At 41.9% G+C, this 144,179-nt stretch overlaps 1 protein-coding gene across 1 annotated transcript; it reads right to left on the bottom strand.

Annotated features, from left to right (window-relative positions):
- Positions 1-54,355: 54,355 nt before the first annotated feature.
- On the bottom strand, positions 54,356-119,301 carry MECP2 (methyl-CpG binding protein 2). The gene is made up of 3 exons (XM_073600245.1): positions 119,145-119,301; positions 69,939-70,280; positions 54,356-63,114 (listed from the first exon to the last, which is right to left on the bottom strand). Exons 1-3 carry the CDS (start codon positions 119,174-119,176, stop codon positions 62,079-62,081), a joined length of 1,410 nt encoding a protein of 469 aa, XP_073456346.1. The 5' UTR covers positions 119,177-119,301; the 3' UTR covers positions 54,356-62,078.
- Positions 119,302-144,179: the final 24,878 nt, after the last annotated feature.

The raw sequence follows: 144,179 nt of genomic DNA, 5'->3' as shown, positions 1-144,179 counted from the left end.
CCATCGGCTCCATGTCAACAATCATTCCTTCCCTAGCCCCACCATCATGCATGGAGGAGTCCCCTCGAACTATTTGACCACAGTGTCGGGTACATACTGCAGGAGGATGCTCAGCGATTTGAAGGCTCCGATAATGGTACCCAGGTTGAGAAAGGGAGTAACGTGAGCCTAGAGAGAGGGGGTGCCCAAGAAGGACAAGAAACTGGCAGTCATGTTCCCCCAGCTGCAGCATACTGCCAAGTTTGCTCCAGTGATGGGGAGGGAAGGAATGATGAGGTCACTGACTCTACTTGTGTGCCTGATAGAAGAGAGGAGGAGGCACATCTGCAATGAGGCAGGATGCCCTCCAGGAGGCAGCTTAAGGGCAGTCACCCTATTGCATCACACCGCAGAGCTAAGCAGGTGCAGGGCGCTGCTGACGCCCCACATATTTTGAAAAGTTCTTTGGTGTGGGCCTTATTTGACACGTGTCCAGCAGATTGCACCGTTGCTGTTTGCAACATATGTCTGAAGCGTATCAAGCGTGGCCAAAACAGCAGCCGCTTGGGCACCACATGCTTGACCAGACATATGACAACCTCCCATGCAGTCCGTTGGCAACAGCACTTAAAAGACCCACATCAAATAACAAGCCGAACACCTCCTTGATCCTCATCAGCTGGGATCTCCAACCCCATTATACCTCCAGTCTTCTGAGAAACCTGCACTGAGAGGAATGAAGGTATAGAAATAGGTGTCCCAAGTACTTGCGGCCAATCTGCTAGCGGTATACCAACATCCGACAAATTTCCCTACCCCAGTTGCTAAACCATCAAAAGAAATTCGGTCCCAGCCATCCACATGCTCAGCTTGGCCAAATTGCTAGCACTGCAACTGCTGCCTTTTCAGCTGGTAGACTCTGCCCCCTTTCGTGAATTTGTGGAATGTGCGGTACCTCAGTGGCAGGTTCCCAAACGCCATTTCTTTTCACGGAAGGCCATTCCGGCTCTCTACCAGCATGTGGAAGGCAATGTCTTGGCCTCGTTGGACAGGGCGGTCAGCAGTAAGGTGCATATTACCGCTGACTCGTGGTCCAGCAGGCATGGACAGGCACGTTACCTTTCTTTCATGGCGCACTGGGTAACTCTGCTGGCAGCTGGGAAGGATGCAGGACAGGGTTCAGTATTTTTGGAGTTTGTTCTGCCACCACGCCTCCAAAATGCTAGTGGTGATTCTGCCACAGCTCTCTCCTCCACGACTTCCTCTTCTTCTTCCTCTATGGCCTTTTCCTCTGCAGATTTGTCCTCTGAACCAGCGGTGCTCTGTAGGCGTTCAAGGGGCTACGCAAGCACTCAGGCAAAAAGATGCCATGCAGTGCTTGAGTTGGTATTCTTAGGGGACAGGAGCCACACTGGGGCAGAGATTCTGTCAGCTCTGCAGGGGCAGGCTCAGAGGTGGTTGACGCCACGCCAGGTGGTTGCGACAATGGCACCAACCTCCTCTCCGCCTTCCGACAGGGACACTTGACCCATGTTCCCTGTTTGGCTCACGTCCTGAATTTGGTGGTGCAGCGGTTCTTGAGCAGGTACTCAGGCTTACAGGATCTCCAGAGGCAGGCCAGGAGAGTTTGTGGGCATTTTTGCCGGTAATATAATGCCAGTGCTTGGCTGGCTGACCTTCAAAGGGAATGCAACCTGCCCAAGAACCGCCTCATTTGCGACATGCCCACCAGGTGGAACTCAATGTTGGCAATGCTGCAGAGGCTGCACATGCAGCAGAGGGCCATCGATGAGTACCTGTATGAGTATGGCACCAGTAGAGCTTGGCTTTTTCCCACCACGCCAGTGGCTACTGATCAAGGATGCATGCACTGTCCTGTCACCATGTGAGGAGGCCACGAGGATGGTGAGCAGTGACAGTGCATGCATCAGTGATACTGTCCCTCTTGTCTTCCTGTTGGAGCACAGGCTTCGTGGAATAATGGATAGGGCACTTGAGGCAGAACAGCGGGAGGAAGAGGAGGACTTCCTTACCTCTCAAGGCCCCCTTTATCCAGATAGTATTCCTGCGGGCCCGCCGATCACACAGGAAGAAGAAGAGGAGGAGGATTGTGTCAGTATGGAGGTGCAGTCTCCAAGGGATCGTTTTCAGTCCCCAGAAACCCATGGTGTTGTACGTGGCTGGGAGGAGGTGGTTGAGGATCATGTGACCCTTAGTGACCCCGAGGACTCAGGATCGAATGCCTCTGCAAACTTACGCTGCATGGCCTCCCTGATCCTGCAAATCCTGCGAAAGGACCCTAGGATTCGTGGTATCAAGCAGAGGGATCATTACTGGCTGGCAACCCTTCTTGATCCACGTTACAAGGGTAAGGTTGCAAAACTTATCTTGCCTTCGCAGAGGGAGCAGAGGATGAAACATCTTCGGGATGCCTTGCAGAAAGGTTTGTGCAATGCGTTTCCAGAGCCTGGGAGGTTACAACTTCCTGGTGCTGGACAACGTGTTGCTGAGGCTTCGTTCAGTCACAGAAAGAGCAGTGGAGAAGGCGGCCGGCTGACCGATGCCTTAAGACAATTCTAAAGTCCTCAGCGCCAAGGTCTGATCGGTTCCAGCAACCATCGCCAGCGTCTGAATTACATGGTGCAGGAATATCTAGGTGCAACATCAGACTTGGAGACCTCTCCAACAGAACATCCACTGGGTTACTGGGTCTTGAGGATGGACCACTGGCCAGAGCTTGCTCAATATGCAATTGAGCTACTGGCCTGTCCTGCATCCAGCGTTCTTTCTGAACGTACATTCAGTGCTGCTGGAGGCTTTGTAACCGATCACAGAGTGTGCCTGTCCACAGGCTCACATTCATAAATATGAATCAGTCTTGGATCAGCAGCTACCAAGCACCTGATGCTGATGTAACTGATTGATTTTTCAATGGATGTGGGATCCCTTGAAGACTGCATATGCTGAGTGACTATCCTATTATGCTGAGTGACTATCCTATTCCTCCTCAATCTTCATGATGATAGCTTCTAAGAATATTTTTGGTTCAGGGCACCACCACCACTGCCTAAGGCCCAATTTTTCTGCCAGTGTTGAACAGGGGCGCGTAATTACAATTTTTGATCTAATATTTCACAGCAGGGCCCGTTCCTGCATTCAAGAAGAGTATCTGTGAGGCTTTACAGTGTTGTGCCACCACCATCACCGCCTAAGGCCCAGTTTTTCTGCCCGTTTAACAGGGGCATGTAATTACAATTCTTGATATAATATTTCACAGCAGGCCCTTTCAGCGCCCACTAAGAGTTTTGCCGCGTACACAGTCGGAATTTCCGACAACAAATGTTTGATGTGAGCTTGTTGTCGGAAATTCCGACTGTGTGTAGGCTCCATAGGACATTTGTTGTCGGAATTTCCGACAACAAAAATTTGAGAGCTGGTTCTCAAATTTTCCGACAATAAAATCAATTGTCGGAAATTATCATGTGTACACAGTTCCAACGCACAAAATTCCACACATGCTCGGAATCAAGCAGAAGAGCCACACTGGCTATTGAACTTAGTTTTTCTCGGCTCATCGTACGTGATGCATGTCACCGCGTTCTTGACGCTTGGAATTTCCGACAACATTTGTGCGACCGTGTGTATGCAAGACAAGTTTGAGCCAACATCCATCGGAAATAAATTCAGGATTTTGTTGTCAGAATGTCCGATCGTGTGTACGTGGCATAGCTGTGAGGGCTTACAGTGTTCTGGTACCACCAACACCTAAGGCCCAATTTTCCGCAGAGTGTATAGGGCAGGCCTTATAGTATATACAGGCGGTCCCCTATTTTCAAACATCCAACTTACAAATGACTCCTACTTACAAACGGAGGGAGACAACAGGAAGTGAGAGGAAATCTACCTTCTAGGAAGGGAAATTCTCTTCTGTAAGAGTTAATATGGGAAAAAGGTGTCTCCATTGATGCTTTATCACCAATCCTTGTTTACCTAATAACCCAAATTTTTCAAAATCCAATTGTTATTGGGACAGAAAGTGAGGTGAAATCTTCTGAACAGGGCCACAGACAGCAAAACAAATGTTACAGGAGTGATAAGCCTTCCCTATGTTATTAAAAAAGCTTACAAATAGCTTTTTGGCTGGAGCTACACTTAAAAAATGTACCTGTTCCAAATTACCAACAGATTTAACTTAAGAACAAACCTACAATCCCTATCTTGTTTGTAACCCGGGGACCGCCTGTATACTGCTGTTCAGAGTATATAGGGCCTGGGAGCAGAGTTCCCTTTAATATCCATACCAGACCCAAAGGGCCTGGTAATGGGCTGGGGGGGGGGGGGGGCATGCCGTTTTTCTCAATGATTTTCATCTATATTGCCGGGACCCGACATTACATTACAGCCGAAAGCAGTTTTGAATGACTTTTATTCCTTTAGAAATGTCTTTTTGTGCAGGGACTGTTCTAAACACGGGAAAAATGCGCCACTTTACAGGCATACTATAGTCACCCCCAGGCACTATATTTAAAGGAATATTTCACTTTTATTTTTTCACTTTAAGCATTATTAAAATAACTTCTTCCGAAAAAAAATGCAGTTTTTAAAACTTTTTTTTTGCATTGATACATGTCCCTTGGGGTAGGACCCGGGTCCCCAAACACTTTTTATGACAATAACTTGCATATTAGCCTTTAAAATTAGCACTTTTGATTTTTCACGTTCGTGTCCCATAGACTTTAACGGTGTTCGCACAAATTTTTTGCATGTTCTGCCGCAAACCAAACCGGGGGGGCTGTTCGGCTCATCCCTATGGGTCAGTTATCTTCATCTGTAGACATTTAGTATACCATTTAGTATATTTTAGTATATTTCCCCACAAATAGAGCTTTCTTTTGGTGGTATTTTATCACCTCTGCAGTTTTTATTTTTTGCGCTATAAACAAAAAAAGACCGACAATTTTGAAAAAAAAAAAACAATTTTTTTTACTTTTTGCTATAATAAATATCCCCAAAAAAATGTAAAAAAATGAATTTCTTCATCAGTTTAGGCCAATATGTATTCTTCTACATATTTTTGGTAAACAAAATCGCATTAAGCGTATATTGATTGGTTTGCGCAAAAGTTATAGCGTCTACAAAATAGGGGATAGATTTATGACATTTTTATTATAGATTTTTTTTTACTACTAATGGCGGTGATTAGCGATTTTTAGCAGGGCTGCAACATTGCGGCGGACAGATCGGACACTTTTGATACTTTTTTGGGACCATTGACATTTACACAGCGATCAGAGCTAAACATAGCCACTGATTACTGTATAAATGACACTGGCAGGGAAGGGGTTAACACTAGGAGGCGTTTAAGGGGTTAAGTGTGTCTTAGGGAGGTATTTCTAACTGTGGGGGGGGGGAGTGGACTGACAGGGAGTAGAGAGAGATTGCTGTACCTGATCACTAGGAACACCAGATCTCTCTCTACTTCCCTGACAGAACGGGGATCTGTCTGTTTATATTGACAGATCCCCATTCTGGCTTTCTGGGGAGCGATCATGGGTCGCCGGCGAACATTGCGGCCGCCGGCCACACGCATAGGCTCCGGTGTCGCGCCACGGGCGTGTGCACGCCCCCTATAGCCCTTAAAGCGTGCGCCGTACAGCTACGCTGATTCGCACAGAGGAGCCAACCTGCCGCCGTATAATGATGGTGGCTGGTCAGCAAGTAGTTAAATAAAATATACATATGCTCAAATTACTAGCCACTGTTTGTTTAAATAAAATGTAACAAATATAGATTAAGTTTCCAAAAATGTTGTCACTTTAAATAATGAATCACATGTACTATAAATACTGATGAAAAATAGATAAAAAATTACCGAACAAGTCTGCTGAATTGGAAAAGGTTAAAAAGTACTTGTTCCAGGGAGTGCTGGTACAAGGTGCATGCAAGGATATTGCAAGGCTATGACTGCATGAGGTTAAAAATTTCAGGCATGGATGATTGGATGGATGAATGGAGAGTTGGGGGCGGGACCTTTGAAACGCATTGTACAGTATATGCTCCATCACGTTCCTGTGCTTGCCACGATCACCGAGGATGGTTGTTGCGATCTAATGATCGGTTTCTCTCGAACAGGAATTAGAGTAGGACATTTTTATTTGATTAGTGCAAGCAGCCATTTGGCTGCAGTGCTGATCAGTATATACTGACAGCAGAGGAGTCCCCACTGTCAGAATACAATAACATGTTGGGGAGAATTCCCTTATCTACCTCGCTTGTGTAGATGGTGAAACTCATTTTTATTCTCTTAATAGCCTGCTGCCTGATCAAAAAAAAACAATTACGCTTGTGTATAAAGACTTAGCTTTAAGGTGAAAGCGAAGTGTATTTCAGTGCATGCATATTTTAAGATTTAGAGTGAAGATATCAGTCACATAGGGTGTTGTGTAGCATTGCAAAGCAGGAAATACATCTGCAATTATATATAAATACAACTTATGCATAAAACATGAATTTAAAAGCAATAAATTCATGCCTCTCAGTGTGTGTTAACACATGTATTAACGTGCATTTTTTGACCTGTAGAGAATGGACATGTAATAAAATGCAGAGCTTAGATAGATAGATAGATAGATAGATAGATAGATAGATAGATAGATAGATAGATAGATAGATAGATAGATAGATAGATAGATAGATAGATAGATAGATAGACAATATATGCTGTGATTAGTAAAACACACACTGAAATATAAAAATAGTCCACCAAGTGAAAAAATGGTGTGAATGTAAATGTAAAATAATATCCACCAAGTGAAAAAATGATGAATAATAAATTCAAACAGTCCTGTTATCAGTGGATAATATCAGAAAAATAAACGTCTAAAAAGCATCGATAAGGTAAGTGACATCAAATGTGAAGAGACTCTGTGAGGAGAAGCTTGTAGAAGACACCACCACCAATTGCATGAAGGCTTACCGGAAGTAATGGACTTAAAGGGGCTTATACCTCCTAAAGAGGAAGTAAACCCTCAGCAAAAAAACGAAAAAACAAAAAACCCAGCAAGACAAAGGCATAATTAGCTAGTATGCATAGCATACTAGCTAATTATGTATTACTTACCTCAGCCCCCGCATCAGTCCACGTCTCCCCCTCCGACCGCCGACATGTTGTCCCAGAGTGACTTCCGGGTATCGTGGCTCTGACGCTGTGATTAGCCGAAGCCGCGATGACATCACTCCGCGCATGCGTACAGGAACGGCACACTACAACTGAAGCAACGACATATAGCGCCATTGCTTCAGTTGTCTTAGGTGCGCATGTGCCGCATGACGTCGGCATATGCAAATACAAGGATTTCTCCTAAACCGTGCAGGTTTAGGAAATATCCTTGTTAGCCTTAATATAGGCTTACCTGTAACATAAAGTTGTAAACAAGTGTTTACAACCACTTTAAAGTGGAGTTCCACCCACTTTTACAACTCTTCAGCATCCCTCACTAAACTGCGCACTGTAAACAAATTGGATATTTTTTTTTTTTTTTCTCAGCACCTACTGTATATCTGCTGTATTCATTTTTCACTTCCTCCTCCCTGGCCGCGGCCCATCGCATCATTTCCTGTTTGCAATGCCTTCTGGGAAGGGGCAGCAACTTTCTCTGAAACTGCCGTTGCTATGGAAACCTGACCTGAAACCTATTACACTGCTTGTGCTGCACTGAGCATGTGCGAGATCTGCAAGGATGAGATCCAGGAAGAAATACAGTCTGGCTTCAGATGCCCACACTTAAGATGGCCACGGCCTGCTGTAAGTTTATAAAATAACAAACTACTGCTATAAACTAACAAAACAGAGCTTAGTTTACAGACTAACTTTACTAGAATACATTAAGCTTGTGTATTATAGGGGTATTTTTATTTAAAAAGTATAATTTCGGCCGGAACACCACTTTAAGTCAAACAGGCTTATGACAATAAACACTGTATATGGAAAACCATCAGAACTCCTGGATAGATCTTTGAATAGTGTTGATTACCATCAAATCGATGGACGTGTGTCTTTTTTCAACCTCACCTATTATGTAACTATGTAAAAAATCCACAGCATACAGGCACATAAGTCTCAAAATGGAAGGAGGGAAAGCCAGAGGATGTTCTTTGCTCACACGTTGAAACCAAAAATCAAAGAAAGGTTCCACATAGTGTTATATTGTTTAAAAATTGAATTTATTTAAAAAAAAATAGGATAATAAAAAAATAACCTTTTTTTGTATAATTCTCTTTTACTGGGATGTGGCAGGGGGTGTGTCCTATGCCTACATACTTTTACTAATAGATGCCCTCATTCCCGTCTCAGAAAGTTGGTAGGTATGTTTTAGGCCACACTGTGTATCGTAACATACAGGGTATTCACATCTGTGTGTTGTGGTGCCCTACAGCACAGATGTATTCTGATTACTGGGTATGTGACTTACAGTACATATGTAATGCGTTACCATACATTTGTCTCGAGGGGACGCTACACGTACCAATTAGCGTTCCCATAGAATCTCATTGAATTGTCGTCCTATTTTCTAACTGAAAGCTTTATGGAGCTATGGGCAGCAAGCTGGATGAAGTGTGCAGGAGCCTGATACTGCACCCGTGACCCACTGATTGTCAGTATATTACTTTGTAGTCTACTGTGCAAACAAAATTATAAATGCATATTTTTTATATAGGCAAAAATATGTGCATTTATTATTTTTTACCTAAAGGGGAACTTAGCCTTTAACATACATGTGGAGCAAGTGTTTGAACTTGCTGACAGGAAGTGGAATTGCCAGTTCATACATATTCCCTAAGGACAGATTCTCCATTGCTTAGGGGCAAGCTTTCTCACGCAGCACTAAATTGTTATCTTGCTTTGACTGATCTTGTTCTGTCTTTCAGCACTGCGTTTCGCTTTGTTAATCAGTACTTCCTGTTTATCTTTACCAATTAGCACTTGGTATAAGGCATGTTTTCAGTGTCATGTTCCACTTTAAGCCTGATGCTCCTTTCCTTACTTGCAGTCCATTTACTGTTTGTTTCAAAACAATAGGTGGTCAGAAATTCCCATTCCCATAGATGGATCCAAAATCATCTGGTTGAGCAGGGATCGGGTGATCAGCATACAGTGCCTTTAAAAAGTATTCATACCCCTTGCAATTTTCCACATTTTGTCATGTTACTATCAAAAACGTAAAAGTATTTTATGCGATAGACCAGAGATATGCAATTAGCGGACCTCCAGCTGTTGCAAAACTACAAGTCCCATAAGGCATAGCAAGACTCTGATAGCCACAAGCATGAAACACAGCCAGAGGCATGCTGGGACTTGTAGTTTTGCAACAGCTGGAGGTCCGCTAATTGCATATCCCTGCGATAGACCAACAAAAAGTGGCACATAATTGTGAATTGGAAGGAAAATGATAAATGGGTTTCCAATTTTTTTACAAATAAATATATGAAAAGTGTGACGTGCATTTGTATTCACCCCCCTTTACTCCGATACCCCTAACTAAAATCTAGAGGAACCAATTGTCTTCAGAAGTCACCTAATTAGTAAATAAACTCCACCTGTGTGTAATTTAATCTCTGTATAAATACAGCTGTTCTGTGAAACCCTCAGAGGTTTGTTAGAGAACTTTACATAGTTACATAGTAGGTAAGGTCCATCAAGTCCAACCTAAGAAACTTTAGTGAACAAACAGCATAATGAAGGCCAAGGAACACACCCGGGATAAAGTTGTGGAGAAGTTTAAAGCAGGATTAATTAATAAAAAAAAAATATCCCAAGCTTTGAACATCTCACGGAGCACTGTTCAACCCATCATCCGAAAATGGAAAGAGTATGGCACAACTGCAAACCTACCAAGACATGGCCGTCCACCTAAACTGACAGGCCGGGCAGGAAGAGCATTCATCAGAGAAGCAGCCAAGGGGCCCATGGTAACTCTGGAGGAGCTGCAGAGATCCACAGCTCAGGTGGGAGAATCTGTCCACAGGACAACTAATAGTTGTGCACTCCACAAATCTAGCCTTTATGGAAGAGTGGCAAGAAGAAAGCCATTGTGAAAAGAAAGCCATAAGAAGTCCCGTTTGCAAGAAGCCATCTGGGGGACACAGCAAACATGTAGAAGAAGGTGCTCTGGTCAGATGAGACCAAAACTGAACTTCTTGGCCTAAAAGCAACACACTATCCATAAACACACTCTCCACCTATATGACATAATCTGTCACTTGTCCTGTCCTTACTTGGCCACCTCTGTCTAGAACAGTTCACTCTCATCATCACTAGATGCACTTGCTCCTCTAACCCAGTGTTTCTCAACTCCAGTCCTCAAGGCGCACCAACAGGTCATGTTTTCAGGATTTCCACTATTTTGCACAGGTGATTTGATCAGTTTTACTGCCTTAGTAATTACCACAGCCGTTTCATCTGAGGGAAATCCTGAAAACATGACCTGTTGGTGTGCCTTGAGGACTGGAGTTGAGAAACACTGCTCTAACCACACGCAGAATCAGGCTCCGACTGTTACAACTCTGGCAAACTGACTACACTAGAAATCTCAAGTTACATTGTCGTGCTCTTGAATGACTATGGCGTAAAACCAAATGCCTGCAAGACTTCACCCTATATAAATCTGCCCTTCTAAAATATAATTCCTGCCTCCATGCGGCCAAACAAGCCTACTTTGTCTCTCTTATTAATACTTTGTCATCCAGTCCCCATCGGCTCTTCTCAACCTTTAACTCTCTGCTTCATCCCCCACCCCCTCTACCCACTAATCCACTCACTGCCCAAGAGATTGCCAATCACTTCAAAGACAAGATTGATGCAATTCGTGAGGACACCTCCACTGTGCGTACATCTTCCCCACCCAACATACCTTGCCTAACAGCACATTCAACACTCTCCTCTTTTGAATTGGCTACTACTGAAGAGGTTACAAAACTTTTCACAGATGCCCACCTAACCAATTGTCCTTTGGATCCTGTTCCCTCACAACTACTACTGTCACCCTCTTCTTCTATCCTATACTCCCTCACTCACATCTTCAACCTCTCCCTCTCTAGTGGCACCGTCCCTCCCCTCTAAAATGCACAGATCACTCCCATACTTAAAAAGCCCTCACTGGACCCCACCAACCTGAACAACTTAAGACCCATCTCATTGCTTCCATTCACTTCTAAACTTCTGAAATGCTTAGTCTACAACTGTCTTAGCTCCTACCTCAATGAAAATAACCTTCTTGACCCCTTACAGTCTGGCTTTCGCTCGCAGCACTCCAGGGAAACTGCCTTACTAAAACTCACTAACGATTTACTAACTGCTACAACCAACAGCCAGTACTCCATACTCCTACTACTTGACCTCTCTGCGGTCTTTGATACTGTTGACCACACACTCCTTCTCAATAAACTACATTCCCTTGGCCTCCGAGATTCTGCTCTTTTCTGGTTCTCTGCCTATCTATCACAGTGCTCCTTCAGTGTCACCTACAACTCTGTCTCCTCCTCTCCATAGCCCCTTTCTGTGGGGGTCCCCCAAAGCTCTGTTCTTGGACCCCTTCTCTTCTCTTTCGACACCTCCTCCCTTGGTCACTTGATAACCCCCCACAGCTTCCAATACCACTTATACGCCGATGACACCCAAATCTATGTCTACTCCTCACCTCACTCCTTCAGTCTCCTCTCGCATTATTAACTTACTAACTGACATATCAGCATGGATGTCACACCACTTCCTTAAACTAAACCTCTCTAAAACTGAGGTATTAATATCCCCCTCCCCCCCCCCGTGCCCCCCTCCATGACTTTTCCATCAAAATCAACAATGCAACTATCAGTCCCTCCCTTCACGCCAGGGTACTAGGTGTAATCCTAGACTCTGACTTGTCATTTCAGCCCCAAGTCCAATCATTGTCAAAAGAAAACCAAGCTCCTCATTCACTCCCCTGTTAACTCTCGCCTTGACTATTGCAACACCCTTCTCATGGGCCTACCTCTCCATAGGCTATCCCTTCTTCAGACTATCATGAATGCTGCTGCCAGACTTATCCACCTTACCAACCACTCAGTGTCTGCCAACCCTCTCCTCCAATCCCTACACTGGCTCCCAATCACCCAGTGGATTAAATTCAAAATACTAACCACAACATACAAAGCCTTTCACAACTCTGCCCAGAGCTACATCACCAAGCTTGTCTCCAAATATCACCCAAATCGTCCTCTCCGCTCTTCTCAAGACCTCCTACGCTCAAGCTCCCTCATCTCCTCCTCCCATACTCGTCTCCAGGATTTCTCCAGAGCCTCTCCCATCCTCTGGAACTCGCTACCTCCACCGGTCTGGCTATCCCTACTCTTGCTACTATAAGGTGATCCCTGAAAACTCATCTCTTCAGGAAAGCTTATCACATCTACAAATAATCTTCTACCACTTACATCAGCTCATTCCTCACAGTTACAACCTTTTGTACCACCTGCCCCACCATATTAGATTGTAAGCTCTTCTGAGCAGGGTCCTCTTAATCCTCTTTTATTTTATTGTATTATAACTATATTGTCTCCTTTTTATATTGTAAAGCGCTGTGTAAACTGTTGGTGCTATATAAATCCTGTATAATAATAATAATCCCCACCGTGAAACATGGTGGTGGCAGCATCATGTTGTGGGGATGCTTTTCTTCAGCAGGGACAGTGAAGCTGGTCAGATTTGATGGGAAGAAGGATGGAGCCAAATACAGGGCAATCTTAGAATAAAACCTGTTAGAGTCTGCAAAAGACTTAAGACTGGGGCAGAGGTTCACCTTCCAGTAGGACAACGACCCTAAACATACAGCCAGAGCTACAGTGGAATGGTTTATATCAAAGCATATTCATGTGTTAGAATGGCCCAGTCAAAGTTCAGACCTAAATCCAATTGAGAATCTGTGGCAATTCTCTCCATGCAATCTGACAGAGCTTGAGCTAATTTGCAAAGAGGAATGGACAAAAATGTCACTCTCTAGATGTGTAAAGCTGGTAGAGACATCCCCAAAAAGACTTGCAGATGTAATTGCACTAAAAGGTGGTTCTACAAAGTATTGACTCGGGGGGCTGAATACAAATGCATGTCACACTTTTCACATATTTATTTGTAAAAAAAATTGAAAAAAAATTATAATTTTCCTTCCACTTCACAATTATGTGCCACTTTGTGTTGGTCTATCACATAAAATACCAATAACATTTATTGAAGTTTTTGGTTGTAACATGACAAAATGTTGAAAATGTCAAGGGGTATGAATACTTTTTCAAGGCACTGTATATTGACTTTTGTTGATCGGCAGCTGCAGCCTATGGTGATCATTGCTATCTAAACAGTGTTGAGTTTTTTTTTAGATTGAAAGCGGTATTAAACCCAAAAATAATATATTGCAGCTTACTAATCATTAGATGTGGTGGCTGCATTAGTTTTCTCTTTTTTTGACTTTTTCCCCTCTGTTTTCACCTGGTGATCTGGCCAATAACACACCTCCTGTATTAGAGCACCAAAAAAAAGGAATGGGATACTAGCTCAGTATCCCTAGGTCGGACTTTTAAGGCATACGAAACAATAGTGAAGTATAGAAAAATAACAATGTTTAATAGGAAATATAATACATGAATAGAGCATTCAAAGGTTAAAAACCATATATAATGATACAGAGTATACAGTGAGCCCTCGTGCGTCAACGCGTTTCACCGTTAGGCTCCTTCAGGACACAGTCAAGGTTTCAAAGATAGCAAAGGAGAGAACGAATCTCACTGTCTAGAATGAAACTCATTTTAAAAGAAGAAAAATTCTGATAACCATAACATACATATTGAATATTGAATATTTAAAAGGGCTTATCTGTCCAAAAAGAGAAGTCGAGACTAGGGATGAGCCGAACACCCCCCTGTTCGGTTCGCACCAGAACATGTGAACAGGCAAAAAATTTGTTCGAACACACGAACACCTTTAAAGTCTATGGGACTCGAACATGAATAATCAAAAGTGCTAATTTTAAAGGCTTATATACAAGTTATTGTCATAAAAAGTGTTTGGGGACCCAGGTCCTGCCCCAGGGGACATGTATCAATGCAAAAAAAAAATTTAACCACTTAAGGACCGCCTCACGCCGATGTACGTCGGCAAGGCCGCACGGGCAGGCAGAATCACGTACATACACGTGATCTGCCTCCCACGGGCGGGGGGTCCAATCGGACCCCCCCGATGCCCAAGGCGGTCTGCTATTGTCCAGCGGCGATTGGAGGTGAGGGGGAGACCATCCATTCGTGGCCCCCCCCTCGCGATCCCCGCCGGCCAATAGAATCATTCCTCTATGTATGCTGTATGCTAAACAGCAGCAAAGGAAATTATGTCATCTCTCCTCGGCTCGGTATTTTCCGTTCCGGCGCCGAGGAGAGAAGACTGCAATGTGAGTGCACAACACATACAGTAGAACATGCCAGGCACACAAAACACCCCCCCTTTACCCCCCGATCCCCCCCCAATCACCCCTCCCCCACTGTCACACTGACACCAAGCAGTTTTTTTTTTCTGATTACTGCATGGTGTCAGTTTGTGACAGTTAGTGTGGTAGGACAGTTACTGTTAGACCCCTTTAGGTCTAGGGTACCCCCCCTAACCCCCCCAATAAAGTTTTAACCCCTTGATCACCCCCCGTCACCAGTGTCGCTAAGCGATCATTTTTCTGATCGCTGCATTAGTGTCACTGGTGACGCTAGTTAGGGAGGTAAATATTTAGGTTCGCCGTCAGCGTTTTATAGCGACAGGGACCCCCATATACTACCTAATAAATGTTTTAACCCCTTGATTGCCCCCTAGTTAACCCTTTCACCACTGATCACCGTATAACTGTTACAGGTGACGCTGGTTAGTTCGTTTATTTTTTATAGTGTCAGGGCACCCGCCGTTTATTACCGAATAAAGGTTTAGCCCCCTGATCGCCTGGCAGTGATATGCGTCGCCCCAGGCAGCGTCAGATTAGCGCCAGTACCGCTAACACCCACGCACGCAGCATACGCCTCCCTTAGTGGTATAGTATCTGAACGGATCAATATCTGATCCGATCAGATCTATACTAGCGTCCCCAGCAGTTTAGGGTTCCCAGAAACACAGTGTTAGCGGGATCAGCCCAGATACCTGCTAGCACCTGAGTTTTGCCCCTCTGCCCGGCCCAGCTCAGCCCACCCAAGTGCAGTATCGATCAATCACTGTCACTTACAAAACACTAAATGCATAACTGCAGCGTTCGCAGAGTCAGGCCTGACCCCTGCGATCGCTAACAGTTTATTTGGTAGCGTTTTGGTGAAGTGGCAAGCACCAGCGGCCTAGTACACCCCGGTCATAGTCAAACCAGCACTGCAATAAGACTTGGTGATGTGGCGAGTCCCATAAGTGCAGTTCAAGCTGGTGAGGTGGCAAGCACAAGTAGTGTCCCACTGCCACCAAGAAGAAGACAAACACAGGCCCGTCGTGCCCATAGTGCCCTTCCTGCTGCATTCGCCAATCCTAATTGGGAACCCACCACTTCTGCAGCGCCCGTACTTCCCCCATTCACATCCCCAACCAAATGCAGTCGGCTGCATGAGAGGCATTTTCTTTATGTCCTCCCGAGTACCCCTACCCAGCGAACCCCCCCAAAAAAGATGTTGTGTCTGCAGCAAGCGCGGATATAGGCGTGACACTCGCTATTATTGTCCCTCCTGTCCTGACAATCCTGGTCTTTGCATTGGTGAATGTTTTGAACGCTACCATTCACTAGTTGAGTATTAGCGTAGGGTACAGCATTGCACAGACTAGGCACACTTTCACAGGGTCTCCCAAAATGCCATCACATTTTGAGAGACCCAAACCTGGAACCGGTTACAGTTATAAAAGTTAGTTACAAAAATAAGTGTAAAAAAAAAAATATATATATATATATATATATATATATATATATATATATATATATATATATATATATATATATATATATAAAATTTAAAAAATAGTTGTCGTTTTATTGTTCTCTCTCTCTCTATTCTCCCTCTATTGTTCTGCTCTTTTTTACTGTATTCTATTCTGCAATGTTTTATCGTTAGTAAAAGTGTCCTTCGCGCTCGTCGGATGATAAAACTAGGCTTATTTCAAAGTGAAAATACAAAAAAATCGCATAGCAGGTTGATAGCAATATTGCAGCAAAATAAGGGTGTTCACACCAACACTTAATACAGTATATAATAAAGATGAATTTCGCGCAATATCAAATAAAATAAATAAAACTAAATAAATATATATCCACGTGTATCAAATCAGTGTAAAAAAATAAATATATAAAATAGTGCCAATTAAGATACTGGTCAGTAGGCTATCACTCCAAGGACCAAAAATCTCTGTATTGCAGTATGTAGCTGTGGCCACTATCTTCTAATGATGGTGATGATTGTTTCCAAAATTAACGTGAATAAAAAACATTTTATGCAGCCATTAATTATAAGTGGTTGATGATATGTGCAAATAAGTGCAATAAATATTGTCCTGAGACATCAAGCATAATTGCAAAAGGAATGGTGTAAGAAAATCCACATCCGCGCTCAGTTATAAAGGGGAATGTACGTTTTTTGAGGAGATAGATGGGTAACAGCGTACAAAAGTCTGTAAACATAGATGAAGTTCTTCTATTCAATTCTGGCATATAGAGTGTAATAAATGTGTGACCCTGCTGGTGGTGTCTCCTCTAATAGTCTCTCAGAACCCTCACCTTCAGATTGTAGTACAGAAGCATTCAATAGTTAAGGATTTTTGGTGTAGAAGCTGTCACTGGAATCCTTGCTTTCTCTATTATTAATCCTCCATCGTTCTTTCTATATGCCTCCGATCTGGTTCTCTCAGTGGTGGGGGAGATAAAACAAAAAGGGGGAGAGGGAGAAAAGAAGGCTCCACTAGCGTAATAAAGTTTAAAAACGGGGGGGGGGGGGGGGGGTATTTATTCTTAAGTAATGCTCTTACATTCAATATAATAAAAACAGGCAGAGTAATGAGAAAAAATTTCTGGCGTTCTTAGCGCCCTCTCACTTGTGCTTCAAAACGTGTGTACCGCTCCAGCCAATCCCTATGCGTTAAGACACCGTCACGTGTCTTCATCTGGGGAACCGGATTGGCTGTTGTATGTTAGCTTAAATACTATGGGACCAGAAAATCTCAAGCCGCCATCTTACTTGTGGTTTGTGTTCATTTGTTATTGCGGCCATTCTTCTTGAGTCTGGGGGAAATTGTATAGCCTCCATTTTGTTGAGGATATATGTTATTGTTCCTCTATAATATGTATGTCTATGAGCGCGGCCATTTTTTCAGTGGCAACTTTCTTTAATAGCAAGACATATTTAAGCTGCAGCGTATCGCAAAACTGTCATATTACAGGGGTTGATGATGGATTCCAATAAACTAAATTATGCTAATGGTTTAAACGGATCATAAATATTAGGGTTAAATAAATAAACATAAATGTATATTAGAACGCCCCAGGATCCAATAATACACCATAAGTGTAATTTTAAAATTGCTACATTTTGGACTATGTTCTTGTATGTGAATGAGGCAGGCATGAGAGTGCTCTGACAATCCATCCAATGGGTAAATTAATTCATTCTATACACAGAATAAAATAATTATAGGAGAGTAGGTCATTAAAAAACAATTGTAATGACATATAATAATAATAAAAAATTTTAATAATTAAGATCTTCTAATATTTAATATAAGACATTTTATAATATGTAATATTGTTGCATTATAAACTAGTTATAAGGTCTCTGGTAGTATGTTGCTAGGATGGAGCTGCCCAATTGATCTAAAATGTATATACATTAAATAATACATGTTCCATATCCAATCCTGTATGGGGAGGGACATAGATATGTTTATTAGGGATAAAAATTTAAAAATTATTTAAAAAACAGTTCAAATCGAACTCTACATTCAGGCCCCCAGGTACAAGGGTCCACAAAGTGTGAATCCATTTGGATTCTTTGCGGCTAATATCTCTAATCAGATGGCTTCCTCTCCATGATGGTTTGTTTTTCTATTCCCCAAAATTGGAGATGTGCGGGATCTTAGCCATGGGTGCCAAATTTGCACCAGGGGTGGCAAATGCATTTATGGCACAGTGGGAAGAAACGGTGGTATATACAGACACTCCCGCCGAACGAATTGTATACAAAAGATTTATAGACGATGTGATGATAGTCTGGAACGGAGACAGGAATACTTTAGAAATGTTCCTCAATAAATTAAACGACAATGATAAAAATATCAGTTTGGTATGGAAAATAGATGAAAAAGAAATAAACTTCCTAGATTTAAATATAAGCTTAGAGGGACAGAAGATAGTAACAAAAACTCATTTTAAGAATGTAGATGCCAATAGTTATCTGTCAATAGACAGTTGCCACTACAAACCTTGGCTATACAACATCCCAAAAGGCCAGCTCGCGAGAATAAAAAGAAACTGCACCAAAGAAGAGGATTACTGAAACCAAGCACAAGTGATTGGAGAAGGGTTTAAGGCAAAGGGATATGATGATCATTGGATAAATAACCAGATCGAACACGTAAATCTAATGGATAGGAAGACAATGCTTGAAGAACATCCCAAGAAGAGATTCCAACAAGAAGTACCTAGTATAATACTAGATTTTAATACACAATTTAAAGATGTAGCAAAAGTGATTCAAAAACACTGGCACATCCTAAAAAACGATAAGGACCTTAAAGAAATACTACCAGAAAAGCCCAATATCGTTTATAAAAGGGCACCTACCATCAGAGATCTAATTGTGAAATCAGTAATTGACCCTCCCCCTGTGCCCACATATACATTCTTTTCAGGGAAAGGATTTTATCCCTGTCGCAATTGTTATGCGTGCTGTCATGCGAAAAAATTTCAGGGAAAACGCAAAGAATTCATAGCAACCAATACAGGACAAACCTTTAACATCAGAGACTTTATAGGATGCCATACAGAGGGAGTGGTCTATGTGTTGCAGTGTAGCTGCAACCTCCAATACGTAGGCCGTACAAAAAGAGCACTCAAGACACGAATACAAGAACACGTACAAAATATAAAATCTGGCTTCCCTAAACATAATGTGTCGAGACATTTTTCACTAGTACACAATAAAGATCCCGCACATCTACAATTTTGGGGAATAGAAAAACACAAACCATCATGGAGAGGAAGCCATCTGATTAGAGATATTAGCCGCAAAGAATCCAAATGGATTCACACTTTGCGGACCCTTGTACCTGGGGGCCTGAATGTAGAGATCGATTTGAACTGTTTTTTAAATAATTTTTAAATTTTTATCCCTAATAAACATATCTATGTCCCTCCCCATACAGGATTGGATATGGAACATGTATTATTTAATGTATATACATTTTAGATCAATTGGGCAGCTCCATCCTAGTAACATACTACCAGAGACCTTATAACTGGTTTATAATGCAACAATATTACATATTATAAAATGTCTTATATTAAATATTAGAAGATCTTAATTATTAAAAATTTGTATTATTATTATATGTCATTACAATTGTTTTTTAATAACCTACATTCCTATAATTATTTTATTCTGTGTATAGAATTAATTAATTTACCCATTGGGTGGATTGTCAGAGCACTCTCATGCCTGCCTCATTCACATACAAGAACATAGTCCAAAATGTAGCAATTTTAAAATTACACTTATGGTGTATTATTGGATCCTAGTTCTAATATACATTTATGTTTATTTATTTAACCCTAATATTTATGATCCGTTTAAACTAGGGTTGTCCCGATACCACTTTTTCAGGACCGAGTACAAGTACCGATACTTTTTTTCAAGTACTCGCCGATACCGAATACCGATACTTTTTTTTTATGTCACGTGACAGTGTTTTTTTTAATTTTTTTTTTTTAACAGTGCTTTTTTTTTTTTTTTTTTTTTGGGGGGGGGGGGGGGGTGGGGGTGTGAACGGTGTATGTGTGTGTGTGTGTGTTTTGTTTTTTTTGTTTTTTAAATTTACAATTTTTATTTTTTACAATAATTTTTTTTTTTATTCTTTATTGCAATATGTGTTTTTTTTGTTTTTGTTTTTTTTTAATCAGCCCTGTTGGGGGGCTTTGGTGAGATATCAGGGGTCTTAACAGACCTCTATCTCCCCCTTGAGACAGAGAAAGAGACAGAGGATAGAGATTCCCCAGTCCCTTTCTCTGCAGCCTCAGCTGCACTGAGAATGAATGGAGAGAAGACAGCGGCTCCTCTCCATTCATAAACTGACACATCGTAATCACAAGAGATTACAATGTTTCAGTTATGTGAATGGACAGAGTCAGCTGACTCTGTCTATTCACAAAGGAAGGAGGAGGAGGACGGCGGAACGGAGGGGGACAGAGAAGGAGGGGGGAACGGAGGGGACAGCGGAGAGGCATAGAGGAGGAAAGAGGAACGGAGGGGGACAGCGGAGAGGCACAGAGGAGGAAAGAGGAACGGAGGGGGACAGCGGAGAGGCACAGAGGAGGAAAGAGGAACGGAGGGGACAGCGGAGAGGCACAGAGGAGGAAAGAGGAACGGAGGGGACAGCGGAGAGGCACAGAGGAGGAAAGAGGAACGGAGGGGACAGCGGAGAGGCACAGAGGAGGAAAGAGGAACGGAGGGGACAGCGGAGGGGGACAGAAAAGGAGAGAAGAACGGAGGGGGACAGCGGAGAGGCACAGAGGAAAGGAGGGGGCATGGAGGAGGATGCAGTGACAGTCAGCGGTGAGCGATCACCGCTGTGTCACTAAAGCAGCTGAAAGCCGCTGGGGGAGAAGCTTGTATCTCCCCCATGCGCCGATCACAGCTGACTTTTAGGTATCGGGGAAGCATCGGGAGCATTTGCCCGAGTACAAGTACTTGGGCAAATGCTCGGTATCGGTGCCGATACCGATACTAGTATCGGTATCGGGACAACCCTAGTTTAAACCATTAGCATAATTTAGTTTATTGGAATCCATCATCAACCCCTGTAATATGACGGTTTTGCGATACGCTGCAGCTTAAATATGTCTTGCTATTAAAGAAAGTTGCCTCCGAAAAAATGGCCGCGCTCATAGACATACATATTATAGAGGAACAATAACATATATCCTCAACAAAATGGAGGCTATACAATTTCCCTCAGACTCAAGAAAAATGGCCGCAATAACAAATGAACACAAACCACAAGTAAGATGGCGGCTTGAGATTTTCCGGTCCCATAGTATTTAAGCTAACATACAACAGCCAATCCGGTTCCCCAGATGAAGACACGTGACGGTGTCGTAACGCGTAGGGATTGGCTGGAGCGGTACACACATTTTGAAGCACAAGTGAGAGGGCGCTGAGAACACCAGAACTTTTTTCTCATTACTCTGCCTGTTTTTATTATATTGAATGTAAGAGCATTACTTAAGAATAAATACCCCCCCCCCCCCCCCATTTTTAAACTTTATTACGCTAGTGGAGCCTTCTTTTCTCCCCCTCCCCCTTTTTGTTTTATCTCCCCCACCACTGAGAGAACCAGATCGGAGGCATATAGAAAGAACGATGGAGGATTAATAACAGAGAAAGCAAGGATTCCAGTGACAGCTTCTACACCGAAAATCCTTAACTATTGAATGCTTCTGTACTACAATCTGAAGGTGAGGGTTCTGAGAGACTATTAGAGGAGACACCACCAGCAGGGTCACACATTTATTACACTCTATATGCCAGAATTGAATAGAAGAACTTTATCTATGTTTACAGACTTTTGTATGCTGTTACCCATCTATCTCCTCAAAAAAACTTACATTCCCCATTATAACTAAGCGTTGATGTGGATTTTCTTACACCATTCCTTTTGCAATTATGCTTGATGTCTCAGGACAATATTTATTGCACTTATTTGCACATATCATCAACCACTTATAATTAATGGCTTCATAAAATGTTTTTTATTCACGTTAATTTTGGAAACAATCATCACCATCATTAGAAGATAGTGGCCACAGCTACATACTGCAATACAGAGATTGTTGGTCCTTGCAGTGATAGCCTACTGACCAGTATCTTAATTGGCACTATTTTATATATTGTTTTACACTGATTTGATATACGTGGAAATATATTTATTTGATTTTATTTATTTTATTTAATATTGCGCGAAATTCATCTTTATTATATAATGTTTTATCATGTTTGCTTTTCAGGTATGCAATTTTTTATACTTTACCGTTTACTGTGCTTTATTGTTAACCATTTTTTTGTCTTCAGGTACGCCATTCACGACTTTGAGTGGTTATACCAGAATGATGCCTGCAGATTTAGGTATCATCTTGGTATCATTCTTTTCAGCCAGCGGTCGGCTTTCATGTAAAAGCAATCCTAGCGGCTAATTAGCGGCTAATTAGCCTCTAGACTGCTTTTACAAGCAGTGGGAGGGAATGCCCCCCCCACCGTCTTCCGTGTTTTTCTCTGGCTCTCCTGTCTCAACAGGGAACCTGAGAATGCAGCCGGTGATTCAGCCAGCTGACCATAGAGCTGATCAGAGACCAGAGTGGCTCCAAACATCTCTATGGCCTAAGAAACCGGAAGCTACGAGCATTTCATGACTTAGATTTCGCCGGATGTAAACAGCGCCATTGGGAAATTGGGAAAGCATTTTATCACACCGATCTTGGTGTGGTCAGATGCTTTGAGGGCAGAGGAGAGATCTAGCACCCCTGTCCCCCCTGCTCTCGCGCAAAGGCGAACGCAAGCGTCGGTCTGGCGTCAAATGTAAACAGCAATTGCACCATGCATGTGAGGTGTCACCGCGAACGTCAGATCGAGGGCAGTAATTTTAGCAGTAGACCTCCTCTGTAAATCTAAAGTGGTAACCTGTAAAGGCTTTTAAAGGCTTTTAAAAATGTATTTAGTTTGTCGCCACTGCACGTTTGTGCGCAATTTTAAAGCATGTCATATTTGGTTTCCATGTACTCGGCCTAAGATCATCTTTTTTATTTCATCAATCATTTGGGCAATATAGTGTGTTTTAGTGCATTAAAATTTTAAAAAGTGTGTTTTTTCCCCAAAAAATGCGTTTGAAAAATCGCTGCGCAAATACTGTGTGGAAAAAAAAAATGAAACACCCACCATTTTAATCTGTAGGGCATTTGCTTTAAAAAATATATATAATGTTTGGGGGTTCAAAGTAATTTTCTTGCAAAAAAAAATAATTTTTTCATGTAAACAAAAAGTGTCAGAAAGGGCTTTGTCTTCAAGTGGTTAGAAGAGTGGGTGATGTGTGACATAAGCTTCTAAATGTTGTGCATAAAATGCCAGGACAGTTCAAAACCCCCCTAAATGACCCCATTTTGGAAAGTAGACACCCCAAGTTATTTGCTGAGAGTCATGTCGAGTCCATGGAATATTTTATATTGTGACACAAGTTGCGGGAAAGAGACAAATTTTTTTTTTTTTTTGCACAAAGTTGTCACTAAATGATATATTGCTCAAACATGCCATGGGAATATGTGAAATTACACCCCAAAATACATTCTGTTGCTTCTCCTGAGTACGGGGATACCACATGTGTGAGTCTTTTTGGGAGCCTCGCCGCGTACGGGACCCCGAAAACCAAGCACCGCCTTCAGGCTTTCTAAGGGCGTAAATTTTTGATTTCACTCTTCACTGCCTATCACAGTTTCGGAGGCCATGGAATGCCCAGGTGGCACAAACCCCCCCCAAATGACCCCATTTTGGAAAATAGACACCCCAAGCTATTTGCTGAGAGGTATAGTGAGTATTTTGCAGACCTCACTTTTTGTCACAAAGTTTTGAAAATTGAAAAAAGAAAAAAAAAAAGTTTTTTCTTGTCTTTCTTCATTTTCAAAAACAAATGAGAGCTGCAAAATACTCACCATGCCTCTCAGCAAATAGCTTGGGGTGTCTACTTTCCAAAATGGGGTCATTTGGGGGGGTTTTGTGCCACCTGGGCATTCCTTGGCCTCCGAAACTGTGATAGGCAGTTTAGAGTAAAATCAAAAATTTACACCTTTAGAAATCCTGAAGGCGGTGATTGGTTTTCGTGGCCCCGTACGCAGCTAGGCTCCCAAAAAGTCCCACACATGTGGTATCCCCATACTCAGGAGAAGCAGCTAAATGTATTTTGGGGTGCAATTCCACATATGCCCATGGCCTGTGTGAGCAATATATCATTTAGTGACAACTTTGTGCCAAAAAAAAAAAAAAAAAGTGTCACTTTCCCGCAACTTGTGTCAAAATATAAAATATTCCATGGACTCAACATGCCTCTCAGCAAATAGCTTGGGGTGTCTACTTTCCAAAATGGGGTCATTTGGGGGGGTTTTGTGCCATCTTGGCATTTTATGGCCTTCAAAACTGTGATAGGTAGTGAGGAGTGAAATCAAAAATTTACGCCCTTAGAAATTCTGAAGGCGGTGATTGGTTTCGGGGCCCCGTACGCGGCTAGGCTCCCAAAAAGTCCCACACATGTGGTATCCCCGTACTCAGGAGAAGCAGCTGAATGTATTTTGGGGTGCAATTCCACATAGGCCCATGACCTGTGTGAGCAATATATCATTTAGTGACAACTTTTTGTAAATATTTTTTTTTGTTGTCATTATTCAATCACTTGGAACAAAAAAATAAATATTCAATGGGTTCAACATGCCTCTCAGCAATTTCCTTGGGGTGTCTACTTTCCAAAATGGGGTCACTTGGGGGGGTTTTGTACTGCCTAAAAGCTGTGTAAATTCCAGAAAATGTACCCTAGTTTGTAGACGCTATAACTTTTGCACAAACCAATAAACATACGCTTATTGACATTTTTTTTTTTACCAAAGACATGTGGCCGAATACATTTTGGCCTAAATGTATGACTAAAATTGAGTTTATTGGATTTTTTTTTATAACAAACAGTAGAAAATTTAATTTTTTTTCAAAATTTTCAGTCTTTTTCCGTTTATAGCGCCAAAAATTAAAAACGGCAGAGGTGATCAAATACCATCAAAAGAAAGCTCTATTTGTGGGAAGAAAAGGACGCAAATTTCGTTTGGGTACAGCATTGCATGACCGCTTAATTAGCAGTTAAAGCGACGCAGTGCCAAATTGGAAAAAGTCCTCTGGTCCTTAGGCAGCCAAATGGTCCGGGGCTGAAGTGGTTAAAAAACGGACGTTTTTTCAGGAGCAGTGATTTTAATAATGCTTAAAGTGAAACAATAAAAGTGTACCTGGGGGGTGTCTATAGTATGCCTGTAAAGGGGCGCATGTTTCCCGTGTTTAGAACAGTCTGACAGCAAAATGACATTTCAAAGGAAAAAAAGTCATTTAAAACTACTTGCAGCTATTAATGAATTGTCAGTCCGACAACACACATAAAAGTTCATTGATAAAAACGGCATGGGATTTCCCCACAGGGGAACTTCCGAACCAAATAAAAAAAAAAAAATGGCGTGGGGGTCCCCATAAATTCCATACCAGGCCCTTCAGGTCTGGTATGGATATTAAAGGGAACACCGCGCCAAAATTTTTTTTAAAAATGGCGTGGGGGTCCCCCTCAAAATCTATACCAGACCCTTCAGGTCTGGTATGGATTTTAAGGGGAACCCCACGCCAAATTTTTTTTAAAAATGGCGTGGGGTCCCCCAAAAATCCATACCAGACCCTAATAAAAGCACGCAACCTGGCAGGCCGCAGGAAAAGGGGGGGACAAGAGAGCGCCCCCCTCTCCTGAACCGTACCAGGCCACATGCCCTCAACATTGGGAGGGTGCTTTGGGGTCCCCCCCAAAGCACCAAAGCACCTTGTCCCCATGTTGATGGGGACAAGGGCCTCAACCCCACAACCTTTGCCCGGTGGTTGTGGGGGTCTGCGGGCGGGGGGCTTATCGGAATCTGGAAGCCCCCTTTAACAAGGGGACCCCCAGATCCCAGCCCCCCCCTGTGTGAAATGGTAAGGGGGTACTTTTGTACCCCTACCATTTCACAAAAAAAGTGTCAAAAATGTTAAAGGGGTTGTAAAGGTAAATTTAAAAAAAAAAAAAATAACAAACATGTTATACTTATCTTCACTGTGCAGCTCGTTCTGCACAGAGTGGCCCCGAACCTGGTCTTCTGGGGTCCCTCGGCGGCTGTTTCAGCTCCTCCCCGCAAGAACTAACCACCTTAATGCAAGCACCCTCACATGGTGGTTAGTTCTTGCGGGCGTGCTCCCGTGATACAGCCGGTGGCTATAGCCGCTCACTGTATCACTCGGCCCCGCCCCCCAGCGCGCCGCGTCATTGGATGTGATTGGCAGCAGCGCGAGCCAATGGCTGCGCTGCTTCCAATCCATCCACTGTAGCCAATCAGCGGCCAGGCTGAGCGGCGGAATGGATGTCGGGAGCGAGCAGCTGACTTTCGAGGGGTCAGGTAAATAAAACGGGGGGGGGCTGGGGGCGGCGGTATTGTCAGAAGGTTTTTCACCTTAATGCATAGAATGCATTAAGGTGAAAAAATTTTTACCTTTACAACCCCTTTAAAAATGACAAGAGACAGTTTTTGACAATTCCTTTATTTAAAGTCTTCTTCTTTCCATCTTCTTTCTTCTATCGTCCTGCGGTTTCTTCCTCCATCTTCTTCGTCCTCTGGTTCTTCCTCCGATCCTCTGCTTCTTGCTCCGGTGTTCTCGTCCGGCATCTTCCTCCGCTGCGTCTTCTTCCCTTCTTCGTTCTCGGGGGCTGCTCCGCATCCATGATGAGAGGCTCCTGGTCTGTGACGCTTCTCGTCTTCTGACACTTCTTAAATAACCCCGGTGACCCCGCCCCCCTCTTGACGGGAACTTCCCTATGGGATTCCCCATGACGCCAGAGGGGGCGGGGTCACCCGGATTTTGAGGGGGACCCCCACGCCATTTTTTTTTAAATTTTGGCGCGGGGTTCCCCTTTGGGGGAAATCCCATGCCGTTTTTAACAATGAACTTTTATGTGTATTGTCGGACCAACAATTCATTAATAAGCCGCGAGTAGTTTTAAATGACTTTTTTTCCTTTGAAATGTTCATTTTTATGTCAGACTGGAATATTACACTTTTATTGTTTCACTTTAAGCATTATTAAAATCACTGCTCCCGAAAAAATGGCCGTTTTTAAAACTTTTTTTTGCATTGATCCATGTCCCCTAGGGCAGGACCCAGGTCCCCAAACACTTTTTATGACAACACCATGCATATAAGCCTTTAAAATTAGGACTTTTGATTTCTCCCATAGACTTTTAAAGGGTGTTCCGTGGCTTTCGAATTTGCCGCGAACACCCCAAATTGTTCGCTGTTCGGCAAACTGGCGAACAGCCAATGTTCGAGTCAAACATGAGTTCGAAGCTCATCCCTAGTCGAGACACAGATGGACACAGAAAACCCGAAGATGAAAAAGACAAAACAAAAACCAAAAAGCAAACCACCTAAACAAAACAAGAACAAAAACACCAAGAATACCTTGCAGGAGAAAGACCTTCGTATGTAAATATTATGGTAAAATGGATATTTCATAATATACTCCCGGAAGGGGGGTTAATTATTGTGGTCTGTATACAGATGATTAGAGGCAGCCAAATCCAACAATCAAAACAGAATACTAGGACAGTGTCCTAGTATCCCCAAAAACAAAATAGAAACTGGTGCCCCAAGGACAAAGGAAGAGAGAGAGATACCTGCTAATATAAGTGGTTCAAGGATAGTAAGTAAACGGTTCCCAAACAGGGGCGAAGCGCTACCAAGAAGGGTAACCAGGACCGGTAGCCACATTGGAGGGTACTAGGGCAACAAAGCCAAGCTGCCTAAAAGGCTAACCCCACACGGAGACCTTTACCTAGACAGGTAGTATAGTCCCTATAGGGTGATCTATAATGAAGGCAATAAAAAGCAAAACGACATGCTTAGTTATAAAATACACCAACTATGAATGAGCTTATATAAAGTGGGGGGGGGCAGAATTACTTAAGAAATGGACAGATATCGGATAGCCCCTGGGAGACAGCCTTCCTCTGGTCACAAAGTTTGTATGCGAATGTAGTCTATTTATAGCCCCTAATGAGACAATTTGAGTCATGCAGTATGAATGCAGCTGCAATGCCAGAGAATTTCTAGTCTTTCATACATTCTTGTATTTCTAGCAAGGTTCTGAGAAAACATCTATTACAAATCAGTTAACTGCTCTGGTAAATCTACAATAACATACCATCTACCCATAAAACTCGTTACTTCCATCATTAGGAAATACGAATACCCCTAATGCCGCGTACACACAGTCGGACTTTTCGGCTACAAAAGTCCGACAGCCCGTCCGACAGACTTTCGACAGACTTTTAGCGGACTTGCGGCAGACTTTCTAAACAAACGGACTTGCCTACATACGATCACCACAAAAGTCCGACGGATTTGTACGTGATGAAGTACACCGGACTAAAATAAGGAAGTTGATAGCCAGTAGCCAATAGCTGCCCTAGCGTGGGTTTTTGTCCGTCGGACTAGCATACAGACGAGTGGATTTCTGGGTCCGGCGTAGTTACGACGTAAATATTTGAAGCATGTTTCAAATCTAAAGTCCGTCAGATTTGCGGCTGGAAAAGTCAGCTGAAAGTCCGGGGAAGCCCACACACACGATCGGGATTGTCAGCCGGCTTTGGTCCGTCGGCGTCCATCGGACTTTTGTAGACGAAAAGTCCGACCGTTTGTACGCGGCATTAGGCTTGCATACTTAGGTTGGCCATACACTGATATATTTTTTTCATTCAGCCTGCAAGTTCCTCCATCAACACTATACAGTAGGGTGTCAAACTCAATCTCATTGTGGGCAGCATCAGCATTATGGTTGCCCTCAGAGGTATCTGCAAGATTAGATATCCAGAGCACCCCACCGCCCCTTACATCAGGCATCAAGAGCCCCCCCCCCCTCTCTTACAGCACAGTGCACCCCCCTTGTGCTGCTGCCGGGAAGAAGCTGGGGACAGAGCTGGGAAGCAGAATGCACAGGATCTGTAGGAGGAGTTATGTCCTCCTTTCTGTTGCCGCCTGCTGAATCAATGTGGGAGTGGAGATGAGGGGGATGCTGCAGCTGCAGGGGAGATGTGAGGGCCACATTGAAATGGCCTGGTGGGCCGCATCCGCCCACGGGCTTTGTGTTTGATTGGATGCAGCTGCTGTTTGGCTGACCATTTTCAACCCAGATCCACTGATTTTAAAAACAAAGGATGTCAGGCAGGAGAGGGCTCACAGGTCCATCCATGAAGCAAAAAAATCTGCAAAGTGAATGGCCAGCTTTTTTACATGAAAATAACAAACTAGTTATATTTAAGTGCTCTGTGCAACCATTGCCCATGTCCTCCTCTTCACGGGTCCCACAGCAGAGCTCCTGGCCCCTTCCCCCTGCCCCCAGAGCAAGCAGCTTGTTTACAATGCCTATATGTCTATACAATGCCTGGAGGAGTTGGCAGTACAACATAATGAAAAATTCTCCTCATACATGGCTGTATCTGAATATTCTTTTTGTACTCCCCTCAGTTTCAAACCATCTTGACTCGAGCTACAACTCCCCGATATGGCATCCATCCCTTTTTTCTATCTATGCGCTTCTTACCCTTCCGTTCTACATCATCGGTAGGTCCACCATCATATTCATTGATTTCCTCATTCTGCCCTACCCATTGATTTGAGGGCATTCTTGTCTGGCTGTAAAAACTATTCGTTTAGGGACGGATTACTCTCAACCATTGTTTCATTCATCATGGGCTGTAACCATGACCCGTGAAAAGAACCTCTGCAACACACCTAACCGAGACAACCTGGACCTCAAGCCCTCCTCATTGCTTATATTTTGGGATCTCCACCTGCATTATGTGTTAATTTCATTCCAGTTTCCTCACAAACTCAGGTTATATTTGTTTGTTTTCGTACTCTCTCACTACTACTACTATCTCATGTTATTGTGGAATGGCTCTGCACACAGATTCTTTGTATTGATGATGTTATCAATCACCAAGTATACCTTTACTTTCCTGTATCTGTACTTTTATTCTTGAAATTGAATAAAACCTTGTTCTTCAATAAAAGACAGAAATAATAGATAACAAGCTATCTGCGTCACAGACTTGAGATTGGGTTACACTGAAGGCAAGTACTACTGTCCTGGTTAAAGAGTGTTCTGCAGGTGACACAGTACACACAGGCATGCACATCGCCATATGATTAGTGTTCAAAAAACTTACCTGAGGTATACTTACATAAAGAAGTAACAGAGAATGGGTTGTACTTGAGGTTATTCCGTGCCCCAGGAAGACATCACGTATGATGAAACATGTTGGGCGGAGCTACACGCTGACGTCATTACGCCCCACGTGACCCTGAAAGGGCGGGTGCTTTTTTAAATTGTTTGGCGGCAAACTTACTTGTACAATACTCGCGCTTTTATGTGTTTGCGAGTATACATCCTGTTTTGGCTTTTATCAATAAAGCATTTTTTAGACTTTATTACACTATTGGAGCCCCTTTTTTTAATATACATGCCCTGTGGTTTCTGGTGGATTGAGACTCCCAGATGTGTGTTGGATATCCTGGATGAATTTTCCTGACCCTCAGCTGGTTCTAGAGATGTGGTGAATCACCCTACCCTGCAAAGGGCTATATCTGCATGTGTATGTGACCTTACTAGAGATAGGAGATCCACACTATCCGGTAAGAGTTTTCACTTATAGCGTGATTGTCACAGGAGAATCTGTCTTTTCCTTGGTGGTGGAACTCCCTGAATCAAAACATCCCACTGGATCCCTTCTTTCATTTATCTTAAGAATCTTCACTTATTTTTCATAACTCCACTTAATTAATTTTTTTCACTTGATTTTGCACGATTCTCAATATTTTTTATATATTTTCTATTTTTCACTATGCATTAGATTAGTATCTTCACTGTATATTTAATCCTTTTATTTGGTAAGCGCTACATTTGTATTTCTTACTTAAGGTTATACCACTGCTCTGAAATTGGAGAATGCTCTACAGCTAACTGTATTGTAATAAAGTCCAGGAAAGCACCACAAGCAGAGCCCAGTGCCTGAAGGTCACATTCCAGTAACTCTTTGCCCCTTTCCCCATGGGCGTTACTCCCAAGAGAGTCTCCAGGGACTGGAAGACATCAGAGGCCGAGACACAGCACTAGCAAAATCCAGTAAAAGAAGCCGACACTCCAAATCCTGAACCCCTTGTACTCTTTTGTACCAATAAATTGTTTTCAAAGGATTTGGAGTGCCAGCTTCTTTTACTGGTTTTTGCTCTTAGTCGGGGGAACATCAAAGCCAGAGCCCCCTACTGTGGACTCTATGCTAACTGTCAGGACAATCCCTTGTTCAGAGCGCTGCACTTCTGTCTGTTTGCTGAGACACAGCACTAGACCCGTACAACACCACAGAGCCCAGAGTCTGATGGTCACATTACCCATAAGGCCTGAAATCTTTCACCTTGCACGGTAGAGGTATGGGCTCCAAGACTATGCCGAGGATCAGCTGGCCTAGATAGCTACGGTGTGGAGACTAGCTCAAGCAACTTTTAGAAGTCTTGAATGAAGAAAAATCACATCCACAAAGTGCTGAGAATGTAATAGAACGGAAAAATAGGTAATTAGCATTCTGTCTCAGTGGTAGTTTTCTGTTTTGCCAGTGTCAACCTCCTGAAGGCATCAGTATAACCCGTACATCTCTGAACTCACTATCCCCGTTTCCCTCACCAGATAATAAAAAACAATTACACTATGAGAAGCCTCTTTTCTCTCCTCTCTGTATGCTGGTACAAGAATATATTAACGTGTAGGTAAAATATCCATCTACATGAAGTTCAACGTCATAATGGAAAGTAAGTTTGACTCTTTTGGAGAGGAGATTATGAGGTGCTTTTTGACTTACCTTTGAACAAGAGGTCATTTTGGTGTGGTGAGCTGGCACCCAGTAGGTGGTGGGAGCGCACATGTAGTACTACGTGGATTTGTTCGAGGTTGTACATAGAGACACAGATTATTGTTTTATGCTTTATTTTGTTTGATTTAAACATTTTTGTTTCTTTGCACATTGTTATTGTGTGTGCCGGCTATTTGTTTTTGCCATGTGATCTTCTGTACTGTACTGAAGACATGTGATACAAATAAATCACAGTTCTGCAATTTAGATGCATTGTAATACACCTAAGAGCTTGTTCACACAGATCTTCGAGATCAGTAAAGGCTTGTCCAGATGTGTGGCAGCCCTTGCCGCCCCTTTAAAAATCCACAGTTGATTGCTTTTCAGAAAGCAGTTGACAGGCTGCTGGGAGGGGATACGTTGCCTCCTTACCATACTTCATAACATGCAGTTGTGGCACAACCCCAATAACTTGAATATTACACTCTGAACCTGACTTTTTTCCTTACGCCCATGAAGCAAAGCATTGCAGCCATGCCATGTGTACAGGCCTGAGGCTGGGTTCACATATATGCAAATTGCATGTGGTTTTCTCCGCATCCAATTCGCATGACAGGAGACTGACCGTCTCTCAATGGAGCCAGTTCACACAGGTCCAGGGCAGCCACGATCTGGATTGCAGAAGGGTCCTGTGCATCTTTGGGTCCGGTTCAGGTGCAAATTCAGGCAAATATTTGGACCTGAATTGCATCCGGCCTTAGTGGCTGCATGTCCTTATTTAGGTGGGTGGTAAAACTGCAGGTCAGCCACTGGCTTTTACCGCTCCTAGGTGCCTGTGTCAACAGGCCATTAGTGTCAAAGTGAGATCAGTTTGTGTTTTAATTTTAGTTTTCCAAGCAAGTCATTGTGAGTGTGTGGTAAGCAAATAATATGTAATTTAAAAATCCTGGTGAATTGCAATTAAAAATAGCCTCTAGTATACTACAGAATACAAAAAGGAGCTGACATTACAGGCTTTTTGTGGGAGATCTAGAGTTGTCAGTTTTTATAATCCCATCATCACTTGGAAATCATTGACCTGGATGAGCACGTGTTGGGATATATATTATGAGCATTCTCAATTTGATTTAGTGACTCGCCAAGTTATGATGCAACGATAAGGATATATAGCTCTCATAATTCTGGCCTGGCACCTTAACCTTAACCCAACTGTCTGCCAGAGGTCTTTTGTCCTTACTTCTCCCGTGGATCACAGGAGTGCACTTAGTTCTACACTCCTATGACCCAGATCTCGTCAAAAGCAGGCTAAAGCCTGCTGTCAGTGCCAGTCCAGGCTCTGCAGAGATCCCAAAAATAATGTTGGGATCCACCCAAATGCCTGAACGGCAGCTGGTTTAGCCTCTCACACAATTGAGTGCCTGAGAAAGGCCCCCCTCCACAGTCTAGCGCTCCGGTAAGCGCTGGAGGGGAAGAGTACAGAGTACTCAGAGCAGATTCAAAAACTGAGCAATCAGTGGTCTTTGATCGCTCATTACTCGGTGTATAGGTGGCTGGGGACAGTTTCAGAATTGATTCGATACTGCAGCCATCTAGGTGAGTATGTACATTTGTCTTTTTTATTTCCCGCGTTTCTCTTTTAAATCTAACTTGCTAGAGTTGTGGCACAGATTTCAGTATGTTACATAGTAACTTACTATATGAGTTCAACATCTTCTATAGGGCTCAGTGATGTTGTATGATGCAGCTGCATACTAAATACAGGAGGTAGAATTCCAGAAAGTGAAAATTGCATAATGGTTGTTAAAAGCTTTTACAGATTCTACCCATAGAAAAAAGAAAAACAAAAATGCATTTTATCCCAGCTACAGCCAAAACCTTTTTTTTAGTTTTAGAATAGTGGGGGGAAGGGTTTGAACTTCAGTTTTTTTGTGCAGTCTCCACTAGAAGACTTATCCAGAGAGAGAGCGTTCCTCCCACCAGCCCTACTGTACCCTGTAGTGAGATAAGAGCCAACAGGAGGAGCCCATAGTGGGGGACCAAGCACCTGACCTAACAGGAAGTGTGTCAAATGCTGAAGATTCTTCAGCCACAGCAGACAGCTGGAGAGAGAATTTAGGACTTGATGTCTCCTGGAGAAGCATAATAGTCTTCTTTTACAAGGGGCAGTTTTCAAAAGATTTAAAAAAAAAAAACTGGAACATGGTTGTTAATACATTTTGGGGGGAAAAAAATGTGTATTTCAAAAGAAAATCCTTTGTCAATGCAGCCTCTTAATTCTGTAGTCTGCCACATTGTACTCAGATTGCCTCCATTTTAAATTGTCTTTATCTGGTTTTGAAAATAATGAATATACACTAGATTGTCAAAAGTATTGGAACACCTGGCTTTACACACACATGAACGTTAATGGCATCCCAGTCTTAGTCTGTAGGGTTCAATATTGAGTTGGCCCACCCTTTGCAGCTATAACAGTTCAACTCTTCTGGGAAGGCTGTCCACAAGGTTTAGGAGTGCGTCTATGAGAATGTTTGACCATTCTTGCAGAAGCACATTTGTGAGGTCATGCACTGATATAGGCCTGGCTCGCACATCACAAAGGTGTTCTATGGGGTTGAGGTCAGGACTCTGTGTAGGCCAGTCAAGTTCCTTCATCGTAAACTCACTCATCCATGCCTTTATGGACCTTGTTGCGTGCACTGGTCCAAATAATTTGGCGGAGGGGGGATTATGATGTGGGATTGTTTATCAGGGGTTGGGCCTGGCCCTTTTGTTCCAGTAAAGGGAACTTTTAAGGCGTCAGCATACTAAGACATTTTGGACTATTTCACGCTCCTAACTTTGTGTAACAAGTTTGGGGATGACCCCTTCCTGTTCCAACATGACTGCGCACCAGTGCACAAAGCAAGGTCCATACAGACATTGATGAGCGAGTTTGGGGTGGAGGAACTTGACTGGCCTGCACAGAGTCCTGACCTCAACCCAATAGAACACCTTTGGAATGAATTAGAACGAAGACTGCGACCCAGGCCTTCTCAGCCACATCAGTGCCTGACCTCACAAATACACTTCTGGAAGAGAATGGTCAAACATTCCCATAGACAACCTCCTAAACCTTGTGGACAGCCTTCCCAGAAGAGTTGAAGCTGGTAAAGCTGCAAAGAGTGGGTCAACTCAACGTTGAACCCTACAGACTAAGACTGGGATGCCATTAAATTTCAAGTGCGTGTAAAGGCAGGCGACCCAAACTTTTGACAATATAGTGTATATTTGTGAACATTTTTTTTTTTAAATATAAAGCATGCATCTTTTAGATTTAGCTGCACTTGCTAATGAAACAAGTAGTTATTCCTTATAAAAACTGAAATCAGAGATTTTAAAATGCACTAGAAAAATAAGCCAGACAAAAGAAAGCAGGAAAAAGGGTAAAGTTAGGGGGGTAACAATGGGTCATGACTAGAGTAGCGTTCAGCATATTTATTAATGTGTTACAAAGCAGTTGTGTTTGGAACAGTTACTTCATTTTCTTTTAACAATACTAACTTCAGATAAAACATTTATCGACGTCTTTTAGCCATCAAAATCTACACACAAATATAAAATTTAAACACCACAGTTTTAAACGGACTAGCAAATAATTCAATGTCTGAAAAACAAACTTAAAATATGTCTCTTTTTAGAAGAGAAGAACCTTGTGGGGAGATTTTTATGGGGAGGAAAAAGAAGGAAAAACAGGCACTAGTCTGATACACATGTTAACAGAGCAGAACTGTACAGAGAAAGCACTCAGCATACATTTAAATAACAGTCCTTGTATATTTGGTCATATGATATTCACTACGGAGTCTTGAAGCAAAGCCTGTTTTTGTACGGCTGTTGACGGAAGCGGTGAAGAACGGTCCCTGTGTCAAAAGAGGGGGAGCCACTGAAAAGAACAAAGCTATTTTTCAGTTGCCATTTTTTGTTGTATTGCACAATGCAGAACTGCTAACAGATTTAAAATATGTGAAATCTACTAAGGGTCCATCGTTAAGGTTTTCAAAAAATGGTCTGATAAGAGGGGTGGGTGGGTATGTGTGAGCCAGCGGTGCACCCTCACCTGTTGGGAAGACATACATAAATCCGTTGAAGACTAGGTTGTAATGACATCTAAAAGATTTGTCTTTTATCCAAGTGTCTACAGACTAAAAACGGTAAAAAAAAAAAAAAAGGGGGACCCAATCGGTTGCCATGGGGAACAAAACCAGTTCTGTAAGAGCCTTTCATGAAGGAGACTGACATGGAAAAATTGGCACAAAAATGTTGTATCCGTTTTGTCTACAGCCATTCAAATTTAAACCTTCAGCTAACCAGTAGCCAGAATCTAAGTCTGATTTTTATTGAGGACTATGGGCACAACTCAATGAGTTGTAATTTGAGACCTGTATTAGGCCCACAGTACGCAAGCTAAAAACTGTATTTGAAAGTATAGCAATGGGGCAGTAAACCAGTAGACGTAGCTGTATTTCTCTTTTTTTTTCAATGTTGCCTAAACATATAAACTGACTTTTGGTTGTCCACAAATACATTTTTTAACCGCTGAATTTCTTTTACCCTATGAACACATAGGTGTAATGTTCATCTATTGAAATCATAACACAAATTGGCCAACTCGCAAAAGCACTTCCCTGGTGCCTTCATTGCAGCCTACAATATGGATCTTGGCTCTGCTCCATAATCAACCCATAGGACCATTGACATGTATATATAAACCTTTGCTTGAAGTGACAGCCCACCTTACTCACAGGATCTGCTCACCCAACAAGTGTTAGACCAGCCATAGATTGTTTATTTTTGATCAACCAGCGAGGTGGATAGAGGAATCCTCCCGCTGTGCCATTGTTTTCTGACAGTAGGACTCATCCACTGTCAAAATACATTGATCAGTGCCGCAGCGCTAATCAAAGGAATATTTTTCAACAAGCCGATAAGAGAGGAGTCTATCATCAAGTTCTCTGGCACAGGCCATATATGAATCAAAATTCAGCTGGTCTCTGCTGAGCTGGCTAAATTTCGATTCATCTACTGCCAGCTTTTACTGCTTGTCCTTGGTCAGAATCCATTCAGGTTCATCCTCCCCTGGATGCAGTCCCATACCTTAATAATTGTATCAATAAGGATAAAAGAAGCTACTTCAGATCTTTTAGAGAGATTCATTTGTTATTGCTCGTTAGCATATAGTTTTGTAGGTTTGGCATCTTATAGATTTATCGACCGTGCATACAGGAGGTCATTTGTTTGTGCATCTTGCATTTAAGTGATACTGCTCATTTCTTCACATTTGCTGGTATGACCAGAGAGTTTGCCTGACTACTTTCAGATGTAAAATACTGATCAAGCATCTTGCACTGCTGCTTAATTTTCTATATGCTCATACCTTGTATCCTTCTGAGTTTTCAGCTGCCTTGTTAGATATGTTGGGCAAAAAAATTTGAACAAAAAAAACCTATTAAGCCACTGGAGAGCCTGCAGATTGGCATCAGCTCTAACACCAGTGGTCAAATCTATCAAAGCATGGATAGACTACATCAAAACAACTGTTTGTTAGGATGGGGACAGACAGCATGTTATCTAGGCTCTTAATGAAACAGTGCTAAGTTACAAGCTGTCATAGCTAAATTAGCACTATGGTTGATGGCAGACCTACATCCAAACAAAGCTGGTGCAAGATTCCCTTAGTCATCCCCTGTTGGTCGCCATTAATAGAGTGACAAAAGGCAAGTAAGGCCTTTTGCATCAAGACAGGATGAGCAAACAACTATACACATCTAGATCAAGACATGCATTCTCCTACGGCCCAGTGTGCACATTTTGGAGAAGATGGCGAGGCACATATCAACTCTCTTGTCGTTCTGACTCAAGACTTTTTGACACCTCGCCCAGCCAATCCTTCAGAGTGAGGGCCAAAATTGAAATTGTGCGTGTTTAGATGGAGAAATGTCAGGATCTCTAGATAAATTCAATAGAATATTACTATTTCTGCTTTTTAAAGGTTGCACCTCTGGGTTACCCTTTCACCCCAATCAGTACCAGAGTCTACACAGAAGGCTACAGTACAATACCTTTGAGGGTATGCCTGGAACTCACTTTAGAAAAATTTCCAGGATTCATTGTGAAGAATTTGGGAGGTTGGAGCCCTGTTATAGAACTAAAGAAACATAGCCATTTCATTATCACCCATGCTGGCTAACTGGGGGATTGGATGCTTCCCTTAGACATTCATTGCTTCTGCCAATGTTTGCTCTGTTGCTGTCTCAGAACAACGGACTTCACCCTAGCCTCGAAGGCCTGGATGTTTAAAGGCTAAAGTTGCAGAAGTTTATTACATTCACTAGCAGCAAACGACTCACTTCTTTGCAACTTCCAGTACGACAATCTGTCTTGGCTATAGCTATAGACTTTCTCACATAATTTGTGCGATAAATACCTTTTTATCTCTTTCTACACAATAGTAGCACTTCAGCCAATTCTATTTTCCCCCCCAGTCACGTCAAGCTTATACAGAAGCCAGTATAAGGTTCTCGCTGCCCCTAAATAATTGTTAAAGGATATTGTTCCTTATGAACTGTACATGCTCTTAGAATCTATCTTCATGCCTTTTAGGGCGTTACAGAGGTTATTTGCGAAACCTACTGGCTCCAGCAGAGGGGAAGAGGCCTCCAAGAGGTCTATTGCCAACTGGATAATCAAACTGATCCAACAAGCTTACACCCCAGTAAGTAGTAACTGTGTGCACCACTAGAATTGTAGCTTCGTCCTGAGCCGTCTACACAAAAGAATCGTTGAAGTTCATCTTCAAAGTAGTTAACTGGTCTTTCAATATATTTTATGTCACAATATGGATCTGCTCACTTCAGTACAATTTGGAAGACAAACTATATCATCCTCTATGTCTTTTGTTTGGCAGTACATTCTATACTGTATCTGTCCCTCCCATTTAGCGAGTTATTTACCATGTGTATACCAACATGTAGGCACCAGGGGAACCAAATACTGTTCCTTATTTTTGTTTTCTATCGATGGCAGCATACCTCCCACCCTCTATTGAGCCATTTACTAGAATGGGGGTCTATTCATGCATATGCATGCAGATATTACTGGTGTTATGGGGTAAGGTACAGAGCCTAGTACTATACATAGTCTGCCTTGGAAAAGGACCAGGAAAGACAAATGATTATTATGAAGAAGAAAAAAAAAAAAATTCTCCCTTTTACAAAGCTTTTGTTGTGATCCTCCACACGTGGAAATGTTTGTAACCAAGTGATAGACTTCTAACGTATAAAAATAAAATAAACTCATGCACCCAGACTTGTACTATATGTAATATATCAAATATTCTTACTGGCAAACCTCGTGATTCCAGACTGCTTTCCTATAAGTCATGTCAGGAATGAGATTGGAAGAACAAAACTGTGCGGAAGATCAATCTACTGTGTGGATGAATGCTTATTACTAGATTGATCATATATGCTATCTGGAAGAACAACAGATAGGGATGGTAACAGAAAGATGTTCACTGACCAGCTTCACATGTAAATCCATCCAGTGCATTACAGGACTTGTTTACACCACATTAAAGCTGATTTGAATGTTTCAGTGAACCTTCAGTGGCAGTCAAAAGAGCTTCATCTCAATCACTAAGCTAAGGCAAAATCCCCTTGCAAAGTAAACAACCCATGTGCCTTAAAGCCTAACTCCAGGTTTGATTTATCTATAAATAGTTCATGTGTACCAAGCTGGTCAAAACAAACTATTTACTTCACCATCAGATGTAGCAGCTGTGTGTGTGCTGTATAAACTGTATGTAGCCTCAGTTACATACAGCATACAGGGACTTCCTGTACTTCTCCAGAAACAAAATGGAGCCAGACTGAGTGCTGCTCAGCCATTCACAGAAAGCTTTCTATTCAGTGAACGAATAAAAAGCTTACTCTGGCTTGCAACATCATCTGCTCCTCTTTGCCTCAGTCAAATCAGAGGAAGCTTTGTATTCATTCATAGAACACAAAACTTTCTCTGAATGGCTGAGCAACGCTCACCCCGACTTGATTTTGTTCTGAGAGCGGGATGAAAAACAGCTGAGGCTAAATACAGTTTATACAGTGCAGGCAACTGCTGCATCTATTAGTAAAATAGAATGAAACTGCTTGGTCCAAGCAAACTAAAGTTCACTGAAGCATGAAGATGAGCTTTAAAGCATTTTGCAAGGTTAAGAATCCCATTTAACTTGATTTCATATCAAAATGCAGGTTACTGTGCATAAAATGCAGCAAGCAAAACCTTTTAACAAAGGCACCGCAAGACATCACATTGGTGGGAACAAGTCACAATGAAAACAATGCATGCGCACTTGTCCAAGCACTTTGTAGCATTGAGGAGGAAGCTGGAGGTATGCTAAATACAGTTAGGTGGGCGCTGTGGAATATGAGCTTAGGATATTGCAAAGGGCTATTATTATTCCAGAGATGTGTATAACCTTTTTTGTGCCCATTTTCCAGTGCCTACATGGCCCTGATGGCCTTGACGGTCCTGCTATCCCTGCAAAAATACAATGTAATTCAATTATAGGGAAGAGAAGTAAGAATGTGTAAAAAAAACAATGAAGTCCTCAGACAGAAGGGAATTTTAAAAAGGCAGCTGATAAATAAGCTGCAGCATGCTGGGATGAAAAATAAATGTAGCCTGTTCATTCTGAGTTCATCCTTTAGTGGAATTCATAACAACGCATCACACTGCTGGGCTTACAGGCCATAACAAGTTTCTGCTAGGGCTCCTAACATGTTATTTGTAAATTTATCATGTTACAAGCACTACAAGACTCAGGTTACACAGAGTTCTGGGCTTTAAACTAGCATTTGAGCATTATGTGGTACAAGTATACTGTTTTCACCTGCAGAAGCAATGTAATACTGACTAAAAACTGACAAGTGTAATTACTTTGTTTTTTTTGTTAATCCTGAATTGCTAACATGTGGAAGCATTTTTCAAACACTGAAGAAAGTTCACTAATCTGCTATGCATCAGAAACGGCCTGGCAGTCAGGGTTTCTTGTATTACCATTGATCTGTCTGCTAAACTGAGAAAGCTGTAGACAACATCAATTATACATTTATCAAACAGATAAAAGTTGTATCCAAAACAAACCGAAAAATATTTTTATGACAAAATAAAAACCCTTAATATGACAAAAGTACAAGCAATAGGCACAGGTAACATGCTTTTCGAGGTGAAATATAAAACTAAAACCGTATGTTTTTAGATTCCAAATCATAGACTTCTGTTCTAGAAGGGATTTCATTGAAGGCAACTTCAACAGTCACTTAAAATAACAAAGCCCTAGCAAGACGACTTACTGTATAAGGGCAGTTATAATCACTTGAGTCCCAGGCAATGTTTTAAAATGGCACAGGGACAGCTCCGGTTTGTCCCGGCAGTTTTAAAATGGCACCAGGACTCAGTGGTTCCTGCAGGCCTCCACCGGCACTAGCAGCTGTCAGTGACAGTGAAGGTCCAGCACTAAGCCCAAGAGCTGAAATGATGAGTTGCTGGTCTTCCCATCTTGCTGCATAGAACTCCATAGGTATGTATGTAATCAATCACTGTAAAAACGCTTCCCTTTGTGTTTACACTGGAAGGGATGTGAAGTCACAAGTATATATGTATAATACGTTAAGGTAGACGATAAATACAAAAAAAAAAAAAAAAAATTATATATATATATATCAATCAGAATGGAGACATTGCTGAAATTCTAAAAAAAAAAAAAATAAATCTGGGATTTATTAGGATTTAGAGGAAAAAAAAATATCATAGGCTAAAATGGTTAAAGAATTATCCCATTCAAATGAATTTCTGATAAAGGTCAATTCTGGTGGAACAAGTCATCAGCTGGTTTGAGAACTGTAGTGGTAAATCATCTTTTCATGGTTCCTAGCTTTGTCCCATCTATGGTTGTGTCCACCACCACAATTTAATTCTTGATAATATAAAATACAATAACAATCCATCAAAGTGACTGAGACCCCTTCCCGGGATGTGTGCAGTAGAAGTTAGGAGATTTTGCTACCAGAACCCTCCAAAAGTTTAAGGAAAAATGTATGTATGTTTAGATTTTTTTCTATAAATAAAAGAGCTTCTTAAAAGCATTCATAAATATACACAAGTAAATGCCTTTTGCTTTAATAAGTAAAAGCAATTAACAAAATCATGAATGGCAATTTTCTTTTTGCAATTACAACACAGAAAGCTTTGGGACTGCTTTTTAAAAAGTAATTTTTTTTTTTATACTGTTGCTGTGTATATTGTGATAGATCAAAAACTATTCAGAGCTAAGGACTACCTGTGTGAAATAGTGATGTCATATAGGAAGCTGCATGCTCTTCATACCTGGGAGTACCAGGCATTTCCTTAAGTTCCTGTCACTGAACAGGGTGGTGGGGGATCGAAGAAAACGCAAGCGCATGCTGCAGGGAGTGGGGGGATAATAAGAAAACCTGTTGCCTTGTCTTTAATGGGGAAAGCGCAATTTTACTTTAGGAAAGTGAAGTAAAAAAGGCTCTAAATAGCAATTATGGAACAGATCTTGTTGGACTTTTGTACCAGTAGATCTTGACAACTGAACTATGGAGGCACATTAAAATAAAATCTACTTGAGGCTGGGTTCACACCAATTCAGATGCGGCTGACAGCTGGGGTCCGGTGCGTCCCTGTTCTCTGCTTCAGGGATGAATCTGGCCCGATCTATTGCCTGAATTTGGACCTGCAACGGAGCCAAAGACGCACAGGGACTGTGTAATTCGCTCTGCAGCCACCCCGGACATGTGTGAACCGGCTCCACCACAAGCTCTTGTCATGCGAATTGGATCAGGAGAAACCCACATCCAATTCGCATAAGTGTGAACCAAGCCTGACACTGATAGAATAATTGTTTACATCAATATTTCAGGGGGGGGGGGGGGGGGGCGGGGAGACACGTATTTATATATATTTATATAGCATAAAGAGGCCTTTTTTTTTCTGGTGTCTTGACTTGGTGCTGCGTGCAGACAGCCCATTGGAGTGTATTAAGACACAGCAGCTGGTCCTAATGTGACCAGCGTGTGGGTGAGTGACCCCAACACAGACAGTATATTCAGGCTGCTTACCCGCACGCCTGTCACATTAGGACCAGTGGGTGCGTCCATGCAGCTGCTGTGTCCTAACACATTGCAAATGGGATGTCTGCAAACAGCACCTGAAGTTGAGGTGCTGGAAAAAATGACCCATTCATGCTATATGGGCAAAAAAAAAAAAAAAAAAAAAAAAAAAAAAAAAGGGGGGGGGGGGGGGGTTAGTCAGTCATTCGCATCAACACATCAGTTTTTTTTTTTTTCCTTCATACCCCTTGTGACATTGTTATATCAGCGTCCGACTTTTCATTTCCATGCTTTCAGCTAAAGGGATTGCTGCAAGGGTTGGAACAGTGGCGGTCCATCCATTAGGGGCGCTGCCCTCTCTATCCACGGCCACCATCCCCTATTAGGATGCTGGGCATCTGAATTACAGCGGTGGGGATATTTTTTTGAAGCACCCAATTAGAACCAGAGGCTCCAATAGGCTTCAAAATAGGGTGGGCTTGGGGCGCAGAGCACTGCACTACAAGCCCACCCAGGTGTTACAACAGCGAATGAAAATTCGCTATTGAAACACTTTGTTTTACTGTTTGCCCCCCCCAAAAAAAACACAAATTACCGCCGGCCGCCACTGGCTTAGAACATACCTAGAACACTGACAGGGGTGCTTACAATGGGCAGCTTTTATGCATATGGCTTAAACCTATGCAGAAAAAAAAAAATTGGTTTTTATGTGTTAGTCTCCCACTTAAAGTCCTTTTAAAACTACATTATAATCTCAGACCAGGGCAACAATGTTGCTGTGTGATTTTACTATAGAAAAAAATAAACAGTTATCACCCTGTTAAATGACATGGGAAAACTAACACCTACTGACAGGATCCACAGACAGTAAAGCTCCCATACACACGGGCAGAATATTGGCTGAAGTCAGCCGTTACAGTAGAAAACAGCCGACATTCGGCCTGTGTGTACAGGGACTTGTCTGACAGTAGCCGATCTCACGACCAGCTTCTGTCGTACAATCATGTTGGAAAACTAGCAGCCGATCGGCATCCGCTCAGCACTTGCAATCAATGGCAACACTGTATAGTTAGTACAATGAGCTCCTCAGTTTTCTTTTGTTCAGCCCACTGGGTTGAGAAAAAAAAAAAAAACCTACCGTGTGTACCAGGCTTAAAAGTTATGTTATGGTGGGGATTTAGGAAAATGAAAACCGCTGTGTAAATGCTAGTGGCAGATTGCATCATATGTCACTTTCATTTTGCCCATAGTTACACTTTAAGGCTGCCGGTACAAATGAAATTGATTTAATTATAGTAACCCAAAGCTGCTTCTTGGCCGTCAATGATTTAATTGTGTGACAACACTAAAATGAAAGCAGACAGTGCTAGCTATGGGTTTATGGACTACTTTATATTAAAAAGTGGATGTAAAGTGAAAACTTGGCTGTAAATGTTTCTGCCTAGTATGCTGCTTACATTCAGAAAATTTTAGGACAAATTAAAATGTTTACTTGTTATCCAGAGCACTCCTGTGTGCCGATTAAATACCACCTCTGGCTTAAAGCTGTAGCTAGGGACTATAAATATTATAAGCATAGGCATTATTTGGCTTTCTCTGCCTGAGAAATTTGCCTACATTCAGTTTTTTGTTAAACCCACATCATAAAAAAACTATCAAATTTATTGTGTATTACATGCTGTTCATACTCAGTCACTATGAGATTTGTTTTCTGTATTCTGCAAAAACCCTGGTTGATCCTGCTGTTCTGTCTCCACCTTCTGTCCATGTCCCCAATTCAGCTAGAGATTTTTCAGGGCAGTGTTGGCAGCTTTGCACATGGCTCAGTTTTCAGTGAGTTTCTATACCGAGCATTTCCTCCCTATCACATCTGAACATCCCATGTGACTATAGAGTCACACATGTGGGTGTACACACAGTGATAAATGACAGACCACTCCCTCCCTCCCTCCTCCTCCATGCCCAGTAACCAGCTAAACACAACGGGGGTGGCATATTACCTGTAGATTGATGGAGGCTTCATCTCCCTGTTATTCTAAGACACAGACTGCAGGGGGGTGACACAGCCTGTAACTGGCAGAAATCCATCAACACATGTTATTGCCAAAAAAAAAAAAAAAATTATATATATATATATATGAAATCAAATATTTTATATATATATATATATATATATATATATATATATATATATATATATATATATATATATATATATATATATATATATATAAATAACACAATTTAAAACTTTTCTTTTAAAATATGATTTACTTTTACTCTGTATTCCAAAGGCTGTCTTTTTATTTTGAACATGTGACCAGCAGCAGAGGACTAGAAGCTCCTCTTACTTATGTTTCCCTGGGAAAGAGCTGGGTCATGTGACAGCTGTATATCGATTAGGAGAAAGGTACTTCGATTTTTTAAAATCTTTATTAATTACAGTGCCATCATCCAAATACAGAAATAGAAGGGACAAAGTACATTAAAGTGGAGTCGTCCCCCCCCAGGCAAAAACTGCTGACTTTTAATATTAGGACACTTACCTGTCCTGGAAACAAGTTCCCTACTGTACATGCGCAAAGCGTGGTGCGCTTTCTGAATGGCTCGGCGGCGGGGTAAAGGAGGTGGGTGGCTGAACTTCATGGCGAGTTCTCTCAGAAGTGGGGATGGGTACCTGTCAAAAACAGGTACCCCCCATAAAGTTGCCAAATGTGGCACTGGTGGGGGGGGAGGGGGATAAGCAGAGCTTTCACTTATGGGTGGAACCATAGTGTGTTTAGCATCACTTTAATGGCAGGCCATAGATCTACTTTAAAGGTGGATTCAACTATTTAGAACTGGTAGTATTAATATATATCATATTTGTGAATGCAAACGATATTTCTGTAAGCTGAACAGAGAGGAATACTTGCATGACACTTCCTGCAACCTCTGTCATAGTATTTCCCTACTATAAAATTAACACGATGGGAGGAATTAACAGTGATGCAAGCACCATTCTTATATATAAAAATGGAGCAGACGTTGCAAAAGGTGCACAAGCCCCTTCCTTAATTAGGAGTGACCATTTCTCTTTTCTGCCATGTCTGACAGCACAGAGAACATGAAAGCTGGAGCTGCATGCTCCTGTCTTTCTACTGTCTCTGCCCAGGTGGAGGACAATGGTTGCAGGCTCTGCTTGTGTAGTGTAAACACATGACATAATTCAAGGTTGCACCTGGCAGGAATCTGCAGCAGTTTTCTTTATAGATATCAGCCATATTCCCTCTGTTAATTAGTTGCAGACCTGCACTGGTTTCTATTTACTTTTTGAAATAGAAACTGATGCAGATAGACATAAAACAGGTCTATCTGCTTAGTTAAAAATGCATACGCCAACTCCTGACCGTTTCCTGCACAATATAATGGCGCAGAAAGCTTAGTGAATTCCCTTGAATGTTTTTACAGAATCTAGCTTCTAGAAAATAAAGCTACCCATCCATTAATCTGCTAATTAGTTTAGCTAATTTTACACCACCTTTTGCTGACTGATGGACATATATTATTCAAAAGACATCCCCTCCCACATATTTACTTGGATCTTGAATAGGGACAGTGAAACATCCAAGCTTTTTGAAGACTCCATCTACTCTTAGATTTCACACTATATGGAAATCTGGGTAATCTGCCTAACATCCCAAACGTAGAAGCATGCCCATAAACGTGCAGCCCATCCTGGTGCCCAAATTAGTCAAGTCTGGATCTGCTCAGACAGTCCCATGTTTACTTTTGGCCTGCATAAATTGACCAGAGGATCGCAGCTTTGGATTAGTTTCAGCACAATTTGGGTGCGGCCGAGCATAACAACATTATGCTGAACACCATACAATGGTACTCAAATAGGTAGAACAGGAAGAAACAGTACTATGAAAGGAAGTACAGATCTATGCCTTTTCATACAATTATTGTATGTATGAACATAAACACATATATAGCTCTATTCATCCATAAGTAAACATGATTAGAGAAAAACCTGTATGTATAACTATGGAACATCTCACTGAATATTTGCTCTTTTACTAGTAGTTTGTTAAAAAAAATGAAAATGAAAATGCCTTTTATTTATTCCCAATTTAAGCGTTTTAGTAAGTAATCAAAATTGTGCATTTAAAAGCCACATAAAACTAGGTCTGTGAAATCAAAAATTTGCTTTTGTCACTTTGAAACATTAGAAAAAAAAAAAAAAAAAAATCACTTCAGACATCTCCTTCCCCTATCAAAAAAACTACAAAAAAATACCACCTTGCTGTAATTTCAGTGGATTGCATCCCCTTACGTAACATTTGATTTGTTTACTTGTAAACAACCTGTTCAATATTTGATAATTATAAAACTAGGCTTTCCACCCACAAAATTGACCCCTGGTTTTAGACCCTATTCATGCTATAAGGAAGGCTTTGGCAAAACGAGGTTAGCATTATTTGGATTGTACACTGCTATTGTGGCTGAATAAATAGATACTTATAAGAAGCAGCTTTGGGTTGCTGGCGATTTTTTACCATGGATTTACAGTGAACTATTCATCAGAAACCTCAAGGCTGCATTCACACCTCTGTTTCCCGGGGTGTTAATGGATGAGGTTACCGGGAAAATGTGTAAAAGTAATGTTCTGTGGAGTCCGTTCATATTACTGTCCTGCAGCACAATATGAAAACAAATCCTACAATTATGTTTTTAGGTGCTGTAGTGTCCATTGTAAAAATTAGAATTCCTACTTCTTTCCCAATTTGAGCTGGTAAATGGGTCCTCCAGATTCCGCCCAACATTTTTATTGGGGAAAGCCAGCAAAACAATTCCTACAGCATCCCATGCCTTATTTTTGGGGCGCATAATCCAATCAATCAATGTGTATCTTTCAAACTTCTCTTGGAAAGCAGCTGTGGAGAGTTCTACTGTTGGGAGTGGAGCCTCGCATACCCAGCATTGCGAGCTCCATTCATAATAGTAAAACTCTGGCACTAGCTTATATTTTTTTTTTTTTTGGTGGAGAATGCAGGCATCGATCCTGCCACTAGCTTATGACTTAAAGCAGTAGTAAACTATCTACTTGCCGCCCGCGCTATAACTGAAAGACTGCTACAGCGCCGGCCTTAATTGCCCAGTAAGTAAATTGCCCTGCGAAGTAAAGGCATAATGTGCTAGTAGCATCGCCTACTAGCACATTTTGAAAGCGTTACCTTGAAATGAAGCCCTCCAGCGGTGCTTTGTGACCGCTGCAGAGGCTTCCATCTTCACCCAGGTTTGCGGTCTGCGGCTGCTTGATTATGGCCTCGCATGAGCGAGGGAGTCTCGGCCAAGGCACACAGCTCTGAATGAATGCTACGGTTATGCCGTTCCTTCAGAGCACAGGTGCCGGTGACATCCCCGGCTGCTGCTCGCTGGAACTGTTTAGGAGATATTCATTATACCTACAAGAAAGGTTGGACTTGATGGACTTGTGTCTTTTTTGAACCTCACCTACTATGCAACTGAAAGTTTTTTATAAGCATACCTGTAGGTAAAAATCACAAAGTGGAGTTTACTACCACTTTAGAGGTGAAAATGTATTTATTAACCACTTCTCGACCAGCTGCCGCACATATACTGCGGCAGGTCGGCTCCCCTGGTCGAATACGTTGGCTCAATTTCAGAATACTAGGGGGCACGCGCCACCGATGCGCGTGCCCGGTCACGATGACCGCCACGATCGCTCCACACAGAGACAGAACGGAGATCTGTCAAAGTAAATAGACAGATCTCCATGCGGTCAGGGAAGAGTATGAACAACGATCGAACTCCTCACCCAGGCAGTCCCATCCCCCCAGTTAGAATCACTCCCTAGGACACACAGTTAACCCCTTCCCTGCCAGTGTCATTTATACAGTAATCAGTGCATTTCTTGTCCGATCTGTCCCCCCACAATGTTGCAGTCCTGATAAAAAAAAAAAAATAATAATAAATCGCAGACCACCACCATTACTAGTAAAATTATATATATATTTATTTATATTAATAATGCCATAAATATAGCCCCTATTTTGTAAACACTATAACTTTTGCGCAAACAAATCAATATATCCTTATTGCGATTTTTTTTTTTTTTACCAAAAATATGTAGAAGTATATATAATTGGCCTAAACCGCAGAAGAAATTTGTTTTGAAAAAAAAATAATAATTTGGGGATATTTATCATAGCAAAAAAAATTTACCATCGAAAGAAAGCTCTATTTTTGGGGAAAAAAAGGACATCCATTTTAATTTTGTACAAAGTTGCACGCCCACGCAATTGTCAGTTAAAACGACGCAGTGCCAAATCACAAAAAATGGTCTGGTCATTAAGAAAGCAAATCTTCCGGGGCTGAAGTGGATAATTAAATTTTCATTAAAAAGAAAACAGGACAATAGAATTACAATAAGTCCACTTTAAAAGAGAAGTATGGCCAAAGCTTTTTTGGCCATACTTCTCTTGCGAGTCACAGGAGCGCGCGCACTTGTGCTCTCCTTTGACCCAGAGTCAGCTGACAGCAGGCTAAAGCTGGCTGAAATTACAGAGCCACTCCAGATTCTGGAAGTATCCTGACAATAAATATCAGGATCTACGCAGATGGCTGATCGGCAACTGTCTCAGCGCACCACTGAGAGCCTGAGCCAGCTGCTTCTGCCCCCTCCCAAGCCCGGCGCTCCAGTTTGTGCTGGAGGGGCAGAAAAGACAGCGGTGACTGACAGTCACTGCTCCTGGGAAAACTGAGGAACTGAATGATCAGCAGTCATGTGATCACTTAGTTCTCTGGCTTAGAGCCAACGGGGTCAACAGCTGCAGCATAGAGGTGAGTATATTTGGGGGTTTTTTGTGCATCCCCACACTTCCTTTAATGAAGAACACATATTTATTGGGCTGCTCTGCTTTAAGATAGAAAACTGAACACCTTCATTGCCAAGTATGAAAACCTAAGCACTAACAGGTTCTCTTTTATTAGGCTGGGGGGAGGGGGGGCATTCGGTTATTAATTGTAAAGCCCTAATTCTTCTTTACAAATATTAGGGGAAGGGGTGCATAGGGATTAAGAGGCTCCCCCAACTCTTTGAGGTGAAGTTGTAGGGTACTTCCATTGTAAATCATACAATGACTACATACACATAATAAAAGTGTTATTTGAAAAACAGCATCTACCTTGCTAGACATATGCTATCTGGGTAGATACTGTATATTTCAGCCCATAAATGAACGTTCTGCCGTAAGTAGTATCAATTTAATTTGAATTAGAATTTTAAGCAAACTTACTTTATTATGCGCAAACAGCAAAAGCAGTGCTACATAAAGGAACCTGAAATGGAGGCCCAAATCTGACTCACAGTGAAACCCTATGACTTATGCTACTATGGTTTACATTTTTCTATTTAGGCATCACAACACAGCTCCTTTGGCACACCAGTACTTATTACAGAGAAGAGCTGCACTGCCTTGTATGCAAAGACAGCGAATAACTCCTTAAATATGTAGAAGAGCTGAATCTGAAGGTAATGTATTAAAGCTGTAGAAAGGCACATACATACCGATCAATCTAAAGTAACCTATGACAAGGATCGTTGAACACAGAACTGAGCCTTGCAATCATATTTCAGTATATGCTGAAGAACAGCTTTTTTACATGGAATACATTTTCATACAGGGTAGGAAACAAAAAAAAAAAAATATGAAATCACGGGAGGGAAGCTAATGTGCATATCAGGCTTAGCTATGCTTTAGCTTTCGGTTTTTCTGAAGGTCATGTAGCAACTACTGCCTCAGTATGTGTCTGTGTCAATCAGCACAGTTATTCTCTACAGAAGTTTATTGGTAATGATTCAAGCCTGGCCACAATGCTTCCAGCAGCAGGATGTCAAAAAAAGGGCTCAGCAAGGAAGCATCAAAAGAACCAATAGCACAAACATGGACACAAAGAAATGCAAGATTTGCAGATCTACCTTCCCCTTCCTCCACTTCTAATAATCCACACTAATAATGTTTTATTGGAAACAGCTAGAGCTTCAATTCCACTTATTACCATGCAGCTTACAAAACATTTTGGCACTGTTGCCAACAACTATGCTAAATTGTTAAAAAAAAAAAAAAAAAAAAAAGGCCAAAGCTTTTTTGGCCACACTTCTCTTGTAGGGTCAAAGGAGCTCACTTATTTTAGTCCTCCTGTGACCCAGAGTCAACTGACAGCAGGCTACTATCAGCTGACGGAGCAGATCCGAACCAATTCCAAAAATTAGCATTACAAATAAAAAAGGAACGGGTTAAAAAAATTAAATGCAATAGAAATATAAAAAAGGAAACTGCTAAGAATAAGGTAGAGCATGAAGGAAGTGTAAGGCGTCATTCACACTTGCAGCACATACACTTGTTTATTACAGTGTAGTAAGAAAAGTGCAGTTTACCTGGTTATTGTATTTCTATATGCACCAGGTTACCTGCATTGTACATGGAAGGAAATTTTGGTCAGACTGTCATGTAGCAAACTTTCATGTAGTGTTTTCTGATGTGAATGCATTTAAACTGACGCAAGTAAACTAATTTTAAAGCACAAACTCTCTACAGAAAGGTATAAGGCTCCATTCACACTAGCGCGTTTTTTGATGCATTTTGCATTTTGCAGAAATGCACGGGAATTTTTTAACATGGGTTCCTATGGAACATGTTCACATCAATGCCTTTTTGTTTCTCTGCATTTTTGGAAAGGGTCGGGGACTTTTTTTCATGCAAAAAGCAGCGTTTTGCATGTAATGGATTTCAATGGACAAGCATCAAAAACGCAAGTGCACCGTTTTTGCAGCGTTTTTGCCGTTTTTTTTTTTTTTTGTAATTTTTTTTTAAGACTGTAAAAAAAAATGAAAAAAAAAAAAACGCAAAACGCAAATCGCGGCAAAAACGCCGCAAAAACGCTGCTCAAAAACGCTCAAAAGCAACATGCATAGGTGTGAATCGAGCCTTAGGCCTCATGCACACTGGGCGTTTGCTCAACTCTCCTTAACACCTTTCTCCTGGCAGAAGAAAAGCAGCATAAAAAACGCATTTAGATGCATTAAGCGCTTGGGTGTTAAATAATTTAATTGACCATAATAATAATAGGTTCTGGCCAATGAAATAATTTAATGCTTACGTGCTAAACACAGAAAGTTTTAATGCATGTTTAGACACATTTAGGCATGTCACGCATTTTTTTTTCTGCCAAAAAGGCTGCTTCTCCTGAACACGTTGGCAGTGGGGTTTTTTCGGCCTCAACGCCTATGTGTGCACTGACACAAACTAACACTGGAGGGGCGTTTAAAGGTAGAAAAAAAAGATAAGTGCTCCTAAAAGTGGCGTTTTTAACATCCAGTGTGCATGAGGCCTAAAAGTAAAATAAAACACTATATTAAATTAAATATTTATTTAAGCACTCTTCCACAAGCTACATAAAGTTGCAAATGTGTGAATGTAGCAAAGAGATAAGGATGAGACAGGGAAGTGGAAAGGCCATATATGTGGACTCTGGACCCCATCGATGATGCTCAAGATGCCAGAGTCTTTTAGGTTTCCAACAAACCTCTTGGTAGTAAACTATTGCAGTCACTCAAATTGTCTTTCTGCAATTCAGGGCATGGTAATGACATAGATTTTATGTGGCTTAGCAGGATACTGAATACCACTAACACTTTTGCTATGTTATCACATATTTGGATATGCTATAGGCACACTTAGGACCTGTGTCAACGGGCTTTGGGCTTGTGTTAATGGGTCAAATCAATTCAGGTAAATTCTGCTAGTATTCCCCACCAGTTTGAGGCATTTGGAATTCACCAACAGGTATATTTTACCTGCAGATGACCGCCATCTGTCTTACATTTGATCTCTGCTGCATCAAACGGTTTCTGCATTTCCATTGACCTGTATAGGGAGAGAGAAGCTATTCTGATGTTAACAAAACCTTCTTGACACGGGCCCTAGTGGGATGCATTTAATAAAACGGGAGAGTGCAAAAACTGGTGCAGCTGTGCATGGTAGCCAATCAGCTTCTAACTTCAGCTTATTCAATTAAAGTGTTACTAAACCCAGGACCCTGCATTCACTATATCTGGTCTCTCACAGTACATGGAAATGCAAGAATATTAATAAATATAAACTGCTAAATACCTTTTCTCATTAGTGGTATATAGCAGCCTTGTGACGTCTATCATTGTCTGGCCAAGCACTGGTTAAAGCTTGTATAAAGTGTTTATTTTCTTCCGATTGTCCTATGAGGCTGCATGAAACCTGACCCTCTGTCTGGACAGTGCTGATCACTTATACCCAGTGTATATATATATATATATATATATATATATATATATATATATATATCTATATCTATCACGCACCAAAATGAGCAGAGTTCCTCCAAGGCTCTGTTCCATCAGCAGAGGGATTGGGGACAGTAATAGGAGGATCAGAGAAGACAGAATCAAACTGCTTTTTTACACAAGGGATGGAGGATTAACCCCTTGGGTTTCACAGTGAGTATAACAAGCATGCTTTACTGCATATACAGACTGATTTTACTGTTGTGGGTTTAGTAACACTTAAAGCTTTGACAAAAAAAAAAAAAAAAAAAAACTGGAAGCCGATTGATTTCTATGCAGAGCTGCTCCAGATTTTGCATGCTCCAGTTTTAGCAAAATCAACCTCAATGGCTTTTAGATTTGTTTTGATGCAGAAAGCACAGATATTTATGGCTATATAAAATATACCGGCGCTTTTTCCAAAAGATTTGTAGACATCTAAGCTGGACAGTCATACAGTGTCAGACAGGACTTATTCTCCTAGCTACCAAAAGAAATGGTAGCAGACTGGAAACAGACCCTTGGGTCAAAAAAGGATGCAAAATGAATAGACTGATACCTGGTGCTGAGGAGAAGAGACTGTAACTCTACTGAAAAATAGTGCATTAATTAGACAGTAGAGTAGAGCTACAGTCTATTCTGTAAGGTGTCAGTCTATAGATTTATGTAAAAAAAAAAAAAAAAAAAATAGTTAGGTTAAAAGATAGATAACCAGGCACCCCCTTAGGCAGCTAGGCTGGGACATGTAGCTCATCAACAGGGCCATAGCTTATCCATATTTGAGCTTTATCATCCGTGTAAATCAGTTAAGAAAATAAAATCAATAGGACAAACACTGAATGAATGCTAGAAGCAGAGTTTGTTTGGTATATTTCAGTATACAGACATTTACACACGTTATTTCCTTATGTATGGATACAAAGTCTTTCCTATGTCACAGGTACTTTCACTTATAATAAATCACACAATCAAGACATAACTAAAGTGCTCTCTATGAAAAGGCATTTGAGAAGGGCACCTGATTTTACAAAATAAAAAAAAAAAAGTGCACAACTCATGTTAAAGAAAAATCATGGAAGAAAAAATAAATGTGACAATGTACTGAAAATCATATTTATAGAGCAGTTGTCTGTCATTTCAGCCCAGTAGTATATGGAAGTAAAAAAAAAAAAAAAAAAAAAAAAACACCACCACCAGGCTAAATCTACAGAGTCTGTCATTGTTGCTCTGAAACAGTCAAATATATATTCTTGAGCGCAAAGTACTGAAGCTGTTTGTCTAGTTTGTGGATTCCTGCATGCCAAACAGAACCTTTTTGTGGAAATAAAACAAGACAAGATAATGGAAGAAGTCTCAAAATGATGATAAAATAATCCTATGTAAAATTATTTCCAAAGACTTTTACAACGTAAAACATTAAATGGTTGTTGAACACCTGCACAGAATGGACAGTTCCTTGAAGGGTGTAGACATGATTAACGAGGGCTCCGCCTCCCTTTGCAACGCCATTCCTGTTCACGCCGAGTACATTATGCTCCTTGTGTCATCTAAGGATACATAGGTTTTTTTTTTTTTTTTTTACTGCCATTTAAACACACTTGTAGAACTGAGTTCTCTGTAAACAAAATATTTTCCTCTTTTTTGATTTTCCAAAAAAGAAAATAGTAAGGTGCAGGTTAATAAGGACTTCCAGGGTAGGCCATGTTGTAATCATGAACAAAATATGTAAATAATCCTTTGAACTGTTTAAAGTAGAATGTAGTCATGACTTTTTTTCTTCTTTTAGAATATATCGAAAAATGCTTTGGAATGAACATGAAGAAAACATGGTCAACATTGTCTGCTCATGTACGTTAACATGTTACATGGCCCTTATACTTTTGTAAAGCAAGAAGGTATGTGCTGATAAATATCATATGTATATATATATAATTATATATCTCAATACAATAGCTACTAGGAGTTCTGCACATCTTTGAAGTATAAAATCATGCAAACCCACAGCGTCCTCACAAATATCAGATAAAAACTAATACAAAGGCCTTCACGTTACATTTTAAGAAAAAAAAAAAATATATATATATATATATTATACCACAAAACTCACATTCACTCAGTTAACAGGGAGATGAGACTCTTACATCTATTGCTGAAGAACCGCTTCTTCAAACTTCTAGGCATCACTTAAACTGCTATAGAGGTGGTATTCTGCCAACTGTGGAATTTTACACTGAACAGGGAAAAATGTGGAAAGACAAAATAAAAGGTGTACCGTTGGCAACCAAGCAAGTACTTGTTTTAATTTTCTATGTGTAAAATGTAGCGCCCTCCTCCTTACACCACCACAAGCATTAAGTGCATCTCTTTTTTCCCCCACCCCAGTTAAAATAATAGCAAAGGAATAATAAGTAATAACATATATATGGTGCCTTATTCGCTAAAGTAATTATCTGAAATCAAAGCAGCCCATGGGAGGTTTCTCCATGACATCCCTCTAACTTACTTTCTTATCCTGTGCATAATGCAAAAAGGTATTCATCCGGCACACTGCTTGTCAATACACAAGCTCTTAGAGAAGAAACTTGGGCATGGGTGCAGCAGTTTTTGTGGGGTTACCTGACCATTGAGTAAAAACCTATTAGCCAGGTGAAACCCTGTGAATATCTCTATCATGTGGGCACTGGTATCTTGATACTTGATAATCTAAATGCATAATTAAGGTGATTCTAAAGTCAAAATGTTTACCTTAATGCCTTCCCTGCATTAAGTGGGGAAAAAAACAAAAAAACACAACACATTTTAAAGCTTTCTGTCCTCCCCCTTTCTTGTGTGAAGGGGAAGAGAGAGAAGAGATCCAGCGCTGTGCAAGGCTGCATCTTTTCTCCCCCGTCTTCACACAGACTCAGGCAGTGAGGAGGATGTGGGGTTTGGGGCCAATCCCTGCTGTGTGTGTCTTTGGAGAGCAGCTCCATAGACATACACAGCTCGGGAGTGAGCACGCATTATGCATCCTCCATAGCAAGCAGCTTGCGAAAAGGAGGAGCCAATTTCGCCTGCGGGGGTCCGAAGAAGAGTCAGTTCATGCTGCTCTGTGCAATACCATTGCACAGAGCAGGTGAGTATAACATGTTTATTACTGTAATAGAAAAATGTTATCTTTAGTAACACTTTCATGCAAATTTTTGTTTTTCTAGCTGGAGTTCAGCTTCATGCATCTCATGGAATTACCTTTTCCTGGTATTATCAGCCCACTGCTGACTGCAGCTAGAAGCCCAATGAGATCTATATGGCAGTTGAGGAGGTAATGTGACCAGTTCAATTGGCTACTGATTAGAGATCACATGCCATTCCAGTACATCATCTAAGTGCTCAGTCTGAAAGGTATACAGCTTGTTTAAAATAAATACAGACCTAAAATTGACAACTGGAATATGACTGGCCACTCAAAGCTGTAGAATATCCTTGACAGAAATGTTTTTTTTCTAACAGGAAGTCCTTATAAAACTGCCAAGCGAAAGAACAAATGAAGTAAAAAAAGAAAAACAACTTAGAGTTTCGCAGCTTCATGTGACTGTCTTCTTAAAAGAAAAAAAAAAAAAAAAAAAGTGTCCAGCTAAATAGATCTACAGAATTATTTAAAAAAAATACCCATAAATAAAATGTATTTCCCCAGATTCCTGCTTTATAAATATTCACTATTTCAGTCCTTTCTTCTGTGAAGGAAGAAAAGCAGTGCAACAATTATTATCACTACAGAAAAGCTACTTGTACTACAATGAACTGGAAGAACATTTGGTATCGATTTCCCTTATAATTGTGAAATGCTGCCAATTCTAAGACACAGTTGCCATCCCTTAACAGACTTGATAATGAAACAAAACACCTTTGTAAATAACCTTTGACAGGAACCATTCTCCCCCTAGTATATACTGGTAACAAGGATAATGCATCAGTGAATAGGTGTAGTTTTATGACTCCGGAACTGACACAGAGCTTGGGTTGGTGAATGACTGCTTCCTTCACAGCGTCATCTAGAGCAGTGGTCATCAACCTTGTCCTCAGGGCCCACTAACAGGCCGGTTTTGCAAGATAACTGAAATACATCACAGGTGATTATCATTTGCTGCTCAGTAATTGCAGTATTCTAGTCTGCATCTCCCCAAGGTAATACATAAAACCTGGCCTGTTAGTGGGCCCTGAGGAGAGGGTTGATGACCACTAAGCTACAGGGTGTTTAGTTCTCAACAGCAAATCTCTAAATGAATTGTATGCAGTAGTGTCCAAAAGTCTGAAGAACAATGTTTATTTCAAATCATTGTTTTTACTCGGTTGAGATTTATGAAAAGTGCTTTGTTTGAAACCAAAATGTACCTATCCTGTTCACAAACAATTTAAATCATTTACATTTATTGTGAAAGCATAACATTTATTTAAATAACGTGTGCTCCCAATAACGAGGCATACATTTTGTAGGTCTTAAAGCGATAAAGTCTTTTTTTTTTTTTCTTTAAAAATAACAAACATGTTATACTTACCTGCTCTGTGTGGTTTTGTATATAGTGCAGCCCCGATCCTCTTCTTCTTGGGTCCCTCTTCTGTGCTCCTGGCCCCTCCCTCCTGTCGAGTGCCCCCACAGCAAGTAGCTTGCTACGGGAGCACCCGAGCCGCATCTGTGTGTGTCCATCCAGACACGGAGCTGTGTATTGGTCCCGCCCACTCTCTCCTGATTGGCTGACTTTGATTGACAGTGGCAGGGGCCAATGGCACTTCTGCGTATCAGCCAATCAGGAGGGAGCGTCCCAGATGGCTGAGGCACTCGTGCACATCGGTGGATCGAGATGGGGGGCTGCTGCACACAGAAGGTTTTTTATCTTCATGCATAGAATGTATTAAGATAAAAAAAAAACCTTCTGCCTTTAGAAACACTAACTTTCAAAATAAATTTATGTGAAAATCTAGTGTTTCACATATTATATCCTTATGTGAGATAGTGAGTGCAGAGACATCAGATTGTTTCAGGTCCTAACTAATAATTCTCCAAAGCCCTGATCACACCATCACACTGCCATTGGTACAATACAGCAATATTCATTCTCAATGGCACCCCAAACACACCTTGCCATAACTGGTAACTCTATACCATAAGTTGAATTGGGCCATTACAGAAAATAGTACATGCTATTTTTTTTAGTGAGCTAATGCAGTGCACATGTGTGGATGGGACTTAAATGTTAAAACTCCAGGAATGCAGCCACTGTGAATGCCACCTTCTGGACTTATCGCTTTAATATACATTTTTACAGAGCATCAGACAAATCCCCAATGGACCTTCTGGTCTCAGTTCCAGCAGCTGCAGAGTCCACCCCAAAATACAAAGGCTTCTGTGAATGAAGAGCACAGGGGACGGGCAGGAATGCTATTGTGCGTGAGAAGACAGCTTATGTTCCGTCAGAGCTCCGGGAGTGTAGCTGTGTTCACAGAAAACCATAATACTCAGATGTAAATTAAAGAGAGGAGTCCAAGAGGTGGCATGCATGGACTTAGCTTGTAGTATGCCAGCACATTTTACAGACTGGCTGAATTCCTGGAGTGCAGCTTTAGGCTGGGTTCACATATGAGCATGCAGTGGCTCACAGCAGGGGTCCGGTGCGTCTTCGTTCCCTGTTTCAGGTCCGATTTCAGCCCGAATTCAGACCTGAAAGTACCAAAAAGACGCACAGCGTTCCCCGTGCAAATCGCACTGGAGCCACTGCGGAGATATGAACCGGCTCCATCAAGAGCCAGTCACAATCACCTGCTATTGCGAATTGGATGTGGGTAACCCATATCCAATTCGCACTAGTGTGAACCCAGCCTTAATGTCAGAAAAGCACTGAAATATTTTAGAACCATTTCTATCATTATTAAAAGGGAGATGAAGGAATCATTCTATGTTCTGATAAATTTCTTAAGTCCTGAGGAAATTTTGCAGAGCCAGACCGCAGTTACACACGCATAGTTCCTTAGTGGGCAGTATAATGTATGCTGGAGATAATCCTACACATTAAATTAAAGTGGATGTAAACCCCAATTTTTTTTTTTTTTTTATGTCATAATGTGGAGTATAAGATTTCCTATCATTTGAGCCCAGTCTTACCACAAATAGTTAATCCAGCTCTGAGCAATCCTCTTATTGTTCAGTGAGATAATTCTTGACAAACAGAAAAAAACTTTGTCAAATCCTCCGCCTTGCTGTGAGTGACAGGTGATTTACACATCTCGTGCACTAGCCTAAGACACGCGTTATTTTTTAATTCCCACCCCCACTACTTTCTTAAGCAGCTCTGCAAGGATTGGCTGTTCCACACCTCAGCATGATTTGGCATGCTGAAGTCATGTGGTTACTTTCCTGTCTTTTCACTGGATGTTAGAGATCATAGCAGAAGTTCAGTGTAAGAAATACACAGGAGAAAATGCATACTGACAAGGGGAGTGTAGAGGTGGGCGGGGAGTCTGACATCACGACTCCACCCACCGAGCTCCAGACAACAGACCCGCCCACAGAAACTGCAGTTTTTCGGGTCTCATAACAGACAGAGGGGAGACATTTGACAGGTAAAGATACATGCAGGAGGCGTGTATATCCTTATAGATAACCCCTATGGCAGTAGTTTAGAAAGGATGACATTGGGTTTACATCCACTTTAATCCAAAGCAAGATCATGTAGTTCTTAAGTAATCAGAGCACCTACAACCGGCATATCAAATTACCTTCTTTACAAGGCAAAAGAAGATCTTCATATGATATTCAAATCCAAATGGAAAAACAAAAAAAAAAAATTATTCTCAATTCTACTTCGTAAACTTGCAGTCAACGAATGATTGGGAGAGCAGCAGTTTCCAATATAAATTCTTTCATAACAAATGTGCAAATAAAAGTATGGGCTAATAATTTAGAAATATCACTGTTGAAGACTGAATGACCTAAAAAACTGACATTGTAATTACAGATGGTTTATGTTTTTTTTAGTGGAGAGGAGTGAGAACCTCTCTGGTAATACCTATCAGGCACTAATTGACAATGTTTTGGCTGGAGTTGGGATTTAAGTAGAGCTTATTCAAGGACACAGCCACATCACACAACAGAATATAAAACCAACAATCAAATGTGGTGGCATAAATGTTCAGGTGTAAGGAAGATTCACCTGTTATGGAATGGACTGCACACTGACAGTACTAAAAATACAAATACATTTCTGTTGATTTGCATTAGTGAAAAATGATGTAAATGTTAGAAAATTTTCATTTAGGTTAAAACAAACTACCTTATTTCCACATAATTTATAAAATAAACACAGTTCTTTGATACTCTCAGACTTTTGGACCCTACTAAACGTATTAAAGTTTGGGGAAATCCCCTGATTTATGTTATCAGCCACTTCAGACTATCAAGAGGCTGCTTTGAGTGTTCTTCAATGAGTTTACTCATAAAGGAAGTCTATTGTGCATACCATATTATCATCCCCCACATTAACTTTTCATCAAAAGTTATAAATTTCTGCACTGTAAGTTTCTACATGTATGTCCACAAACATTACTGACAGTTCTTTACACAACTAAAATGACAAACAAAAAAAACTTTCACTCTAACTACAAGTATCCTTGGTCTCCTAAAATCCCGTCCACTGCCACCCTTTCGTTTCTCAGTAAATAACTTATTGCCAAACTGCCACCATTCTATAGACCAAATCACCAATAGTAAGTTTTTTTTTTTAGGAGCTGGGGTAATTTATTTAAAAAATAGTCTTTCAAACAGTATAGACTTCATTAAATACTCAAGGGCTCACACAGTAAGTTCAAATTCCCCCCTTTAGGTGTAGGACTAACCATGTACTTAAGTCACAAGAATAACAAAAATATCTACATAGCCTTTAAATATGCCAGCTGCCACTGAAAATAACTAAAAGGAGAATTAAGAGAGCATTGGGTAAAGATCTAATGTATAAATGGCAGACACGGTACCCTATTTAAAAGGCTAAAAGGCTTTTGTATACCCTGGCTCAGTCCATGGGACACAATCATTTGGCAATACTGTGGTCTGGACTAAATCAAACCCCATACTTTTTATATTTACCACAGGTAAAAAGTAAATATGTAAGATTCTAATCTGCAGCAACAAGAATGCCACTACAGATGGCACGGGGACTGGAGTGTGCTAAACAGGAGCAAAGCTTAAGTTGGCATACCTAAAAAAGTTAAGGAGACAGCCCACCTTGGTCAGTAGTATGATGCAGAGTAAGCCATGTTCAAAGGAGCCTATTTAGTATAAAAAAAAGTGCAAAGCGGCTTCTGTCTCTGTTAGAAGTCTTCACCCCTGACTCACTGTGCTCGTCGGTAATAAAAAGATCCACAACTGACATTCACTCCCACCCTGAAGCTACGAAACTCCAAGCTACAGGAGGAAAAATAGACTTTTCTTTACTTCATTTATAGGGAAGCGTTGTCAGAGCCCTACCCACAAGGAGAAGAGACAACAGCTGCCTTTATTTAACAGTTTTTTTTTTTCTCTTTAAACTTCTTAAAGTCAGCTAACTCTTTCGGTCACCGGTGTTCTGGTGTCAACAGGTTCCTCCCTGCTCGGCCGTTGTATGGATGAAGAAACAATGTCTTTTCGTTCACCTTCCCCTCTGTTTCTGCACTTATCGGCAGGCTGAGTCTTAGGCGGCTCCTGCGTACAACCATCGCTCTCGAGTACTTTGTCCTCTTTGCAAATTTTGACACTTAAGTCCTGTGGCTCTGGGACACTTACGCTGTCCTTTGAAGTCTCTGGCTCCAGACTAGTTGTGGATGCCTTAGATTCGGAGTGGTGGTGATGGTGGTGGTGATGGTGGTGATGCGGTTGCTCCTTTTTGGGCAGAGTGCTCTTGCTTTTAGGGCTACTTTCTTTACTTTTGCTTTCTGGGCTTTTAGCAGGATTCTGTACTTTTACGCTCTTTTCGGTGACAGCAGATGGAATCTCCGGGGGCTCTGGGTCTTTAACCTCCAGGCTTACAGTTTCCCGTGTCTTACGTTTCTTTATTGGTAATACAGTCTCTAAGAGGGGCTTAACGGAAGACTCTTTGATTGCTTTTTTCTTTGCGGCTTCGGCTGCTGCTGCTGCTGCAGCAGCGGCAGCAGCAGCGACACTGGCACTGCCTGGCTTGCGGCCCCGTTTTTTTGGAGCTGCTGATGGGTCAATTTCTGATTTTCTTTTCCGCCCTGGGCGCTTAATGACAAGAACCTGTTCTGATGTAGTTGCATCAGATTCTTCTTTATTTCCGGATAAAGGCATTTTGACCAGAAGCTTTCCTGGAGTCTTTTCAACTACTCTCTTAACCTGTACACCCTCTAGCTTGACTATTGGCTTTGCCTTCCCGCTTCCTTTTGGCCTTCCCCTTCCTCGGCCAGTACCGGTGGGTTTTGAAGCTTTGGGCTTTTTCGGCAGTTTCTGTTCTCTTCGAGAGGGGCTTCCTCTTCCGGTTACAGTGAAATCAAAATCATTGGGGTCGAGGGATGTGTCGCCTACTTTTTGGAAGTATGCTATAAGCTCGACTTTTGACCGAAAAGCTTTTCCACTTGGGCTATTAAAAAAAAACAAAAAAAAACAAAAGAAGATTAAAAACATGCAGTATGATAAGCAGTGCAAGCCTTGCATGTAGATCTTTGGCAAGACACTTTGTGATAAATTACATTAAAAATATAAACTTTAAGCTTGTATATGTAAAAACGTGTTGGTTATCTGTGGAGGAAGTATTACTGCAAAGTGGTTGCCTTTGAAGGAAAACACCCTGTTTGTATGTACACCTTAGAATGGCCTGTAGGTGGTGCTGCCTGCCAAGTTTGAATGCACTGGATTAAAACACACCTCTTTATATTTTTACTATGTCATTGCTTTTTGTGCTTTAGCAGAAAAAAAAAAAAAACAGAAATGCCTCAAATGACAAGTGTATCATAGTAACAACTGTTTAATAAAAAGAAAAAATGATAAACCCCCATTTCCCATTTTACACATTTGCGATGCATGAGGCATTTGTGTAGCTCCCAAGATTTTCCCAGCAGAATTAGCCATTACCTCCCCCTACATGAATGGGCACTTTTCTTGCACCTGACCATTTTTTTTACTGGTTGCTATGGATGATTTTTGAACAAAAGTAATGAAAAATGAATGAAATGAAAAAAAAAAAAACAAAAAAAAAAAAAAAAAAAAAACATTAACTATAAACTGCTGTACAGCTCACAACAATGTAAGCAGAGAAGGGTGAACAAAAAGAGAAAATTGCAATTAAATCATAAATTGATTTAAAAAACCTAAGGAATTTTAAAACACAAATCAGCAACTAAATATAATGTATATGGCCTATTAACATGTCACATTTACATCTTAGGCGAAGTATTTTCATTTATGTTTGATTATGTAAGATATAGATTTAACTATATTGTTGTTTACCAAAAACAGCCATACATGTATAGGCAATGTATTTTGTATTGTTTTGCTTTTTTCTTGTTCTATATGAAAAATTCAATAAATATAATAATTTAACTACTTGCCGACCAGCCGCTATTGTTATACGGCAGCAGGTTGGCTCTCCTGCGCAATTGCCTTAGCTGTACGGCGGCGCATGCTTGCTGCAGGAACGTGTCCGCGGGTCAGGCTATGTTTGCCGGCGACCCGCGATCACCTAGTACAGAGGCAGAACAAGGATCTGCCTTTGTTAACAAGGTGGATCCCCATTCTGACAGATGACAATGTCAGAAATCTTCTGTTCCCAGTCATCGGGAACAGTGATCTCTGTCATGTCCCTGGCAGCCCAGTTAGAACACACCCAGGGAACACAGTTAACCCCTTGATCGCCCCCTAGTGTTAACTTCTTCCCTGCCAGTGTCATTTTTACATTGATCAGTGCCTTTTTATAGCACTAATCAATGTAATAATGTCACTGGTCCCCAAAAAGTGTCATTTGCGATCAGATTTGTCCGCCACCATTACTAGTAAGAATAATAAAAAAAAAAAAGTCCCTAAATCTAGCCTATAGTTTGTAGACACGATAACATTTGCGCAAACCACTCAATATACGCCTATTGTGATTTTTTTTTTTTTACCAAAAATTATATAGAAGAATATATAATAAATATATAAATCGACTTAAACCGATGTAGTTTAATATATTTTTCTTGGAAATGTAATATGGCAAAAAGTTAAAAAAAAAAAAATTCTCAAAATTATCGCTCTTTGTTTATAGCGCCAATTTTGTTTGGGTACAGCGTCGAACGACCGCGCAATTGTCAGTTAAAGTAATGCTGTTCCGTATTGCAAAAAAATGGCCTGGTCATGAAGGGGGGTGAATCTTCCGTAGGTGAAGTGGTAAAAATTAAATAAAATAAAATTTAGTGTACAGGCACGTGATATGTCAAGATCACTTTTCCAGGCTGCAGTCTATAGTTGCTGGTGTTCTCTGTCGCAGAAGAAATATGGAAGTCACTACTGTAGACTTGTATTTTGAAGGTGCACGTTTCAGGATTCCCTACCTAAACCCCCTTCCTGCCCAAGGCCAATTTTCAGCGCTCTCACACTTTGAATGACAATTGCACGGTCATGCAACACTCTGACATTATCATTTTTTCCCCCCACAAATAGAGCTTTCGTTTGGTGGCATTTAATCACTACTGGTTTTTTTTTTTTTAGCAAAAAATAGGAGACTGAAAATTTTGAAAAACAGGTCATTTTTTTTCCCTTTATTGATGTGCGTTGATGAGGCAGCACTGATGGGCACTGATAGGTGGCACTGGTGAGGTGGCACTGATATGCACTACACAGTGCAGTGCCTCTCCCTGTTTATGACCGATGTCCCTCTGTCAGACGCCGGTGATTGGCTTTTTTTCCCTGATCTTCTGTTTACATCACGTGATCAGCTGTCATTGGTTGAAAGCTGATCACGTGGTAAGGGGCCAGGATCGTCCCCTTACTAAGATCTGTGATCAGCCGAGTCTTATTGACTCACAGGGCGCGCAGGCAGCTCATGCACAGGTTTCACCCTCTCCATTTGTCCCATTTACCATGATAATTCAAAGTGAAAGTAAAAGTAAATCCCAAATTTTGGGTTGTACCCAGAAAAGTAAGAGGAGAAATCTTCCAATGAGGACACTAGTTTTGATGACCTGGGTCATCATTTGATGATCACCAAAATAAAGCTCTATTTTGGGAAAAAAAGGACATCAATTTTATTAGGATACAACGTCGCAAGCCCGCGCAATTGTCAGTTAAAGCAACACTGTGCAGTATTGCAAAAAATGGCCTGGTCATTAAGGGGGTAAATCCTTCCGGGGCTGAAGTGGTTAAAGGGAGTCCCTGATTATGAATATCATAGTCCTGACAACCTCGTGATATATACCCAATGTTTAAGGTGAGTTTGATTGATTAACCAAGGTTGGGATGACAATTATAAGCATGCCAACCTAACTGATAGACATCAGTTTAGGCCCAGGCAAGACAGTGAATGCGGTACCAAAGGGGACCATCACTGAGCACATATTGAGTGGTTTGGATTGCAGGCACACAACACAGGGGCTTTATGTGATGCAATGTGGAGGAAAAACTACACCAAGAGCTTATATTTTGGATTTTTGTGGACTGATACATGCACACAAGGAAAGATCTGTACCACAGTTTAATGGTTTTTATTTTGATAATTTGTTGGTATAGTCACTCCATATAAACTCTTTGTATGATTAATTATACACAGGTGGCTAGTATTGGATTTAACTAAAACCACAGCACTATTTATATATTGTTTCTTTTATCTGTTCTGCTTGTTCTAATCATAGAGCTGGCAGCTAATTTAGGTGGATTTAAGAAGGGCGATTGCAAAACGTACTTGACTATAGAGCTGTGTTTTTTTTTTTAAATATATATAAATTTTTATGTAAGGTAGGGGAAAAGAAATCTGCCCCCTGTATCACTTAAACACCCCCCATGCCAGCAATGATGTGGCTGTAAACTATGATTATAGTACACTGGGCAATTCGAATGGAGCAGATCATGAATAGATGCAAAAGCACATGTCGCCTTCAATTAAAATGTATCAAAACAATTAGTGGCTGCAGAGATACAAAGCTGAAGTTACATGCAAATCCTAAATTTCCTTATGCTCGCTGAACTCAGACCGTCCTCTCCTACATCCCCAGCTGAGGCTGTCCAAATAAAGAACTAGTTGAGAAGTTCAGAGGATGGGAAGGGGCAAAATCAAGTTGGACTTTCATAGGATGTTGGCATTTACATATCATTTCAACGGAAACTAGATTATTTTGACATGCAGTTTATATTGAAATGTTTTAATATATTTTCTTATTATAGCTCTGTTGAATTTCCTACATCTGTGACACATTTCTTTAAAGGGATTAAAACAGCAAGACAAGATGGTATCAGATTTTGATTAAAACATTTAAAAAGGTGCTTTGTATTCACCCAAAACAAGGGGATTAGAAAACTAAGCAAAAATGTTTATTTAAAGCGGTGCTCCAGCCCCTCCCACAGAAAAATGAAAAGTCAGCAGGTTACACATACTGTAGCTGCTGACTTTTAATACTAGGACACTTGCATGTCCTGGAATCCAGCGATGTCAGCACCCCAGCCGATATTTCCATCGGGTCAAGGCATGGGTGCTGCCGCAGTCATTGCCTGTAAGGGAAACCGGCAGTAGACTCCCTACTGGGCATGCGCGAAGCGCGCTGCCCTTTCTGAGTGGCCCGGCGGCAGGAAAGGAGGGTGGCCGAACTTCTGACGTACCTCCCTGTGGCAAGGTCCGACAGAAGTGGGGACAGGTATCCGCGCTCCTCCGAAAGGAGCCTTCCACTTTTGTGTGGAACTGAAATAAAACATAACACATAAAAAGAAAGATTAAAAAAAAAAAAAAAAAAGGCACCAGTTCTAGTTATTAGGGCTGCAGGTGAGACAGACTGGGGGGGCTGTTTTCACAAATATATCTTTATTACAGTAGAGCTGACAGGAACAACCCATCACTTCTAGCTCACTGCGGTTTACCATAGACCATAGCACACAGCAAAACACTACACACTGTTAATGATTTCCATAACCATCTTCAATGTTACTACCTCTATGTGGATCAGTAGACACTGAGCTACAGAAAAAAAAAAAAAAAAAAAAAAAAAAGCTGAAATGATAAGATTGTCTGGTTTTTAATTCCTCTTCTCTAGACTTCAGTGTGTGTTATAACCAGCATTCGTAAGCACCCAACCTCGTAAGGATTACAGCAACAGCAGTAACGTGTTAACAGCAGCTGGGTGTTTTTTTTACAATGAACTGTCAGTCTTCTAGTAGAAGTGATTCAGCCCCATTACTGGGGTTGGTCAGTGTCTCAGCAGTATCACTTTAAGTGGTTGTAAACTTCAGACATGAAATACGAATAAAGCATATTCTTCTATAGTGTCCACTTGTCTCAATTAACAGCAATAAGTGTCATTTCTGTGTGCGGCTTTGTTCCTCTGCCATCAGCATGAATCACTTCTGACAGGTTTTCCTGACACCAAGATAAATAAGGCGATAGGATGTAGAGGAGAGATGCTTGCAGATAAACAGTTACAACTTTGTAGGAGGATCTGTTTTATATCTCTGTGTATCATCTGAAGCCAGTAACTTAATTGGGTATATGTAAGGGTTTACAAACACTTTAACTGTAGTGGAGATAATAACCAAGGTCGCTAACCTTGCTATGCTATCTGGTTGGGATATAAGGCTGTAGTTGCACGCTCCATGAGTCTGACATTTGTGTGTCTGCTGTCAAGCTGGCCTTCAGTGGTGTATTTTCAGAAAGGTTTAGTGATGCTTTCCTTATGAAGTTTGTTAATATTATTCCCATTGGACAACACTAGACCACCTGACATGCTACAGGACAGAATCTGGAAGAAGTGGTGGAATATATATGAAGAATGGGAAAGACATTGGAAAGGCAATGTAGAGTAGTGGGTGCGGAACATGGCAGATTTAAATTACGAATAGAAAATAGATTGATCTATCTTAAGGTCCCAGTAAACTAATATTGTGGGATATCTGGAGAACCTCATGTTGAGTGAGCAGTCGGCACAAGTGCTGGCTGACCACATGGAATGGACATTTCAGACTTTGCAATGGTTCGGTTGAATTCTGAAGCTTCAGAAGCGTTGAAGCCAACTAATATGGGTTTTATCCTAGAAATAGCTCATGCCAGAGGTTTTTCTCCCTGAGGCGGCTAGACTCAGCCCAGGAGTCACCTGACTCTTACCTTCTGCATGAGAGGCCTAGGGCTGATAGCCTCATTCAAGGCTACTCATTCTCCACTTCAACGCAACACCCTGTCTTGATTGGTTCAGTCTCTGGACAAATTGATTTGCCTGATTCTAAAGACTGGGTTGTCTCTGGCCTTGTGACTCAGGAGTCCAGTTCTGGTGTTGACAAAATAATTTCTTCTGATCTCTTGGAAAATTCTTACAATAGATGCCAGACTGAGGAGTCCCAGACACCTTGTCAGGGCAGGGGACTTGGACAATGGAGGTATCTCGTCTCCAGATTAATATTCTGGAGCTGGACATTCCAAATGAAAGGTTATCAGATCAAGATCCAGTTGGACAAGACCACAGCAGTAGCTTACATCCCATTAGGGAGGAAATGGAAGTCTTCCAATGGCGAGAGAAGTAGAAAAGACAGAAATTTACTTTCTGGCCATTTATATCCTAGACATGGACAATTGGAAGGCACACTTCATTATCCAGCAGCACCTGGATCCCGGGAGAGTGCCTAAACCTGGAGGTATCACAGGTGGGCAGTGTGGACTTTCTAATGCCCAGGTTATACAAACTGGACAAGTTTGTCTCCAGGTAATCAGATCCCCTGGCTGAAGCAGTGTATGCTTTGCTGGTCCCTTGGGACCAGTACAGCCTGATCTATGCCTCTCTCGTCTGCTCCGCAGGGCCGGGATGGAGGACATTCTGGTGATCCTCATAGCTTTGGATTGGACCAGACGGATGTTGTTTTCCAACCTGATCAAATTCCTGGCAGGAGCACCATGGGCTCTTCCAAATCATGTATCCTGTTTCACAGTCACTGGCTTTAACAGCAAAGCTGTTGAAGCCCAAGTCTTGGACCGGCAGGGTATCTTCGCAATGGTGAATCACACTAATGTTAAAAGCCAGAAAATCTACTTCCCGTAAAGGTCTACCATAACACGTGGAAGGCATACTTTGCTTGGTGAAAGAAAAGAAGATTTCACCCCAGGAAATATTCCGTGGGACGAATCCTCACCTTTTTTTTTGCAATCAAGCCTAAATCATCAGCCTTGCAGAAAAAAAATTTAAAAAGTGGCACCGCCCACCTTCCTCACCCTCTTCGGTATTGTCTACTGCAAAATTCACTTACTTGATCAAATAAACATCATATTTTCCAGCCGAGCGCCCCGACTTTCTCTGCTTGAGCTTTCTTGTCCAGCCTTCAGGAAGAGTAGGATCATCATACATAGGTCCTCTATCTCTAATAACAGACCGTCTTTGCTTAGGGAAGGCAGAAGCTTCAGGGACAGCAGGTGCAGCAGCCTCTGTACTTTCAGGTACTTCAGCTTTCCGTGCTTCAGTGGGTTCTTCTGACTGCTGTGTTGATGGATGGGCTTCTTCAGATAGCTCTTCATCATTGTTTTTATCCTTTTTAACATTCCTGAGTTTTGGTGATTTGTCTTTCTGATCTAAATCTTCTGTTTTTTCTTCCCTAGGGTATTAAAAAACAAAACAAAAAACACAAAACATAGGATTATTACAAATATATTTTCCAAAATGTATACACCAATAAGACTGAAATCTAGTAAGCTCAATAATTTATACACTGAACCTACATTCTCCTGTAGGAAGTTGTGCCCATAATGCCTCTGACCCATTTACTCTGGACTTGCCAAAGCATTCAAGGTTACTGGAATTACATTTCTTCTTGTTGAAATAAGTTTTCGAATGACCTTTAACCCAAAAGATTAATCTATAAAAAAGGTACTTTTGAGAACCCAGAGTCACACATTTAAATCCAACTTTTTTTTTTTTTTTTTAACTTTACTATGCCTAAAATGGTATTTAAATGAATAGAGGGTGGTTATCCAAGGCTCATAAAAGGGTCTAAATAAGATCAATGGCTAATCTTTAACATTTAATATAAACACAGCATTGCCTCTCGCTGAATCCATTTAATAAATACTATATTATTATTATAGTAGTGTCAATGTTAAAGACTATAGCTTCTCTTCTTGCTTATTCTTTCTCCAATAGATCAGGCCTGCAATGTCAGACACCTTTTCTTAATGGCAAACTCTGAAGTGAAAAAAGTTTGGATGCACAGGATGTAAGTTTGGATGCACACCTCATATTCTTTGTAATACATTTTGTATTATGGTTGACATTTTGTTACTTACAATATACCGTAATCACTTAACGGTTTCATGTTAACCAGTTAGGGTATACATTACTGCCAGACCTGCTTGCTTTGCCTTGTGTATCATAGCCGCTATGAGCAGCTATTTAAGGTCTGGTAGGCAGAAACAGCTGTTCTTTGTCAGCATTTGTGAAAATGTAGGCAAGCACCAAGGGCCCATTCATACTACTGTGTTGCTGTAATACACATTCCATGCATTAGTGCAATGCTGCGCCATTGATTCTGAATGGCACCCCATCACATGCTGAGAGATGTGAATTACAGCAGGCTGCCAGAAATACATGCAATTTTTTCTCGTGCATTAGGCACCCCATTTAAATTAAGGGGCTACCTTAATGCAACGCTCATTACCAAGTGCGCTCATGCACTGCAATGATCTAAATGGGTTCCAATATACTGTATAAATTTGCAGCTGATAACAGTATAAACAGTAGAAATGCTTGTAAAGATGCACACAGGAAGGAATGCGTTTATTAGGGCTAATTTAGTGTACAACGGGGTACTCAACGGTTATAGGAGACTTATTGCAACAACTGTGTAAAAAGCAAAACAGATTTGCTGTGTTTAGTTTTTCAAGTGGAGTTCTACCCAAAAGTAGAAGTTCAGTTTTAAAAGGACTCCTCACCCCTTTACATGCCACTTATGGCATGTCATTTTTTTTTTAGGCGACTCAAGCGGAAGTCCCCCCCCCCCCCCCCGTGAATGTGTGTTTATTAAAAGTCAGCAGCTACACTTTGTTTTTGGCTGGAAACCTATAAACGGTTCCCGAATTTAAGACCTTTTGGGCCTATCCCTTCTCATGGGCATTCCTAAAAAGAGTGAGTTGCGGTCATATTGATCCACTGACCCAATTCACCATATGCCCGTGTTCTCTGCCTCCACGGCCAGGACTCCATACAGCAAATCTTGCGGTTCATGCACTTTGACAATGAACTCTGTCATCCTTGGGATGACCATGAATACGATCGGCTCCACAAAATTCGGCCCCTCATAAACTATGTCAACAAAAAATTGGCAGCCTTGTTTATTCCCAATCAAGATGTCTGCATTGACAAGTCCCTGATTAAATTTTCTAGCCAAAATATATAAAAGAACCGCGCTAAATAAGATTGATGATTAAATAAATGAAAACCATAAAGTGATCACAATACTATACTTAAATAGCAACACGATGTAAAAAATCAAAACACTGTGCTATGAGCCACATAGGTATAATATAATTGTGGAAAAAACATAATTAGAATAAGGAAATCAAAAAAACACAGTCCATAAACCAAGGTGACTTCTGTTGTCAACAGTCCTTATCATATTAGATTCCACCCATAGTGATTGTAGGCTTTTAAAAACTCGTGAGAAAATCCACCACCTATGAAGGTATATGATTACCAGAAATCAGTAGTAATGAAGCCTTATATCAGAAATCCGCTCAACAGGGACATCACCATCCGTCTCAGCCAGGAGGAATGATCACCAGGATACATCGGAAGTAGTTGGCTCAATTATGGAGACCCAGGGAGATAAGAAATATATCCACCATAGTGTAAATCCGTTTGACCAGTTTATTGATAGTAAAAGTAACACACTTACCAAAAGGAACAATTAAAATCGCATATATAAAATCAGCCGGCCGGCCTGCATACACCCGTTCGTTGTAGAGTGAAACGATGACGTCAGCGCGTCTGCCTTCCGACGTACGTTTCGTCCTATTGGACGTTGTCATAGGAACGGGCGACGCACTGACTCATCGCTCTTTAAATACACTTGTACCACCATACCTCGTTCTGACGCTCTGGTGACCACATCCTGTTAGGGAAACAGGAAGTGCCCAGGACAGACCAAGCCTCCCTGTGAACCAGGAAATGACGCTCATCAGCCTAACCAATGTGACAGGAAGCTGCTATACGCCAAGCCTCCATATGATGACAGGAAGTGATGCTCGTCAGCTTATCTAATGTTAGCATAAAAATGCTGAACTTAGGGCGAACCTTTGTACATAAAGTACAAAACACTGGAACGTTAGGCCTACTAGCTAGACCTCCTAGTACCATCTCATTTAGGGAGTGGACATTCTGACAAGAACAACTTAATGAAAGTCGCCCTATCAGAATCCGTCCATAGAGATTAGGATAACGCCATCTAGTGGGGATCAATCAATTAACATTCTTTTAAAGCAACACAAATTCTATTCGAAAAGATGAATAGTTATTGCTATGATGACCAAGGGGCCTATAGCAATCCCTAGAAATTATGGATCATCTCATTTCTCCGCTATGTATCGGAAAAAAGAGGTTATCTTAAGTATAGGAACATAAAAAAACTATAAAAACAAATAGGCTAAATAGCCATAAAACCATATGTGCCTCAAAGAAAGGGGGGTTGTTATACCCACTCAGCTATCCTATAAGGTAGATAAATATTAAATTATTAAAGGAACCTCTACTAGGAATGAGGTATATCGGATGTTAGGTGGACTTAGGTAGGTACCTTATCCGGTATTCTAATAAAACATTGGCACTCAATATAAAAACCCATATTGATATATATCAGCTCAGCCACCATTCTAGGAAGGTTACAACTCTCAAAAAATTGAGCCTTTATCAGGAATGGGGCATGCCAGATATTAGCTAGACTTATATGAATGTCCCAACCATATGGCGGTCATTACTCAAACCCTGGACATTATATGGTGTGAAACATACGTATTCTCAGAATAAGGCCATACTATATTGGAAAGTCGAGACCTTAACTGTTAAATTAACCAACAACTTAAGGCCTGAGGGGGGCAAAACCGGTAACAGCTGGTGGGCATTACCCGGTTGGCAATAGAGCAAGGCTACCAAAGGGTCAGAGCAGGTTTACATTAAACAACATAATCTAAATTATAATCTATAATATAATATAATTATATATAATCTAAATTATATATCATAACTAGTCAACATTCCCAAACCTTCACAGTCAATGGATACATTTTCATATATATGCAACTCTCACAGCCCTATAGGCGTATTATGGTTCCAAGAAGTCTCAGGTGGGAGGTTAGCCCACAGAAGGGCGATGTCCAACTTGAAGATTGGTTCAGCTATTTCAACAAAGCAGGGATCGATTTTTTGATATTTCTTATTGATCGTAAGAAGGCCAAACTTACTAGATTAGATGAAGAAATTAAGGGTATCAAGGACAAAATGAGTCCCCTCAGGGAAAGTAATGAGTATAAGGAAAGATCCCTCTCTCTTCTGACTCTTTTAGAGAAAGAAGAGAGGGACCAGAGAGTTAAAAAGAGAAAGAAGTTCAATAGAGATCTATTGGACTACCAAGGGGCAGTGGTGTTCGAATGGCAGAAGAAGCTGCTGGCAGAGCAGGCCTCCACTGATCCTGTCAATTTGGAGACAGTTCCGGCATATGCAGGGGGATTACCTCCCTCTGTACCATATGCTGCCCCTCCCCCCCCACCACAACCTGGTAATGCTAGGCAATACCCTGGCGGCCATATTGGCCCCCAGGTGAGATCCAGACAGGGTTTTCAACAGTCTCCCGCAAGACGGGGTGGTAGAGGGAAAAGGGTTACATCTAATTATCCACATGCCCTCCCACGACGGTCTCGTGGGATGAGTGTTCCCCATCAGGGGGGACGTGGCAGAGTGGGTAATCAGGCCAGTGATGACTCTTGGTTGGCCCCAGGGTTTGGGGACAGACCGTATGACCAATATAATGCCTATGCGGACTGTCCACCCACCCCCCGGGCCTTTGATTTTGGGTCATATCCTGATCGTAACTATGAGTCCAATCAAAACTTCAGGCACGACTACTATGAAAGACGAGGGCGGGGTTCACAAATTCCTGGACCTTCTAACAATGGGAGAGGTTATCCTGATTATAATATCAGCACCTCCAATTGTTTCTATCCCCTAAATGATTTAGAAGGACCTGCTCCACGTCCCAGTACAAGAGAGGACCTGAATGGAGGTGTCCTGCAGTCCATGTCCATGATGAGGGGATCTAACGACAATGGGGGTGTTTCTGGTCCCTCCGATATGGGCCACCAACGGTGGGGTTTTCACAGACCAGGTCAGGGCATCAAAAGGTCGGCAGACCAAAGAGAGGATCTAGAGGGGGGCGGCGATTGCGAGCAAAAAAAGAAAAAATCGTAACCTCTGATGGGATATTTAATTTAAGTTCTGTTACGTTAAACGATTCTGAAAAAACCTTACTCAACAAGGGCCTCAAGTTTGCACCTCCCCGTGGTCTGGATAAATTCCAGACTTATATAGATATACACAAATTTGTGCGAAGGGTTAATATTAAAAGGTATATGACCTCCAACCCCATTACAAATACTGTGTCCCATTCCACTGAATACCGTCATTCGGGATTGGCTAATGCGTCTTTATTCAACCCCCCGGGTGCTATGGCCCCCTCCTTGAGGGTATTTAGGGACCTCCTCCTCAGAGATTTGGAGCAATTACCCCTGAAAGAAGTACATTTCAGTAGTGAGTTGAAATTAGGTTTGAACTCCCTATGTGAAAATAAGAATTTAATAATAAGACCCGCCGATAAAGGGGGGGGTATTATTGTGTTAGACAAAAAGGACTACCTTGCGGAGATGTCGAGGATTTTGGGTGATCGTGACACATACACCCCCCTTAGATCAGACCCTAAGGTACAATATAAAAGGGAACTCGAAGCTATTGTTCAATATGGCTTCGAGCTGGGTGTCCTGAATAGTAAGGAAAGATCATATTTGGTTCCTAAGGCCCCACGCACCCCAGTTATTTATTATTTGCCAAAAATCCACAAGCATCCTACCTGCCCCCCGGGACGCCCTATTGTTAGTGGCATTGATTCTATCTCATCCCGGGTGGGCAGGTATATCGATTTCTTTTTGCAACCCCTGGTTTCCAAAATGCCGTCATATTTAAGAGATTCCCGTCATGTGATCAACCTACTTTCTAACGTTACCCCTAAATCAGGGTGTTGGCTAGTGACAGCTGATGTCGCTTCATTATATACAGTGATACCACATAACTTGGGGTTATTTGCGGTTGAGTATTATTTAAGGCGCGACTCCGCATTATTTGATGAACAGGTTTGTTTCATCATGCAGTTACTTCACTTTGTGGCTACCCGGAACTATTTTTGGTTTGGGGGTCAGTTTTACAGACAAGATAGAGGGGTCGCCATGGGGGCTAAATACGCCCCGAGCCTGGCTAACCTCTTTATGGCCCTATGGGAGGAGGATGTCATCTATGCCCATCGGAGACCACAGGTGGCTTTGTGGGCTAGATATATAGATGACGTCCTCCTCCTATGGGATGGTGACCGCCATGATCTGGATATCTTTATGAATATGCTGAATGACAATAATCGTGGCATAAGATTCACTTACGAGGCAAGTCAGACTGAGATCAACTTCTTAGATCTTAGGATAAGTATTAAAGATGGACAATTTTCCACAGCAACCTTTTTTAAGAATACTGACCGTAATTCTTACATACCTACAGATAGCTGCCATCACGAAACCTGGTTAAGGTCAGTACCGAAAAGCCAACTCATACGTCTGAAACGGAATTGTTCAGACCATGAGGAATTTTTAATTCAGGCCAATGTCTTGATTGAACGTTTCCTTGAGAAAGGCTACTCGGAGGTGTCCCTTAGAACCACATTGGATGAGGTTGCTACTATCGATAGGCGCACTCTACTTAGTGATAAGGTTCCCAATAAAGATAGGACTCCATCTGTACCGTTTATAACCACTTATTCTTTACAGCATAGAAATGTGGCGAAGCTGATCAATAAATATTGGCATGTCCTTCGTAATGACCCTGTATTGGGTACCATTCTCCCGGCTAAGCCACAAATGGTATATAAAGGGGCTCCCTCACTTAGAGGGAGAGTGGCCCCCAACATCCTTGACCCTCCCCCAATTAAGAAGGGTTTTTTTGAGTATATGACTGGTTTTTACCAATGCAAAAAATGTAGAATATGCTCCCTGAGTGGATGCACACATAGGAGGACACATAAGTTCATTTCTACCAGTACGTTGGCTGAGTTTGAGATCAAAACTTTTATTACATGCTCTACTGAGCGTGTGGTGTATTTATTGCAATGCCCGTGTGGATTGCAATACGTAGGGAGGACAAAGCGCCCTCTCTCCGTAAGGCTCAACGAGCATGTAACCAACATCCTGGCTGGTTTTCCCAAACATCCAGTCTCCAGACATTATCTGGAAACTCACAATCGTGACCCTAGGAAGACCATATTTCTGGGGATTGATAGGTATACCACACCCTGGAGAGGCGGTTCCCTGTTAAGGGGGATCTCTAGGCTTGAGATGGCCTGGATATACAGGCTTAGGTGTTATACTCCGTTTGGACTCAACGTTGAAGTAGACCTCAACGCCTTTCTTGACAACTCATGAATTCACATGTTTATAATACGCCTATAGGGCTGTGAGAGTTGCATATATATGAAAATGTATCCATTGACTGTGAAGGTTTGGGAATGTTGACTAGTTATGATATATAATTTAGATTATGTTGTTTAATGTAAACCTGCTCTGACCCTTTGGTAGCCTTGCTCTATTGCCAACCGGGTAATGCCCACCAGCTGTTACCGGTTTTGCCCCCCTCAGGCCTTAAGTTGTTGGTTAATTTAACAGTTAAGGTCTCGACTTTCCAATATAGTATGGCCTTATTCTGAGAATACGTATGTTTCACACCATATAATGTCCAGGGTTTGAGTAATGACCGCCATATGGTTGGGACATTCATATAAGTCTAGCTAATATCTGGCATGCCCCATTCCTGATAAAGGCTCAATTTTTTGAGAGTTGTAACCTTCCTAGAATGGTGGCTGAGCTGATATATATCAATATGGGTTTTTATATTGAGTGCCAATGTTTTATTAGAATACCGGATAAGGTACCTACCTAAGTCCACCTAACATCCGATATACCTCATTCCTAGTAGAGGTTCCTTTAATAATTTAATATTTATCTACCTTATAGGATAGCTGAGTGGGTATAACAACCCCCCTTTCTTTGAGGCACATATGGTTTTATGGCTATTTAGCCTATTTGTTTTTATAGTTTTTTTATGTTCCTATACTTAAGATAACCTCTTTTTTCCGATACATAGCGGAGAAATGAGATGATCCATAATTTCTAGGGATTGCTATAGGCCCCTTGGTCATCATAGCAATAACTATTCATCTTTTCGAATAGAATTTGTGTTGCTTTAAAAGAATGTTAATTGATTGATCCCCACTAGATGGCGTTATCCTAATCTCTATGGACGGATTCTGATAGGGCGACTTTCATTAAGTTGTTCTTGTCAGAATGTCCACTCCCTAAATGAGATGGTACTAGGAGGTCTAGCTAGTAGGCCTAACGTTCCAGTGTTTTGTACTTTATGTACAAAGGTTCGCCCTAAGTTCAGCATTTTTATGCTAACATTAGATAAGCTGACGAGCATCACTTCCTGTCATCATATGGAGGCTTGGCGTATAGCAGCTTCCTGTCACATTGGTTAGGCTGATGAGCGTCATTTCCTGGTTCACAGGGAGGCTTGGTCTGTCCTGGGCACTTCCTGTTTCCCTAACAGGATGTGGTCACCAGAGCGTCAGAACGAGGTATGGTGGTACAAGTGTATTTAAAGAGCGATGAGTCAGTGCGTCGCCCGTTCCTATGACAACGTCCAATAGGACGAAACGTACGTCGGAAGGCAGACGCGCTGACGTCATCGTTTCACTCTACAACGAACGGGTGTATGCAGGCCGGCCGGCTGATTTTATATATGCGATTTTAATTGTTCCTTTTGGTAAGTGTGTTACTTTTACTATCAATAAACTGGTCAAACGGATTTACACTATGGTGGATATATTTCTGATCTCCCTGGGTCTCCATAATTGAGCCAACTACTTCCGATGTATCCTGGTGATCATTCCTCCTGGCTGAGACGGATGGTGATGTCCCTGTTGAGCGGATTTCTGATATAAGGCTTCATTACTACTGATTTCTGGTAATCATATACCTTCATAGGTGGTGGATTTTCTCACGAGTTTTTAAAAGCCTACAATCACTATGGGTGGAATCTAATATGATAAGGACTGTTGACAACAGAAGTCACCTTGGTTTATGGACTGTGTTTTTTTGATTTCCTTATTCTAATTATGTTTTTTCCACAATTATATTATACCTATGTGGCTCATAGCACAGTGTTTTGATTTTTTACATCGTGTTGCTATTTAAGTATAGTATTGTGATCACTTTATGGTTTTCATTTATTTAATCATCAATCTTATTTAGCGCGGTTCTTTTATATATTTTGTCTACTTTATTCTGCACCTAAGAATCAGAACTGCAGCTTTGTGTTGGAGGGAAGCGCAGTAATTTTATATAAATTTTCTAGCCGCCTTGTGTTCAAACAAACAGTTTCCCCCCAGCAAGCGTGCCAGATATGGGGTCAAGATGTATAAGCTCTGTGACAGGGCAATAGCCTATACATATAGTTTCCTGGTTTACGAGGGAAAAAGATAGGAGTGTGGAGCCCCCCCAACTGCCCAGACTACATAGGGTGCAGCGGCAAGATTGTTTGGGACTTGGTGTCACCCTTGTTCGGAAAAGGGGTACCATTTCTACGTGGACAAATTTTATACAAGCGTGCCACTTTTTAGCCACCTCTTTCGATTAGGAATTGACGCATGTGGCAACGTGCAATCTAATCGCTGGGGGCTTTCCCCAACCTGCTTGAGGGAAAGGGGGAGAGAGCCAGCTTGAGGTCCAATGAATTGCATGCTGTGAGCTGGAAGGACAAACAGAACGTTTTCGTTCCGTCTCCCATTCAAGCAGACAAAGCAGTCCAAATGACTACAGCGGCTGGTGTTGTTGAGAAGCCCCTCTGTGTCCACAAATACAACCTTAAAATGGGAGGGGTTGACTTCAACAACCAGATAATGGGGCCGTACTTAATTGCCCGTAAGGCCAGACTCTGGTACAAAAGTGTCTGTATACCAATTTGCTCTCTACAAAAGCTTATGTGCTATACAAAGCGTCTGGATGAACTGGATCCTTTCTAAAATTCCAGGAAGAAATCATCACAGCCCTTCTGGATCCAGGAGGTGCTCTGCCCCAATTTCCCAATCCAAACGCAGCGAGTCGGCTGCATGAGAGGCATTTTTCGGATTTCCTCCCTGGTACCCTACCAAACGATCACCCCAAAGAACATGGTGGTGTCTGTGGAAAACACATAGGCGTGACACCCACTATTTTTGTCCCTGGCCAGCCTGGTCCCTGCGTCGGGGATGGTTTCCATCACTACCACAATCTAGTGGAGTATTAGCATAGGGTACAGCATGGCACACTCACACAGGGTCTCGAAATTTGAGATGACCATCGCATTTTGAGACCCTAACCTGGAACGTTTACAGTTTTATATATATATATATATATATATATATATATATACACACATACACACACACACACACACACACACACACATATAAAAAATATATATATACACACACACACACACACACACTAAAAAAGACGAAAATAGTTTTATTGTTCTCTCTCTATTGTTCTGCTTTACTGTATTTTATGCTATACTGTAATGTTTTCTTATTACTGTTTTATCATGTGTGCTTTGCAGGTATGTCATTCTACGGTTATACTGTAACTGTGATTTATGCTATAACATGATGTTTTACTGTGTTTTACTGAGTTTGCTTTGCAAGTATGTCCTACTGTTATACTTTTCTGTTACTGTGATTTATTGTTACCATTGTTTGCTTTGCAGGTACGCCATTCAGCTACAGCACGGATTTATTTTTTTTGACAGCAACAGGGTTTGCTCTCACGATACGCAAATCCGTGACTGCAGCGCTGTAGGAGGTGATTTCACCACCACAGTTAAAAAAAGAGCATATATGCCAAAGCATGGGGGCAGGGGAGGACATAGGGGCAGATCACCTATATGCTTCGGCATATATTTTTATATTTATTGTATGCCCATCATTAGAAGTGGGTGAATGCAGGGCGGTATTCTAATGGTGGGCATAACACCAATCGGTGTGAATGGAGATATCTGTTAGGTTCTCTTTTTTACCGTTCACCCCACAGGCTGCATGAGAAAAAAAAAAAACATTACAATATATGCCCAGCAATGTATTGGTGTGTTGCTGGACTTTGAGTGGTTATACCAGAATGATGGCTGCAGGTTTAGGTGTCATTTTGGTATTGTTATTTTTCAGCCAGCGGTCAGCTTTTCTGCAAAAGTAATCCTAGAGGCTAATTAACCGCTAGAGTGCTTTTACAAGCAGTGGGATCGAACATGGTTTTCTCAGGCGCTCCTCTTATCACACAATCTTGGTGTGGTTAGATGTTTAGTAGGAACAGGGGATACATTTCTCCTCCCTTATGAGAACAGGGCTTTGTTCTCTGTGAAGACTCAATCCTCTTCTTCTGAGCTCTCCAGGCCCTTCCTCTTCATCGGGTGCCCCCACGGAAAGCCGCTTTTCATGGGGGCACCCATGCACTTGCTATATTGACACAGACAGCGGGACTTGGCCCGCTCCCTTGTCATCAGCTTTTGATTGACAGCAGCAGAAGTCATCACTATTGTGATTGCAAGGGTGTCAATATGAATACCCTTTATGTGCATCTTGGGCACCCAAGAGCTACAAATGAGCCTGGGACAGTCAGGGCTTCTCATTACAGTACATGTGGAAGTGACTGGCTCTGGCACGCAATCGGTTGGCTATTATTTAAGCAATGGCCTTAATCATCTTATTTGGCAGCAATCCAGTGAGGCTGGCCAGTGGTTCATAAATCATGTTACAAAATCTTACCTGATTTGGACCCCGTCATACAAAAATATAATTTTCAAATATGTTTAGATACCATAATGTTTCTATCAGGATAGATTTGCATCAGCCTTTATGTAGCTAACAGGTAAGTTAGGCGAGCACTTCTTCAGCGTGGGGTCGGATATCTCCATGCTGAAGCAGTCCCCGCCTATAGGACTTAAGGGGGGGGGTCACGTCTGACGTCACCCGCGGCCATCTTCTAGGTTTGAAACAACCTTACACGTTTGTAAAACTGGCACTCTTTTATGAGTGCAACCATTGTGAGTAGTTTTTTAATATTTTACTTGGCAAATAAATTAGTTCATACAGAGAGCACTAGACCGTCCTCTTCCTCTTTTTTATGATTGCCTACTGTGAGAGACCAACGGCTTTATCGATTTACTATCATCACCCCAGGAGTGGGTATAAGGCTCTGTGACCTGTCTCAGGTCGAATGTATGAGGTGAGAAGCTTGAATACCTGTGGTGGAGGGACCTCAATCACCGCTATATTGTTCTGTCTGCCAGATTCACTTGGGGAAGCTGTTTTTTGATCTACTCATGTGCTTAAATTGATATTTTCAGCTGATTTTATTATCAGTACTATTATTGCTATCATGGACTATTAGTTTAATTTTTGCGCTGCACTATTTTATTTTTTCTGTTTATGTGAGGGAATATTTTGAATTTAGGGGCTTGTATTTGTGTTATATTTATCTGCGCTGAATACTGTTTATTTTAAACACTGTTTTAGACTGACAAATGCGCAAATAAAAAAACAAACAAAAAACACACACACCAAGAGCCTTCATGTGATCACTATATCAGAAATGACAGACCACAAGACCGGGAACCACTCTGATTGGTTACCGATCGGGAGTATGGACCCCAGCTGTCATTGACAGGTGGAACTGAGAGCCAGTGCCATCCTCACCTGGGCTAGTTCTTCACTAGCTTTTGGGTTCCCGGCGTCAGAATCTTTACTGTGGGCAGCCGGTTGTGCTGCTTGTGAATAGGTTTTGCAGTCTTCTGGGACATGACATGTCCCAGGAGACTGCAGGGAGGGAGGGGGAGAGGATTACTTACACTCGGATCACCTAGGCCAGGTACCCGCTCCTGAATATAAACAAAAAAGAGTCAGTGCTACTATCCATACATTACATAGAAAGCAGAGATCCCGGGGGCTCGATCCACAGTCGCTGGCTGAGTAGGGAAATGAGGAAAAGATGATCCGCACTCCGGTGATTGCTCTTAAAAAGTGTAATATTTATTGACAAGCCACAGTGACCAAACGCAAATGAGAACAGTTGACGCGTTTCAGCCTAAAAGGCCTTAGTCATAACCACGGTACCCACTCCTTCCTCCCCCCAAAAAAAAAATGCAGAGGAGGGATTAAGGACTTAAAAGCATAAATACCCTTTTGGTGGTGAAGTTCCACTTTAAGGATAGGGCGGGGGGGGTTGTATATTAACATCTATTAGATATGGGACCATTGTGCAGAGAATAAACATATATGTTTAGCGATTCTAAGTAGTTTTCTAGCAAACAAAAAAAAAAAAGGGGGGGGGGGGGGGGCAGATTTTTACATGTAGGAGAGGAATGTCAGAATTGGCCCAAACTGGAACTGGTTCTTTCATAAGGCATAACAAAATTGCAGGGTTAGACCAGTGTTTCTCAACTCCAGTCCTCAAGACGCCCCAAAAGGTCATGTTTTCAAGATTTCCCTCAGTTGAAACAGCTATGGTAATTACTAAGGCAGTGAAACTGATCAAATCACCTGTGCAAAATAATTGAGAGCCTGAAAACATGACCTGTTGGGGCACTTCAAGGACTGGAGTTGAGAAACACTGGGTTAGAGGAGACAACCCACAAGGAGGAAAAAAAAAAAAAAAAAATTAAAAATCTAAATCATATAGCAGGCAAGTTGTCTATGACAAGTACAGCCGAGGGCCCAAGACAAGTTTAATTAGTGTAGACATGGAAAAGGCGAGTACCGCTGTATTTCTCAAATATAACACATCTTTGATTCTTTATAAAATATACTTCAAACCTGCATGCACAGTGGGTCTACTCTACAGAAACAAAGCAGTATAATTGGTACTAGTATACTGATATATATTACCTAATATTTGTTTATTATAAAATTGACAATTCTACTTAAAAAAAAAAAAAAAAAATGTATCTGCTGCTTTTTCACTGGGCCTCCTACATAAAATCAATAATATTTATTCATACTACTCAAAGCACAGTCGTTTATTTACATTCTCTAATTTGCACTAGAAGGAAAAACAGGCCAGGTGGAATGTTTGGCTACTCTATGCAAAAAAGAAACATTCCATATACTAAAAGCCTTGTACTTAAACTGTAGTGCAGAATGCAAATCATATTTTAATCTACAAAATAAAGACATTTATTAAAAAAAAAAAAAAAAAAATGTTAATGTTGTTATCCTTGAAAAAATGTACACATTTTCCATTGTTGTGTTTAATACAGTATTATATTAAGTCAATTAAAAACCACCAGGCAATATGATTCACCTTGCAGCAATCTCTACACCAAGCACTTACTGAGATTTGCTTTATAAAAACAGTGCTAGATGCTCCTATGTGACTTTTACACACCATTAAAACACAATTTAAATGTTCAGTTTAAAGGGCGCATATCAGTAAATTCTCCATTTTCAGTTTGAGTGGCACAGCAGCTACTCATTCTTAAAATAGTCAATTTAACCACTTCCCATTCGTCACCATCCGGGGCCAGTGGATCCTGTGTCCGACTCAGCGGTGAGTCGGTAGAAGCACCGGAAAGTGGCGGCGTCCCCTTTCGCCTCCCATAAGAACAAGCAGCAAAACAGCCGCTATGATCATTCATATGGTGTAGGGAATAACCGGCTGAAAAACCAGATACCTGAATAATGCCTGTGGCATACATTTGTGGCATGACTTTTTTTTTTTTTTTTTTTAATTATTTTTATACATATAAAAACATTACATGTCAATCCAATTCAATACCATATAAATACATATAAGCATATACAAAACATTCATTAAAAAAAACAAAAAACACAATCAACACAACATGGACCTAGCTCATAATATACTCAACCATGTCAGAAATAGTCTATCATGTTAGATGTATTCCATCATCCCCCCGCTGTCCTGTAATCCCCCACCCCCCGAGAGGAAAAAAAAAAAAAAAAAAAAACCAAAACCCCTGTGAGTTTTCCAAACCCTGTTTATTAATTTATGAGGAGACTTTCTCAATTTTTGCTTCCACTGAGAATTTTTCCAATAAGGTGTACCGACAGTGCCATTCCCTACTCCTCTAATAATAACATAAAATTCTCTTAGTGACATTCCTTCTTATACAAGTAAAATGTGACTTATCCCATCCCTTTTTATTAATTTAAGGGGAGGAGAAATTCTTAACTTTTTACACTTCCCTAAAAGTTTCTGTCTCGTAAAGGAAAAAAAAAAAAAAAAAAAAAAAAAAAAAAAAAAACACACCACCCCCCTAGTATTTCCCACACCCATTGCCACTTCCTTCTTACCTAAAAACTGTGCATTTTCGCGACTCCAAAATTCTTCTTATTGGGACTATCACCACTTAAAATTTGTAGACCATACAAAAAATTAGTACGACACATACTCACGGCAGCACGCTGTCTAATAGCCCTAAATTGGAAACGCACTACCCCACCTTCAGCTGAAGATCTATACGCTAGAATCAGGGATGTAGAACTGATGGAGAAAATGACAGCTAGAATCCAAGATAGACTAGAGGCACACAACAGGGTTTGGGAGCTGTGGCACCTCCGGGAGGACCCACCATGACCAGGTAATAAAATCAACTAGAAGGCTTCTTCTCTTACCCCTTCCTTCTCTCTTTCCTTCCTATCCTATTTCTAATCCCTATATATCACAGGTCTACACAACTTTGTTTTCTATTACAAATATCTGTTTTATTCTTAAGTGTTTTTTTTTTTTGTTCTATCCCAGTCAAGAAGACTGGATCACAACTTAGTATCTAAATGAACGTTCGCATTTGCTTTCTTGTTTACCATAGGAACTATTGGCAGCTAAGCCATACAGGATATGTTTAATACCACTTATGGATACATTGAACAATGTATGTGATTCTTCATGTTCCTTTATTCTGTATCACTAAAATCTATAATAAAAAAAAATTGCTATTTGAAAAAAAAAAAAAAAAAAAAAAAAACTGTGGATTTTCAAACCCTTTTTATTATTACTTTATGAGGAGGAGAAATTCTCGTTTTTTTTTACTTTGAGCGAGAATTTCTCTGCTAAAGTGTGCCTAGTTACTGTGTACCAACAGAGAAACACACACACACACACACACACACACACACACAGTGGGGACGGAAAGTATTCAGACCCCCTTAAGTTTTTCACTCTTTGTTATATTGCAGCCGTTTGCTAAAATAATTTAAGTTCATTTTTTTCCCTCAATGTACACACAGCACCCCAAATTGACAGAAACAAAGAATTGTTGACATTTTTGCAGATTTATTAAAAAAGAAAAGCTGAAATATTACATGGTCCTAAGCATTCAGACCCTTTGCTCAGTATTTAGTAGAAGCACCCTTTTGATCTAATACAGCCATGAGTCTTTTTGGGAAAGATGCAACAAGTTTTTCACACCTGGATTTGGGGATCCTCTGCCATTCCTCCTTGCAGATCCTCTCCAGTTCTGTCAGGTTGGATGGTAAACGTTGGTGGACAGCCATTTTTAGGGCTCTCCAGAGATGCTCGATTGGGTTTAAGTCAGGGCTCTGGCTGGGCCATTCAAGAACAGTCACGGAGTTGTTGTGAAGCCACTCCATTATTTTATCTGTGTGCTTAGGATCTGAGGTCCTGAGCACTCTGGAGAAGGTTTTCATCCAGGATATCCCTGTACTTGGCCGCATTCATCTTTCCCTCGATTGCAACCAGTCGTCCTGTCCCTGCAGCTGAAAAACACCCCCACAGCATGATGCTGCCACCACCATGCTTCACTGTTGGGACTGTATTGGACAGGTGATGAGCAGTGCCTGGTTTTCTCCACACATACCGCTTGGAATTAAGGCCAAAAAGTCCTATCTTGGTCTTATCAGACCAAAGAATCTTATTTCCCACCATCTTGGAGTCCTTCAGGTGTTTTTTTTAGCAAACTCCATGCGGGCTTTCATGTGTCTTGCACTGAGGAGAGGCTTCCGTCGGGCCACTCTGCCATAAAGCCCCGACTGGTGGAGGGCTGCAGTGATGGTTGACTTTCTACAACTTTCTCGCATCTCCTGACTGCATCTCTGGAGCTCAGCCACAGTGATCTTTGGGTTCTTCTTTACCTCTCTCACCAAGGCTCTTCTCCCCCGATAGCTCAGTTTGGCCGGACGGCCAGCTTTAGGAAGGGTTCTGGTCATCCCAAACGTCTTCCATTTAAGGATTATGGAGGCCACTGTGCTCTTAGGAACCTTAAGTGCAGCAGAAATTTTTTTGTAACCTTGGCCTGATCTGTGCCATTCTGTCTCTGAGCTCCTCAGGCAGTTTCTTTGACCTCATGATTCTCATTTGCTCTGACATGCACTGTGAGCTGTAAGGTCTTATATAGACAGGTGTGTGGCTTTCCTAATCAAGTTCAATCAGTATAATCAAACACAGCTGGACTCAAATGAAGGTGTAGAACCATCTCAAGGATGATCAGAAGAAATGGACAGCACCCAAGTTAAATAGAGTGTCACAGCAAAGGGTCTGAATACTTAGGATCATGTGATATCTCAGTTTTTCTTTAATAAATCTGCAAAAATGTCAACAATTCTGTGCTTTTCTGTCAATATGGGGTGCTGTGTATACATTAATGAGGAAAAAAAATTAACTGAAACAATTTTAGCAAATGGCTGCAATATAACAAAAGAGTGAAAAATTTAAGGGGGTCTGAATATTTTCCATCCCCACTGTGTGTGTATATACGGAAGAAGGTGGGGGATAGAAGCGAGGAATGGTGGAGTACCTAATCACTTCCCATATAGCTCACATAAACCTGTGTTTGTCTAAATTCCAGCCATCTCTCCCAAATGCTTATAAATTCACATATGTGCATGCGTTCCAACCTCCCCGCATTCCCCCCAGCATAAAGGGGACAGGTTCGGACTGAATTTATACAATTTTATTGGGATGTAATACCACTTAATTTGTAGTTCATTTCCTTCATCCTTGTGTACAATGAAGACGAGTGAACATAATCAAAAACATTACCCCCATTGTTTCAGGCAATAACTGATTCTGTTCCAGTTACCACCCCTCCAAAGGGACACAGGGATTCCTCCTCTTGAGGCATCATCTACAACCTATATATGTTGGAAATACCCTGTCTATTTATTCCCCCTTGATCAACAAATCTTTCCCATTTAGCTCGCCAACTAAGCGGAGGGGTTTTGGAAGAGATTCTACAAAATGTTGAAGTTGTCTATACCTCCATGTTACCCTATATTTTCCTCCAAGTTCCAATGGTGAGCAAAGGACATTTCCCTTCAGGACATCTTTTAACCTCAAATAATCCGAGGAAGTCCATTTTAAATACCTTTTATTATCCTTAACCAGGAGGGAAATAATTGTTACCTGTCAATGGCATCAAAGTGCTATTATATTATCAAAATGTATTTTTAAAAAGCTTATCCCATACTCTGTGTTTCTATGGTAATTGGGGCCATTTCTCTGGAGGAACCCCTGTACTGCCTTGGGATCCAAATAAACTCGCTCAAGGCAGATTTACTTAACTCTGCCTCTAATGGCACCCATTTTTTATACGGAGAACAATGCACCCAGTCCATGACTCTCCACAGTACTGCCACCGCGTGATATCTTACAAAATCTGGAAGGAATAGTCCTCCCCTTTCCTTTAGTCTACTCAAATTTTTATAGGCAATACGATTGCCCCTGTTATTCCATATAAACTTTTGCAGTATCGATCTAAGAGTTTTAAAATAAGGCACAGGAATATTTATCGGGACACACTGAAAAATATACAAGGCTTTCGGGAGTCATCTTTTTGATAAAACTTATCCTGCCAAACCATGATAGTCTATGATGTGCAGGATATCCTCTCAAGTCTTGTTTAATTTTATTCAGTAAGGGCAAATAATAATCCTGATATAGGTCCAAAACACTCCCAGATATTTCAATCCCCTCCTCTAATATCTAATATCTCAGTTTTCTCCATATTAATCTTGAGGTTCGATACAGCCCCATAGTCACTCAATTCTAACAAGAGCTCTAGAAGTGTTATAGATAGCATAACATCATCCAAAAACTCTATACCTTTAATTTTATAATTGGCTCTTATAGAAGCTAAAAAGGGTTCCCAGGAAAACACGAAGAGTAGAGGGCATAGGGGACACCCCTGGCATGTACCATTATATAGCTGGAAGGTCTCAGGCAGAGTTCCATTTACTTGAATTTTAGCCATAGGGTTGGAGTATAGAGCCTCTATCCACCTCAACATTCGTGGCATTTCTGACATTTGTTGTGTACAAGAAAAAACACTATTTTTTGCTAGAAAATTACTTAGAACCCCCAAACATTATAGATAGATAGAATTTTTTTTTTTTTAGCAATACTTTGTCACACTGTAATTGCATAGGGGTCTTTCAAACACATTTTAATGAATTTCTATAATGTGAAAGATGTTACACCGAGTAAATAGATACCTAACATGTCATGCTTTAACCGCTTACCGACCAGCGCATGTCTATGTCGGCAGAATGGCGCTGGTGGGCAAAAGGGCGTACAGGTACCTCCCCTTTAAGAAGCGGTGCTGCGGGTGCGTGCAGGCCGCAGTCTCCCTGACCACAGGTCCTGCATACTCGATGTCTGCCTGGTGCCCCCGATCGTGTCACAGAGAGATAGAACGGGGAGATGCTTTTGTAAACAAAGCATTTCCCCGTTCTGCCTAGTGACAGGACAGAGATCACTGCTCTCGACGCTGTCATGTGAGGTGTAGCCCCCCCCCAGTTCGAATCACTCCCTAGGACACACTTAACCCCTTCACCGCCCCCCTAGTGGTTAACCTATTCACTGCCAGTGTCATTTACACAGTAATCAATGCATTTTTATAGCACTGATCGCTGTATAAATGACAATGGTCTGAAAATAGTGTCAAAAGTGTCCAATCTGTCCGCCATAATGTCGAAGTCCCGATAAAAATCGCAGATTGCCGCCATTACTAATAAAAAAAATTAAAAATAAAAATGCCATAAAACTATCCCCTATTTTGTAGACGCTATAAATTTTACGCAAACCAAACAATATACACTTATTGCGATTTTTTATACCAAAAAATATGTATTAGAATACATATCGGTCTAAACTGAGGAAAAAAAAAATATATTTTTTATATATTTAAAGGGGGATATTTATTATAGCAAAAAGTAAAAAAATTGCTTTTTTTCAAAAAATTGTCGCTCTTTTTTTTTTGTTTATAGCGTAAAAAATAAAAACTGCAGAGGCGATCAAATACCACCAAAAGAAAAAAAGACGTCAATTTTGTTTGGGTACAGCATTGAACGACCGCGCAATTGTCAGTTAAAGCGACGCAGTGCCGAATCGCAAAAAGTGCTCTGGTCAGGAAGGGGGTAAACTCTTCCGGGGCTGAAGTTAAAATTGCGTACGCTCGTTGAATGTCGACAAACTACGTTACTTAAAGTGTAAGTAAACTCCCCTATCGTTTCGTTATCGTTAGGTGCTCCCATTTGCGCACCTGTGCCATTCTGCCGACATACATCATCGTGCAGCAGTCAGCAAGTGGTTAAAGAGGAAAAAAAATTACCTTAAGGCTGAGAGGCGGTAGTGACGTCAGACGTCGCTCCAGTCCTCCAAAGGTTTCCCGGGTTGCGGGCAGGTTCGGTAAGCTCAGGAAACACCGGGAAGCGGCGGGGGCACCCCTCCCACGGCCCTATAAAAGCGATCTCACGGCGGACCAGCCCCTGAGACCACTTTTATCTGAAAGCTGGCTGCCTGCCTAAACCCTGGTATTTAACGTCAAAATAATAACGTACATTTACAGTTAGGTGATCAGCAAGTGGTTAATGCATTCCTTGCATTAAGGCAAAAAATAAAAATAAAATAAAAAAAAATTTTAGGTGTCAGCATTCCCCCTCACCCCACCTTTTACTTACCTGAGCCCTCATTCGATCCAGTGCTAGCCTGTGATGAGGGAGCGGGGCCGAGTCCCGCTGTCTGTGTCAATTAACGCAGTAGCAGGGCTCGGGGGCGAGCACGCATGGGTGCCCCCATGGAAAGCAGCTTCCCATGGGGGCACTGGACAGAGAGAAGGGGACAAAGGGCACTGGTGGGGAACCCGAAAAGAGGAGGTTCGCGGTTATACTATAATATGCAGCTGTTCTTTGAGAAATAAAACCCTGTTCGTTGCTGTAATTCCTGGATTCTTTACCTATTTATATGGAGTCAAGGGGAAGACTTGTGAATAACTGCTGGTACCTGCTACAGCAACATGAGCAGGTGCATCGCCACATTATACACCTATTTATATCTATTTTTAAGAATGAAAAAAAAATTAAGATTCCATTCTTTAACCATTCTAGTTTCCTATAAAAGATACTTTTACAAAACGTGCAATTTCGGAAGGAGAAAAAGGTGAAAAATCAGTCAGTCATGGATAGGTAAGTTATATGGCTGTAACGGTTCTCTAGGCATTCTAAAGCCTCGTACACACGATCGGATTTTCTGCAAAGCATCACTTTTGTCCGAAGGGCGTGTGCAATGAACTTGTCTTGCATACAAATGGTATACAATTGTCGGCCAACAAACACGAACATAGTGACGTACTACGAGGAATTTCAGCTCTTGTGCACCACCCTTTGGGCACCTTCTGCTAATGTTGTGTTTGGTGAGCATTGATTCCAAGCGTGTTTGTACTTTGGACTTTTGTACACACTATAGGAAAATCCGACAACAGACCGTTGTCCGCGGAAAATTTATAATCCTGCAATCCAACATTTGTCGCTGGAAAGTCTGATGGAGCGTACAAATGGTCAGATTTTCGGCCAACAGGCTGTCATTCCACAATTCCCGGCAGAAAATTCGATCGTGTATACGAGGCTTTAGACACGCTCATATAGCAGTGTGTACTCGTTTTTTTAACCACTTCAACACTAGAACAAATTTTCTCTTTTTTTGCACACTAATGCCCCGTACACACGGTCTCGATTTTGCAATGGAAAATGTTCGATGGGAGCCTTTTGTCGGAAATTCCGACCGTGTGTAGGCTCCATCAGACAGTTTTCATCGGAATTTCCGTCACACAAAATTTGAGATCTGGTTCTCAAATTTTCCGACAACAAAATCCGTTGTCGTAAATTCCGATCATGTACACACAATTCCCACGCACGCTCAGAATCAAGCAGAAGAGCAGCACTGGCTGTTGAACTTCATTTTTCTCGGCTCGTCGTACGTGTTGTACATCACCGCGTTCTTGACGTTCGGAATTTCCGACCAATTTTGTGTGACCGTGTGTAGGCAAGACAAGTTTGAGCCAACATCCGTTGGAAAAAAAACATGGATTTTGTTGTCGGAATGTGCGATCGTGTGTACGCATTAGAAATTTGCATTTCTGGCCATAAAATTACTTAAGATCCCCAGAACATTATACAGGTGCATCTCATAAAATTAGAATATCAAAAAGTAAATTTGAGTAATTAAATTCAAAAAGTGAAACTCATTCTATATAGATACATTACACACAGAGTGATATATTTTAAGTATTTTTCTTTTAACCACTTCAGCCCCCCCCACAAATAAAGCTTTCTTTTGGGGTTATTTGATCACCTCTGCGGTTTTTCATTTTTTGTGTTAACAAAAGAAGAGTGTTTGAAAACAAACAAAAAAAACAAAAAAAAAAAAAAAAAAAAAACCACACATTATCTTTTGTTGCTATAATAAATATCCCAAATTAAAAAAAAAAAAAAAAAAAAAAATTTCCTCAGTTTAGGCCGATTGTACATACTTTTGGCAAAAAAAAAAAAAAAAAAATATTATATATATATATATATATATATATATATATATATATATATATATATATATATATATATATATATATATATATATATATATATATATATATATATATATATATATATATATATATCGCAATAAGCGCATATTGATTGGTTTGCACAAAAGTTATAGTGTCTAAAAATTAGGGAATAGATTTATGGCATTTTTATTTATTTATTTATTTTTTTACTAGTAATGGTGGCGATATTGCGGTGGACAAATCGGACACTTTTGACACATTTTTGGGACCACTGACATTTATACAGCGATCAGTGCTATAAAAATGCACTGATTACTGTATAAATGTCACTGGTAGGGAAGGGGTTAACACTAGGGGGCGATCAAGGTGTTAACTGTGTTCCCTAGGTGTGTTCTAACTGTAGGTGGATGGGACTGACTAGGGGAAGAGAGAGAGATCGGTGTTCATACTTCGTATGAACACACGATCTGTCTCGTCTCCCATGAGAGAACCGGGATTTGTGTGTTTACACACACATCCCCATTCTCGTTCTGTAATGAGCAATCGCGGGTGCCCGGTGGTCATCGCGCCCGCCAGGCACTTGCATCGGCTACGAGGGACGCACGTGCCGCAGGAGGCGTCTTAAATAGCCGATGTACAGCTAGCGGTTAATTTTGATGATTATGGCTTACAGCTAGTGAAAACTCAGAATTCAGTATCTCAGAAAATGAGATTACATAATTTTGAATACAGAAATGTTGGCTTACTCAAAAGTATGTCCATGTACAGTATAGTTGGCACTCAATACTTGGTCGGGGCTTTTTTTGCATGAAATACTGCATCAATGCGGCGTGGCATGGAAGAGATCAGCCTGTGGCACTGCTGAGGTGTTATAGAAGCCCAAATTGCTTTGATAGTGGCCTTCAGCATGTCTGCATTGTTGGGTCTGGTGTCGCCTGATCACCTCCATGCCACATTGCAATGCTGCAGTAATTCATGCAAAAGGAGCCCCCACAAAATATTGAGTGCATATACTATACTATACTATACTATACTATACTATACTATACTATACTATACTATACATGGACACACTTTTCAGTAAGCCAACATTTCTTTTTTATTGGTCTTATGCAATTCTAAATTTCTGAGATACTGAATTTTGAGTTTTCTATACAAATGTAGGTAAACGCACATGTGGAACCACACATTGTACACAAGGATTATGTTATAAAGGAGCCCTTATTGTTATACGACAGAGGATTTTAAACACTATGGAATGCTGCTTTCTTAGGTTTATCTGACTAAAACTTCGGACACAGCTGCTTGGCAAGTGCTGTGAATCATTCTTTTCACTGCGTGTGAAGCTGCAGGCGTTTTTCATGGAATAATTGACAGCGGCTCCCACGAGGAGCCTTGCTATCATTCTGCAGCACAGCATTCAGCAGCGCACTGCACATTGTAATGTTTCTGTTGGCCCACATTACTAACATGTGATGCCTGGTCCCCCACTGCACATTGTGTGGTCCCCTCCACCGGCCCTGTACCCTATAGTGATGTAGGGTCCGGTGGAAGGAACCACTGAGCTTAGCAAAGAACGCAGGCACCCAGCACTCCCTGAAACGTCAGAAATTTTTTTGAGCAAGTATATCTATTAAAAAATCATAGAATTTGGCAGAGGGCAGTCAAGTATTCATTCTTTTCTTTGCACACTCGGCTATGTTCATTTATTTAAATTATTTTTTAATGAAGACATACCTACATTAATTGAAGTTTTTTTAAATCTGCTTTGGAGTTCAACTTTAGGAAGAGTGAAAGCCAAGCAGTAAAAGCAATGAAAGATCAATACTACACTGAGCAAAATCAAATACTAAATGGCACATAGAAAGTACTGCATCAGCATTTGTTTTCAATGCAAGCAGCAAATCAAAGATACAGTTATATTCTCAGTCTGTGAACATTAGTAAGAATTAGGAGGACACGGGAAACATATGAACTGATACTAAAACACTTCAGTGACTACTATTAATTGATAGAGTGCGTAGAGTTTGTTTTAAAGGGGATTTCTAGTCATCAAGAAAATCATGACATAAGCTGTAACACAACATTAATAGGTCTGCTTATAGACATTTTCACCTAAGATTCATCTAACTTTCACCCAAGATTCACACTGAGAATCCCAGGTGAATAAAGTGTGAATATTGTCTGAAAACATTATAAATAGACCTCTCTTTACTCAAAAGACAATGTTATTTAACCACCTCCCGCCTGTAGGATAATATATGAAGTTCTTGGATTAACGTGGTTATACCGGGATGATGACTACAGCTGCAGGCAGCATCACTGCTGTATTAAAATTTTCAGCTGCCATTTTTCTTTTAAGCAGAAGTGATTCAAGCAGCTATATAGCCGCTTGATCACTTCTACGAGCGGCGGAAGGGGACCAGAAGGTTTTTTTTTTTTGGTGGCCGTTGTTCATCGAGATTGATGTGGACAGGATGGCATGATTGACGACACATCTACATCGGGGACCTTTTGTTTTTTGTCCTAAAGAAAGGACTTTTTAAAAACTGTGATGTGTGTTTACTTACAGTTGTAATTTTTTGGGTGAATGAGTAGGAGTATATCCCCTATAGTCATTCTCATGGGGGGGGGTAATCTGGGGCTCCCCCACCTTGTCAGAGGGAGCTTCCCGATTCCAATAAGTCACTGCCCCCTGGACCCACACAACCACTGGCCAGGGTTGTGAGGAAGAAACCCTTCTCATTAACATGGGGATAAGATGCTTTGCTGAGGGGTGTTGAAGACTCCCCATGTGGGTATGTGGCTTAGTATGGTTCAGGAGGGGAGCCCACACCCCTGGCCTGCCAAGCTGAATGCCCTCAAGCCATTTTTTGATTTTTAATGTGAGGATTGGCTTTTATTCATGACAGCTTGCTTACTTTTGTAATCTGTGATTGGCTACAACTAATCACATAGTACAGGGTGCTGTGATTGGCCCAGGTACCATGCGATAGCTGTGGGCCAATCACAGCATCACAAAAAAAATCTTAACAGTCATGAATGGAAGCCATTCATTACTGTTTTGTTGACACTGTATTCATATAATTGCAATGACCAATCATAGCGATTACGATACCCCAGCTGCTCATAGCGGCTGGGTACAGATTACCTTGGTGGACACAGCGATCATGGGTTTGAACCAGTTCGCATATGCTTAGCAATGTACCAGTATGTAGCTGAGCCCGCACCTGCCACCTGCTCTGAATATAATTTCTAAAAGTGGTCAGCAGATGCTAAAAAAGGGATGTTATTGCCGGCTATTTTGTTTACATTCTGCGGTCAGTGAAGAATCCCCCCACTGACAGCAGGGATTAGTCATAAGAAATAGGAAGTGATTCTGGACAGCCGCACTATGAAAAAATTGCCTTTTTATTCAAAAATCAAATCAAAGATACATGCCACAGCAGACAAAAGAACTGACGCGTTTCGCACTAACAGTAGTGCTTACTCATATGAGTAAGCACTACTGTTAGTGTGAAACGAGTCAGCTCTTTTGTCTGCTGTGGCATGCATCTTTGATTTGATTTTTGAATAAAAAGGCAATTTCTTCAGAGTACGGCTGTCCAGAACCATTTCCTATTTATTGCTACTAGCAATTGCCAGCACCTGTGGCTTCTAGGCTGGTGAAGAGGTTTACTACTTGTTTGTCCTCCTGGAGCGGTGATATCTTTTCTTCCCTATAGGGATTAGTCATAGTTGTAAAAAAAATGGATGTAAACAAAGCTAAACTGAAAACTGAATCTGTTTTTTCTTTGAAATAACGTGACTGAAAGAATGACACCCGTGTTAAATGGGCCTTAGCAATCGTTCAAACTGAAGGCGGGTTTGAAATAGTGCTTTCAAACCCGCATTTTAGTGCGTGTTCGGGGGCAATTTGTAAGACTACTGTTCGGGTTCATGCACAGAGGTCTATTGAAATCGCCCTCCCGAAGTCGCCAAAAGTAGTGCAGGAACTACTTTTGGAAATCCCAAACGATTGGGACAGCGCCGCTGCCGGAAATAGGCTTCGATTTGGCTGTGAAATCACGCCGATGTGAATGGAGGCTTAAAGTGTATGTATTGCATTTCATTAAGGTCACACATTCATTTGAACAACCTGGCTTAAAAAGCTACTCACATGGGAGAGATCCATGCGGTCCTGCCTGTGATCTGGGATGCCTCGTATGCATAGATGCCCCAGAATCACTAGAACAAGCTCTCTCCCTCTTTTAAAAAGACCCTTTCACACTGATGTGCTTTTGTGCAGCTATAGGGCTCTTTCACACGGATGTGTTTTTGATGAGTTCCCATTGACTTACAATAGAAGGTGCCTTTTTGGTGCAGTTTCGAAAAATTGCACCAAAGATGCAGCATGCAGGACCTTTTAAAGCACTGCACCTGCAGTGTAAACATTTACATACGATTTAATGGGGAATAGTTTTCATGCGCTTTTGTTGCCTGGGAAAAGTGTGGCAAACGAGCACCAGTGTGAACGGGACCCAAGTCTTGTGCATGCTCATTGAGGTCTCCCTCCTGTCACAGAAGTGCTGCGCTCAGCTGCTTCCATGACACATGCGCAGGTCTTGAAAGAGGGAGTGTTGATTTTAGTGATGCGGGGGAACACACCCAAAGTACAGGGCATCCCAGGTCACAAGCGGCTACACCGTGTTTATAAAACTGAAAAAAAAAAAAAAAATTCCTCCCTTGCAGAGAGGCTTTGCCCACATGGCGAGGGTTACTACCCGCTTAGTCTAGCGGATGGTAGGATCATGTTTACTCACGTTCAGGGTGCCTGCATCAGTTTTTGATGATGTCAAAGGCCCTCAGACCACCCAAGCACAGGAGAGAAGAGACTGCAGGGACCGGTTTAGCAGTGCAGAGGAGCCTGCTGAAGTGGAGTATTAAGTAAAACTGCTGTACTTGGTTCCCCTAGACACAAATGAGCCGATAACCCTTGCAGTGTGGACACAGCCCCATTACAATGTAGAACATTTTAGTTCTACGCAATTCAGGTTTAAAAGTACTAAGGCCCCTTATTCGGATAATAATTTAGATTACATTACATAATAAATTAGATTGTTTGTGGGTCAAAGGGGAAAAAAAAAAAAAAAGTTGAAATTAGCATTTTACAGATTATGGCGACAAGAGGGAAAAATCAGAAAATAGGAAATCAACAAGGAAAACTATTATATTAGTAAAAAAAAAAAAAAAAAAATGTAAATTGTGCTCAGTGTATCGCTAAAAACAGTCTAAGTACACAAACAGCAACAACTACTGCTCATTTTAAGGCCGCGTGCACATTGGACGTTTTTTTCCCCGCCTCTAAACATATTAGCATATGTGTCCATGCACACACAGCGTTTAGTGGCAGGAGCTTTTACAGGCAGAAAAGGAGACCCACTACCAGTGTGTCCAGGAGCAGCAGAGTTTGGGCAAAATAAAACGTTTGACACTACTAAAAGCTGCTAGAAGCACCTTCTAAAAAGCTAGGGCTTGAACATTAGGGCTCATGCACACTGCAGGTCAAAGAAGCGGCTCCTATAGGCTTCTGAGCGCTCATTTTTTTTTGCCTGGAAACTCCCCTCCATGTTAGTCAATGTGTCCATGCACACTATGGCTTTTTCAGGAGTTTACAGGCATAAGCTCTTATAAGTAGAAAAAACCCCCCAGCAAACTTGCATTTTGGAGAGGAGCTTTCGAGCAGAAAAAGCTTACAGAAGCTTAAAAACACACACACACAAAAAAAAAAAAAAAAAAAAAAAAAAAAAAGGGAAAAAATAAGCTGAGGGGAGGGTTTGTGAAAAAAAAAACAAAAAAACACAACAACATTTGAGCCGCGTACACTACACATGAGCGGACTTTACGGCAGACTTTGTCCAGCGTACTTTTCGACGGACTTTCCGAATGAACGGACTTGCCTACACATGATCAACCAAAGTCAGACGGATTCGTACGTGATGACGTACGACCGGACTAAAACAGGGAAGTTCATAGCCAGTAGCCAATAGCTACCCTAGCGTCGGTTTTTGTCATTCGGACTACCATACAGAAGAAGAGTAGACTTTTCGACCGGACTCGAGTCCGTCGGACAGATTTGAAACATGATTCATTTCTAGGTCCGTCAAACTTTTGAGAAAAAAAAAAAAAAAAAAAGTCAGCTGGAGCCCACACACGATAGAACTGACTCAGGTTCGCCGGACCAAGTATGCCGTAAAGTCCGGTCATGTGTACGCGGCATTATGCTCAAAAAAGCTCAATAAAAAACATGCAAAACGGCCCAGCTGAAATAAAAGCACAAATGACTGTAAAAGCAGTTTGTTTTTTTTGAGCTGCAGTGTGCATGACTTTATAGACACTTTTTTTACAAGCATCAGGCATTTTTTCTGCAAAAAGCTCCCCCTTCCCAGCTCTTATGCAGCTGAGAACAGATGGAATGTGATCACTTATAAAAAAGGGGGAAGAAAGGTGTGTAAATATCTATAATGTTTTGCCTTTCATTTATTTTAAACTGAATGGGTTGTTTGTTTTACAAGGTGATCGTTTACAATCACTTTAACCGCTTCCGGGCCAGCCACCGCAGTTATACTGCGGCAGGTTGGCTCTCCTGCGCGAAACCACATAGCTATACGTTGGCTCGAGGGGTCCAGATAGCAAGCGTGCCAGCTGCACAGCGGTGGGTGCCGATGCTTGTGGCCAACGGTCGCGATGACCGCCGGCCATGAGCGATCGTGAGCAGGAGACAAAACGGGACGAGTGTGTGTAAACCCACACTTCCCTGTTCGGTTCTGACAGGAGTGACAGATCGTGTGTTCCTAATAGCTAGGAAACATGATCCGTCACTTCCTCTAGTTCAGGGATCCTCAAACTACGGCCCTCCAGCTGTTGCAGAACTACACATCCCATGAGGAATTGTAAAACTCTGACATTCACAGGCATGATGGGAATTGTAGTTCCTGAACACCTGGAGGGCCGCAGTTTGAAGACCCCTGCTCTAGTTAGTCCCCTTCAATTAGAATCACCTCCCAGGGAACATAGTTAACCCCTTCACCGCCACCGAGTGTTAACTGCCAGTGACATTTTTACAGTAATGAACACATTTTTAATCACACTGATCGCTGATTACATAGTTACATAGTTAGTAAGGTTGAATAAAGACACCAGTACATCCAGCTCAACCTGAGTGAGTGCGGGTGCGTGTCTACAATTGTCCCTATCCCTGTACATTGCGTCTCATTAAAATGCTCATCTATTTTATTTTTATTTTAAGGTATTTATTTAAAGGCACCCATATTGTGCCGTCAATTTTACACAGTGCTCCACACATATATCACACACTCACATCGGTCTCTACCCTCAAGGTGTTCGCCATGTCGCACTTACGCATTACTAGTAAAAATAAAAATGCTATAAATCTATCTCCTATTTTGTAGATGCTATAACTTTTGCACAAACCAAATGCTTATTGCAATTTTTTTTTACCAAAAATATGTAAAAGAATACATATCGGCCTAAACTGAGAAAAAATTATTATTTTTTTTTTAAATTGGGGATATTTATTATAGCAAAAAAGTACCAAATATTGTGTTTTTTCAAAATTGTCGCTCTTTTTTGTTTATAGCGCAAAAAATAAAAACCACAGAGGTGATCAAATACCACCAAAAGAAAGCTCTATTTGTGGGAAATAAAGGACATAAATTTTGTTTGGGTACGACTTCGCACGACCGCACAATTGTCAGTTAAAGCGACGCAGTGCCGAATCGCAAAAAACGCTCTGGTCGGGAAGGGGGTAATCCGGGGCTGAAGTGGTTAAGGACACTGAAAAGATCAAGTCATTTTTATATCTTCCCTTTTCTTTAGAACCTTTTATTATCTGGCTACAATTAACCTATCATGTTGATGCACTTTGTTCTGGACAACATATGCTTTGATCTAGTTCCTGTATATAATCGCTGCAAAATGCAAATGATGCACACACATTTCACACAGGAAAACCCATTTAACCTCAATATTAGATGAAAACATTGCTTTACAATTTTGAACAAGAAATGCAGCTGTGCAGAATGAAAACCATAACTATACCGGCCCATCCCTTTCATTTGAAAAACTACCACAAGCAGCTGACATCTCAGGATTTTAAAGAAGAATGTTTGTCAATATTAGGGATAGATGTGAATCATACATTTGAGCTGCAGTGTGTTAACATGTGCATTACATGGTACCATACATTAAAGTAGAAGTCCACACAAACTAAAATCCCTGCATCTACACATATCCACGATCTAACCTATCTAGCCCCGTAAAGAAGAAATCAGTATACATACCTTTTTTGAAACCAATCCGACCTGATCCCATGTGGAGCTGTCAGCTACGGCTTCACTGTGTGGGTGGGTGCAGAGGACACAGCCGACAATGGAAGCCCCATAGTAACTCTATGGGTGACGTCACTCGCCATTCATTTCACAGCTGTCGGTTGTGTCCTCTGCAGAGCTTCCACCACTGGAGATCAGATCGTCTTCCAAAAAGGTATGTATACAGATTTCTTTTTTTACAGGGTTAGATAGGTTAGTCTTAAGCCTTGTACACACGATCGGATTGTTGGCCAACAGAGCGTCAGACTTTTGTCAAAAGGGCGTGTGCCTGGATCTTGTCTTGAATACTAACGGCACAAAACTGTCGGCCAACAAACACGAATGTAGTGACGTACTACGTGGAATTTCAGCTCTTGAGCGCCACCCTTTGGGCATCTTCTGCTAATGTGTTTGGTGAGCAGTGATTCCAAGCATGCGTGTGTCTACTTTGGACTTTCGTGTGATGGACTTGTGTACAGATGATTCAAAAATCTGACAACAGAGCGTTGTCCGCCGAAAATTTACTAGTATGTCATCCAACATTTGTTGGCCGAAAGTTGAACAATTGTTGTCTGAAGGAGCGTACTAATGGTTAGATCGTGGATATCTGTAGATGCAATGATTTTAGTTTTAGGGTGGACTTACACTTTAATATATACTTATCTGTAAACACATTACCCTCCTGTTTCAAAACCTACTGCTTGTGTTATACAAACCAATCATTAGGTTTTGAGACGAAAAGAGAAAACATTTACAGAGAATTTTGAATAATGCGAAATGGATATTTCTGTAATGGCACTGAATCTCATTTAGTAGCATTTTAAGTATATTTTAATAAACAAGAACAAAAGACTCTAGATTTTTTAATATGTTTCAGACGATTGGTATCATTAAAGTCCCATTCTCTTAACAAATGTGTTACTAGTAAAATCAAATTGTGAACCTGTCCAACAGCATCATTTAGCCTGGGTTCACACTATTGCGATGCTGGAACCAGTGCGATTTCAGTGCCAGTTCTGGCATCACCTCTCCCTTGCAGGCAGGTCACACCGCCCTCTGCGAACCGATGCGGGTGTCAATACAAAGTTAATGACACCCCCAGATTAGTTCGTAGATCGCATTGCGAACTGCGAGTTCAGACAGGAATCGGATTGCATGGGTGTGAACACCCATGCAATCCGATTCCAGTGCAGGGGAGGTGGGGAATGGAAGGTTCCTGCACCTTTTTTTTGTGCAAATCCAATCCGAGTTCAGCCATACAACTGTATGGCTGAACTCACACTGCACAGACATGCATGTCATCTGTACAGCAATGTGGTGCAAATCACATGCGATGTTTGACATCACATGTGTGAACCCAATCAAGGGGAACTTTGTTTTCAGCACTTGTAGCTGCACACCTGATTCCTGGTGTCATAAACAAAGTACTGTACTTTGAACCTGGTTTAATTTGCAAAACAAGGATGTGTGAAAAGCAACACATGCATAAATGATAGTTCCAAGTGAAAAATTGTGTAATTAAAGTTTTAGTTGATCGAGTAACACATCCGTACATAGCATTTTCTTACAACCACATAGCATTAGAGTATTTAAAGCAGACCAACTGTCAATAGTTCACTTTGAGGCCCGGTTCACACTGATGCGAGTTCATGATGAATGTGATGCGTCAAAAACACTTTAAATTCGCATGTCATCCCTAAAGTCATTGTTTTCAATAACGGTTATTCACATACATGCTTTGCGATTCCTCTACGAATGCGATTAAAAAAAGGGTCTTGTGCGAGTTTACTGCGTTGCGAATTTAGTCTCCATAGACATCAATGTAAATCGTTCTTGAATCGCATTGATGGTTCACATATGTGTGAATTCCACCACACTACTCCCCACAAAAACCAGGAAGTACACAGGAAGTTAACACTTTTTTTTTTTTTTTTTTTTTTACACTATGATTCCATTGGCTAGAATATCAATCACAGCTATGTTCAACTCCTGAAATTTGCGGTAAAATCGCACCTCACAAAAAGGACAAAAAAACAGAACAAAATCACAGCGCATCAGTGTGAACCAGGCCAAAGGCCTCATGCACACTGGACGTTAAAATAACGTTATAAAAAAAAAAAAAAAAACGGCAGTAGCTTTGCAGTAAGTTTTTCAACTTTTTTGCAATAGTGTTTATATATATATATATATATATATATATATATATATATAAATAAATGTTTTCTTCAGTGGATCAAAAACATTAAAAAACGCTGGTGAGCGACGTTTTTTGAGCGTTTATCAGTGTTAGAGCGTTTTTACAGCTGAAAAACGTGTCTCAGAACCCACTAGTTTTGGGGGTTTTTTTACTGCTCAAAAACTGCTAACAGCCTATGTTTGCATGGACACATAGGATAACACGGAGAGTTTAATGACTAGAAAAAAACGTCTACAGCCAGAAACAGCTGCTGTAAAAACGTCAAAAAACGTCCAGTGTGCATGAGGCCTAAAGCTGGCCATACACTGAGCGAATTTCAGCTGGGTTCATAATGAACGGGCTAAAATTCAACCGCACCATTTCACCCGTCATCCTTTGATTGAAAATTCAAAGGGGCCAGGCGGGAAATTGTCAGCAGAACAGATAAAGCTACTGTTCAGCTATCAGGTTAACCTTTGGCACAATTCAGTAACCACAGCAGGAGTTTCGTTTGCACTACCATGTTAATGCGTGTTACGGTACAATGTTGTGATGTGATGACATATTCTGAATGACACCCCAACACACCTTACAAACGTACTTTTGTGCATTGCGCTGCCAAAAATGCAGCACCTTTTTTTTGGTTCATTAGGCAGCCGATTCAAACGATTGGGTTACTGTAAAACAACAGGTTGTTAAACACAGGTGTGTTCATTCCCAAACTTCTTTTAGTTTTGGATAAACATTGAATGGGTAAGACCCAATTTTTTCTTAAAGTGGATGTAAACCCAATGTCATCCTTTCTAAACTACTGCCATAGGGGTTATCTATAAGGATATACACGCCTCCTGCATGTATCTTTACCTGTCAAATGTCTCCACTCTGTCTGTTATGAGACCCGCAAAAAAGGAAGATTCTGTGGGCGGGTCTGTTGTCTGGAGCTCGGTGGGTGGAGTCGTGATGTCAGTAGACTCCCCGCCCACCTCTACACTCCCCTTGTCAATATGCATTTTCTCCTGTGTATTTCTTACACTGAACTTCTGCTATGATCTCTAACATCCAGTGAAAAGACAGGAAAATAACCACATGACTTCAGCATGCCAAATCATGCTGAGGTGTTTAACACCCAATCCTTGCAGAGCTGCTGAAGAAAGGAGTGGGGGAGGGAATTAAAAAAATAATGCCTGTGTCTTAGGCTGTCACTCACAACAAGGGGGAGGATTTGACAAAGTTTTTCTCTGTTTGTCAAGTTTTATCTCATTGAACAATAAAAGAGGATTGCTCAGAGATGGATTAACTCTTTGTGGTAAGACTGGGCTCAAATGATAGGAAATCTTATACTCTACAGTATGATAAAAAAAATAAAAATAAAATAAAAAAATAAAAACATTTCGGGTTTACATCCACTTTAAGGTAATAAGGTGTACGGCCATATAAATGAGCCCTAAACGAGACATCACATTTTATTGTAAAATTTGCCTTTTTCTTAGCCTACCACCCCTAAATTAAGCCACTAGTTTACACTTTAGGCCTCTTGCACACGATATTCATGTTTGAGCATCTACTTTTTTTTTTGTATGTATTTGCGCACATATGCGTTCATGCAATTTCCATGCAAATTGGCACACAAAACTGTATTCTCGCATTTTTGTTCTGCACAATATGTAAATGGGCATTTGGACACATTTTATGCGCAATCATGCGTATTTGCAGCCATCTGTGCGCATGAGGCGTAAATTACTGACCAAAAATGCAGATTTTTTTTTTTTTAACTGAAGAATGCACGGCTCTTGTTTACATGCCTGTGTGCATAGGCCCATTACAATTAACCACTTCAGCCCCGGAAGATTTGGCTGCTGAATGACCGGGCCATTTTTTTGTATTTGGCACTGCGTCAATTTAACGGACAATCGTGTGGTCGTGCAACCACGCAATTGTCAGTTAAATTGTCAGTCTTTTTTCCCCACAAATAGAGCTTTCTTTTGGTGGTATTTGATCATCTCTGCGGTTTTTATTTTTTGCGCTATAAACAAAAAAAAAAAAAAAAAAAAAAAGACCGACAATTTTGAAACAAACACAATATTTTGTACATTTTGCTATAATAAAAATCCCTATTTTTTTATTGCAATAAAGTGTATTGTATGAAACAGGAAGTATACAATACCCATTTTTTTTTTTTTTTTTACAAAGCTAATTTTCAATTGTCAATTTAGGCCGATATGTATTCTTCTACATATTTTTGGTTAAAAAAAACTGCAATAAGCGTATATTGATTGGTTTGCGCAAAAGTTATAGCTTCTACAAAATAGGGGATAGATTTATAGCATTTTTATTTATTTTTTTTTTACTAGTAATGGCGACGATCTGCGATTTTTATCAGGACTGCGACATTATGGCGGACACATCGGACACTTTTGACACATTTTTGGGACCACTGGCATTTACACAGCGATCAGTGCTATAAAAATGCACCGATTACTGTAAAAATGACACTGGCAGTGAAGGGGGTTAACACTAGGGGGCCCATCAAGAGGTTAGCTGTGTTCCCTATGTGTGTATCTAACTGTAGGGGGAGGGGAGTGACCTAGAGGAAATGACAGATCGTTGTTCCTAGCTAATAGGAACTCACGATCTGTTTCTCCTCACAGAACAGAGATGTGTGTGTTTACACACACACACACACACGTCCTCGTTCTGACTCTCGTGCCCGCGATCGCTCGCGCCCAACGGTCATATCGACCACGAGCATCGGCAGCCCCGCTGTGCAGTGGGCGCATAGCTACGACGGCTCGTGGGATTGTGCCGACCTGCCGCAGTAAAATGACGATGACTGGTCGGCAAGCGGTTAATGGGCTGTATTTTAGCTCAGTAAAAAAAAAAAAAAAATGCGTACAGAGCTTTTTCAAGCTGCAGTGTGCAAGAAGCCTTAAAATTAAACTTTGTAGTTAAAAGAAAAAAAAAAAAAAAAAAAATGTTTACTGTACACCTAGTGTCTGACATCGCCTAGGGGAGGGCAACATTACTGAGCGTTCCTGTGGGATCCTAGAAAAATGGATGATCCCAGATCCTGCAAGAACATTCTCCAATGCAAGGGATCTCTTTACCAGGATCCTGCAAAAAGGCCAGGTGATGCCATTCTTACCTAGGCAAAAAGACCCGGAATCTGGGGTGTAAGGTGAGTGTTTTCTTTCTATACATTTTCTTTACCATTATATCAAGCTGCCCAGGGCTGGCAGGACACTAGATTTCCAGCAGTCTGAAACACTACCTTCTCCAATCAACAATGCTGCTCTGCAAATTTTTTTGCTGGGGTGGGGAGGGCTGCAAGATAAACAGAACTTTGAATTGTCTTGCAAGGTGTGCTTTAATTGGAACCAGTCAAATCAACAGCGGGAGATTTCCCATCCACACCGTTTTAACTTGGATGGGGGGGAATCCATGGATTTCGCTCATTCATCCCAGCAAATCTTTACACCTATGGCCAGCTAATAGTGTGAATGACTGCCCTCCTAAAAAAAATCAATCTGCAGTGGATTGCTTTTTGAAAGCCGTTGTGAAAAGATCCGCAGGCATTTCAGAGGCAACTCCTAAACATCTGTTTGTTTTTCTAACAACCATAGGGAGAATAGCTTGCATAAGTCAAACGTTGGACTCCAGGTTGCTGCCCCAAAGACCCTAATGAGTGACTTTAACCACTTGCCCCCCTTCAAGACCAGGCCATTTTTTTGCAATACTTCAACTGACAATTGCGCGATCGTGTGACGTTGTACCCAAACAAAATTTATGTCCTTTTTTTCCCCCACAAATAGAGCTTTTTTTGTTGGTATTTGATCACCACTACGGTTTTTATTTTTTGCGCTATAAACAAAAAAAATTAAAAAAAAAAAACAAAAAAAAACAAAATTTTTTACTTTGTTATAAAACACATCCAATAAAAAAAATAAAATTATATATATATATATATATATATATATATATATATATATATATATATATATATATATATATATATATATATATATATATATATAAAATTTTTTTTTTTTTTTTTACTCATTTATTTAGGCCAATATGTATTCTGCTACATGTTTTTTGGTAAAGAAAATCACAATACGTGTATATTTATTGATTTGCCCAGAAGTTATAGCGTCAACGAACTATGGTATTTTTTACTAGTAATGGTGATCAGCGTCTTATAGTGGGCCTTCGATATTGCGACGGACAGTCGGGACACTGACACTTTTTGGAGGACCAGTGGTAAAAATATGTACTGTCAATGTACTGACACAGGCTGGGAAAAGGTTAAACATCAGGGGCAATCAAAGGGTTAATTGCCGGTTCACACTGGACGACTTGTAGCGTCCCGTTCTGTACAATGGAACCGTTCTAATCGAAGCGACGCAAGTCGCTTCGACTTAGAAAAAGGTTCCTGTACGACTTTGGGGGCGACTTGCATTGACTTCTATACAGAAGTCGTTTTGCAAGTCACCGCTCCTGTCGTGTCCAGGTCGCCTGAGGCAGTCGCGCTGCAAGTCGTGCTGCCTCAGTGTGAACCGACACTTACTGTGTGCCTAAGGCCCCTTTCACACTTGTGCGACATGTCCTGCAACTTGGGACTGCAAAGTCGCATGACGTCGTACCCCATGATTTATAAGTACCATTCATATCTGTGCGACTTCAAGTCACACCGACTTCAAAGTAGTCCCTGCACTACTTTGGTCCGCCTTTGATGAGAGTTGAGGTTCATAGACCTCAAGTTCACAAAGGCATTCCCTAAAAAAAAAAAATCACATGAAAACCATGGCCACGAAATCGCTGTAAAATCGTGGGACTTTCAAGTCGCAGCACTGAGAAAGGGGCCTAACCAGTGTTTTCTCACTCTGCGGGAGGTGCTTTTACTAGGGAAAGGCATTGATCCATATTCCTGCTTAGCAGAGACACAGGATCTATGCCTTCTCTACTGACAGAACAGCGATCTGCCTTGTTTACATAGGCAGACCGCAATTCTGGCTTTCTACCTAATGATCAGCGGGTGCTGGCGGAGATAGAGTCTGCAGCACCCGCAGATCAGCTCCCTCTGTCTAATCACAGAAGCAGCGGGTTGCTGACAGTGCACTTGCGAGCCCCAGACCCGGAAATATCGGATCATGTACTAGGTATGTGATTCGGGGCAGAGCGACTGCCCTGCCGCAGTATATCTGGTGGTGCTACCTAAGGGCTCACACACACATACACACACGCTTTGTTCAGCGTTCTCTTCAGAAAACATTTGATGGGTGCGGAGGAAGCTTGTTATTGCCTTCTCACCGCCTGCTTTATCCTCTTGAACTCCGCACCACAACTATGTGCATTGCAAGCAGTTGCAGGACACTTGCAGAGTGGCCTCTTTACTTGAATGGGTAGAACTTGGAGGACGCTACATCATTTTTAAGCGAAAGGAGGTATAATTCACGGCGTGGCTGCAAAGCATCGGGGCCACGGCTTGTGTACCAATGTTTATTTTGGCAGCACATTTCGATTTAGTTTTAGTCTTAGGACTAAAATGGCATTTTAGTCTTCTGCAATTGTTTTAGTTTTAGTCATATTTAGTCGACTAAATCTCCAGTACATTTTAGTCGACTATATTGTCCTACGTTTTAGTCTACTAAAATCTCCAGGTCATTTTAGTCGTCTAAAATCTAATGGGTGTAATTAAATTGTAACCTTTCTCTACAATTTCCAAGCTCGTTATATACTGCTGGAGTGAAAAAACTAATATGTTATTATTTATGGTTTTGAGGTATATGGGGTATGAACATGCATTACAGACCAGTGGTAATTTTGAAGTAAAATTTCAATTTAGTTTTAGTCATAGTCTTGACTAAAATGCCATTTTCGTTTTAGTCGTATTTTAGTCATCACACTTGTTTTAGCTTTAGTCGTATTCTAGTCGACTAAAATAGTATTCATTTAGTCGACTAACATGGTTGTCGAAATTAACACTGATGTGTACATTCCCGGCAACTAATCCTGCAGCCAAGGAGGTTGGTAAAAAAAAAAAAATTCTTGTGTGAACAAGCCCTAAAAGTTGATTGGAATGTTGCGTACAACCAATGCACCAGTTCCCTGGGGCCCAACGTTCACCAAATCCCCTGCCCAGGGAGCTGCAGTTGGCGAGTACAGCTGGCCAAAGAAGGGAATGGCTTTACACATCACACTCGGGTAAATGGCAATGCTTTTGTGCATCGGTGTTCACATACATATGCGGTATCCACTAAACACAGCCTTACACATCTGGGAAATAAGTCTTAAAGTGGATGTAAACCCAATGTCATCCTTTCTAAACTACTGCCATAGGGGTTATCTATAAGGATATACATGCCTCCTGCATGTATCTTTACCTGTCAAATGTCTCCCCTCTGTCTGTTATGAGCCCTGAAAAACTGCAGATTCTGTGGGCGGGTCTGTTGTCTGGAGCTTGGTGGGTGGAGTCGTGATGTCAGTAGACTCCCCGCCCACCTCTACACTCCCCTTGTCAATATACATTTTCTCCTGTGTATTTCTTACACTGAACTTCTGCTATGATCTCTAACATCCAGTGAAAAGACAGGAAAATTTCCACATGACTTCAGCATGCCAAATCATGATGAGGTGTGGAACAGCCAATCCTTGCAGAGCTGCTGAAGAAAGGAGTGGGGGAGAGAATTAAAAAATAATGCCTGTGTCTTAGGCTGTCACTCACAGCAAGGGGGAGGATTTGACAAAGTTTTTCTCAGTTTGTCAAGATTTATCTCACTGAACAATAAAAGAGAATTGCTCAGATATGGATTAACTCTGTGTGGCAAGACTGGGCTCAAATGATAGGAAATCTTATACTCTACGGTATTATATCAAAAAATAAAAAAAAATTCGGGTTTACATCCACTTTAAGTGCATTCTCATGTATAAACCAATGTACAAAAGCATCAGCATTTGCCTAAGTACAGCAATTCGCTTCTGCAGCTGGCTTTACATGCCAGCTGAGGCTCCCTGGGCGTTAAAAAAAAGTCAGGATTTTTACACCAGGGCATATTTCTGCCTTAAGCTGTCCGAGTGCATCAACGTTTAAAGCGCCCGTGTTGAGCCTGCAGTCATCAATGCAGCCCAAGTCAACAAGCCTTAAAAGCCGACTTAGTTACGACTAGAGGTGTCCTCCAAACTCATCTTTAGAGGTGTACCGAATAGAAATTTTGGTGCTGGAAATATATATATCTATCTATATATCTCTCTATATCTATATATATATATATATATATATATTCAACTTTTTAATACCGTTAAATTTAAATGAATATATTGTCGATTATCAGCACCTTTAGCGCACGAAAAATGCATCCCATTATATTCTATGCATGTCTTCACACTGGTCCGTTGTGGTATTAAAAAACATTTTTGGTCAGTAAAAATAAAAATTAAAGAAAGAAAAAAAAAAAAAAAAAAAGAAGAAAAAAAAGCACCTCCCTGTTGAAATGCATGAAAACACAGCAAGAACACACCAACACACCCGTTACATTTTTTATGCGTTTTTTTGAGTCACATGATCTATGAAAAACACCATAAGCACAGTAAAGTCATGGTAAAATCACGCCAAAATCATTTGCGTTGTCGGTACCCTTTTCTCTATCGGCAAAATATCGAAAGCACAATTTTTGACCCCCCCCAACATGTGGTTGGGGGAGTGGGGGTTAAAAATGTGCAGCAACAGGTAGCGAACCAGGGTGCTGACACGCCGAAATTGCAATGATGCGTGCCTGCAGCAAAAACTACCTGACATGAAGCAATCAGCGGACAGCAAGTCCTCCAAATGTGACCCATTCGGGCAAACAGGGTAGTGCAATGCACATGGTTTGCTGTTGGCAAAAATTGGGTTAAAACAGGCCACAAGGTGGTGTCACATCACCTCTGAAAAGCGATACGAGTGTCAGAGGACGGGTAGTTAGATGCATATCCGACTTTACCCTTAGGCTGTTTGCCCTATCTGCACCCAGTGCGTTAAGGGGGCTCAGGGGGTACAGTATCCAGCACCCCCCAATGTCAGCAGCCTGTCAAAATCTACAACGAGCTGAAATATGAGGGTGCGGGACGCTGTACTGTATGCATCCATGGACATATGCCCTGAACATAGAATTGCTGTGTTAAGGCATATGTGTCTTTGTGCATACAGCCCTAAAAGCCACAGAGAAGAGGCCGTTGCAGATTTCAGCCTGCCATAGATTCTGACAGACCGGATGCGCTATATATATATATTTTTTTTTTAAACCGTCCATTTCGGTTTCAGCCAAGTGCATACATGAATTTTCAGTTTCAATGCACCACTAGTACTGTATGCGTTTAATGACATAGATCCGGGCATATGTGCCTTCATTCATGTAGCCCTAAACGTGTGTACCACTTGCCACAGCGTCCAGCCACTGCATATTTCAGCTCTCCATTCATTTTTAGACTGGACACAGTAACATATGGGCTCATCCACACTGCAGCTCAAAAAAAAAAAAAAAAAAAAAATTTAATCTGCTTTTACAGGCGTTTGAGCTTTTACTTCTCTGCCTAAAAGCTTGAAGAATTTTGTGTTTTTTTGGTGCTCTTTTGGGTGTTTTTGAGCATAAGCATTTTTTCCCCACAAACCCTCCCCTCATTTTTCATTTGTGCGTTTTCAAGGTTTTTCACGAGTTTGGTGGGTTTTTTTCTGCCTATAAGAGCTTATGCCTGTATATTCCCGAAAGAGCCATAGTGTGCATGGACATTGGCTAACACGGAGGGGAGATTCCAGGCAGAAAAAAAATAATGAGAGCTCTAAAAAGCTCAATAGACTGTCGAAGCCGCTTCTTTGAGCTGCATTGTACATGAGCCCCATGTGTTCAGGAATGTATGGGCAGAACGTAGAATTCCTGCATACGAGCCTAAAGGTAAGTACCACTTGCCACAGTCTCTTTGCGCATTTAACCTCACTATAGATTTTAACGGGCTGGACATGAAATACGTGGCGGCTAGAAGAAGTACTGTATGCATTCAGGGATGTGTAACCCAGAACATAGAATTCCTGCGTTCAGGGCATACGTGCCTTTGCGCACGTGGCCCTAAATGTGCACGTCCAGCCGTGGTGGATTACAGTCCGTCATTTATTTTGTCAGGCTGGATGTAAAACACGCGGCGGTTCATCGCTGTACCGTATACATTCAGGGGGCGTATGGCCATAACGTAGAATTCCTGCATTCAGAGCATGCGTGCCTTTGCACATACAACCCCCTAAATATACGTACCGCATGTCACAGCGTCCAGCGGTGACATATTTCAGTCCATCATAGATTTTGACAGGCTGGATATGAAATACGCAGCCGGCTCGTTGCTGCACCGTATGCGTTCAGGGCTGTATGGCCCAGAACGTAGAATTCCTGTGTTCGGAACATACGTGCCTTTGCGCATACGACCTGCACGTCACAGCGTCCAGCAGTGGTGTATTTCAGTCCGTCATAGATTTCAACAGGCTGGATGTGAAACACGTGGTGGCTCGTCGCTGTACCGTATGTGTTCAGGGGCGCATGTCCAGCTCAGAATGTCGAATTTCTGCCGTGGTGGATTTCAGTCCCTCATTGCTTTTGTCAGGCTGGATGTAAAACACACAGCGGCTCATCGCTGTACTGTATGCGTTCAGTGGACATATGTCCATAACGTAGAGAGTTACAGGCTGGACACTGTACCATATGGGTTCAGGGGACATATGGCCAGAACGTAAAAATTGGCTTTGCGCACGTGGCGTATTTCAGTCCATCACAGATTTAGAAAGGCTGGATGTGAAACATTCGGCAGCTCATCGCTGTACTGTATACGTTCAGGGGCGTGTGTTCATAACGTAGAATTTCTGCGTTCAGAGCACGCGTGCCTTTGCGCATACAACCCTAAACATGTGTACCACTCGTCACAGCGTCCAGCAGCGGCGTATTTCAGTCAGTCAGAGTTTGACAGGCTGGATGTGAAATAAACGGTGGCTTGTAGCTGTACCGTATGCGTGCAGGGGCATATGGCCAGAAAGCAAAATTCCTGTGTTCAGAACATATGTGCCTCTGCGCATACAGCCCTACAACGGCTCATTATTGTATGCGTTCAGGGGGGGCGTATGGCTAGAACACAGAATTTCTACACTGAGCATACGTGCCTTTGCGCATACAACCCTAAACATGCATACCGCTTGCCACAGCATCCAGCCGTGGTGGATATCAATCCATCATAGACTTTGTCAGGCTGGATGTAAAACACGCGGCGACTCGTCGCTGTACCGTATACGTTCAGGGGACGTATGGTCATAACATAGGGTGTTACATGCTGGACGCTGTACTGTATGCCTTTAAAGGCGTATGGCCAGAACATAAAATTCCTGCGTTCGGGGCAAGTGTGGCTTTGCACATTTGTGGCATATTTCAGTAGGTCAATTTAGACAGGCTGGATGTGAAACACGCGATGGCCCGTTGCTGTACCATATACGTTCAGGGGCGTATGTCCGTAACATAGAATTCCTGTGCTCGGAACATCCTTTAAGCATACAACCCTAAACATACGAACCGCTTGCCACAGCGTCCAGCCGCGGCGTATTTCAGTCCGTCATAGATTTTGACAGGCTGGATGTGAAATACACGGCAGCTTATTGCTGTACCATATGCGTTCAGGGGCGTATGGCCAGGACATAGAATTCCTGCGTTCGGAACATACGTGCCTTTGCGCATACAACCCTAAACATACGTACGGCTCGCCACAGCATCCAGCCCTGGCGGATTTCAGTTTGTCATTGATTTTGTCAGGCTGGATGCAAAACATGCAGCGGCTGGTTGCTGTACTGTATGCGTTCAGGTACATTTGGACATAACGTAAAATTCCTGCGTTCAGGGCAAACGCGGCTTTACGCATGTGGCGTATTTCAGTCCGTCATAGGTTTAGACAGGCTGGATGTAAAAGACACGGCGGTTCGTCGCTGTACCGTATGCGTTCAGAGGCGTATGTCCATAACGTAGAATCTCTGTGCTCTGAGCATATACGCGCCTTTGCGCATACAACCCTAAACATGTGTACCGCAAACTGGGCTTTGCGCACGTGGCATATTTCATTCCATCATAGATTTCGACAGGCTGGATGTGAAATACGTGGTGGCTCCCCGCTGTACTGTGTTCAGGGGTGTATGTCCAGAACGTAGAATTCTTGAGTTCGAAACATATGTGACTTTGCGCATACAGCCCTTAAAATATGTACCATTTGCCACAGCGTCCAGCCGTGGCGTATTTCAGTCCATCATAGATTTAGACAGGCTGGATGTGAAACACGTGGAGGCTCGTCGCTGTACCATATGCGTTTAGGGGACGTATGGCAATAACATGAGAATTTCTGCATTCGGAACACATGTGCCTTTGCGCATACAACCTGTGACGGCTCATTGCTGTACCATATGCGTTCAGGGGACGTATGTCTATAACATAGAATTCCTGCATTTGGTACACACGTGCCTTTGCGCATACAACCCCCGAAACATACGTACGGCTCGCCATAGCGTCCAGCCATGGTGCATTTCAGTTTGTTATAGAATTTCTCAGGCTGGATGTAAAACACACGGCGGTTCGTCACTGTACCGTTCAGAAAACGTATGGCCAGAACGTAAAATTCCTGTGTTCGGGGCAAATGTGGATTTGCACGTGGCATATTTCAGTCCGTTATAGATTTCGACAGGCTGGACGAGCCAGCCTGCCGAAATCTATAACGGACTGAAATATGCCACATGTGCAAATCCACGTTTGCCCCGAACGCAGGAATTTTACGTTCTGGACACTGAATTCTTGCGCTTGGAACTTTGCGCATACAGCCCTAAACATACGTACCATTTGCCACAGCAAAAGGTGCGCACGTGGGATATTGCAGTCCGACATTTCGACAGGGTGGATGTGAAATACGTGGCGGCTCGCCGCTGTACTGTGTTCAGGGGACAAATGTCCATAAAGTAGAATTGTTGCATTCGAAACATATGTTACTTTGCACATACAGCCCTAAAAATGCGTACCATTTGCCACAGCGTCCAGCTGCGGCTTATTTCAGTCCATCATAGATTTAGACAGGCTGGATTCTTAACACGCGGGGGCTCGTTGCTGTACCATATGCGTTCAGGGGACGTATGTCTTTAACGTAGAATTCCTGCGTTCGGAACACATGTGCCTTTTTGCGCATACAACCCCTGAAACATATGTACGGCTCGTCCAGCCGTGGCGTATTTCAGTTGGTCATAGATTTGTTTGTCAGGCTGGATGTGAAACACGCGGTGGCTCGACGCTGTACCGTATACGTTCAGGGGACGTATGGCCAGGATGTAGAATTTCTGCGCTGGGGGCAAACGCGGCTTCGCGCATTTGTGGCATATTTCACTTTGTCATAGGATTTGTCAGGCTGGATGTAAAAGACGCGGCGGCTCGTCACTGTACCGTATGCATTCAGGGGACGTATGTTTGAAACATAGAATTTCTGCGTTTGGAACACACGTGCCTTTTTGCGCATACAACCCCCGAAAAAAAAAAAATAAATAAGGATCGCCATAGCGTCCAGCCGTGCCGTATTTCAGTCCATCATAGATTTTGTCAGGCCGGATGTAAAACACGCGGCAGCTTGTCGCTGTACCGTATGCGTTCAGGAGACGTATGGCCATAACGCAGGAATTTCTGCGTTCCAAACACACGTGCCTTTTGCGCATACAACCCGCGACGGCTCGTTGCTGTACCATATGCGTTCAGGGGATGTATGTCTTTAACGTAGAATTCCTGCGTTCGGAACACACGTGCCTTTTTAGGCTGGATGTAAAACACGCGGCGGCTCGTCGCTGTACTGTATGCATTCAGGGGACCTATGGCCATAATGTATTCGGGGCAAACGCGGATTTGCACATGTGGCATTTTTTAGTACGTTTATTTAGACAGGTCGGATGTGAAACCCGTGAAGGCTCGTCGCTGTACCGTATGCATTCAGGGGACGTATGGCCAGGACGTAGAATTTATGCGTTGGGAGCAAACGTGGCTTTTGTGCATTTGTGGCGTATTTCAGCAAGTCATCGATTTAGACAGGCTGGATGTGAAAACACGTGGCGGCTCATCGCTGTACCATATACGTTCAGGGGACGTATGTCTTTAACATAGGTTTCCTGCGTTCGGAACACATATGCCTTTTTGCGCATACAACCCCCGAAACATATGTATGGCTCGTCCAGCCATGGCGCATTTCAGTTTGTCATAGATTTTGTCAGGCTGGATATAAAGCCTGGCGCCGCCTACCCACGGCGGCTCGTCGCTGTACAGTATACGTTCAGGGGACGTATGGCCAGGATGTAGAATTTCTGTGTTGGGGGCAAACGCGGCATTGCGCATTTGTGGCGTATTTCAGTTTGTCATAGATTTTGTCAGGCTGGATGTAAAACACGCGGTGGCTCGTCGCTGTACCGTATGCGTTCAGGGGACGTATGTCTTTAACGTAGAATTCCTGTGTTCGGAGCACATGTGCCTTTTTGCACATAAAGCCCCCGAAACATACGTACGGCTCGCCATAGCGTTCAGCCGTGCCGTCTTTCAGTTCGTCATAGATTTTGTCAGGCTGGATGTAAAACACGCGGCGGCTCGTTGCTGTACTGTATGCATTTAGGGGTCCTATGGCCATAATGTAAAATTCCTGCGTTCGGGGCAAACGCGGATTTGCACATGTGGCATTTTTTAGTACGTTGTTTATTTAGACAAGCTGGTTATTAAACCCGTGACGGCTCGTCGCTGTACCGTATGCGTTCAGGGGACGTATGTCCATAACATAAGAATTTCTGCGTTCGAAACACACGTGCCTTTGGCGCATACAACCTGCGACGGCTCGTTGCTGTACCGTATGCGTTCAGGGGACGTATGGCCAGGACGTAGAATTTTTTGCGTTGGGAGCGAACGCGGCTTTGTGCATTTGTGGCATATGTCAGCAAGTCATCGATTTAGACAGGCTGGATGTGAAACACGCGGCGGCTCGTCGCTGTACCGTATGCGTTCAGGGGACGTTTGTCTTTAACGTAAAATTCCTGCATCCGGAACACGTGCCTTTTTGCGCATACGACCCCCGAAACATACGTACGGCTCGTCCAGCCGTGTCGCATTTCAGTTCGTCATAGATTTTTTTTCAGACCGGATGTGAAACACGCAGCGGCTATACGTTAAGGGGACGTATGGCCAGGATGTAGAATTTTCTGCATTGGGGGCAAACGCGGCTTTGCGCATTTGTGGCGTATTTCAGTTTGTCATAGATTTAGAGGGGCCGGATGCAAAAACACGTGTACCGCATGCGTTCAGGGGACGTATGTTTATAACGTAGGATGTCTGCGTCCGGAACACACGTGCCTTTTTTTTGCGCATACAACCCCCCAAAAAGTACGTATGGCTCGCCATAGGTGTCCAGCCGTGCCGTATTTCAGTTTGCCATAGATGTAAAACACACGGCGGCTCGTCGCTGTATCATATGCGTTCAGAGGTCCTATGGCCATAACGTAAAATTCCTGCGTCCGGGGCAAAACGCGGATTTGCGCAGGTGGCATTTTTTAGTATGTTGTATATTTCGACGGGGCGGCTGTAAAAAACACGTGACGGCTCGTCGCTGTACCGTATGCGTTCAGGGGACGTACGGCCAGGACGTAGAATTTCTGCGTTGGGAGCAAACGCGGATTTGCGCAGGTGGCATTTTTTAGTACGTTGTATATTTCGACGGGGCGGCTGCAAAAAACACGTGACAGCTCGTCGTTGTACCGTATGCGTTCAGGGGACGTATGGCCAGGACGTAAAATTTCTGTGTTGGGAGCAAACGCGGATTTGCGCAGGTGGCATTTTTTTTTAGTACGTTGTATATTTCGACAGGCCGGATGTGAAATACGCGGCGGCTCGGCGGCTGTACCGTATGCGTTCAGGGGACGTATGGCCAGGACGTAGAATTCTTGCGTTCGGAAACATACGTGTCTTCGCGTATACGACCCCAAAACACACGTTCCGTTTGCCGCAGCGTCCGGCGGTTGCAGATTTTAGCCTGGCGTCCATTTTAAATGCACCGGACGCGTCACCGTGCACTGCGAAAATGCCAGGATTTGACGCACACACCGGGGGGGGGGGGCGCCTAATGCCTATGTGTGACAGAGAATGGAAGGGAGGACACATGGAGCGATAAGGACTAGTGATGGGGTCCTCCTGACACATAGGATGTATGGAGAGGGGTGTGTCCTGCAGTGCTCCCCCCCAGCACAGGCCCCGGACTTCTCCTCACACTGTGGACACTCCGGGGCCTCCCCAATCACAGGGGCTTCAATGACGCACTGAGCAAATGTCATCCCTGGCCTGAGGGATTGGGGAGGGCGGGGGGGGGGGCACTACACTCTGACCCCCCCCCCCCCCCCACTACACAGGACATCAGCACCAAGGGACATTATCTCCTCACACAGCCCCGCCCCCCTCACCTAAGGGATTCATTATTAAAAAAAACAAAACACACACACACCACACAGACACCCTGTCAGACCCGCCCCCCTCCCCTCACACACAGGGAGATAATGGCAGGCAGGAAGGCGGGAGAGGTGGTGGAAGGAAGGGAAAGGGAGGGTGGAGGACGGAAGGAGGAGAGGGGTGGGGTGGGGGGGACGACACAGACCGGCCGGGAAGCCAGCACTCACAGTCTCTCCTCTCCGCTCGGCGCGGCGGCCATTTTCTAACGGCTCCTCCACAGGCTGAGGAGGGAAAGGGGGTGGGCAGGGCGCGAGAGCAGCCGCGAGGGTGACGTCACCGCGCCGGAGCCTACCTGCCCTTCTCTCTCGTGTGAGGGGACGCTCCATTGTACAGAGGAAATGGGCGGGGTTACGCGTTCCCGCCTTTATTGAGTAGAGAGAGAGGGAGCTGAGGAGATGAGAGAGGGGGGGGGGGGGGGGGTGTGAGCTCAGTTCAAAGTTGTGCGTCACAAGTATTGTGGACACAGTGAGAGGGTGACACAGACAGTGAAATGTGAGGGACAGGCGAATGTAGTCCTGATGTTCGTCAACAATAATGTCGGAAAACACGCACTCTCAGCTTGGATAGCGATTTTAAAGCCTGACTATAAAGGCTAAGCCATACCATTCTCTTCGGAACGGAGCGTGTGTGTTTGAAAAACCGCGCGACCAATGCACGGCGATAGTGCCGTCAGCGATTTTACGCATTTTTTTTTTTTTTTTTTTTTTTTACAAAGAGTAATGGCCCGTACACACGATCCGAATATCGTACGATAAAGGAGGAAGGATCGTACGATATTCGGATCGTGTGTACACTGCTTTCGACAGGCGATCACGACCGTTCATACGATTTTGATTCAATCGGACATACCCGAAAATTTTCCTCGTGCGATTCCAGATCGTACAATTTTCGTTTAGTCAGTATAGTTGTCGTCCGAAAATACAATACAAATACATTACAACACATGACTTCACTTCCAAATTTTTTGTCTGTCGTACGAGAATTTTCGTGACTTTAGCTATTCAATTTCAACTTGCGACTATTAAGCGAGAACAGTCGTACAATCTGTCGTACGATATTCGGATCGTGCGTACGGGGCATAAGTTCACCTTTACCAAAAAAAAAAAAAAAACCTGTTAATGCAGATAAGGAGCATCTGTAAGATTAAAAACAATCTGTGCAGCTTTGACTAAAGATGAATAATGCCCTTGTTTTAGGTGTAGGCCATTTATATACCTCATGAAGCTTGACTGGAATACTCCCAGGACGTTGCTAGGAGAAGCCTAAGTCCTGCTCACCTCCACCATCATAGGAGCAAGCTCCCAAATGCGTTCAGAGCTATTGAATCAGAGAAGAGAAAGCGCATAGGGGGGATTTTGAATAACAGAAAGAGCTCACTCCTGTGATGGTGTAGAATAGATGAACAGTAATAGCTAAGCCTCAGCAATGTCCTGAGGGTTTTCAGGTCAGGCTTCATGAGGTACATGAACAGTGTTGCCAACCTACCAGATTGAAATTTACTGACACGACAGCCCAAATTTACTGGCATTTCCAAAAGTTACAAAATTACAGTTGTAAGTGCAAATTTCAGTATTTAGGCTACAAATAAGTGCAATATGCAATTAGCAATGTGATTCAAGGTAGACATTAAGGCAAAAAGCACATTTCTTACTTTATTTTAAATATAGTAAGTGGCTCAGGGGCAGGAAATTAGAATGGGCGGCACACACACATGAAATAGACTCTCACAGTGACACTGACTGTAGTGTGCAGCAGCATAGATCACGGACACGTCCCATCCTGAGTCACAGTGACAATCTCTATCCATGCCAGGTGGGCCTCTCAGTCCCCTTCAGTCCAAATAGCATTAACAGTCCCGCTCTCGGCTTGCCTTTCTCCCATCCCACAGACCTGCACACGACGCTCTGACCACTCCGCTTGGCTCCCTTGCACCATGGCATCACACGACATGCTCAGGCACCGTCTCCACCAGACTCGCCCCCCCCACCGGTACCACCCGAACACACTGTAGCAGGTACTTGGATGGTCCTGGCTGGCTCCGTACCCAAGCTGCGCTTGCCCAGTTCTGAGCCAAGCGCCACGGCCATATTTTTTACTGCCAACCTTTTCCTCTTACTGGCAGCAGAAAAGTGTCTGTTTTTTACTGGCTGTCAGTAAAAATACTGACGGTTGGCAACACTGTACATGAATGGCCTACACCTATAGCAAGGGCATTATTCAATCAATCTATCTATCCAATCAAGAGCCAGGACCTCGACCAGAGAGGGTTTGCGCGTCTCCGACGTGGGAACGAACGGGCTCAGGTGAGTAATATGGGGGGGGGGGGGCTGGTCAGTGACAGAAGCTTTTTCACCTTAATGCATATGATGCATTAAGGTGAAAAAACACGGGGGTTTACAACCTCTTTAAACCAGAAAGCAGGGAAGTATGAGGGGATGAGGGATGCCACACAAAACTAGCTCAACAGGTGAAAATATATTGGAAAGGCCTCAGCCTTGAGCCTACCCTGAGCCCCGTCTCTGATGCATTTTGTGCCACCCATCTGGGCTTAATCATATAGAATAATAATAATAATAATGCCCTTGCTATAGGTGTAGGCCATTTACATTCCTCATAAAGCCTGACTGGAAAATTCTCAGGATGTTGCTAAGAGACACCTAGCTGTTACTGTTTACCTCCACCATCACAGGAGCAAGCTCTTTCTTATGCATCCTTTGTGAAACCAGTTGTATTTCCACTACTCTGAGCTGGAAACTGGGCACAGGTATGGATTCTCCAAATCTGTAGTATTTGGCCAACTGCTTGCAAGGCCACATCTTTAAAGTTTGTTTATGTAAGTGTTTTGTCTAAAGAAAATGTATTTAAAATTGAAATACAATACTTGCTTTTATTAACCTTTTTAATTTATTTATTTGTATTTAATTTTTGTCATTTTTAATAATCAACCATACTTACAAAAAAGCTGAGAACCACAGTCCTAGCGCATACAACTACTTTGAAAATGGCCCCTACAATGTATCGAAAATTGTATTTTTTGGTGATGACTGGTTTGACCACTGCTCTGAAAAAAGTTTTGTAGTGTGAGGGCTCACCTAAACAATTCATCAAATTGCATTCCAAATAAGTAGTTTATCTGTTCGGCCTTAAAATTACCAGTTTGGTCTAAAATATTTTCAGATTATTCATTTCTTGCTGTGGCCTCAGCTTTATTTAAAACTGAAATCACAATGACAAGACACCTCAATTACCAAAAGTGGGAATCTATCTATCTATCTATCTATCTATCTATCTATCTATCTATCTATCTATCTATCTATCTATCTATCTATCTATCTATCTATCTATCTATCTATCTACCTATCTATCTACAAAAATTAAAAGCAGCATTCCCAAATACTGCATCTGCTAATTTTTACAAAATATTTAAAACTTTGAGCACTATTTTCACCCATGCCAATTCTTCATAGATCTTCAAACCCTCGGAACCGCCATATTGGCTGTAGGAGTCGGCTGTGTGGCAAGAATTGCGAAAGTGGGTATCTGTCAGAAAAAGGTAATCCCGGAAAAAAAAAAAGTTTTTTTTGGGGTGGGGGAGAAGCGGAAAAGTGATACTTTCACTTTAAAGTGATAGTCTGCTTTAACTCTTTTTTTCTCACAATTTAATATATATATATATATATATATATATATATATATATATATATATATATATATAATATTATATATATATATATATATATATATAATATTATATTGAAAACAATGTACTTCCTGTGTAGCGGATCCCTTATCTGAACATTTGCTACAAAGTGAAGGCAGCAAGATTGTAGAGATGAATCTACTGTATTTCTAGGGTATTATTGGCTGATCTCTATATTTATTTATTATTTATTATTTATTTCAGGTACTTATATAGCGCTGTCAATTTTACGCAGCGCTTTACATATATATATTTAATACATTATTAAACATTGGAAAGAGACATTTTTGACTAATTAATTGAATCACTTGTTTGGTAACTACCGTAATAAAACTATGAACAAGTAAGTATAAAAAATAGGTGTACACAGCGCTAAGAGCATAACATTAAAGGTAAAAGTCCATAGTGTTTAGGATAAAGTCCTTGTTCAGGGAAAAAAAACTGGAACCACCCACGGTGTAGACAGAGACACAATTAGGTGAGCACGAACTTAACCTCCACCGAACATCAACACACTAGGCCTCTTAACACAAAGAATGGACCACTAAATTTTTGGTAAGAGGCCTGATGTGTTGATGTTCGGTGGAGGATAAGTTTGTGCTCACCTAATTGTGTCTCTGTCTACACCGTGGGTGGTTCCAGTTTGTTAGGACTTTATCCTAAACATTATGGACTTTTACCTTTAATGTTATGCTCTTAGCGCTACGTACACCTATTTTTTATGCTTTTTATTGTCATCAAACTATTTATGTCAGCTGCTTTACTATTATTACTAGCGCAGTGATTAATCTTGAATTTAATGAACAAGTAAGTACCTCAGAGATGGGATTTTTCAGGCAATTTTGAAATACAAAAGATGTATATATTCAAAAAAGTTTTATTATTACAAAAAACATCAACATGATAAAAATATTCCCAAGTAAGGGTAGTACGGCAGAGAAAGCACATGTACATGTATCATAATATTGCATAGTGATCATCTAAAAAGTGGTAGCACCCCACTACACATGATTAAACCATCCATACAAATTCCAAATGATGGTGAGTAGTGGGAATGTCCAACGCGTTTGGAAATGTGTATAAATTCAAATCTTCTTCAGGGACTAATACCACTTCTGAAAGTATAGAGTACAAATGCAATTTAGAATCCAAAAATAAATGCCATATGAATATTTTGACAATTATAGAATATCAAAACTTACATAGCCGCTATATTATTGGAGAGAGCATTCCCTCAACCTCGATGGTTATCATCAAGATCCGAAAAATAGCCTTTCACCACATAAAGGGACCACTGGAAGAAATCCTTTGAAGGCACCCAAAAACAGGGGGGGGGGGAGAAGAGGGGAAGGCCAAATGTTCAGACTGCAAAAACTAAAAAAGAAAAAACAAAATAAGGTAATATATCTATAGAAATACACTCCAATCAGGGTTTATGATATATGCTAGCCTCACAGGAGATCCCTGAGTTCCCCCCATCATCCCATATAGGGATGATGGCAATTTACACGCCAAGCTGCATGAGTCCTTCAATATAATCCGTAATAAAACTAAGGAAGGGCAAGCATGTAACAATGTAAAACTCTCAAAATAAAAGTAAATAGTCCAATAATAATTGATATATGTGCTTGGTAAAAGTACATTGTAGTTTTCCATAGTAGTGGTACATTAGTCACATACTTTTAGGCCTGCTTGAAGTTCAAGACTGCCTTTCATGCCAAATGCTGATTGGTGATATTTTGTAATTGTAAGAAATGTAAAAAGCAGAGCGATATTTAATTTCAGATATAGCAGATTTTTAAAATTATATAATTTGCAATAAATTAACTTTAAAAAAATGCTACTTTTTTCCTTAATTTGAACTATTTTGATATGTACCTAAAGTGGTTGTAAAGCCACTTGTTTATAAACATACCATCCCATCTGTTAAATAACGATATGTACCCCAGTGTCTGTGCTGTATAAAAAAAATGCCAATTTCTACCGTATTTCAGAGCGTCTCCCCGCGCTCTTGTGACTCGGCTCTTTCCTCTACCGGGCTGACAACTACAGCGGGAGGGGCCGAGAACTCCCGCTGACGTCAGCCATAGAGGAGGAGAGAGGCAGCCGGTCACGTGAGCGCTAGGAGGTGCTGTAAAAAAAGAAGGTAGAAATCAGCATCTTTTGTATACAGCACAGACACAAATATAAAGAAAAAAAAATATATAAATATAAAACAATTAGGAGGGGACTGTCACGAGCTGACAGGCAGGGAGGGGAGGACAGAGGAGAGCTGCAAATGATGGAGGCACGTAAACTGACCACGGTGTCAGGGCACAGCAGCCATGATAAACCGTGGTCAGTTTACAGAGGGAAGGGCAGAACCAGGCTGGATCAACCAGGTATTTTATATGATACAGGGGGCCAAATTACACAGCACCAGAACTGTGCTGCATAATATGCTTTAAGGGAACAGGATCTATTTTTTTCTTAGGGGAACAAACGCTTTAATGTAGAACTATAGGCAAAACTTATTTTTTTCATTTTGGATAGAGCAAGGAAGGGTTATAACCCCTGTCGGAACTTTTTTTTTCACCAGCTGTGTCCTATTGCAGAGATTTCACTTCACTTTCTGTCCCATAACCAAAGAGGAAGTGAGAGGAAATCCCTGCAAATTAGGGGAATTCCTTCAGGACCCCCAGGTCACCAGAACTATTTCCCCCATTGTAAAGATTCCCTTCTATTACTTTTCTGAGGACAACCCAAAATTTTGTATTTTCTTTTACTTTCACTTTCAGAAATGATGGTAAACAGGACAAATAGAAAGAGTGAATCTCCCTAACTGGGGGTACAGACAGCAATAAAAACTTGACAGGTGTTCTAGTCCCTCTCCACTCTATCCAAAACTAAAAGAAAAGGTTTTGCCTTTAGTTATACCTAAAATGAATAACTATGGACTGGTAGCAGTTGATCTGTTGATCAACAGACCATAGTCACACATTGTAGACCAGGGATATGCAATCAGCGGACCTCCAGCTGTTGCAATACTACAAGTCCCATCATGCTCTGCCTCTGGGTGTCATGCTTGTGGCTGTCAGAGTCTTGCTATGCCTCATGGGACTTGTAGTTCTGCAACAGCTGGAGGTCCGCTAATTGCATATCCTTGTTGTAGACCCTTCTTTTTAGGGTGTCTAGAGCACTGTATTTATGAAACAAGCACTGGAAGCTTAGCCATTCACGCGCATTACACAATTTATTCAGATTAGCACATTTTATCCTGGGATTGTTTTTTCTTTTTTTTTTTGTGGCTGTTAACATATATTTGTCTTTTCTGTATGTTTGTAAATAGATTTCTGCTCATTGTACTGAAGAAAAATTGCACAAATTTACAACTGTTGCCTGCTACCAAAAATAGCTCAATTTGCACGTTTTACTAGACAGCTGCAATGTGTTCAGAAAATCAATCTATCCTTGTTTTATAAACTAAAAAAGTAGAAATTGCATATTTTCTTATAGAAGCTGTATTTTAAACCAACAAATGCAGATTTTTTTTTTTTTAATAATTCTAAGATGGGGTAATATATTGCATCTGCAGGGGTAAAGTGTAATGTATTCCTGGCATAGGTAGACATTATTTTTCTTATGATTTTGTTGAAAACACCTTTACACAGGTAAAGCAAGTAATGACACTTCAATGCAGACCACAGCTTATATGAAAAGCTGGCTTTTTTTTTTTTTGCATGTTTATTTTTCAACCTGCCTTTATTCTTTTGCTAAAGTACATATTATTTTAAACACATAATTTTACGTGGTTTGCTTTTTTTGTGGGGTAAATTAGTACAATGCATATATTTAGTAAAACAGAAATTTAATGACTTTTCTCCTGCACAAAGTTTTTTTTTTAATATGCCCCATATGTACCATTAAGCATGTCCAAGTAAACTGAACATGAAAAAATATCCTTTTGCTTACAGTACACAAAATGTTGGTATGAATATATGAGTACAGTACCATGAAGTAATCCGGGATTCCCTTTAAAGTACATATTTTACAGAAAAAAAAATATTCACAATGAAACAAGTAATTATATTATTATTTTATTATTATTATTATACAGGATTTATATAGCGCCAACAGTTTACGCTGCGCTTTACAACGTTAGGGCAGACAGTACAATTACAATACAATTCAATACAGGGGGGGGATCAGAGGGCCCTGCTCTTTAGAGCTTACAATCTAGGAGGAATTATAGAACAGGTGTCCATCTACTTTTAATATGTGGACACAAAACAGCACCTTTTTAATGCATGGAAACAAAAAAACAGCATATATGTGTGAACAGTATATATTACACTGAAATGCAAAGGACTAAACAGGTGTGAACAGCAATTATAATAACATTTCATAGCACTTTTGTAGCCTTTTCCCTCCCTTAGGACACAAAGCACTGTAGAAAAAGTGCAAAGTTTGCTAAAAGGCAAAGCTAATAAATCCCCAGAGAAGTGAGTGGGTCTTTCATCTGTTTTTAAAGGATATCCAAAGTCAAGAAGAAAAATGTCATATGTTGCGGTCCTAGATGTGGTGACTGTAATTTCATTTTCAGAAAATACCAGTTGATCTTGACAGCAGTGCCATGGCTTTGAAACTGTAAACTCCTGTTCTTCCTCTGCAACCATGTAATGGAGATGAAGAGAAGAAGACATGTTGGAAGTCCAGCCTGGGTGACAACTATGGCTACCTTCACTGATACAGCGGGGTGAGCAAGAATAACTACCCTAGGAAAGAAAGTGTGTTATGAGCATGTTTACCAGGTAAAAATTTTGGGCACCCCCTGCAACAAAATTTTATTTTTTAGTGAGATACCCTAAATGGAAATGACATCTAAATGGATGCAGACCCTGCAACTTTCCTGATTAGAACCCTGCAGGTGCAGACGCTTGTTGATAATTATAAAATCTCTCCCATTCACATTCATTATGCACACGGACACAGACAAACTTCTTCAGAAACACAAAAAGGTGGGAATTTGCAGCAAAGTTTGTTAAAATCCCTGCAATGTACATAGATCACCCAGAGGGGAATGTTTTTTTTTTTCCACAACAAAGGGAGTTACTCTTTAGTATAACTGGTACAAACCTCCCAACTTTTTGATATGGGAATGAGGGAATTTACAAATGCAGCAATTTAGAAATTAGATGAAAGGTTTAGCACTGGGAAACACTTTTTGATAGATAAAAGTGTATTTTATATACATCTATATAGATCAGAGCAAAATGAGGGACAAATGAGGAGGAAAGAGGGACAGAGGGACATTGCTCCAAATCAGGGACAATTGGGAGTTATGCTGGTACATATAGGCTTTTTTTTATATAAACATTTAATTTTTATTTTTTTCAATGACTCCAAGAAGGGATCATCTACAGCACCTGCAGGGGTAAGTGTAAATATAAGGAGCCCCATGCCCCCCATAAAAATTAAAAGACAGCAGCTATAAATACTGTAGCTTCTGACTTTTAATATTCATGCAGTTACCTGTCCAGGCATCCAGCAGGGTCCTCATTTGAGCTGATTCTTCAATTGGCTATTGGGTGCAGGCGCCGCCATCCTCACTATAGGGAACGGCGTCCAACTGCGCATGCGTGCAGTTGGCAAACAAAATAAATAAATGTCAGTAGATTTATGAGTTACATTGTTAGCAATACATAGCATATCATTCTTTTTTTTTTTTTTTAATCCACCTGCATCCCTGCCTCTATTCTTTCCTAGGCAAGAATGACGTGTCTGTGTTTTTTTTTTTTATGTTAAAGTGGAATCAAAATCCACATTATTTACCTCTCTTCCAGCGATGTAAGGGCTTCCATCTTCACCCAGTTTTTTTTTTTTTTGGTTTCAGCATTTTCAAACATCTTGATTGGCCAGCTCAGGATTACATAACAGCTGCACATGTGTAAATATGTTAATTCACGTCTGCGCAAAGTCTTGTCAAGAATGTACACTGAGCTGCACATAAGCAGCTCAATTTTTCTCAGCAGTGACATTGCTTTCAGACAGATATATAGAGATATATATCTATATATAGAGATATATAGAGATATCGATATATAGATATATATCTCTATATATCTATATATCTCTATATATCTATATAGATCTATATATAGATATATCTATATAGATCTATATATAGATATATATATATAGAGCTATATATAGATATATATATATATATATATATATATATATATATATATATATATATATATATATATATATATATATCTATATCTATATCTATATATATCTATATATATATGTATATTTGTATATATGGTGTTTTGGCATTTGGCAACCCCTTAATTTTAAAGGACTGCCAAAGGCACAGGAATGCTCAAAAAGTAGTGTAGGCTCTACTTTTGCACATTGTGCCACACCAAACTGCATGGTTCTGCGGTGCCATTCGGTTTGGTGGCCGCAAAGGTACTGTGTTTGCTAGATGCCTTTGGCATGCCATTAACAATTAATAGCACATTAGAGCCCAGATCATTGTATGTCCTGGACATAGATGTCCCTTATTCCCCATTGCATTTTTTGCTCCATGTCCTATCTATTCCTCTCAGCCACTATAGAAAATTATTATTATTATTATTATACAGGATTTATATAGCGCCAACAGTTTACGCAGCGCTTAACAAAATGAAGGCATACATTACTGTTACATTACAGTTTGTTACAAGAGGAATCAGAGGGCCCCGCTCATTAGAGCTTACAATCTAAAAAGGGAGGGTCAATTGATACAAAAGGTAATAGCTGTGGGGGATGAGCTGATGGAGGAAGTAAAAAGGTGTATTAGTTAGAAGCAGGATAGGCTTTCTTTTCTTTTCTTTTCAGGCATTGTCTAAAGATAAATAGATTAGGGGACAATCGGAAAGATTGGGATAAGGAGTTCCAAAGGATGAGAGAAGCTCTGGAGAAATCCTGGAGGCGGATATGGGAGGAGGTGATGAGGGAACTAGAGAGTAGGAGGCCTTGGGAGGACTGAAAAGAGCGGCTTGGTTGGTATTTTGGGACTAGGTTAGTGACGTAGCTGGGGGCAGAGTTACGGATGGCTTTGTAAATTATTGTTAGTACTTTGAATTTTATTCATTGGGTGAGTGGAAGCCAGTGCAGGCATTGGCAGAGAGGGGTGGAGGACACTGAACAGTTGGTAAGGTGGAGGAGTCTGGCAGCGGCATTCATTATGGACTGAAGAGGGGATAGTCTACGTAAAGGTAATCCAATGAGGTGGGAGCTGCAGTAGAAATGTGTTTTTCCACATCTCCTAAATGCCACATAGCGTTCCATTACCATTTGTTGGAAGAAAGCACAAATTCCTAGTCGATTGGGTTCAAGCTGGTGTTCTATAAACCTTTGACCAGTGACAGCTGTGTAATGTCTATATCGCTTTTATTTATTTTACATATGGTTCAGTATGTTAAAATGTTCTATAAATAAAGATCATATAAAAAAGAGAAAAAAAAAAATTAATGGAACTGATTTGCGTTTCCTGCATCACATTCTAGTGTGAAATGGTCCTAGGAGCTGACACCACAAGGTGTCTGTTCTTAGGCAGGGCATTTACCTTTATTAGTCAGGGAAAACATTTCTGTCCTTTTCTGTTATTTTGTTTTAGTATATTACTAGGGTCTGATTTTTCCTGAGTTGATCTCAAAATTCCAGTGACTGCCATGTCCCCATCAAGTGAGAATAACTTTATTAGCCTCTGAAGTGGTCTCCTTGGACAGTGCAATAGCAGTTAGCAGGGCTTAGCCATGCAGTCGGAGGAAAGCAGGTCCTAGTAGCAAAGTGAAAGTAAATCAGAGAGGGATACAGAACGAAGCTATTCTTGGAAGCAAAGGTAGTAACAGACATCGTCTGGTGTCTTTTCTTAGGCAGCATTTTAAATTACTTCAGTGAGGTTGATTTAGGTAGTAAAGGCAAATCAGGTTTTGCCTTGTAAATTAATGTTCACTTTGCAATAGGGAATTTCCCTTAGTGAACGCAGTGAAAATTCACTTGGCAAAATATGCCGAATTATGTGCAAGGAAAAACATTTTTTTTTTTTTTGCTTGCACATGATTGGATGGTGGTAGTCAGCAGAGGTTCATATCATTCACTAAGCAAAGTGAAATTTCCCTTGCAAAGCAAACAGCATTTTTGCCTTTACAGCCCCAAAGTGTCAACATGCATTTTCAGATGTGCTTGACTTTGAATGACTGTGTTTAACCACTAGCTGCCCGCCCACTGTCATATGACGGTGGGACGAGGCAGCTCTCGTTCTGGGTGGACGTCATATGACGTGATCGCCTTCCCGAGCACTAGGGGGCGCGCGTGCGCCCGCCATGTCACTGGGGACCCGATGTGTGTGCCCGGCGGCCGCGATGTCCGCCGGGCACCCACGATCGCCCAGCAACCGAGCAGAACCATGGATCTGTGTGTGTAAACACACAGATCCATGTCCTGTCAGAGGAGAGGAGACCGATGGTGTGTCCCTTGTACACAGGGACACCGATCGGTCACCTCCCCCAGTCAGTCCCTTCCCCCCACAGTTAAAATCACCTCCCTAGGACACACATTAACCCCACGATCACCCCCCTAGTGTTAACCCCTTCCCTGCCAGTCACATTTACACAGTAATCAATGCATTTTTATAGCACGGATCGTGGTATAAATGTGAATGGTCCCAAAAATGTACCACGACACTACCTGCCTGGAGTTTGTATGTTCTCCCTGTGCCTGCGTGGGTTTCCTCCGGGTACTCCGGTTTCCTCCCACACTCCAAAGACATGCTGGTAGGTTAATTGGATCCTGTCTAAATTGTCCCTAGTATGTATGAATATGAGTTAGGGACCTTAGATTGTAAGCTCCTTGAGGGTAGGGACTGATGTGAATGTACAATGTATATATAAAGCGCTGCGTAAATTGACGGCGCTATATAAGTACCTGAAATAAATAAATAAAATAAAATAAATAAAATAAAAAATGTGTCAAAAGTGTCCGATATGTCCGCCTCAATATCGCAGTCATAATAAAAATCGCAGATCGCTACCATGACTAGTAAAAAAAAATAATAATAATAATAAAAATGCTATAAATCCATCCCCTATTTTGTAGACGCTATAACTTTTGCGCAAACCAATCAATATACGCTTATTGCGATTTTTTTTTTTTTTTTTTTTACCAAAAATATGTAGAAGAATACATATCGGCCTAAACTGAGAAAAAAATTTGTTTAAAAAAAAATTGGATATTTATTATAGCAAAAAGTAAAAAATATTGTGTTTTTTCAAACTTGCCCTTCTTCTTTTGTTTATAGCGCAATAAATAAAAACTGCAGAGGTGATCAAATACCACCAAAAGAAAGCTCTATTTGTGGGGGGAAAAATTATAAACATTTCATTAGGGTGCAGTGTAGCATGACCGCGTAATTGTCATTCAAAGAGCGACAGAGCTGAAACCTGAAAAATGGCCTGGGCAGGAAGGGGATGAAAGTGCCCTGTATTGAGGTGGTTAAGATGACTCAATTCAAAGAATGCAAACCCAAAGCACATCCATACATTTTCCAATACAGTGCAACCCAATTAATTGGTGGTAGGAAGCGGTGGTGGGGAAGACACTGTTGGTATGCCCATGTATTTGACCTGCATGGATAAATGCAGCATAATGAAAGACAATCTGTCCAATGCAAACCAATCCTTCACCTCCAGCAAGGAACATATTATTCAAAATGACTGCACTCAAACTGAATGTAGAGTTACATCCCACTGTTAAAGCGGAGTTCCACCCAAAAGTGGAACTTCTGCTCATCCGATTCCTCCCCCCCTCCGGTGCCACAATTGGCACCTTACAGGGGGGAGGGGGGTGCAGATACCTGACTAATACAGGCATTTGCACTCACTTCTGGGAATAGACTCTTGCGGGAGTCACACCCCTTCCGCACCCCCACCCCCCGCTGTCTCCTGGGAAACACATAGGTCCCAGGAGATAACGGGGACCAGTTAGGACGTGCAGCGCAACTCGCGCATGCGCAATAGTGAACTTGAAAGTGAAGCCGCAACGCTTCACTTCCTGATTCCCTCACCGAGGATGGCGGCGGCAGCTGCCAAGACCCGAGCGATTGATCGGCTTCGACTGTCGACATCGCTGGACCCTGGGACAGGAAAGTGTCCATTTATTAAAAGTCAGCAACTGCAGTATTTGGAGCTGCTGTCTTTTAATATATTTTTTTTTTTTGGTGGACTCCCGCTTTAAAGTGTTACTAAGCCCTCATTTTTTTTTTTTACATTTAAAAAACAAACATTATATTTACCTGCTCTGTGCGGTGGTTTTGCACAGAGCAGCCCGGATCCTCATCTTCTCGGGTCCCACGCCGGCACTCCTGGCCCCTCCTGCCTGGCGGGTGGCACCCAAGCAGGTGCGCTCCCGAGCCATGGCTCTGTGTGTCCATTCACGCCCTCTGTCTCCCGTTTTGGCTCACTAGCTGTGATTGACAGTAGCGGGAGCCAATGCCAAAAGCCAATCAGGAGTGCGAGTCCCCGAAGAGCAGCCAAGGTTCTTGTGGACATCGCTGGATCGAGATGGGGCTCCGGTAAGTATTAGGGGGCCGGGGGGGGGGGGCTGCTGCACAAAGAAGGTTTTTTAGCTCCATGAGAATAAAAAAACCTTCTGACTTTACAACCACTTTAAAGCAGGACTAAATCCTTTCAATGAACATGAACTTTTTTAATCATTACACTGTTAGCATTAATGAAAAGATATATTATATTTGCTTGTTTTTTTTTTTTTTATTTATTAGATTGTTCCTGGTCTCTGGCGTAAGCCAAAATTATGTCATAAATCCCAGGGGTCTTTCATGAGCATTTCCTTTTCTTTCATCTGCAGGAGGGGAGGAGGTGAGGAGGGGATTTCTCAGCTAAGCACACCCTCCTGCTTCCATGCCTGAGCTGAGGGCAAATGGGTGACGGGAAGTAAATCACCTGCCCTTACTCAAGATGGCTGTGGCTAGAAAAGCTAGTGGGGGGGCGTTTTTAAAAGTGATTTCCCAACAAAATAAAGCTTAGTTTTTTGGGTTTTTTTGGTTAACATATTTTGTGAACCTGAAAACACTTCTGTTTTTTCATGTTACTTAATTTTTGCTCTACATTTTTTTGTTTTTAAAATTCCCTGTTTTTATACTTTAGTATATTGCTGTTAGCAGTCAATTGGCTGCCTGGATGTGGTCTGGGCCCATACTCAGGTAACCCAAAAAATCTTGATTTTTTTTATTTTTTGGACACAGTACATATTTGCAACAAACTGAAGCTCCATATTTACAATTTTATACATTGGAGGCAAAAAAAAAAAAAAACGTAAAATGATTCTATGGGCACGTGACATACTGTATATCCTATTTACACTATTATATACTGTACAGTATGTCTTTAGAATTTCTTAGGCCCCTTTCACAAGGCAAGCCCGCTCGGATCCGTCTGTCCGTTTTTCAGGCGGATCTGAGCGGGCCACCCATTGACTCCTATGGGGAGACAGATGTCAGCGGAGATGTGTCCGTTGACACCCGTCTGCCATCTGATCCACTAAAATCAGACGTATGGCGATATGTTCGCCACCCATCTGGGCGGATTGGATGAGATGTGATGAAAAGGGACATGCTGTCCGTTTGCGTCCGATGCCTTCATAGGAATCAGCAGCGCTCTGACAAGTCCCTCCCCGCTCAGTGAGCAGAGACGGACCCGTCATCCGCCGGCTCAGCGGAGATCAACGGATCTCTTGCTGAGCTGGCAGACTTCACTAAACGGATCCGCCTCGTGTGAATTAGGCCTTAGAGTGACACTGTGGCCTTTTTTCATTTTCATTGTATATGATCGACTTAACCACTTGACGACCGCCTCACGCCGATTTACATCGGCAAGGTGGCACGGACAGGCAAAATCACGTACATGTACGTGATTTGCCTTCCGCGGGTGGGGGGTCCAATCGGACCCCCCCCCCGGTGCCCGAGGCGGTCGTCTTTTCTCCCACGGCGATCGGAGATGAGGTGGAGGCCATCCGTTCGTGGCCTCCCCCTCGCGATCGCCGCCGGCCAATGAGAACATTCCTTTGCTGCTGTGTGCTAAACAGCAGCAAAGGAAATGATGTCATCTCTCCTCGGCTCGGTAATTTCCGTTCCGGCCCGAGGAGAGAAGACAAGTGAGTGAGTGCACAACACTACACACACACAGTAGAACATGCCAGGCACACAAAACACCCCGATCCCCCCCCAATCACCCCCCCCCCCTGTCACAAACTGACACCAGCAGTTTTTTTGTTTTTTTGTTTTTTTTTTTCTGATTACTGTATTGGTGTCAGTTTGTGACAGTTACAGTGTTGGGACAGTTACTGTTACCCCCCTTTAGGTCTAGGATACCCCCCTAACCCCCCCTAATAAAGTTTTAACCCCTTGATCACCCCCTGTCACCAGTGTCACTAAGCGATCATTTTTCTGATCGCTGTATTAGTGTCGCTGGTGATGCTAGTTAGTGAGGTAAATATTTAGGTTCGCCGTCAGCGTTTTATAGCGACAGGGACCCCCATATACTATCTAATAAATGTTTTAACCCCTTGATGGCCCCCTAGTTAACCCTTTCACCACTGATCACCGTATAACTGTTACGGGTGACGCTGGTTAGTTTGTTTATTTTTTATAGTGTCAGGGCACCCGCCGTTTATTACCGAATAAAGGTTTAGCCCCCTGATCGCCCGGCGGTGATATGCGTCGCCCCAGGCAGCGTCAGATTAGCGCCAGTACCGCTAACACCCACGCACGCAGCATACGCCTCCCTTAGTGGTATAGTATCTGAACGGATCAATATCTGATCTGATCAGATCTATACTAGCGTCCCCAGCAGTTTAGGGTTCCCAAAAACGCAGTGTTAGTGGGATCAGCCCAGATACCTGCTAGCACCTGCGTTTTGTCCCTCCGCCCGGCCCACCCAAGTGCAGTATCGATCGATCACTGTCACTTACAAAACACTAAACGCATAACTGCAGCGTTCGCAGAGTCAGGCCTGATCCCTGCGATCGCTAACAGTTTTTTTGGTAGCATTTTGGTGAGCTGGCAAGCACCAGCCCCAGGCTGCGCCAGATTAGCGCCAGTACCACTGACACCCACGCACGTACCATACACCTCCCTTAGTGGTATAGTATCTGAACGGATCAATATCTGGTCCGATCAGATCTATACTAGCGTCCCCAGCAGTTTAGGGTTCCCAAAAACGCAGTGTTAGCGGGATCAGCCCAGATACCTGCTAGCACCTGCGTTGTGCCCCTCCGCCCGGCCCAGCCCAGCCCAGTCCACCCAAGTGCAGTATCGATCGATCACTGTCACTTACAAGGCACTAAACGCATAACTGCAGCGTTCGCAGAGTCAGGCCTGATCCCTGCGATCGCTAACAGTTTTTTTGGTAGCATTTTGGTGAACTAGCAAGCACCGGCCCCAGGCAGCGTCAGGTTAGTGCCAGTACCGCTAACACCCACGCACGCAGCATACGCCTCCTTTAGTGGTATAGTATCTGAACGGATCAATATCTGATCCGATCAGATCTATACTAGCGTCCCCAGCAGTTTAGGGTTCCCAAAAACGCAGTGTTAGCGGGATCAGCCCAGATACCTGCTAGCACCTGCGTTTTGCCCCTCCGCCCGGCCCAGCCCAGCCCACCCAAGTGCAGTATCGATCGATCACTGTCACTTACAAAACACTAAACGCATAACTGCAGCGTTTGCAGAGTCAGGCCTGATCCCTGCGATCGCTAACAGTTTTTTTGGAAGCTTTTTATTGAACTGGCAAGCACCAGCGGCCTAGTACACCCCGGTCGTAGTCAAACCAGCGCTGCAGTAACACTTGGTGACGTGGCGAGTCCCATAAGTGCAGTTCAAGCTGGTGAGATGGCAAGCACAAGTAGTGTCCCGCTGCCACCAAAAAGACAAACACAGGCCCGTCATGCCCATAGTGCCCTTCCTGCTGCATTCGCCAATCCTAATTGGGAACACACCGCTTCTGCAGCGCCCGTACTTCCCCCATTCACATCCCCAACCAAATGCAGTCGGCTGCATGAGAGGCATTTTTATGTCCTCCCGAGTACCCCTACCCAACGAACCCCCCCAAAAAGATGTCGTGTCTGCAGCAAGCACGGATATAGGCGTGACACCCGCTATTATTGTCCCTCCTGTCCTGACAATCCTGGTCTTTGCATTGGTGAATGTTTTGAACGCTACCATGCACTAGTTATTAGCGTAGGGTACAGCATTGCACAGACTAGGCACACTTTCACAGGGTCTCCCAAGATGCCATCGCATTTTGAGAGACCCGAACCTGGAACCGGTTACAGTTATAAAAGTTAGTTACAAAAAAAGTGTAAAAAAAAATATATATATATAAAATAAAAAAAAATAGTTGTCGTTTTATTGTTCTCTCTCTCTATTCTCTCTCTCTATTGTTCTGCTCTTTTTTTACTGCAATTCTGCAATGTTTTATTGTTATTGTTATTGTTATTATGTTTTATCATGTTTGTTTTTCAGGTATGTAATTATTTATACTTTACTGTTTACTGTGCTTTATTGTTAACCATTGTTAACCATTTTTTTGTCTTCAGGTACGCCATTCACGACTTTGAATGGTTATACCAGAATGATGCCTGCAGGTTTAGGTATCATCTTGGTATCATTCTTTTCAGCCAGCGGTCGGCTTTCATGTAAAAGCAATCCTAGTGGCTAATTAGCCTCTAGACTGCTTTTACAAGCCGTGGGAGGGAATGCCCCCCCCCCCCCACACCGTCTTCCGTGTTTTTCTCTGGCTCTCCTGTCTCAACAGGGAACCTGAGAATGCAGCCGGTGATTCAGCCAGCTGACCATAGAGCTGATCAGAGACCAGAGTGGCTCCAAACATCTCTATGGCCTAAGAAACCGGAAGCTACGATCATTTTATGACTTAGATTTCGCCGGATGTAAATAGCGCCATTGGGAAATTGGGGAAGCATTTTATCACACCGATCTTGGTGTCATCAGATGCTTTGAGGGCAGAGGAGAGATCTAGGGTCTAATAGACCCCAATTTTTTCAAAAAAGAGTACCTGTCACTACCTATTGCTATCATAGGGGATATTTGCATTCCCCGAGATAACAATAAAAATGATTAAAAAAAAAAAAAAAATGAAAGGAACAGTTTAAAAATAAGATAAAAAAGCAAAAAAATAATAAAGAAAAAAAAAAAAAGCACCCCTGTCGCCCCCTGCTCTCGCGCTAAGGCGAACTCAAACGGCGGTCTGTCGTCAAACGTAAACAGCAATTGCACCATGCATGTGAGGTATCGCCGTGAAGGTCAGATCGAGGGCAGTAATTTTTGCAGTAGACCTCCTCTGTAAATCTAAAGTGGTAACCTGTAAAGGCTTTTAAAGGCTTTTAAAAATGCATTTATTTTGTTGCCACTGCACGTTTGTGCGCAATTTTAAAGCATGTCATGTTTGGTATCCATGTACTCGGCCTAAGATCATCTTTTTTATTTCATCAAACATTTGGGCAATATAGTGTGTTTTAGTGCATTAAAATTTAAAAAAGTGTGTTTTTTCCCCAAAAAATGCGTTGCGCAAATACTGTGTGAAAAAAAAAAATGAAACACCCACCATTTTAATCTGTAGGGCATTTGCTTTAAAAAAATATATAATGTTTGGGGGTTCAAAGTAATTTTTTTTGCAAAAAAAAATAACTTTTTCATGTAAACAATGAGTGTCAGAAAGGGCTTTGTCTTCAAGTGGTTAGAAGAGTTGGTGATGTGTGACATAAGCTTCTAAATGTTGTGCATAAAATGCCAGGACAGTTCAAAACCCCCCCAAATGACCCCATTTTGGAAAGTAGACACCCCAAGCTATTTGCTGAGAGGCATGTCGAGTCCATGGAATATTTTATATTGCGACACAAGTTGCGGGAAAGAGACAAATTTTTTTTTTTTTTTTTGCACAAAGTTGTCACTAAATGATATATTGCTCAAACATGCCATGGGAATATGTGAAATTACACCCCAAAATACATTCTGCTGCTTCTCCTGAGTACGGGGATACCACATGTGTGAGACTTTTTGGGAGCCTAGCCGCGTACGGGACCCCGAAAACCAAGCACCGCCTTCAGGCTTTCTAAGGGCGTGAATTTTTGATTTCACTCTTCACTGCCTATCACAGTTTCGGAGGCCATGGAAAGCCCAGGTGGCACAAAACCCCCCCAAATGACCCCATTTTGGAAAGTAGACACCCAAAGCTATTTGCTGAGAGGTATAGTGAGTATTTTGCAGACCTCACTTTTTGTCACAAAGTTTTGAAAATTGAAAAAAGAAAAAAAAAAAAGTTTTTTCTTGTCTTTCTTCATTTTCAAAAACAAATGAGAGCTGCAAAATACTCACCATGCCTCTCAGCAAATAGCTTGGGGTGTCTACTTTCCAAAATGGGGTCATTTGGGGGGGGATTTGTGCCACCTGGGCATTCCATGGCCTCCGAAACTGTGATAGGCAGTGAAGAGTGAAATCAAAAATTTTCACCCTTGGAAATCCTGAAGGCGGTGCTTGGTTTTCGGGGCCCCGTACGCGGCTAGGCTCCCAAAAAGTCCCACACATGTGGTATCCCCATACTCAGGAGAAGCAGCTAAATGTATTTTGGGGTGCAATTCCACATATGCCCATGCCCTGTGTGAGCAATATATCATTTAGTGACAACTTTGTGCAAAAAAAAAAAAAGTGTCACTTTCCCGCAACTTGTGTCAAAATATAAAATATTCCATGGACTCAATATGCCTCTCAGCAAATAGCTTGGGGTGTCTACTTTCCAAAATGGGGTCATTTAGTGACAACTTTTTGTAAATATTTTTTTTTTTTTTGTCATTATTCAATCACTTGGGACAAAAAAAATAAATATTCAATGGGTTCAACATGCCTCTCAGCAATTTCCTTGGGGTGTCTACTTTCCAAAATGGGGTCATTTGGGGGGGGTTTGTACTGCCCTGCCATTTTAGCACCTCAAGAAATGACATAGGCAGTCATAAACTAAAAGCTGTGTAAATTACAGAAAATGTACCCTAGTTTGTAGACGCTATAACTTTTGCGCAAAACAATAAATATATGCTTATTGACATTTTTTTTACCAAAGACATGTGGCCGAATACATTTTGGCCTAAATGTATGACTAAAATTTAGTTTATTGGATTTTTTTTTATAACAAAAAGTAGAAAATATCATTTTTTTTCAAAATTTTCGGTCTTTTTCCATTTATAGCGCAAAAAATAAAAACTGCAGAGGTGATCAAATACCATCAAAAGAAAGCTCTATTTGTGGGAAGAAAAGGACGCAAATTTCGTTTAGGTACAGCATTGCATGACCGCGCAATTAGCAGTTAAAGCGACGCAGTGCCAAATTGGAAAAAGACCTCTGGTCCTTAGGCAGCATAATGGTCCGGGGCTCAAGTGGTTAAAGTCGACCTAGCATCAGATAGACTTGTTCATGATTAAGTGCGTGCCAGCTAAGTAATAGGTAAGTATAATGTTTTCCAGTATTTATTACCTTTTATTACTTTTTTTAAAATCGCGCACACCAAATATTTATGGTGCTTTGTTACTATGCATTTTAGCACGTGTGAACGCACACGCGTTAGCATGATGCATGCAAGTTCTATTGAGAATTATGGCACCACCATGCATCTGCAAAAGGGCAGTGTGTTATTGTGCATTGAGTGCATTCCGGCAATGCACAAGTATGAACATAGGGGGTTATTTATGAAAGGCAAATCCACTTTGCACTACAAGTGCAAACTACAAGTGCAAAGTGCACTTGGAAGTGCATTCGCTGTAAATCTGAGGGGTAGATCTGAAATGAGGGGAAGCTCTACTGATTTTATTATCCAATCATGTGCAAGCTAAAATGCTATTTTTTATTTTCCTTGCATGTCCCCCTCGGATCTACAGTGACTGCACTTCCAAGTGCACTTTCAGTGCAATTTCAAGTGCACTTTGCACTTGTAGTTTGCACTTGTAGTGCAAAGTAGATTTGCCTTTCGTAAATAACCCCCATAGTCTTATAATGGACAAGTATTATTAGTCTTATAATGGGCAATGGATAATTATTGATGTCACATGTGACCAGGGGCGGACTGACCATCGGGCAGTTCGGGCACTGACCGAGGGCCTGCGGCCAGTAGGGGGCCCCATGATAGCTTCCACTTCGGGACCCGATCTACCCGTCAGCTAGCTGCGATTGACGGGTAGATCGGGTCCCGAATCCTGCTCCCTGCAGAAGAGACTGCAGTCTAAATAGACCTCGTGATGCGCATCTCCCCGCCAGCCCCTCCTTCCCTCCCATCCATACCAGGTGCTTTTATTTGTCATCACCTCAGACGGACGAGAAGAGAGGAGGGGCCGGCGGGGGGGCGCGCATCACGAGAGGTATGTTTACAGCCGCTTCCCGAACGTTAAGGTAACCTTCTAAGCAGCATAACTGGCATGTGCAGTTGCAGAGGAGAGAAAACATGAAAAAAAGAAGGTGAAAATAGTATTTTTACACAAAAATGTTATCCTGTTTTACGTGTAGTTTTCTACAAAGCTTTCTCTGTGAATTTCTCTAATTCTAGGAGCCTGTTCATAGCTAGAAATATAATCTCTGTTATCGAAGACTACAGTGAGAACCAGGGATACCTCTATTACATTACAATTTAACCACTTAAGATACGTCCTAAAAAAACTTGTCCTAAAATAATTTTCTAGGATGCATCTGCTATGCCCTGATGTCTGCCCCATGCCCTATAGTCTGCCCATACCCTGCTCTGTGCCCCATGCTCTGATATCTGCCCCATGTCCTGATGTCTGCCCCATGCCCTGCTGTCTGCCCCCATGCCTTGCTCTTTGCCCCATGCCCTGCTCTTTGCCCAATGCTCTGATGTGTGCCCCCATGCCCTGATGTCTACCCCATGCCATGCTCTGTGCCCCCTTGCCCTGCTGTCTGCCCCATGTCCTGCTCTGTGCCCCCATGTCCTGCTCTGTGCACCCATGCCCTGATGTCTGCCCCAAGCCCTGCTCTGTGCCCCCATGCCCTGATGTCTGTGCCCTGCTCTCTGCCCCCATGCCCTGCTGACTGCCCCATGCCCTGCTCTGTGCCCCATGCTATGATGTCTGCCCCCATGCCCTGCTTTTTGCCCCCATGCTTTGATGTGTGCCCCTATGCCCTGCTGTCTGCCCCATGCCCTGCTCTGTGCCCCAATGTCTGCCCCATGCCCTGCTCTGTGCCCCCATGCCCTGCTCTGCGCCCCATGCCCTGCTGTCTGCCCCATGCCCTGCTCCATGCCCCCACGCCCTGCTCTGTGCCCCCATGCCCTGATGTCTGCCTCATGTCCTGCTCTGTGCCCTGTGCTCTGCGGTCTGCCCCATGCCCTGCTGTGTGTCCTAATGCCCTGCTGCCTGCTCCCATGCCCTGCTGTGTGCACCGTGATATGCCCTACTGTGTGCCCTTGTGGTGTGCCCCATGGTGTGTCCTACTGTGTGCCCCATGCCCTACTATGTGCCCAATTTCCTCCTGTGGGCCTTGTGATGTGTCTTGAGCCCTACTGTATGCCCCATGATGTGCCCTGTACCCTGCTGTGTGCCATATGATGTGCCCTGCTGTGTGTCCCCCGTGATGCACCATTCAGTGCCCCATAATGTGCTCTGCTGTGTGCACCATACTGTGCCCTCATGTAATATTCCCTGCTGTGTCCCATTATGTGCTATCTTGCCCCCATGTAATATGCCCCATAATGTGCTCTGCTGTGCGCCATAATGTGACCTCTTGCTCCATGTAATATCCCCTGCTGTGCCCCATAATGTATTATCTTGCCCCCATGTAATATGCCCTGCTATGCCTCATAATGTGCCCTGCTGTGCCCCATAATATGAGATTTTATCCCTGCTAATGTGTTCTGCTGTGCCCCTTAATGTGCCCTCATGTAATATTCCCTGCTGTGTCCCATTATGTGCCCTCTTGCCCCCATGTAATATGCCCCATAATGTGCTCTGCTGTACGCCATAATGTGCCCTCATGCCCCTAAGTAATATACTCTGCTGTACCCCATAATGTGCCCTCCTGCCCCATGTAATGTTCCATGCTGTGCCCCATAATGTGCCCCTCTGCCGCATCCCATGTAATGTGCCCTATAATGTTCCCTGCTGCCCCCCCCCCATGTAATGTGTCCTACTGTGCCCCCCCAACCTGTAATGTGCCCTTGTGTGCCCCATAATGTGCCCTGCTGCTCCCCATGTAGTGTTTCCTCCTGCCCTCCACACACGCATATTGTGCCCTCTTGACCCCCTGTGCTTATGACCTGCTGACTTCTATACTTTTCCATGATTCCCCCATGCTTTGCCCTGGTGCCCCCTGTGTACTGTGCTTGCTTGACATCCCATGCTCTGCCCTGTTGCCCCCTGTGCACTGTTTATCTCAGGTTCGACCCAGAATTGAGGCGTCCACGCAGTGCAAGCTGGGGGGTGGGGCTTTGTGTGGGTGTGGCTTGAGTGTGGGCGGGGACACAGGGGGCCTCATGATCTCCTGTTGCCCGGGGGCCCCATGAGTTGTCAGTCCGCCCCTGCATGTGACAGGCACTTTTGCTATAATAACATCTCATCAAATTTATGTTTATGCTGTAACACATACATGCTCAAAATAGAAAATAAACACCTTATATGAATCATTCCACATTCAGAATATTAGAATACACAACACCTTGCACCCACTCCAAAATTACACGCTCTATAAAGGGGCATACAATAGCTACACTATAATACATTCAAGTTACTGAAAGAAACACTTGCAGATTTCTCCTAAAAATTCCATAAGTACAGCAACAAATTACCACCGCAGTGGTTGACAGTTGACATAGACTGAAGCCTAGCATACACTATCATTTTTTTTACGTTCAACACAGCAGGCTGAACAAAAAAAAAACTGAAGAGCTTGGGAGGAGATCATGTACTAACAATCTAATGTTAGTACAGCAATCTCACAACTGAGCTATTGTATTCTGCCACCCGGACACCCCCCCCCCCACCAGAATACACTGGTCAGCGCTCTCAGCCATTGGCTGAAAATGCCCATCAGATGCCGATCGGCAGACCTTTCTCGGTCATACCCCTTCGACAACAGCAGGACTTCAGCGCCGCCTTCTGTTGGACCGGCTGCCACAAACAAGGGCTGAACATCATCTGGTTTCTATTGAATACCGCCAGATATTCAGCCAGTGTGTACAGGGCTTAAAGCTTACACCTTTGAAACAAATGAGGACCATTTCAAAGGGGTCCTTTGTAGTAGGGGTATTATCTTTGCAGTGGACAGTCTTCAGTTTATGCACACCAACCCCTCAATGGCCATTCTTCAGCCTATGTGTGTTAACCACCTAGTGTCAAGTCTCAAGTGTTACCCCCTTGGTGGCCAGTCTTCAGCAAATGTGTGTTAACCC

This window comes from Aquarana catesbeiana, linkage group LG09, assembly GCF_042186555.1.
Source record: "Aquarana catesbeiana isolate 2022-GZ linkage group LG09, ASM4218655v1, whole genome shotgun sequence".
Lineage (NCBI taxonomy): Eukaryota > Metazoa > Chordata > Amphibia > Anura > Ranidae > Aquarana > Aquarana catesbeiana.
Note: the sequence above shows the minus strand (reverse complement) of the source record. Positions and strands in the feature narration are given on the sequence as shown.

Coding starts and splice junctions, on each gene's coding strand:
- MECP2 (XM_073600245.1), bottom strand. CDS start 119,176: ATGGCCGCCGCGCCGAGCGGAGAGGAGAGACT. Junction 70,281..119,144: donor CCGAGCGGAGAGGAGAGACT/GTGAGTGCTGGC, acceptor TTAATACCCTAG/GGAAGAAAAAACAGAAGATT. Junction 63,115..69,938: donor TATGATGTTTATTTGATCAA/GTAAGTGAATTT, acceptor TTTTTTTAATAG/CCCAAGTGGAAAAGCTTTTC.